The sequence below is a fragment of the Bufo gargarizans genome, chromosome 1 (genome assembly GCF_014858855.1).
Source record: "Bufo gargarizans isolate SCDJY-AF-19 chromosome 1, ASM1485885v1, whole genome shotgun sequence".
NCBI classification, from domain to species: Eukaryota; Metazoa; Chordata; class Amphibia; order Anura; family Bufonidae; genus Bufo; species Bufo gargarizans.
The window spans coordinates 351,306,809-351,450,987 of NC_058080.1; the positions used below are offsets into that span (position 1 = coordinate 351,306,809).

General features: G+C 44.7%; 2 protein-coding genes across 2 annotated transcripts; one reads left to right on the forward strand and one right to left on the reverse strand.

Moving 5' to 3' along the window:
• Positions 1-40,921: 40,921 nt before the first annotated feature.
• LOC122919498 (complexin-4-like) lies at positions 40,922-106,417 on the forward strand. Its single transcript, XM_044268562.1, has 3 exons — positions 40,922-41,094; positions 41,311-41,398; positions 106,202-106,417. The coding sequence occupies exons 1-3, from the start codon at positions 40,922-40,924 to the stop codon at positions 106,415-106,417; spliced, it is 477 nt and encodes a 158-aa protein (XP_044124497.1).
• LOC122919488 lies at positions 51,766-57,428 on the reverse strand. Its single transcript, XM_044268551.1, has 2 exons — positions 56,405-57,428; positions 51,766-52,773 (listed from the first exon to the last, which is right to left on the reverse strand). Exons 1-2 carry the CDS (start codon positions 57,036-57,038, stop codon positions 52,178-52,180), a joined length of 1,230 nt encoding a protein of 409 aa, XP_044124486.1. The 5' UTR covers positions 57,039-57,428; the 3' UTR covers positions 51,766-52,177.
• Positions 106,418-144,179: the final 37,762 nt, after the last annotated feature.

Here is a 144,179-nt window from a genome sequence, read left to right on the forward strand (position 1 = left end):
TGGTAAATGGTTTACTGACCATGGTATTACTGCTCAATTGGCCTGCCAACTCTCCTGACCTGAACCCCATAGAGAATCTGTGGGATATTGGGAAGAGAAAGTTGAGAGACGCAAGACCCAACACTCTGGATGAGCTTAAGGCCGCTATCGAAGCATCCTGGGCCTCCATAACACCTCAGCAGTGCCACAGGCTGATTGCCTCCATGCCACGCCGCATTGAAGCAGTCATTTCTGCAAAAGGATTCCTGACCAAGTATTGAGTGCATAACTGAACATAATTATTTGAAGGTTGACTTTTTTTGTATTAAAAACACTTTTCTTTTATTGGTCGGATGAAATATGCTAATTTTTTTAGATAGGAATTTTGGGTTTCCATGAGCTGTATGCCAAAATCATCAATATTAGAACAATAAAAGGCTTGAACTACTTCAGTTCTGTGTAATGAATCTAAAATATATGAAAGTCTAATGTTTATCAGTACATTACAGAAAATAATGAACTTTATCACAATATGCTAATTTTTTTTAGAAGGACCTGTACAGGTGTACGCTGAATTCCTTGTGCTTCTTAGGGTACAGCCATACAGAGTTTTTTGGCAGAGGTTTTGAGGCAGATCTGCCTGCGGAATTTCCTGCCAAAGTCAAAAGTGGATCCACCAGGAAAAAGAAGTATAAGTCCATCCTTTATATTTTGGATTCCTTTCGAATCCACTTCTGGGTTTGGCTAAAAATCCTGCCAGTAGACCTGCCCAAAAACCTCTGTGTAGCTGTACCCTAAGGAGCACAGGGAATTCAGTTTTCACCTGTACATGTGGATTATGTGTTTATTTCACTATAAACTACACATATATTCTGTTCATTCCCCATCTAGAAAGCACAAGGAATCCAGTATACACCTGTATATATGGAGAATTCTACTATAAACTACACATATATTCTGTTCATTCCCCATCTAGAAAGCATGGGGAATCCAGTATACAACTGTATATATGGAGAATGTGTTCATTCCACTATAAACTACACATATATTCTGTTCATTCCCCATCTAGAAAGCATGGGGAATCCAGTATACACCTGTATATATGGAGAATGTGTTCATTCCACTATAAACTACACATATATTTTGTTCATTCCCCATCTAGAAAGCATGGGGAATCCAGTATACTCCTGTATATTTGGAGAATGTGTTCATTCCACTATAAACTACACATATATTCTGTTCATTCGCCATCTAGAAAGCACAGGGAATCCAGTATACATCTGTATATTTGGAATATGTGCTCATACCAGTATAAACTGCACATATATCCTGTTCATTTCCTGTCAAAGAAACACAGGGAATTCACCATACACCTGTGTTTCTTGAATATATGTTTATTCCATCTCTAACAAGTACAGGAAACTGATTATACCTTTTTCTATGACTTTATAAATTAAAGGGATTCTGTCACCAGTTTTTGACCCCCACATTCAAAAATATGGTTATGTGCATGGAGCTCTTGTGATTCCTAATGTGGTCTTATAAGCTAAATCTGTAGGCTCATTTAGTGTAAAAAACGTTTTATCTAACCTGTCATTCATCTCACTAAGGTGTCTTCCAGATGCCGCCCGCACCCGCCGCCGTTCGTGCCCAGCTCCTCCTTTGCTGTCATCAGCGCCGCCTCAGAATCCTTTGCTACTCCTCCGGCTCTCCCTCACTCCCCCCTCCTTCTTCTCTAACATCCCGCACGTGCGCGGGAGGTTGATCGAAGTGCCGGCGCATGCGCACTTCGCTCAATGAAGCCGAACGGAGAAGTCCGCACGGGCGCATGAGGCACAGGCCTGTGCGCACGCGCGGGATGTTAGAGAAGAAGGAGGGGGGAGTGAGGGAGAGCCGGAGGTGGAATCTAATTCGTTGCTATAGGCAACTAAGCTAGTTTTCCTTTACACCAGTTTTGATCAAATCTACCCTAGTGTTCTTCTAATTCTGCTTTATAACAAATACATTAGGAACATTGCTCAAGGTATGGAGTATCTCGAAGAAAAACGACTGGTACATCGGGATTTAGCTGCAAGGAACATTTTAGTGTCAGAGAACGATGAGGCAAAAATCAGTGACTTTGGTCTGTCCAAGTCTAAGCTCTTACCCGAGGATGTCACTAGGTTTCCTATCAAGTGGACTGCTCCAGAAGCATTACAACATAATGTGAGTAGAAATGTTACCTTCTAAGTTACAACTTTTAGGCCTCTTTCACACGGGCGTCGCATGTGAGGGACGAATAGGATGCGGGTGCGTTGTGGGAAAATGCAAATTTTTTCCGCGCGAGTGCAAAGCGTTTTAATGCGTTTTGCACACATGTTAGAAAAATCGGCATGTTTGGTACCCAGACCCGAACCCGGACTTCTTCACTGAAGTTCGGGTTTGGGATCGGTGTTATGTAGATTTTATTATTTTCCCTTATAACATGGCTATAAGGGAAAATAATAGCATTCTTAATACAGAATGCTAAGTAAATTAGGGATGGAGGGGTTAAAAAAATATATATATATTAAACTCACCTCATCCACTTGTTCGCGCAGCCCGGCTTGTCTTCTTTCTTCTTCTTTGAGGACCTTGGAGAAAAGAACCTTTGGTGACGTCACTGAGCTCATCACATGGTCTATCACCATGGTGATGGACCATGTGATGAGCGCAGTGATGTCACCAAAGGTCCTTTTCTCCCAGGTCCTCAAAGAAGAAAAAAGAAGACAAGCCAGGCTGCGCGAACAAGTGGATGAGGTGAGTTAAATTTTGTAATTTTTTTTTTTAACCCCTCCATCCCTAATTTACTTAGCATTCTGTATTAAGAATGCTATTATTTTCCCTTATAACCATGTTATAAGGGAAAATAGTAAAAATCAGGTCCCCATCCCGAGCGTCACCTAGCAACCATGCGTGAAAATCGCACTGCATCCACACTTGCTTGCAGATGCTTGCGATTTTCACGCAACCCCCCATTCACTTCTATGGGGCCTGCGTTGCATGAAAAACGCACAATATAGAGCTTGCTGCGATTTTCACGCAATGCACAAGTGATGCTTGAAATTCACCGCTCATGTGCACAGCCCCATTTAAGTGAATAGATCCAGATTCAGTGTGGGTGCAATGCGTTCACCTCACGCATTGCACCCGCGCGGAATTCTCGCCCATGTGAAAGGGGCCTTACAGTATACAGATTTCTCAATTTCTGGCATTTTAGTTATTTTATATCAATATCATGTCTCATGTTGCCATGCTGATTTGAATTCCTCTGAACAAAATGTTATTGTTTAGAAATTCCACACCGTGTAGGTCTACATACTCTACAAACTAAAAAGTTTTGCACAGCTCACCCTAAGTTTGCGCAATCCAGAAACTCCCATAATGTGAAGGAAAAGGCAGCACGGATGAATCCCCCACATCTGGGGTCATGAGAGACTTCAGTGACAAATTTTTAATGGATCCAGCACCTTGAAATTTAGGATAAAGCGTTACTTTTATTTACAGAAATCCATGGTGTCCTTGGGGGGTGGCGCAAATCACGCTTCATCAAGGCAGATTGACCAATGGCGTGGAGGGTAAACATGATATGTCACCACCCTTCTCCTGCAGCTGTCCGCATGTCTGAATGATTAGAAAAAATTTCAGGTGGGGAAAACCTTCTAGTATGCAAGTGCAAATATCTAAAAACAAGTGCTGGTCATATTAGGTGTACATCAACTGGCATAAGTAATAAAATTAATAATAATAGTCAGGTTAGTGTACTTTCACACTTGCGGCAGAGGATTCCGGCCTGCCGGATCCGTCAAAACATATGCAAAGATGGCATTTGTCAGACGGATCAGCAATGCGTTGAAATGCCGGATGCATCCCTCCGGTGTCATCCAGAAAAACGGATCCGGCATTAATTTTTTTTTCACATTTTTGTGGTCTGAGCATGTGCACACCGCAATGCCGGATCCGTTTTGCCGGTATTTCCGGAATTTTGGACGAAGATAAAACCGCAGCATGCAAAGGCAAAGGCAAAAAGACTGAACTGAAGACATCCTGATGCATCCTGAACGGATTGCTCTCCATTCAGAATGCATTAGGATAAAACTGATCAGTTCTTTTCCGGTATTGAGCCCCTAGGATGGAACTCATTGCCGGAAAAGAATAACGCTAGTGTGAAAGTACCCTTAGGCAGTGTATCACAGTGTAAAAACTGATCCGCTGTTTAAAGGGGGCATGTTTTTAGTATTGCATTGCACTCATTTTGAGCTTTATTAAAAAGATATAGTCCATTTTCCTGTATAGAGCTGAGATTCTCTAGTAGCACCCTTTGGATTTGTCTTTTTCATCAGACCAGGAGTTGACAAACTCCTTATCTGTGCTCTCTGACCTCCTAAACTATTATAAAAACACAATTTGTTTTATATCAATTCATTTTGTTTACATATAATTATAAATATAAGTTTTAAGTATAACTATTATACATCTTATGCCTGTATAGAACTATAATACATTTTACCCAATACACAACCATTGTGTGTCCTCACCGCATGTATTTAAGCCCATATGCACACGAACATGGTTTGGTTCCGCATCAGAGACGCATTTTTTGTGGCTCGGGTGTGAACCCATTCACTTCAATGGGGTCGTAAAAGATGCAGACAGCACTCAGTGTGCTCTGCGCATCCGTTGCCCTGTTCCGAAGCCCCGCAAAAAAAATATAACATGTCCTATTCTTGTCCGTTTGCGGACAAGGATAGGCATTGTTACAATGGATCCGCAAATAAAACGGATGCTATACACCATCTGTTTTATTTGCGGATCTGCAAGCCCACAAAACACAAACGTTCGTGTGCATGTAGGCTAACTCAGGAGAGCTTTACTGGGCTTTTTCACATACATGCCCTTAAATCAGCTAAGGCTACTTTCACACTAGCGTTCAATCGGATCCGTTCTGAACGGATCCGCTCATATTAATGCAGACGGTGGCTCCGTTCAGAACGGATCCGTCTGCATTAGAACTTAGAAAAATTTTCTAAGTGTGAAAGTAGCCTGAGCGGATCCGTTCAGACTTTACATTGAAAGTCAATGGGGGACGGATCCGCTTGAAGATTGAGCCATATGGTGTCATCTTCAAGCGGATCTGTCCCCATTGACTTACATTGTAAGTCGGAACGGATCCGCTCGCCTCCGCACGGCCAGGCGGACACCCGAACGCTGCTTGCAGCGTTCGGGTGTCCGCTCACTGAGCGGAGCGGAGGCTGAGCGCTGGCAGACGGATGCATTCTCAGTGGATCTGCCTCCACCGAGAATGCATTAGGGCCAGACGGCTGCGTTCAGGGCCGCTTGTGAGCCCCTTCAAACGGAGCTCACGAGCGGACACCTGAACGCAGGTGTGAAAGGAGCCTTAAATCCACCCATATGCTATGGCTCTCATCTAAGTACGCATTCACTCACAGATCCACATACAGTCCTGATCAAAAGTTTAAGACCACTTGAAAAATGGCAAAAAATCATATTTAGCATGGCTGGATCTTAACAAGGTTCCAAGTAGAGCTTCAACATGCAACAAGAAGAAATAGGAGTGAGACAAAACATTTTTTGAGCATTCAATCTAATGAAAACAGCGAATAAACTGAAACAGGCTGTTTTTCAGCTGATCAAAAGTTTAGGACCACACCTCCAAAAAAAAACTAACCCCCCCCCCAAAATAGAAATCCAACTTCCAAACATGAATTTAGTAATGAGTAGCTCCGCCGTTATTGTTTATAACTTCAAAAATTTGTTTCGGCATGCTTGATGCAAGCGTTTCCATGAGATGTGTGGGAACATTTCTCCAAATGGTGAAGACGGCCGCACGAAGGCCATCTATTGTCTGGAACTGTTGTCCATTTTTGTAAACTTCCCTTGCCATCCATCCCCAAAGGTTCTCAATTGGATTTAGATCAGGGGAACACGCAGGATGGGCCAAAAGAGTGATGTTATTCTCCTGGAAGAAGTCCCTTGTCCTGCGGGCATTGTGTACTGTAGCGTTGTCCTGTTGAAAAACCCAGTCGCTATCACACAGACGAGGGCCCTCAGTCATGAGGAATGCTCTCTGCAACATCTGGACATAGCCAGCGGCCGTTTGACGCCTCTGCACTTCCTGAAGCTCCATTGTTCCACTGAAGGAAAAAGCACCCCAGACCATTATGGCGCCCCCTCCACTGTGGCACATAGAAAACATCTCAGGTGGGATCTGCTTGTCATGCTAGTAACGTTGAAACCCATCAGGACCATCAAGGTTAAATTTTTTCTCATCAGAGAATAAAACTTTCTTCCACCTCTTGCAAAGTCCAAACGAGCAGTTCTGTGGCGTTCAAGGAGACAAGGTCTTTGAAGAAGTTTTTTTGTTTTTGAAGCCCTTCAGTCTCAGATGCCGTCTGATGGTTATGGGGCTGCAGTCAGCACCAGTAAGGGCCTTAATTTGGGTCGAGGATTGTCCACTGTCTTGACAGACAGCCAATTGGATCCTCCGGCTCAGTGCTGATGACATTTTTTTGGGGTCTTCCACTTGACTTTTTTGTTCCATAACCCTCAGGATCATTTAAGAAATTCCAATTGGCTGCCTTACTGCGTCCCACCTCAGCAGCGATGGCGCGCTGTGAGAGACCCTGCTTATGCAGTTCAACAACCCGACCACGTTCAAAAAGGGAGAGTTTTTCTGCCTTTGCTATCACAACGTGTGACTACCTGACAGAAAATGACAATAAATCCACATCTTTGCACAGATTTGACTTTTTAAAGGCATGTGGTCCTAAACTTTGGATCAGCTGAAAAACAGCCTGTTTCAGTTTAATCGTTATTTTCAATTAATTGAATGCTCAAAAAATGTTTTGCCTCTCATTTATTTCTTCTTGTTGCATGTTGAAGCTCTACTTGGAATCTTGTTAAGATCCAACAATGTAAAATATGATTTTTTTTTGCCATTTTTCAAGTGGTCTTAAACTTTTGATCAGGTATCACGATCGGCGTGACTATCACATACGTGACACAGAGGGAGGGAAAGAGGAAGGCCCTGCCCAAGTGAGAGGGAAGGTGGTGACCCCTTACTTACCTTGCAGCTGGCACCTGGCTGCCCTGACGTCCCTAGACGGGTTCCTCACCCGTACGCCGATCACGTGCCTAAAACCCTGGCTTTCCCTAAGATGAGCCCTAGATAGTGAACAGGGCGGTGGGAACACTAGTCCGCACCACTAGCTCTAAAGGAAAACACCAAGGGGAGGACAGACAATACAGACTCAACATATAATCCCAGGTGGGCGACAACAGGAGACAACAAAAAGCCCAACAGGGATCCGGAGGGTAGCACTCTGGAACAACAACCAGGATTCACAGCTCCAGTGGGTCAGTATAGAAGTCTATAACTGGCAACTAGAGAAGTGTGAGAGGAGAATATAAGGAGGTTGGGAGTGGCAGACAAGAAACAGCTGAGGAGGAGAAGCTACGGATCCCTGAGTGAGACAAAAAGGATTGCAAGGCAAACACAGAAAACAATCACTAAGAAACAACGTGATCTTAAGACATAGAGCACGCAGCCACCCGCTGCGACTTCCTGACCCCGGGTATAACGGAGTCAGACGTGGCTCTTGACACCCTCGTGACAGTACCCCCCCTTTCACGAGGGGCCTCCGGACACTCAGGACGAGAGGCATGGAAAGCCTGAATTAACCTGTTGGCGTTTACCTCTGACGCTGGAACCCACATTCTTTCCTCGGGACCGTAACCCCTCCAATGCACCAGATACTGAAGAGAGCGGCGGACCCGACGAGAATCAACAATTCTGGATATTTGAAACTCCAGATTACCATCCACAATAACAGGAGGAGGTGGCAGCGGTGATGGTTCTAGAGGTGGAACATACTTCTTGAGTAACGACTTATGGAAGACGTTATGGATCTTAAAAGTCTGAGGTAGCTCCAGGCGAAAAGCCACAGGGTTAATGACGGCTACTATTTTATAAGGACCAATGAACCTAGGGCCCAGTTTCCAAGAGGGAACCTTCAACTTAATATTCCTAGTAGACAACCACACACAGTCATTCACTCCTAGGTCCGGACCTGGCGACCGTTTCTTATCGGCCATGCATTTATATTTACCACTCATATTTTTCAAGTTAGCTTGCACCTTCTGCCATACCGATGAAAGAGATGAAGAAAACCGTTCCTCTTCGGGAACCCCAGAAGACCCCCCCCCCCCTCTTTGAAAGTACAAAAAAACCCGTATGCACCAAGAAATGGTGACTTGCTAGTGGATTCCTGACAGCGATTATTTATGGCAAACTCGGCTAACGGTAAATATGATGACCACACCTCTTGGTTTTCAGACACAAAACACCTTAAATATGTTTCTAGGTTTTGGTTGGTACGCTCAGTCTGTCCATTCGACTGAGGATGGAAAGCTGAGGAAAAGGACAAGTGTACCCCCAAACGGGAACAAAAAGCTTTCCAAAACTTAGAAATAAACTGGGTTCCCCGATCCGAAACCACATCGGAAGGGACCCCGTGAAGCTTCACGATTTCACTGATAAACACCTGAGCAAGAGTCTTAGCATTAGGAAGTGCGGGTAGCGCAATAAAGTGTACCATTTTGCTAAACCTGTCTACTACTACCAAGATAACTGTTTTACCCGCAGACAACGGTAAGTCAGTGATGAAATCCATTGACAGATGTGTCCATGGCCTATTGGGGATGAAAAGTGGCAATAAAGACCCTGCTGGACGTGTATGAGAGACTTTCGCGCGTGCACAAGTAGAACAAGTAGACACGAAATCCATTACATCTTGACGCAACCTTGGCCACCAAAAACGACGAGACAATAGCTCCAAAGTTGCTTTACTACCCGGGTGCCCAGCAAGTGCCAAATTATGATGTTCCTTTAATAATTCAAGACGCAGGTTTAACGGTACAAACAATTTCTCTGAGGGGCAAGAGGCCGGGGCGTCCCCCTGGGCCTCTAACACCTTTCCCTCTAGAACAGAGTGTACAGCAGAGACAACCACTCCTCTTTGTAAAATAGGTACCGGATCACTAACATTACCCCCTCCAGGGAAACTACGAGATAATGCGTCTGCCTTGGTATTTTTTGCCCCAGGACGATAGGTGATTACAAAGTTAAATCTGGTAAAGAATAGCGACCACCTAGCTTGTCTAGGGGTGAGACGCTTAGCCGATTCTAGGTACAGAAGGTTTTTGTGATCCGTAATCACAGTGACGGGGTGGATTGCTCCCTCTAAGAAGTGACGCCACTCTTCAAATGCCAGTTTAATCGCCAACAGTTCCCTATTTCCAATATCATAGTTCTTTTCTGCAGTAGATAACTTTTTGGAAAAGAAAGCGCAAGGACGCCATTTGCCAGGAGACGGACCCTGAGACAATACAGCCCCCACTCCCACCTCTGACGCATCTACTTCAACAATAAAAGGCTGGGAGACATCAGGTTGAATTAGAACAGGTGCCGAGGTAAATCTCTCTTTTAGAGAGGAAAATGCAATTTTAGCGGCGTCAGACCATTTAGAAAAATCAGTCCCCTTCCTAGTCATGTCAGTAAGGGGTTTAACGATCACTGAATAATTTTTAATGAACTTTCTATAGAAATTTGCGAAACCCAAAAACCGTTGTAGAGCTTTAAGGTTCTCAGGAAGATCCCAATCTAAAATTGCCTGGACCTTCCTAGGATCCATACGGAAACCTGAAGCAGATAATAGATATCCCAGGAACTGTATTTCCTGAACGGCGAAGACACATTTTTCAATTTTTGCATATAATTTATTCGTCCGTAGGACCTGCAGTACTTGCCTGACATGTACTTCATGTGTTTTCAGATCAGCCGAATAAATTAAGATATCATCTAGGTATATGACTACAAACCTGCCGATGAGATGACTAAAAATATCATTAACGAAATGTTGGAAGACAGCAGGGGCATTGGTCAGACCGAAAGGCATGACTAAATTTTCATAATGCCCCTCAGGGGTGTTAAAAGCTGTCTTCCACTCATCCCCTTCCTTGATTAAAAAGGTCAGGAATGAGAGGAAGAGGGTATGGGTCTCGGATGGTTATCCGGTTTAGCTCACGGAAATCTAGGCAAGGACGCAAGCCCCCATCTTTCTTTTTAACAAAGAAAAACCCTGCAGCCACGAGTGAAGAAGAGGGTCTGATGTGTCCCTTAGCCAGACTCTCGGAGATATAATCTTTCATGGCTTGTCTCCTGGGACCCGAAAGATTATACAACCTGGACTTGGGTAATTTTGCACCGGGAATCAGGTTAACCGGGCAATCATAAGGACGATGAGGTGGTAGCTTCTGACAACCCTTTTCAGAAAAAACGTCCTCAAAGTCCGAAATAAATGTAGGTAGGGAAGCTATGGAGGCGATTAAGCAATTGTTATTTAAGCAATTCTCTCTGCAATGCTCACTCCACTCCAATATCTCCCTGGCCTGCCAATCCACCACTGGATTGTGCGCTACCAACCAGGAAAGACCCAATACCACAGGAGAGGGAAGGCCCTCCAGAACGTAACATGAAAGACACTCATTATGGTGGTCCCCTACCCGAAGGTGTAAGTTATGGACAATGTGAGTGAGGTTTCTCTGAGACAGAGGAGCAGAATCAATAGCGAATATGCGAGACAAACCCATAGTGCGGGCAAAATGGGCATCTATCAAATTTACCCCTGCTCCACTGTCTAGAAAAAAAGAAATAGACTCCGTCTTAACACCAAAAACAATAACCGCTGGCAACACAAATTGAGATGTTCGTATGGAGGAAACGTATACCCCCCGGCTGACATCCTCCGCACAGCCTGGGGTTAGTAGTTTTCCGACGGTCTTTTGTTTTTGAGAAAGGAGGGACAGACATTAATGAAATGACCCCTCCCCCCACAGAAAAAACAAGCCCCCCACCTACGGCGAACCTCAGGAGGACGGACCTGACGAGAAGTTCCTCCTAGCTGCATAGGCTCATCTAAGTCAGTACAGACTAACTGCTGCTTGGGTGAGGTTACCAATTGCTCAGGAATTTTCAATCTCTCCCTAAGACGTCTATCTATTCTGATAGAGAGGGACATAACAGCATCAATGGAAAGGGGGGTCTCATACAGCGCCAGCGCATCCTTAACCCTTTCAGATAACCCAGAGCAGAACTGACTCCTGAGAGCCGGGTCGTTCCACTGAGTATCCGTAGCCCACCTACGGAACTCTGAGCAATATTCCTCTGCTGGCCGATCTCCCTGTAGGAGTCTCCGTAACTTCGACTCAGCCAGGGCGACTCGGTCAGGGTCATCATATATGAGACCCAAAGCCCAAAAAAATCCCTCCACTGACCGGAGAGCCTGGGAACCAGGGGGTAACGAGAACGCCCAGGATTGCGGGTCCCCCTGAAGCAGGGAAATAACAATCCCCACCCGCTGTTCTTCATTACCTGAGTAGTAAGGGCGCAGCTTAAAATATAATTTGCAGGCCTCACGGAACGTCACAAATTTGTCCCTTCCCCCAGAAAATCTGTCAGGAAGAACAACCTTGGGTTCTGTAACAACCTGGTTACCCATAGCAACCGCTGGGCTTGCGGTCTGCTGCATTTGCTGCTGTTGTTGGAGGACAGACGCCTTCAATCCTGCCACCTCCAAAGACAGGCCTTGAAGCTGTTTTGCCAAAGCAGCAATAGGATCCATATTACATAGTAACATAGTACATAAGGATTCTAAGTAGAGAGAAAAAAAAATAAAAAATTCCCCCCCCCCCAAAAAAATAAGGGCCAGTTATAATATCACGATCGGCGTGACTATCACATACGTGACACAGAGGGAGGGAAAGAGGAAGGCCCTGCCCAAGTGAGAGGGAAGGTGGTGACCCCTGACTCACCTTGCGGCTGGCACCTGGCTGCCCTGACGTCCCTAGACGGGTTCCTCACCCGTACGCCGATCACGTGCCTAAAACCCTGGCTTTCCCTAAGATGAGCCCTAGATAGTGAACAGGGCGGTGGGAACACTAGTCCGCACCACTAGCTCTAAAGGAAAACACCAAGGGGAGGACAGACAATACAGACTCAACATATAATCCCAGGTGGGCGACAACAGGAGACAACAAAAAGCCCAACAGGGATCCGGAGGGTAGCACTCTGGAACAACAACCAGGATTCACAGCTCCAGTGGGTCAGTATAGAAGTCCAGGCAGGAAGCTCTATAACTGGCAACTAGAGAAGTGTGAGAGGAGAATATAAGGAGGTTGGGAGTGGCAGACAAGAAACAGCTGAGGAGGAGAAGCTACGGATCCCTGAGTGAGACAAAAAGGATTGCAAGGCAAACACAGAAAACAATCACTAAGAAACAACGTGATCTTTAGACATAGAGCGCGCAGCCACCCGCTGCGACTTCCTGACCCCGGGTATAACGGAGTCAGACGTGGCTCTTGACACCCTCGTGACATCAGGACTGTATAATTCCAAATAGTTGTACTGCATGTATATGCTATGGCTCCCATCTTAGTATGTGTTCACACACACATTCGTATGTAATCTCAAACAGTCAAACTGCATACAATTTATTTCTTATTTTTACATTTATAAAAATACAATTGGTTTTATATTTATTCATTTTGTTTACCGTACATACTATTATCAGTATAAGCTTTAATATAATTATTACACATTTTATGTTTACATTTTTCCTCTTGCACACAAATGTATTTTTTTTCCGTGTCCATTCCGTTTTGTTTGCGGACTGTATACAGAACCATTCATTTCAATGGATGCACAAATAAATGGAAGGTACTCTGTGTGCATTCCATTTCCGTATTTCCGTTCCGCAAAAAAATAGAACATGTCCTATTCTTGTCCGCATTACGGACAAGAATAGTACTGTTCCATTAGGGGCCAGCTGTTCCGCAAAATACGGAATGCACGCGGATGTCATCCGTATTTTCTGCGGACTGCAAAATACATATGGTCGTGTGCAAGAGGCCTTAATCATTGTGCATGTGTTCACTTTAGGGGAGCTTCACTGGGCTTTATCATATATACGCCCCCTAAACCAGCCATGATCCACTGATACGCTTTGGCTCTCGTCTTAGTACGTGTTCACACACAGATCTGCATGTAATCACAAACAGCGTTACTGCTTGCAACCTTAAACAGCGGATCACTTTTTCCACTGTCATATTCTGCCTAACCTGATTATTAGTCCTGCATGTCCGACTTTTTAGTCCGGCGGCCTCTGACCGCAAACTGATGTACTGCGCTGGAGTGCCGCCCCGTCCCCGATCCGTCCTGCCGCAAGTGTGAAAGTACCCTTACTTTAATTTACAATGATTTTGGGTATGTTGTTATATTGTGTGGCTTCAGTCTAAACAGTTGTGTGAACCTCTAGGCTCCCCATCAATTTGCTTTTGTACACTTTAAATTCTCTGTTGTTGAATATAGTAGGCAATAATCATCCGCTTTGGATAACTACATTCTTAAAAATTACTTTTTTTTTTTTCTCTGCTTAAACCTTTAGAAATTCTCATCTCGGTCAGATGTTTGGAGTTTTGGGATACTGTTGTGGGAAATATTTTCTTATGGAAGATCTCCATATCCAAAAATGGTAAGAGTCTTTCTATCTATCTATCTATCTATCTATCTCTAATCTATCTAAGCAACATCTTCACATCTTTTTTTGCAGACTGTGAGAGAAGTAGCTGAGAAGGTGCAGAATGGTTATCGCATGGATGCTCCTGAAAATTGCCAACCTGTTGTGTACACACTAATGAAAAGCTGCTGGGAAGATGATCCAGGCAAACGTCCCTCATTCAAGAAATTAAAAGAGAAGTTGGAAAAAATAAAAACAGCATAAAAAAAATATATTATTAAAGTGGTTTTCTAGGATTGTAATACTGATGACCATATCCTTAGGCCCCTTGCAGACGAGCATGTCCAGATTAGGTCTGGATGTGTTGCAAATGCGTTCAGTGAAAAATGCAAAATTTCGCACGATTTGCCTGCAATCGCATTCACTTGTTCAGTTTTTGTCACGCGGGTGAAATGTGTTTTGATGTGTTTTTCACGCGTGTGATGAAAAACTGAATGTATACAAACAACATCTCTTAGCAACCATCAGTGAAAAACACATCGCAGCGCCATTCACTTCTATCGGGCCAGTGTTGCGTGAAAATCGCAGAACATACAACATGCTGCTATTTTCACGCAACGCACAAGTGATGCACGAAAACCAACGCACATGTACACAGCCCCATTGAAATGAATGGGTCTGGATTCCGTGCGGGCACGATGAGTTCGCATCATGCATTGCACCCGCGCGGAATACTCGCTCGTGTGAAAGGGGCCTTAGGATATGTTGTCAGTATCTGATCAGTGGGGTCCGACACCCGGGACCCCATCCGATCAGCTGTTTGGGGAGGCACTGGCACTCCTGTAAGAGCCACAGCCATATTGCAGCTTACTAAGGACAGTGCTGTAGATTGTAAAGCAGCTGTGCTTGGTATCGTGATCAGCCCCATTGAAGTGAAAGGGGCTGAACACAATACCAAGCACAGCCGCTAAACAATGTACAGCGCTGTGCTTGGTAAGCATGGAGGAGGCTGTGGCGCTCACAGGCGTGCCGGTGCCTTCTCAAACAGCTGATCAGATACTGATGACCTATCCTCAGGATAGGTCATCAGTATAAAAATCCAGGAAAACCCCTTTAATAATGTTGCTAAGCTAGCTTTTGGCACTATACAAATACTGTTGTTAAAGAGGTTGTCCGCTTTTTTATATTGATGACCAATCCTCAGTATAGGTCATCAAAATTAGATCAGCAGGGGGCTGACTGCCAGAACTGCTGTCGATCAGCTGTTTGAAGAGAACGCAGCACTCATACCAGCGCTTCACTCTCTCTTCAGTATACCTGCTCGCCGTCGACATTGCAGCAGTGAGCAAGTATAATTACAACCCCGCCATCCCCATTCACTTCAATGGGACGGCTCCTTTCTATTAATTTTCATTTAATAGAGAATCGTGTAACAAGCAAATTTCTAAATCACTTCATTTACAAAATATGCCTGCAAACATCTGAAAAAAAGCTGTAAAGTCGTGGCCACTAGGGGTCTTATTTCCACCTAAGTTGCAGTCCACTGCCTGTTGTCAGGCAAGATCCGTCCCTAGTAACAGAGACAGCAGAGAGGAAGTAGGGGCTTGTCAGAGCTAGCTGAGATTGTGAGCCTGATAAAAGAACTGCTTCTACACAGCTTCTGAAGATTATAAGAGCCTCCTGTGTGTCTGTAAGTGTAATATATCTATCCTTATAGATATAATTGATAGAGATGTGGATATCATTCTTGATTAAGTAAGATGGCCCCCATATCCGCCAGATATCTAGCTGAAAACAAACATAGAGGGAAGCAAGGGAAAGGACGTCACAGCAGTACAGTGCTGGCAGGTTCCACAGAAGGAAGATGCCCCCTGCTTCTGAGTGAGATGCATCTAGCTGTGCAGGTGAAGAGGGTAATAATTAGACTGAAAAAGACATTAGCACAAAAAGACTTATTCCTTCACAGTTATCATTGTACAAAGAAGCACAGCCATTATGCAAACGTTTTTTTTTTGTTTTTTTTTACTCAGGCACACTAAGGACAAAATGAAGTCAGATGTTTCAAAAAGACTCTACACACGCAGATATAATCCAACTGTAATAACACAGTTGGTCAGTAGATGTCAGCAGAACCCCACATTTCTAGTGCATACATTTATATCTGTATATTACAGTGAAGTATATACATAATATCTTGTCTCCAGTGTGGTCTCTGCAAGTTCTATCACATTCTGTTCAAGGTATATGAGTTTGCCAGAGTGTCAGCATGCTGTCATGGTCTGTCCGTGACATCATCACTATACATTCCCGCCATGGTCACTTAGAGGGTGTCTCAGTCTCACCCACAGTAGTGCACATACACTTATCATTTCTTTTCTGGCATCTTACATCGACTTAAAGGCACAGTACGTGTTAAATGATATATCATCATAACATGGCATATCATCATTGGTGCGATATCCAAGACACGCTGGGAGATATAATATCATGCATAAACATAACATAATAGTGATGTTGCATAATTGTGCAATAGTGATGCTGGCATGTTTAGTCAACAGGCATATTACAGTTCATCAGTTCAATTTGTACAGTTTTATTTGTAAGACGGAGAAGACTGTTTTGCAACCCTTTTACTAGCATACCCTTATTATCTATATATATATATATATATATAAAGAAGGACGTATGTATGTATGTATGTTCCGCGATCACTCAAAAACGCATCCATCGATTTCAACAAAACTTGATTTACACATCCCTTGCTACCTGGAAAAAAAAATCTTGTGGGGGTCACTCCTCTCTAGCACGTACCGTTCCTGGGATATGCCCAAAAAAAATCACCTGCATGAGCCAATAGAAGCATGCAAGTCTTTCTCTTCCTATCCCTGCCATACACACGGTCACATGTCCCTTATCAGCCAATAGAAGCTCGCAGGCCCTTAGTCTCCACATACACACAGTTTTACTCCAGGTTTCCATAACAACCTAGCCATTTTTCTTTACTGCTGTAGATCAGCTTTAGGCTAGGGCTACACAATGACAATAAGTTGCATGACACATAGGCACAACTACACTGCTACATGTGTCAAACAACATTGATGTTGCTCCAATGTCACATGACAATTTTTGGATGGATTTTTTGCAACTGTTGCGTCGCAGTCGCAGCATGTCACTTGTCACAGTGCAACACCATAGCTTATCATAATAAAAATTGAGACAAAATGTTGCGCAACACATGTCGTCGTGTAGCCCTAGCATTATGGGGCAGGGCACTGTGGAGGTCACTTTTAAAGGGCTGGACACTGTGGAGGTCACTGTTGAGGGGGCAGGTTACTGTGAGGTCACTGTTAAGGCGACGGGGTACTGTGGAGGTCACTGTTAAGGAGGCTGGCGTGGGATGCTGTGAAACTCACTGTTAAAGGGGCGGGCTGCTGTGAAGGTCAAAGTTAAGGGGATGGGCTGCTGTGGAGATCCCATTTTAAATTGGCGGCGCACTGTGGAGAATCAGTGTTAAGAGGTGGGGGACTGTGGAGTTCACTGTTAAAGGGGCGGGGTGCTGTAGAGGTCACTGTTTGGGGGATACTGTTGATATCTTTTAACGACACACATAAAAATGAAATGGATTAAATATACCTGTGCGAAGCCGGGTCCTTCTGCTAGTGCATATAATAAGAACGCCCTTCAAATCATTTAGGCTCCTGATGTCCAATAAAAGGTTCTAGTAGGCATACTTTTAGGCAGAAAAATATTGATAATTCTGTTACAACCATCCCTACCAGACTTTCGATTAGTGGAACTTTTGATTATGTAACAAAATCCTTACTATTCATTAACCTGTTATACTGTAGGTGATTAGATCAGTTGGCACATGCAGATCTCTTCTATTATATTTAAGGCCTATGTAAGTGAACACATTAGTTGTCCTCCTATTGTCTATATTTAAAAGACACCAATTCAGTTAACAATTGCACAGATGTAACTTAAGGCTGCTGGGCTCCAATGCAAAATCTGTAACAGGCTCAGTGCTGTAGTTGGGGGCAGTGAGATGGCTTAGGGCATTGCAATGTGGCATGTCTGTGTTTCAAGGGACCGATATGAAAACTTGCTGGAGTGCTAGAGGGATCTGCTATTTGAACCAAGAGTAGTTGGGATTCTGTAAAAGGTGGTGGCATAGCTGCCTTAAGGACCCGCTGACATGCTGGGTAACTCCTAGTGACATGACTTGGGGTGTCCCAGGCTATGGTAAAGTACAGTTCAGCATACTATCCACTGGTTCTAGTCTTTTTTTCCAATGTTTTATCATTTATAATGTATTTTGATTTTCCAGACTTGTTGTTAAAATACGGAATTCAGTTCTCAGTGCAAGGTGCAAACACCCTGTTGTTTTGGCTTTAATCTATCACCTCGTTTTGGTTCCGCTTCAGGTTCTCATTTTTTGTCAGTGGTTTTGGTTCTATTAGTTTTTTTGTGAAATTAAAGGGCATTGACAAATACATAATAAAGAGTGTTCAATTCCCCACACCATACAAAATGTCATGGAAACTCTCTTTGCCATATCTTTAGAACCACAACCAAAATTTTCTTACAGGAACCTGTAATTTTCTATGGAAACATCCTACATTCATACTACAGGTAAATGAGGATCCATCCAAAGGAAATATGAGTCCATTTGCTGTGGCCGGATGTGGGGTGGTCCCAACACCATGCTGGGTCAAGGTCAAGGTGTCACCCACGGGTTGCTGTTCTCCAGAGGGGATGGTAAGGCATGGTACACCCCAATGAGAAATAAATCCAGAGAGTCAGGGTTTGCAGTAAACCAGTGTGCTTCTTTACTGGAGGAATTCAAGTGCAAAACAATACAGGCAATGCACTGAGCTGGCTTCTTCAGTCTGTCATCTGGTAGAAGAAAGTTCTGTGCTGAGGAAAGGCCTAACTTAGCTGTCCCTCTCTCTCTCAGAAGGCTGGTGGCCCAGGGTCTGTGGTTCATTCGTCCAGATGGCTCCCTGGTCAAAAGGCAAGACACCCATGGTGGAAGAGTATACCTAGGGTTGTAGCTAAAGGCTTATGGGCCCTGGTGCAAGAGTTTAGCTTGGGCTCCCTTTCCCTCAGTGCTTTGTGGCCAGGGTCAGGGAAGCACATAGCCTTTGTGCTGCCTGAGGCAAAAATAAAAATGGCAAATCCCCCACCCCCCATGCCAAATTTCTGATTTAACACCCTCCCTCCACCCAGAGGTGTAACGTGACAAGCATGCACTTTCTATAATAATGGTGTCTTCTTATGCAGCACAAGGGTCTTTGGGACCCCTTAGGCTCCTGGGCCTGGTAGCTACTGCTACCTCTGCACCATGTATAGCTCTGTCTTTGCATATATCTATCTTAGCCTCTTCTTCTGGTCACTCATGCAGTCTCTTCTACTAAACACTAGTCCCTATGTGCATACAACTAGGAGATATATACAGTTTCTAACTAGAACCTTCTAATGGGAGAGGTGGAGTGGAAAAGTACAGCCAAACAGAATCATTGTTGCAATATCAGTCTGTTATAGACTTTCATAGAGTTTCAATGTAAGTCTATGTGGATGAACAAGTCTCAAAGCCTGGTTTCTAAAGTCTTGTCTTGTGTCTGCCTGTTCCTGCATGTGTATCTGCGTTCCAGTAGTTATCACTATGTCTGCTTGAAATATATATTATCTCTGTTTGTTGGTTTCCAGAAGTCGTGATCCAAGTCTGAACAAGTTCCTAGTCCATGTCTTTCTATGTTTGGGTCCTATGTGCATGGAATAGCCTTCCTGCAGAAGTGGTAGCTGCAAATACAGTGGAGGAGTTTAAGCATGCATGGGATAGGCATAAGGCCATCCTTCATATAGGATAGGGCCAGGGGCTATTCATAGTATTCAGTATATTGAGCAGACTAGATGGGCCAAATGGTTATTTGCCGACACATTCTATGTTTCTATGTGGATTCCACCCTTGGGTGTTTTCCAGTTGAAGGCACATAGGTTCCACAAAGTTTGTAGCAAAGAGTATGTGTAAACAACAACATACATAATAGTACAGGTTAACCCTTCCAAGTGCACTAAAATAATGAGTTGATGACTTGTGTATTGGCAATAGGAGTAATTGTCCACAACCATATATATAGCCCATAGCACATAGTCCAAAGTATTCTTGCTCTAGAGCACTACACATCCACTAGTATTTAATTTTATTCCTAAAATCATCCTCCATTTTCTAAACCCATCTACATGTAGATGATAACAGGAGTAATCAGGAAATCATGAATTATGTGGTCAGAAATTTAGAGGCTCACATTTCATGATATGATATTGGTCAACCCACAGCTATTTGGTTACAATTTTTAGACTAGTGTCCTATACGATAGAGGTGTTTTTGGCAACCGCTTTGGAAACGCTCTTTGTTATAACATGAGGTCTCTCTCTCACACACATTATTACTAATGTAAGCAAGAGAACATTCCACTTGTTTTCTAGAGAAATTATATGCCAATTAACATCTGCTGACATAGGCTTAGGGAAGCTTATTTTCATATATTTCCCAGAATTCCCAGGGATATCATCTGGCCTACAATAAAGTGCACGCGTACTCTGCAGTGTAGGGATTCTCCATTATGGGGGATCCACAGAAAGGAGACCTAAACCAATGTAATATATTAAGAGGTCCAAAACATCTGTATACGGATGTAGTAGAGTTAACACACACGCTTTATGAGAGGTGTTATCTAAACTAAATGCATAAAGCAAACACCTTCAATTGCTTTTCAATGGCTTTTGTTTCAAGATAACCCGATAAGTTAAGAAATTTGAGTTAAGACTTTATGTGTTAACCCTGCTACACCACAAATGGATATAGAAAATAAGGGATGGAATCCACAGAAAAGAGACCTGAGCCCTTGTAATATATCACAAAACCCAGAAAATGTGTATGCACTGAAATCCAGAAATTAATTTCAAAAGCATGGTAGGAAATTTACAGAAATTAGACCGGAGCCCTTGTAATATACAACCAGGTGCAGGTTAAAAGTAGAGTTGTCCGGTTTATGAACAAATCATTGTTTTGAATCGATTTCTTTTGAGCTAATCAGTTTTAAACAGCTCAGTCTGTGACGTAGCACTAGCTACGCATACTGCTAGCAGAAAGACTCTGGCAGCGCAGGTCTTGTGTAACATGATCCTAGAGTGGAAGCCAGGCTTGCCAGCCCCTCTCCGGCCACCCCACCCCGGCCTGCAACCAATCAGATCTGAAGCAAGCAGCACTGAGTACACACACACACACACACACAGTACACTAAGAATCTAAGGATACTTTCACACTCATGTTTGAAGCGGATCCATCATGGAGCTGCACAAACGCATCCTTTCAGATAATACAACCGTCTGCATCCGTTCAGAACTGATCCGTTTGTATTATCTTTAACATAGCCAAAACAGATCCGTCTTGAACAACATTGAAAGTCAATGGGGAATGGATCCGTTTTTTATTGTGCCATATTGTGTCAGTGAAAAAGGATCTGTCCCCATTGACTTTTATTGTGTGTCAAGACGGATCCGTTTAGCTGAGTTTTGTCAGACAGACACCAAAACGCTGCATTTTCCCCAAATAAAGTAAAACAAAATTAGTAAAAAATATGGAAAGAAAGTTTACATATTAGGTATCTCTGAGTCCGTATCGACCAGCTCTATAAACCTATCACATGACCTAACCCCTCAGATGAACACCGTAAAAAACAAAAACCTGCTAAATAAACAATTTTTTTGTCACCTTACATCACTAAAAGTACAACAGCAAGCGATCAAAAAGTGTATGCCCACCAAAATAGTACCAATCTAACCATCACCTCATCCCACAAAAGATGAGTCCCTACCTAAGACAATCGCCAAAAAATAAAAAATAAACTATGGCTCAGAATATGGAGGCACTAAAACATCATTTTTTTGTTTTTAAAAAGCTGTTATTGTGTAAAACTTAAGTAAATAAAAAAAGTATACATATTAGGTATCGCCGCATCTGTAACAACCTGCTCTATAAAAATATCACATCAACCAAACCCTCAGTTGAATACCGTAAAAAAAAATGTGTAAGAAAAAAGCGATTTTTTGTCACCTTACATCACAAAAAGTGTAATAGCAAACGATCCAAAAGTCATATGCACCCCAAAATAGTGGCAATCAAAACGTCATCTCATCCCGAAAAAAATGGGCCCCTACACATTTGGTATTGTTGCGTCTGTGACAACCTGCTCTATAAAAATACCACATTATCTAACCTGTCAGATGAATGTTGTAAATAACAAAAAATAAATACTGTGCCAAAACAGCTATTTATTGTTACCTTGGCTCACAAAAAGTGTATTATAGAGCAACCAAAAATCATATGCACCCTAAAATAGTACCAACAAAACTGCCACCCTAACCCGTAGTTTCTAAAATGGGGTCACTTTATTGGAGTTTCTACTCTAAGGGTGCATCAGGGGGGCTTCAAATGGGACATGGTGTCAAAAAAACAGTCCAGCAAAATCTGCCTTCCAAAAACAGTATGGCATTCCTTTCCTTCTGCGCCCTGCCGTGTGCCCGTACAGCAATTTACAACCACATATGGGGTGTTTATGTAAACTACAGAATCAGGGCCATAAATATTGAGTTGTGTTCAGCTGTTAACCCTTGCTTTGTAACTGGGAAAAAATTATCTCTATTTTCCATTAATTCTTTGTAACTGGAATTTTTTTTTATTAAAATGGAAAATCTGCCCAAAAAGTGAAATTTTGAAATTTTAGCTCTATTTTCCATTAATTCTTGTTGAACACCTAAAGGGTTAACAAAGTTTGTAAAATCAGTTTTGTATATCTTGAGGGGTGTAGTTTATAAAACGAGGTAACTTTTTGGGAGTTTCTACTCTAGGGGTGCATCAGGGGGGCTTCAAGTGGGACATGGTGTCAAAAAAACAGTCCAGCAAAATCTGCCTTCCAAAAACCGTATGGCATTCCTTTCCTTCTGCGCCCTGCCGTGTGCCCGTACAGCAGTTAACACAACATATGGGGTGTTTCTGTAAACTACAGAATCAGGGCCATAAATATTGAGTTGTGTTCAGCTGTTAACCCTTGCTTTGTAACTGGGGAAAAAAATTATCTCTATTTTCCATTAATTCTTGTGGAACATCTAAAAGGTTAACAGAGTTTGTAAAATCAGTTTTGAATAACTTAAGGGGGTGTAGCTTGTAAAATGGGGTAATTTTTGGGTGGTTTCTATTATGTAAGCCTCACAAAGTGACTTCAGACCAGAACTGATCCTGAAAAAGTGGGTTTTAGAAATTTTTTGAAAACTTTCAAGATTTGCTTCTAAACTTCGAAGCCTTGTAACGTCCTCAAAATATAAAATGACATTCACAAAATGATCCAAACATGAAGTAGACATATGGGAAATGTAAAGTAAAGTAGTAACTATTTTTGGAGATATTACTATGTATTATAGAAGTAGAGAAATTGAAACTTGGAAATTTGATAATTTTTCCAAATTTTTGTTAAATTTGGTATTTTTTTATAAATAAAAATGATTTATTTTTTTTTACTCAATTTTACCAGTGTCATGAAGTACAATATGTGACGAAAAAAATATCTCAGAATGGCCTGGATAAGTAAAAGCGTTTTAGAGTTATCACCACTTAAAGTGACACTAGTCAGATTTGCAAAAAATGGCCTTGTCCTTATAAGGTGAAAAAAGGTGAAAATGAGCCCGGTGCTTAAGGGGTTAAATACTGCTGTTATATTCTGGTTTAAAAAAAAACACCCATTTTGTGCAAGATACTACATTTGCGGCCTTTGCTGCATTTTCGACAGTCCAATACAAGCGTTAAATACTGCTGTTATATTGTGGTTTAAAAGAAACACAAATTCTGTGCTAGATACTACATTTGCGGCCTTTGCTGCATTTCTGACAGTCCAATACTGTTGTTACATTGTTGGTTGACAAATTCAGATTTTTTGTGACCGTGAAGTAATTGTATAAAATTTGCCTGTCACACTATTATGTGACCTCAATAAATTTTTCCACTTTATGACACCGGCACTGCCTTAGGCCTCTTTCACACGGGCGTTACGTTTTGGCTCAGGATGCGTCCAGGGTGCATTGCGGCAAACCCACGCGAGGTACGCAATTTCAGTCAGTTTTAACTGCGATTGCTTTCCGTTGTTCAGTTTTTATCGCACAGGTGCAATGCGTTTTGCACGCGCGTGATAAAAAACTGAATGTGGTACACAGACCTGAACTTCTTCACTGAAGTTCAGGTTTGGGTTCAAGGTTGTGTAGATGTAATTATTTTCCCTTATATCAGGTTATAAGAGAAAATAATAGCATTCTTAATACAGAGTGCTTAGTAAAATAGGGCTGGATGGGTTGAAAAAATAATAATAATAATTTAACTCAACTCATCCACTTGTTCGCACAGCCCGGCTTCTCTTCTGTCTTCTTTTTTGCTGATCTGTGAGGAAAAGGACCTGTGGTGACGTCACTGCACTGATCATATGGTCCATCACATGATCCCGCTGTGCCACTTACCGGTTTGGCTTTGGGCTAAATTTGGGAGCGGAATCTAAGTGTTCCCCTGGTCTTCACCCTTTATCCCGCTCCAGGATGCGGAAGCTGGTCTTAGCTGCAGGGGAGACACCATATCACTACCGCAACAATGGTCCCGGCTAAGTGGCAGCTGGCCGAGCAGGCCAGAACGCCCCGGTGCAAGCACTGGGGATACAGGCAGGTGGTGCGAGCTGTCGCTGGATGGAAGAAGCGCAGCAGCAGAGTTAGATGAAGCAGAGCTGAGTTAGTGATTAAGCAGCGCTGGAGCTGTTAGAACAGCAGAGCTGAATAGCTCAGGTGCAGTAGGTGTAACAAGCTGAACAGCAGACAGAGGCGTGGTCGACAATCCGAATCATACACTTTAGAGCAGCGAGGTACAGGAGGATCAGGCAGAGACGAGGTCAGGATACAGGCTAAGGTCGGAAGCAGGATAACAACACAGAAACAACGAGCTGGAACCTTTGCTGTAGAAAACTATAATATTGCTCAGGCGTCACAGGAAGGGGGGAAGCACCCTGATAAAGGTGGTGCCTGGCCGGGATTGGAGAGAAGGCGGAATCAGGGACATGCACGAACCCTTAAAGAAACAGGATGCGTGCGGCTGCTACAAGGTGCAACTGAAGAGCCTATGTAGGTGGAACGCCTGAAGCTCTCTGACTAAGAGCGCCAGCGTCGGCGAGCAGAAAACTTGTGCCTCTACTGTGGCGGAAAGGGTCACATTGTTCGTACCTGTCCCCAGAAGGCGGAAAACTTCTGCGCCTAGGCTCTATGGGAGAAGTGACCCTAGGTAAAAGAGACAATTCTCCCAAACTTCTTGTTCCTGTAGTCTTGTCCTCTGGGAAAACCAGTATATCTGTACCTGGATTCCGTCGCAGACGGAAATTTTGATAATCAAGCCCTGGTGACCCAGTGCCAGTTATCCACTACTCATCTGGTGAAGCCTCTGGTGGCAACTATTGTAAATGGACAACCCCTGCCCCGACCTGTTCAGTTCATCACTGCTCCTGTTAAACTCCAAGTTGGGGTGCTACATTCTGAAGAAATATCTTTCTATTCCCTGCTGGATTTCACGGACCCAGTGCTTCTGGGATTGCCCTGGCTACAGCAGCATTCTTTCGTCTTAGACTAGCGTACGGGGGATATTCTCTGCTGGGGTCCGCAGTGCCATACTTCCTGTCTGTCTGTGGTTCGCCCAACGTCTCCTCGTCTGGTCCCTATGAAATTGTCAGACTCCACAATATGTGGCATATGAGGAAATTTTTCTGTAAGAAGAGAGACTTTACCACCTCATCAGTCTTATGACTGCCCGATCGAACTTCTACCTGGGACTTCTACCTGCGGAAGGGTTTATCCATTATCTCTGCCCGAGACTAAGGCTATGGCTGGGTATGTTAAGGAGGGGATTTATCAGAAACTCTACCTCTTCGGCGGGAGCAGGTTTCTTCTTTGTGGCCAAGAAAGACGGGTCACTCCATCCGTGCATAGATTATCGTGGGCTGAACAAGATCATGGTCAAGAACAAGTACCCTCTGCCTCTGATTTCTGAACTGTTCAACCGTATCCAAGGTGCCCAGATATTTTGTAAGTTGTATCTGCGCGGTGTGTATAACCTGATCTGAATCCATGAAGGCGACGAGTGGAAGACGGCGTTCAATACCTGTGATGGCCACTATGAGTACCTGGTCATGCGGTTCAGCCTATGCAATGCTCCTGCAGTTTTTCAAGGATTTGCGAACGATATCTTCCAGGACCTGTTGTACAAATGTGTAGTGGTGTATCTCGATGATATTCTCATCTATTCCCCCGACTTGACGACTCACCGGAAGCAAGTAGATCAGATTGAAGAACCTCAACATATCATAGAACGTCTTGTCTGGTTTCGGTGGTGCCAGTCCACGTGAGAGATATTCCTCCGGGGAAGATCTTCGTTCCGCAGGCCAAGAGGAGGAAAATTCTTTCTTGGGGACATTGCTCCAAGTATGCTGGTCACCCTGGGGTGTGTAAGACCCTTAATTTGCTGTCCCATCACTATTGGTGGCCGATCCTACCCAAAGATGTCCAGGAGTTTGTGTCTGCCTGTACCTCCTGTGCCCGCAACAAGGCTTCCCCAACCAAACCCACGGGCTTGCTACTACCGTTACCCATTCCTGAAGTCCCCTGCCAGCACATCGCTATAGACTTTATCAAAGATCTCCCGTCCTCTGCTGGCTGTTCCGTAATCTGGGTAGTGGTAGACAGATTTTCCAAGATGGCACATTTTATTCCGCTTCCTGGATTGCTCTGCTAATCGGTTGGCCTGTCTGTTTATAGAACAAATCTTCTGCCTTCATGGTCTACCTCTGCACATTGTGTCTGATCGTGGGGTACAATTCACTTCCAAATTCTGGTGAACGCTCTGTGAGCTACTTGAGGTCAAGTTGGATTTCTCTTCTGGTTACCATCTTCAGTCTAATGGGCAAGTTGAACGAATTAATCAGATCTTGGAGAACTATCTACGTCACTTTGTCTCTGCTCAGCATGATGACTGGGTTCGACTCCTGCCTTGGGCAGAATTCTCTTACAACAGCCATTCCGGAGAATCTACGGGCTCTTCTCCCTTCTATATAGTGTATGGACTTCATCCCCGTGCTCCTTTACCCCTGTCTGCATCTTCTGAGGTACCAGCTGCTAATTCTTTGTTCAGAGACTTCCTCAGCATCTGGAGACAGACTAGGGACTCTATCTCTCAGGCAGTTACCCGTATGAAGAAGAATGCAGATACCAGACGTAGACCACCTCCTCAATTCTCTCCTGGCGACAAAGTCTGTCTTTCCTCCCGGAACATCCGCATGAAGGTACCCTGTTCCAAATTTGCTCCCCAGTTTCTTGGCCATTTGAGATCCTAGAGCGCATCAACCTTGTTTTCTACAAACTCCGGTTGCCTCCTACCCTCTGGATTCCAAACTTCTTCCATGTATCTCTCCTGAAACCATTGGTCCTCAAATCCTTTTCCAGACCCCCCTCCACCACTACTTCCGTTCATATTGGCAAAGAATCTGAATTTGAAGTACAGAACACCCTCGATTTCAAGGTAGTTGGTGGCAAGAGGTACTTCCTTGTAGACTGGTAGAATTATGGTCCTGAGGAACGTTCCTGGGAGCCAGAGGAAAATGTACATGCTCCGAATCTTCTCAAAAGATTTTTTCACCACATCAGGACCAAGAAGAAGGGGAGTGAGAGGGGGGATACTGTAACAATGGCAGTTGGCAGCGCATCGCATCCTGCTATGTACCTCAGTCGAACTGCACACAAGGCTCCTCCTCTCCGCTGCAGGCTCTGGACCTGCTTTCCTGCACTGTCGCAGGCGGCGACAGCTTCAGTTGCACCTTGTAGGAGTCGTACGCCTCCTGTTTCTTTAAGGGTTCGTGCACGCCCCTGATCCGCCTTCTCTCCAATCCCGGACAGGCGCCACCTTTATAAGGGTGCTTCCCCCCTTCCTGTGTTGCCTGAGCAATATTGTAGTTTTCTACAGCAAGGAGGTTCTACAGGTTCCAGCTCGTTGTTCCTGTGTTGTTATCCTGCTTCCGACCTTAGCCTGTATCCTGACCTCGTCTCAGCCTGATCCTCCTGTACCTCGCTGCTCTAAAGTGTATGATTCGGATTGTCGACCACTCCTCTGTCTGCTGTTCAGCTTGTTACACCTACTGCACCTGAGCTATTCAGCTCTGCTGTTCTAACAGCTCCAGCTCTGCTTAATCACTAGCTCTGCTTCATATGACTCTGCTGCTGCGCTTCTTGCATCCAGCGATAGCTTTCGCCACCTGCCTGTATCCCCAGTGCTTGCACCGGCTGTCACTTAGCCGAACCATTGTTGCGGTAGCGATATGGTGTCTCCCCTGCAGCTAAGACCAGCTTCCGCATCCTGGAGGGGGATAAAGGGTGAAGACCAGGGGAACACTTAGATTCCGCTCCTAAGTTTGGCCTAAAGCCAAACTGGTAAGTGGTACAGCGGGTCCACACCCATTGGAGCATTACAAGTGACAGTGGCACCTGCCACATAACAAACAGAGGATGTGCCAGCAACCTGAGTCACAAAGCATCGCCACAATGTCCCATGGAAGCGTTCAGCTGTCTATCTCCCAAACACTGGAGCGAAAGTAGTACCCACCCACGTTCCCTGGCCCTGAATGTCAGCATTTCAAAATTCCTGGCCTTTAAAATGCTGTCATTCCGTCTGGTGGAGACGGAGAGTTTTAAAAGCTTTATGTCCCACAGTACATTGTTCCCAGCCGCCACTACTTTTACAGGCGAGCCATCCCTTCCCTGCACAACAAAGTGGGGGACAAAATCAGGTGTGCACTGCGCAACGCCATCTGTGGCAAGGATACGTGGACCAGTAAGCACGGTCAGGGACGTTATATCTCCCTAACAGCACAATAGGTAAATGCAGTGGCGGCTGGGCCTGAGACAGATAGCAGTTTAGCGCATGACCTTCCACCACCGAGGATTGCAGGGCGTTTCTCTTTGCCTCCTGTTGCTTCTTCCTACTACTCCGCTTCCTCATCCTTCCTCATCCTCTACCGCCTCCTCATCCAGTCAGCGTAACACCTTCACCACCAACTTCAGCACAGCCAGGGGTAAATGACAGCAGGCAGTTTTAAAACGTATCTGTTTGGAGGACAAACCCCACACACCGCAGGAGCTGTGGACTGGCATGGAACAACAGACCGATGAGTGGTTGGTGCCAGTGAGCCTCAAGCCCAGCCTGTTGGTGTGCGATAATGGGTGAAATCTCGTAGCAGCTCTGGGACTAGCAGGTTTGATGCACATCCCTTGCCTGGCGCATGTGCTGAATTTGGTGGTGCAGACATTTCAGAAAAATTACTCCAATATGTCAGAGCTGCTGCAGAAAGTGCGGACTGCCTGTGCGGGCTTTCGGCGTTCTCACCCTGCTGCTGCTCGCCTGTCAGCGCTGCAGTGTAACTTCGGCCATCACGCTCACCGCCTCATATGCGACGTGCCCACAAGGTGGAACTCCACCTTGCACATGCTGGCCAGACTGTGCGAGCAGCAGCAGTTTCTAGTGGAGTTTAAGCTGCAGCATGCACGGGTGAGTTGCTCTGCGGAACAGCACCACTTCACCACCAATGAGTGGGCCTCCATGCAAGATCTGTGTGCCTTGTTGCGCTGTTTTGAGTACTCCACAACCATGGCCAGTGCCGATAACGTCGTTCTCAGCGTTACTATCCCACTTATATGCCTCCTTGAAAAAACGCTTCGGGCGATGATGGAAGAGGATGTGGCACAAGAGGAAGAGGGATCATTTACAAGGGTTTCAGGCCAGTCATTCACAAGTGGCTCCGAGGGTGGGTTCCTGCACCAACATATGCGCTAGGTACACAATTGTCCAGCCAGGGCACAGTTCTGGAGGATGATAAGGTGGAGGATAAGGAGGAGGAGGAACCGTGTTCACAGCAGGGTGGCATCCAAACCAGCTCATGGCCATCAATGGTGCATGGCTGGTGGGATACAGAGGACACAGACGATACACCTCCCACAGAGGGTAGCTTGTTGTTGCCTCTGGGCAGCCTGGCACACATGAGCGATTTCATGCTGCAGTTGACCGCCGAGTTGCCCACATTCTAACTTGTGCTGATTACTGGGTGGCCACGCTGCTGGATCCCCATTACAAGGACAACGTACCAGCCTTAATTCCATCACTGGAGTGTGTTCATAAGATTCGCAAGTACAAGCGCACGCAGGTAGACGCGCTGCTAATGGCATTCCCACCTGACAGCAGGGTTCACAGTGGAAGCACAAGGCGAAGGCAGAGGAGGAGGAAGAGGTCGTCAAGGCAGCTGGGGCACCGCCAGCACCTCAGAAGGCAGGGTTAGCATGGCCGAAATGTGGAAAAGCTTTGTCAGCACGCCACAACAACCAGCACCACCAGCTGATATGGAACGTCTTAGCAGAAGGCAGCATTTTAGCAACATGGTGGAGCAGTATGTGTGCACACGCCTACACGTACTGAATGATGGGTCTGCCCCCTTCAACTTCTGGGTCTCCAAATTGGGCACATGGCCTGAGCTTGCTCTTTACGCTTTGGAGGTGCTGACCTGCCCTGCAGCCAGTGTGTTGTCTGAACGTGTGTTTAGCATGGCAGGGGGCGTTATCACAGACAAGCGCAGCCGCCTGTCCACAGTCAATGTGGACAAGCTTACGTTCATTAAAATTAACCAGGCAGGGATCCAACAGGACTTGTCCGTACCTTGTGCAAGATAGACATGTATACCGGCCTCACCCAGCCATTGTTATACTCCAGCGCACTTTCTCATTGTTTTATTTTTTATATTTCCCAATGTTTTGGGGTGTACCCTAATTTAAACAACAAAAAAATAAATAAATAAAAATACCAGGGTTGGCTACCTCCTCCACCGCCGCTTCCACCTACACCACCACGTCCAACGCCTCCTCAATCTCCTATTCCATATGGACCTCCACCTCCTAAATCAAGATTGTTATTTTTTTATTTTTACGTATTTTATGTCATTTCACTAATTCGTCTGATACATTGTTGGGTGACATACCCAAATTTTGGCTGTGATATACCCCTGCTCTACATAAGAGAGAGAGATAGAGAGAGAGATACTGCTGCACCAAAGAGTGTTTCTTAATCCAATATATCTATCTTTAAATGGGTACCCTTTTTCATTAAGGAGAGCTCCTGCTGCACCAAGGAGAGCCTCAAGTCTGCGAAATGCATGGCAAGCTTAACGATGCTCCTATGGAATTCAGGGAAATATATGCAAATTAGCTTCCCTAAGCCTATGGCAGCAGATGTTAATTTGCATATCATCTGTCTAGAAACCAAGAGGAATGGATTGCGGCAACAGCCACAGTGTGTTCTAGTGTTGGACACTTTCTCTTTATGTTGGGGTTTCTCTTCCCTGGTGCTGGAAGGGTTAACTCCCTTCCCAGTGTGTGTGAGTCACTGGGTGTGTCTGACCGTTGGGTGTGGCCTCTTAGGCCTATAAAGCCTCTCACTTTGGCATGGCTCAGTAGGTTGCTTCAGTCATGCTTTGCTGTAGCAGCCTCCCTTGATTTCCATCTTCTTGTAAGGGCCACCCTTCCGGTCATAAGTTCTATTACCGTGATGTTTTGATGTCTTATGTCTTTGGTTTTTGTGCAGCTATGGATGTCCTGGTCCCTGTGTGTCTTTATGTGTGTGCTGTTTACCTTTGACTGTGTGGACAGCGTTTTCAGAGCACGGGTTCCAGTCAGCAAGGCTGTGGCAGGTTTGTGTGGAACTGTTTGGGTTCACCTGTCATGTCCATAGTCCTGTTTATGTTTCCCTTCTTTCATGCTGCTTGGCCAGTGAGACTCCTGCTCCTCCGTGCCTAGGAGGAGTAGGTTGTCTTACCCTGCTCCTTAGTTCAGGGCCGACCTGAGGGCTTGTAGGGACAATAAGGTTCCAGCGTATGAGCCCTCCTACCACCAAGGTCGGCTCATACAGACAGGAGACAGGGTCAGTGTTAGGGACGCATTAGGAGAAGACCTGCTCCCTAATTCTGTTGCCCTGGCCGAGTAGCGACCGGACATCACCTGGCATCACACGGCTGAGGATTTTCCCCATCCTCAGCCGTGACACCTACAGACCATGGCCATCTGTCTTTCAACTCAACCCCTTGAAAATCAGGCAAGCAGTCTGAGCCCCAAGTCATGCTGCAGTCTCTTGTGCTTTGGGATGACTCTGCTGGCAGGGTTTCCGTGGGCCATCCACATAGACCTGCACCAGAAGTGGAAGAGATTGAGTGCACTGATGCCCAACCACTTATGTTTCAGAAAGAGGACATGGGAAGACCACCGCAGCACGTCTCTGATGATGGCGAAACATAGGTGCCAACTGCTGCGGCTTTCTGCAGTCTGCAGACCAACAAGGAGGGCAGGGGTAAAGATTGGGTGGAAGATGATGTGGAGGATGATGAGGTACTATACCCCACATGGAATCAAGGTCATGCGAGTGACGTGTGCAGTTTGGATGAAGAGGCGGTGGTCGCACAGAGTCACAAGCACAGCAAAAAAGGGAGCAGGGTGCAAAAGTGTCTGTTACATTCTTGGGTGACATTTTACCATTTTTGCCGTGAATAAACCCTTGCTCTGCATAGGTGACAGGGACCTAAATTTAAAAAAGTCGTGTGTTACACTCTCAGGTGACATTTTACCATTTTTGTCGTATACAAACCCCTGCTCTGCATAGGTGACAGGGACCAAATTTTTGTCAAATCGTCTGTTCCATTGGTGGGTGAAGATATCCAATTGGATCGTGGACGTCACGGGGACGTGCGATCAGGCAGAAGTTATCTAGAGTCAACAAAGCGGCAGCAGGGACTCTCCTGTCTAAAGTTTCCAAATCCAAAATACCGCAGTCACATTCCCTGTAATTTTTTATTAATCATTCCAATAACAGGGCATCTTAAGAGTCCTGTATTGTTATTTATTGTCACTACCTACCCGAGTCGGGAGTGGGTAATTGCCGCGTGCCCCATTCTTTACTTGTATGCTTCCGCTTTAACAACTTGTCCCACATTTCCGCCCGATCAAATTTCATCCATTGACCTCCCTTGGATGTGGTATCCCTTTCTCAGGCTCCCTCTCCGGCATGGAACCCTGATTCCCCGTTACCCGTGATCACTATGGTAGGCACATAAAAGAACATCGAAAGTTGATAGGGAAGATATCCAATTGGATCAAGGACATCAAGGGGACGTGCAACATAGTGGAGCAGTATGTGTGCACACGCCTACACATACTGACTGATGGGTCTGCGCCCTTCAACTTCTGGGTCTCCAAATTGAGCTTGCCCTTACGCCTTGGAGGTGCTGGCCTGCCCTGCAGCCAGTGTATTGTTTGAACGTTTGTTTAGCACGGCAGGAGGGGGTTATCAAAGAGAAGAGCAGCCACCTGTCCACAGCCAATGTGGACAAGCTCACGTTCATTAAAATGAACCAGGCAGGGATCCCACAGAACTTGTCCGTACCTTGTGCAGAATAGACATGTATACTGGCCTCACCCAGCCATTGTTGTACTCCAGCGCACTTTCTCTTAGTTTTATTTTTTATATTTCCCAATGTTTTGGGGTCAACCCAAATTTTAACAAAAAAAATGAAAAAATAAAATAAAAAAACAAAACAAAAAAACAGTGTTGGCTACTTCCTCCTCCTCCACCGCCGCTTCCACCTACACACCTACACCGCCACATCCACCTCCTCCTCAACCCCCTACTCTATATGGACCTCCTCCTCTTAAGTCAAGATTATTAATATTTTATTTTACGTATTTTGTTATTTGAAGTCGTTTCCCTATCCACATTTGTTTGCAGAGCACTTGCCATGCTCTTAAACACATTTTGCTGTCTTTTACAGCGCTCTAGCCCTTTCCATGACTTTTTTAGAGCCATTTTAGTGCTCTAAAGTTCGGGTCCCCATTGACTTTAATGGGGTTTGGGTTTGGGGTTAAGTTCGGGTCCCGAACTCGAACTTTTTTAGCGAAGTTCGGTTGAACCCGAACATCCAGGTGTCCGCTCAACTCTATTCAAGACTGATCCGTTTTGGCTATGTTAAAGATAATACAAATGGATCCGTTCTGAATTGATGCAGACGGTTGTATTATCTGAACGGAAGCGTTTCTGCAGATCCATGACGGATCCGCACCAAACGCGAGTGTGAAAGTAGCCATGTATTCATGTGATTTATAACTGACGAGATATACAGAATGAAGATCTATTAGAATCTATGTATGGTAACTACTATAAATGGGTATGTTTGGTTGCACTCTCGGTGTCACGGTTCAGTCACAATTACTGTTGGGGACTGTGATTTACATATGACTGTTGGTAATACCATAGGAAAGGGAAAGGGGTAAACCCAACCTTTCCTCTGGCCCCTAATACCAGCCCACAGTAACAAATAACACTAACAACTCGTTCTTCTTTTAACTCTTTTATTGTTGGGTGTTAATCGGCCACAGCTATTTATTAAAGCAGCAAAACCATGGAACACCATAACCAAACAGTGCGGGCTGCCAGCCGCTGGCCTCCCAGCGGGCAGTTACGCCAATTTGTCTCTAACACCTCTCCGCTTTATTAACCTGCCGCCCGCTGTGACTTCAAAACTCGACCAGGGCAGGCCCCAAACCGAATAAAAGAGCCCAATCACCTCCAACATGCTAACCCATCAAACTGAAGAAACTCCATCAAATACAGAAACCTTCCGCTAAAGAGGAAGTGACTACGCGGGATCGGGATCTATATCTATATCCCCGGTCGATTGTCCGCCTCTTTCCCTCGTCCAAATTCCCATTAAGCCCTTGGTCTCCCTACAACCCTTACCATGCCACAATGGGGGGAGGGGCCTAGAACGAACCCCATAACAATAGGATGGGGGAGGGGGGAACACCAATCCCTGTTCACCCTCCATAAACAGTCGGGTGCCCACCAGACTGTTGGTAGGAAAGGGAAAGGGGTAAATCCAACCTTATTTTTGGCCCCTAATACCAGCCCACAGTAACAAATGACACTGACAACTCGTTCTTCTTTTAACTCTTTTATTGTTGGATGCTAATCGGCCACAGCTATTCATTAAAGCGGCAACACCATAACCAAACAGTGCGGTCTGCCAGCTGCTGGCCTCCTAGGGTGCAGTTACACCAATTTGTCTCCAACACCTCTCCGCTGTATTAACCTGCCGCCATGGAGGAGTCCCGTCCTCTCAAATGGTGCTCCGACCACCACCCAACAAGAACATGGCCTGCTCCACCCCATCCTGAAGGCCCGAAAGAAATATATCCAATCCGATATCGGAAAGGTGAACACCATCAGCCCTCATTAAAGAACGTTTATCACCCTCCAGGTGCCGGTGGCAAACAACCACACACGCCCGTGATCTAATGAAGCGGGATATACGCGCATTCACTAATCTCGGAGCAGACCAACATCGTGTCCCTAAAAAATGACTGCTCCAAATCAGACCAGATAAGGGTCAAAAGCTCCGACAAAGGCATGGAACCAAAGTCGTTTCCCCTGCTTGTATGACCAAAATCACCGAACCTCTCGCTTGCAATCCAATATCCACCACCTGCAAGAAGAGCTGAGACCACTTGAGGCCACAAATCCCCCTCCACGAGACATCCACTTTGCGGAAACCGAGGGATCTCCCGCTGAGTCTGCATTTCGCCCTCTGTGCCGCCCAGAAAATATATGAATGGCCAACCATCCACACCGCCGGCCGCCTTGGACCTGTACAAAAAAAACAATAGACCAGAACACAGACAAGCCCCTTTAAACAACTGGATATAATGAAGTTCCTAAAACAAAACAATTATCAGATTATTAAAATTTTTAATTTTCTTATTTTTATAATTTTTTTATAACACAAGGTCCGGTCTAATATACCTCACTAAACAAGTGGATTTCTACCTGCCAATCCTCATAACCTCAGCCTCAGGCAAACCTACCCGAGCCGCCTCCGAAGCGGCCCCAATTCGGAATGAGTGTGTACCAAACTCCGTGGGATCCACCCCGCCATCGCTAAGCAAGACCGGTGAACTGGAATTTGGTCAGCGGAGAGCGATCCGCATGCGAAAATAAATTGTAACCCGCCTAGCACAGCGCCCTATAAGCCAGGCATGCTACCCTGGGAACCGGGTGAAGGGGAAGCCACGTCCCCTTGCCGAACTGATCCGTTTTGGAACGACTGACACGAATCCTCAATGAATTATTACCCAGGACAACATCCTGGCAAGACAAACCGCCCAGCTTACAGCAAGAGGGAGCTACCAAGTCGCCGAATCGGAGGGCAGCAAAAAGGCTATGCTAAAGCTCCCGGAAAACAATTTAAACCTTGAAGGGCGACGCACAGACATTAGTAAGACTGACAATAGGCCTACCTAGGAAGCTCAAAGAGACGGGATGTCGACTTTAATGGGAAACGTACTCCTTCCTCCAACCCTGCAATGCCTGTCGAACAATAAATTGCTTTGTGATGTCCACCCAGCCACGCAACCGGAAATGAAAGGCAATCCCCGACAACCGCCGCTGTGCAACCACCTCAGAAACGCGCATGGACCGCAAACGCAACAACCACTCAATCGTAACCTCCAAGCGCATATCATCACGGGAACATACATCTCTGTCTCATACATCTCTGTCGCCCACCACCTCCCAGGCCTTACCATGCGCCTGCCAGGTAGTAGGGGAAACAGATCTATTCAACTCCATCAGATGCTGTCCACCAGTCTCCACAGGTGCTGTGGGCATTCCCTGCTATCCCGATCCACCTCCGGGAGAAAAGTCTGAAAATCCTGCCAAAAACGGGAAAGAGCATCAGCAACTTTGTTATCCACCCCTGGAACATGACGAGCCCTAAAATAGATATTGCGCTCAAGGCACCGCAACACCAAGTGCTTCAGCAAAGACAACACCGGGGGGAAGAGGAGGACAATCTGTTTACACTGTAAACCACTCCCAAATTGTCCATCCAAAAACAAACGAGCCTATTGGACAACCTGTCCCCCCATAATTCAATCGCCGCGATAATGAGGAATAACTCCAGTAACGTGATGTTCTTGCAGAAACCGGATTACCGCCACAAATCCGGCCATGAGGCAGCACACCATTTATTCCCTAAAACAGTCCCAAACCTGCAGGACCCAGAAGCATCACAAGACAGAACCAACGCTGAATTAGAGACCTCCCCGGACATGTAACACGTGTGGACATTATAAGACTGTAGAAACGCCCTCCAAACACCCATATCCTTCTTCGGGAACTTAGTAAACTGGATGCAATGCCGGGGAGATTTAACCCCCTGGGTGGCTAGCGACAGGCGCTGCGAAAAAACCCGGCCCATGGGCATAACCCTACATGCAAAACACAAGAGACCCAATAGGGACTGTAGCTGAAGAAGGGTAACAATCTTGACCGCTAAAAAAATGTTAATAAGGCCAAGAAGTCTCTGAAGCTGTTCCAGCAGCAACCGAAAAACCATGTCTACAGAGTCAATTTCAATACCCAGAAACGATAAGTGCATGAACGGGCCCTCAGTTTTTTCCACCGAAATGGGAACCCTGAACTGGGCCATCCTCTCCAGCAAAACATTTAACAGAGTTAAGCAGCCCTCCCCCGAACCAGAGGAGACAAAAAGAAAATCGTCCAAATAATGTAAGACAGACATGGAGCTCGATTCATACCGGACAACCTACTCTAGGAAAGAACTAAACAACTCAAAATAATGACACGAAATGGAACAACCCATAGGGAGACAAGTGTCATTGTAAAACCAGCCAACCACACAACACCTAACAAATGAAAGCAATCAGGGTGAACAGGGAGAAGATGAAAAGCCGATTCGATGTCTGACTTAGCTAGGAGGGCACCCCTACCTGCCTCTCTAACCAGCGCAACTGCCCAGTCAAAAGAGACATATGACACAGATGCATCCTCAGGTCAGATAGCGTCATTACTGATGAACCCTTCTGGTGCGAAAGGTGATGAATCGGCCTGAATTTTCCCGGTCCTTTCTTAGGGACCGCGCCTAGCGGGGAAACCCGAAGATTAGGGAATGGGATGTCAGTAAACGGAGCCTTAATCCTACCTAGTGCAACCTCCTTGTCAATCTTCCCCTTAAGGATCTCCGGGAGCTTCAGCGCCGATTTAAGGTTATCCGAAAAAAACGGTAAACAATTGACAACAAAAGGAATGAAAAACCCAAAGGAGAAACCAAAACTCAACTGTGCTGCTGCCTGCCTATTGGGGTATCTATCTAGCCAGGTGCCCATCGTGGCTACACTCACCGGGGTCCTTGTGACCCCCTTGCTCAGGCTGCCTGGAAAGTTTAACGAGAGGGCGCGTGCACCTATTAGACGAGTGGAAACAGCCACAGGCTGAGCATTCGTGCTTAAATCTACACAAACAGGCGAACTTGCAGTGCCTCTCGTTAAACAACCAGCACGCCCCAAGGTGGCGGGTGGCCACCTGTCCTTGGGCAGAAGATCCCCTAGAACCAGTGGCCGCTCCTGGAAAGGGAGTGGTCTCTGAGACACCATTAATCTCAACCAAACATCCGTGGCTTTAACCCCCCAACCCACCTCCAGTTGCAATGCTAATCGGCGCCGGAACTCCTTGTCATACCACCACCAGGTGGTCCCACCACGAGACTTGTAAGCGCTGTAAACGGTGTCCTGATACACAAACATTCCGAACAACGCTCAGGATAGCGCTGACTCACAACGCAAACCAAAACCAAGAATGCCTGCAACCAATTATTCATGGTCTTGGCCACTCTGGGTCTACGCTCATAAAGCTTCTAAAAAAAACGCCTCTCCCTGTCTACCGTATGTTGGTCCACCGATACAAGGGACCAGGTATCTACATACTGATTACCCCAAATTTTTTCCCAATCGGTCTCGTCTAATTGGGCTCCCAGGAAGCTATCCCCACAAAAGCAAGCATCCTTATGGACCTCTTCCAACACAGGTGCTGGCTTGGGAGGGGCAGAAGGCCCAGGGGCTTGGGCAGTCTGCTGAAACCATTCTAAAAGCGCCCTCATCATCACTACCATGTCCGCACCACCACTACCCGCTCCCCACGCTTCCATAAATTGGTACTCACCAGACAGAGGCAGGACTGACGCCACGGGAGGACCAGGCACAGGAACCTTGGGTTGAAGAGACGGCGCGGGAACCAGGCTATGTGCCCTGGACGATTGACTAGGCATCCGCCCCTTGCGTGCGGTTCGCGACATCCGACCAGACTCCTCAGATGTGCCCGACGACCCATCCGAGGATGAAGTGAGCGCTACCTAGAGGATCTGGAGTGCCAGCTCCTCGCCGAGTCTTTAGACCTGCGACGGGACTGACGCCTACGGTAACCACGGCAACCACGCCTCACTCTCTCCTGAAAGAAGGATGGGGATCTAGACCGTTCCCTACACCTGCGTGACCGCTCAGGAGTGGGAGGAGGAACAGGGGTGGAATGGGCATTCAATATAGGGATCCAATGGCGTCCCACTTGCACTCAGAGGCAGTATTGTGCCATGCAGGTTATCCACAGGGGCCACAGCTGCCATGCCAGCCTGCGGGTCCTGCATGGCTGAGGGAGCTAGGGACTGGGTTGGGGGAGGTGTAGGGGGAGCCCCTGTGATGAGGAGCTGCTTATATTATTCCCCATATCTCCGGGTAAGAGTGTGCGCCACGCCGCAACGGCACCAGTGTAAGTGGGAATCGCTGGGTGAAGAGAAGAGGGAGCCACTGAGCCAGGAACATGCCGGCCAGAAGGGAACGAGCCCACACTGAACGCAGCGCTCAATGTAAGAGGTGTTGGGGGGGACTATGTCCAAGCCTGGCAGGGGGGGAAAACGCCGGGTGGACCGCGTGCCCCCCACCGAAGCCCCGGAGCCAGTCTCCAACAGCGGCCGCTCCCCAGCAGTGCACACAGTACCAGGTGGGGAGGAAGGCAGGGGAGAGCCGAGGCTGGCCAGAAGGAGCGCAGCCATCCCTCGCCTCCCTCCGCAAATCTCGCCAGGAAAACCTCCCGAAGTGGGGCATCGCCTGCGGCCATAACTCTTGTGCAGACAGAACGCAGGCAGACTCACAACCACGGCGCTTCCGCTAAAGAGGTGGAACCAGGATCTATATCCCCAGTCAATTGCCCGCCTCTTCCCCTCGTCCACATTCCCATTAACCCCTTGCTCTCCCTACCACCCTTACCATGCCACAATGGGGGGGAGGGGCCAGAACAAACCCTATAACAATAGGATGGGGGAGGGGGGACCACCAGTCCCCGTTCACCCTTCATAAATAGTCGGTTGCCCACCAGATTTGTGACATTGAGGCTGCAGTACAGCACCATTTAGATATTGAAATTAGGACACTGTACTAGTGTCTATTTCCACACATAGATGATTTACTATTAATTGTGTAGGCAATACCTTATACCTGACTAGGGATGCATTATTGCATTATAGATAGCGTTATTAGTACAAGTGGGGTCCTACAGGATATACTCCGACATTGATTTATTAAAGCGATTTACACTGCTGGTGACGTCTCAGTAATTTTTTCTTCTGTATCTAGTTTTTACATTATGTCTATTTCTGCCAAACTGTCCAATCATGTATATGTGTAATTGATATAATAAAGATTTTTATATATTCATATATATTAGTACTCTATAGTGTTCTCTTTTCTTCTGTTCGGGTTAAGTGACAGTATCGTACCTATGGGTTATTATTAATATATAGAGAGGTTTTTGTAGGTTATTTAAAAATGGCAGGATCCTTAAAGGGTTAAATTAGTATTAATGTTTTTGTTTTGCATGTTGGAAAAATGTACAATATACACAAAGTGATGTTGCTCTATTTTGAAGATTTTACTGCCAAATCAGGCAAGATATTGAGAATAAAACAGAGATAATCATTTCTTATCCTCTGCAAAGGGAAATGCAGGTGTCTCCACCTCTTTAATACTTAATTCTTTAAGCTGGTTAAGACTGTCTACACAGGGACACATTCACCTTGCACAGTATCAGATATAGGGGAAGTAAGAGCCTTAGTGCATACTTTGTAGGAATGTCCTGAAGAAAAGTTAATGCTACATTGTATGACCGCATTGTTCAAGGAAAATATACTGAATATTATTTTGATGCTTGCTCCCAGTGGAGGCAACTAGAGAGAAGTGTTGGACTTTTACAGGATAGTTGACAATAAACTAATATGGCTTCTTTAATGTTTAAAACAATGATGGGGTCTTCCATGAAAAATCTGGGGAATAATCTTGGGGGAGAATCAGAAACAAAAGAAAATGCAGATGGTAAAGAAACTGCACAGTCCAAGGGAATGACACGAGAAGAGTTTGAGGAATACCAAAGACAGCTGGTGGAAGAAAAGTAAGTGCTCTTACATTACTCAAATATAAAGACTTGGCGAGTAAGTGCGGATGTGTATATGTGTGTGCTGTAACAAGACCACTAATCCAGTGGAATCAACTTCCCTCCATCTCGCTTCAAAGGCTGATTCTGACACATTATTACTGTATTTAGATAGATACATAGATTATATATATTGGTTATAGTGGTTGACGGCACAGGTCTGTGTGTATACAGGATAGAACGGGATCATACCTTTGCACAGAAGAAAGCAGAGAGAGCAGCTGTCAGAATGCACATGAGAGACAAGTACAAACTCCCACAGGTAAGAGGATAGAATTTTTTAAATAAAAATCCCTTTTCTTATATGTATATTAGATACATTTTATTCCTTTGTCAAGGTTTGGTGAAATTTTTTTTATGTAAAGGAGTTGCAGAGTATTACTAAGTTGCGGCACCATAGAGGGTCTCATCCCCAAATAGTTTGACTCCTTGTACAATGCATTTGGAAAGTCTTCAGAACCTAAGACATTTTCAACATATGACGTTGCAGCCTTTTGCTAAAAAAACAAACAAAAAAATGAAGTTTCCCCTCATCAATCTGCACTCAATATCCCATGAAGAGAAAGTGAAAACAGAATTTTAGAAACTGTAGAAGTTTGTTAAAAAGGGAAAACTAAAATTTAGCATGAGTGTTCAGGCCCTTTACTATGACACTTCACATTTAGCTCTGGACGTTTTGACAGGGACAGACTGGCTATATATACCCTACAGGGAAATTTCCCCAGGGGGCTGCCTGAACCCCTCTCATGGCTGCTGGCCGGGTAGATAACGATCTGATGTTCTCAGCATTAATTAATGCTAGGAGCATCGGGTACTTATGAAGAAGAAAAGTGTCCAGCAATGGAAATCCTTTAAAACGGATTTTTCATTGATTAAAACTATATATACACTCACCTAAAGAATTATTAGGAACACCATACTAATACGGTGTTGGACCCCCTTTTGCCTTCAGAACTGCCTTAATTCTACGTGGCATTGATTCAACAAGGTGCTGATAGCATTCTTTAGAAATGTTGGCCCATATTGATAGGATAGCATCTTGCAGTTGATGGAGATTTGAGGGATGCACATCCAGGGCACGAAGCTCCCGTTCCACCACATCCCAAAGATGCTCTATTGGGTTGAGATCTGGTGACTGTGGGGGCCATTTTAGTACAGTAAACTCATTGTCATGTTCAAGAAACCAATTTGAAATGATTCGAGCTTTGTGACATGGTGCATTGTCCTGCTGGAAGTAGCCCTCAGAGGATGGGTACATGGTGGTCATGAAGGGATGGACATGGTCAGAAACAATGCTCAGGTAACCCGTGGCATTTAAACGATGGCCAATTGGCACTAAGGGGCCTAAAGTGTGCCCAGAAAACATCCCCCACACCATTACACCACTACCACCAGCCTGCACAGTGGTAACAAGGCATGATGGATACATGTTCTCATTCTGTTTACGCCAAATTCGGACTCTACCATTTGAATGTCTCAACAGAAATCGAGACTCATCAGACCAGGCAACATTTTTCCAGTCTTCAACAGTCCAATTTTGGTGAGCTCGTGCAAATTGTAGCCTCTTTTTCCTATTTGTAGTGGAGATGAGTGGTACCCGGTGGGGTCTTCTGCTGTTGTAGCCCATCCGCCTCAAGGTTGTGCGTGTTGTGGCTTCACAAATGCTTTGCTGCATACCTCGGTTGTAATGAGTGGTTATTTCAGTCAACGTTGCTCTTCTATCAGCTTGAATCAGTCGGCCCATTCTCCTCTGACCTCTAGCATCAACAAGGCATTTTCGCCCACAGGACTGCCGCATACTGGATGTTTTTCCCTTTTCACACCATTCTTTGTAAACCCTAGAAATGGTTGTGCGTGAAAATCCCAGTAACTGAGCAGATTGTGAAATACTCCACCAACAACCATGCCACGCTCAAAATTGCTTAAATCACCTTTCTTTCCCATTCTGACATTCAGTTTGGAGATAAGGAGATTGTCTTGACCAGGACCACAACCCTACATGCATTGAAGCAACTGCCATGTGATTGGTTGACTAGATAATCGCATTAATGAGAAATACAACAGGTGTTCCTAATAATTCTTTAGGTGAGTGTATATCTCCATGAATGACACTGAAGAGCGGTTAACACGTTTCGAACAGATGATTCTTAATCATGACCTATGATCGCGCATTCGTTTGTGTTTGTTTTATCAATTATTTATGCACCTGGCCAGCAGTCGCAAGTGCCGTCCTGAATTCAACTGTATCAACATCTTCAGTATGGTGATAGAGCAGTATTTTATGCTGCTCTGTGGTATTTGGTTTTGTCTGGGGCGGTATTTTGTGCTGCACTATGGTATTGCTGGCCCCACCTACTTCTGTTGTCCCTGTCTACTTGTGGCTTGTGTTGGCCATGCCTACTTGTGTTGCCCCACCTTCTGTCAGTGTGGATTCGGTTACAATTTGGGGTAACTTTTATTTATTTTTTCAGGATCACTTTAACCACCTCAGCTCCCCTAGCTTAAACCCCCTTAATGACCAGACCACTTTTTACAATTCTGCACTATACTACTTTCACGGTTTATTGCTCGGTCATACAACTTACCACCCAAATGAATTTTACCTCCTTTTCTTCTCACTAATAGAGATTTCATTTGGTGGTATTTCATTGCTGCTGACATTTTTACTTTTTTTATATTAATCAAAAATGACCAAAATTTTTGCAAAAAAAAAGAAATTTTTCACTTTCTGTTGTAAATTTTTTCAAATAAAACTACATTTCTATATAAATTTTTCTCTAAATTTATTGTTCTACATGTCTTTGATTTAAAAAAATGCAATAAGTGTATATTTATTGGTTTGGGTAAAAGTTATAGCGTGTACAAACTATGGTGCAAAAAAATGTATTTACGCACTTTGACTTTCTGAGCACCTGTCATGTTTCCTGAGGTTCTACAATGCCCAGACAGTAGAAACACCCCACAAATGACCCCATTTAGGAAAGTAGACACCCTAAGGTATTCGCTGATGGGCATAGTGAGTTCATGGAAGTTTTTATTTTTTGTCAAAAGTTAGCGGAAATTGATATTTTTTTTTTCTTGCAAAGTCTCATATTCCACTAACTTGTGACAAAAAATTAAATTTTACATGAACTCACCATACCCCTCACGGAATGCCTTGTGGTGTCTTCTTTCCAAAATTGGGTCACTTGTGGGGTATTTATACTGCCCTTGCATTTTAGGGGCCCTAAAGCGTGAGAAGTAGTTTGGAATCCAAATGCATAAAAATGCCCTGTGAAATCCTAAAAGTACTCATTGGAATTTGGGCCCTTTTGCGCACTTAGGCTGCAAAAAAGTGTCACTTATGTGGTATCGCCGTACTCAGGAGAAGTAGGGTAATGTGTTTTGGGGTGTATTTTTACATATACCCATACTGTGTGTGAGAAATATCTCTGTAAATGACAACTTTTAATTTTTTTTATACAAAGTTGTCAATTTACTGAGATATTTCTCTCACCCAGCATGGGTATATGTAAAAATACACCCCAAAACACATTGCCCTACTTCTCCTGAGTACGGCGATACCACATGTGTGACACTTTTTTGCAGCCAAGATGCGCAAAGGGGCCCAAATTCCGTTGAGTACCTTTAGGATTTCACAGGGCATGTTTACGCATTTGGATTCCGTGAGCGGTATGGTGAGTTCATGTAAGATTTTATTTTTTGTCACAAGTTAGTGGAATATGAGACTTTGTAAGAAAAAACTAAAAAACAAACCAAAAAATCCATTTCCGTTAACTTGTGCCAAAAAAAAAAATCTTCTATGAACTCGCCATGCCCCTCAAAAGTGATCTTTATAGCGCCTTTTAAAGGCATTTTCTATATCAGGGATGGCCAACCTGAGGCTCTCCAGCTGTTGCAAAACTACAACTCCCAGCATGCCCAGACTACCAACAGCTATCAGCCTACAGCAGGGCATGGTGGGAGTTGTAGTTTTACAACAGCTGGAGAGCCGCAGGTTGGCCATGCCTGTTCTATGAAGTTCTGGCAATGTGTGGATCCGCAAAATGCGGAAAGCACATTGCCAGTGTCCGTGTTTTGCGAATCCGCGGATCCGCAAAACACATACGGACGTCTGAAAGGAGCCTTACAGGGGGGTGATCAATGACAGGGGGTTGATCAGGGAATCTATATGGGGTGATCAGGGGTTAATAAGTGACAGGGGGGGTGTAGTGTGGTTATTGGTGCTACTTACAGAGCTGCCTGTGTCCTCTGGTGGTCGATCCAAGCAAAAGGGACCACCAGAGGACCAGGTAGCAGGTATATTAGACGCTGTTAACAAAACAGCGTCTAATATACCTTTTTGGGGTTAAAAAAATCGCATCTACAGCCTGCCAGCGAATGATCGCTGCTGACAGGCTTGACAAAGGCTATCACTAAGCCGAAACGTTGCATCTGGAAAAACTCACCTTTTTGGACGTGCTGTCTCCATTTTTTTATTTTTGGGACATCTACAGGCTGTAGATCAACTTCTTAGCTGTGCTCTCGCGAGATGACGCGTAGATGCGTGACAGAGGAATAACCCGGCCACCCGCAGGACACATCCCTGCGTTAGGCGGTCGGGAGGTGGTTAAATATCCATGCTCTTTGAGATGATGAGGTTAAATTGGATGGATGTACATCTTTTCAGCCTTACAATCTATGTTATTGTGTTACTATGTTTCTACACCTTGATTGGAGTCCACCTGTAGAATCATAATCAATGGACATGTGTGCTGTTTATGGAAAATATGGACAGCTGACAATTGAGATTCAGTGACAACAGTACTGAACATGGTTCTGGTGATGTATTTATCTAATGAGCATGATTCTGGTGCTGTATTTATGTCCTCTGCTTGGCTTTGGAGCTGTATTTATGCGATGACCTTACATGATACTGGTGCTGTATATACACTCACCTAAAGAATTATTAGGAACACCTGTTCTATTTCTCATTAATGCGATTATCTAGTCAACCAATCAAATGGCAGTTGCTTCAATGCATTTAGGGTTGTGGTCCTGGTCAAGACAATCTCCTTATCTCCAAACTGAATGTCAGAATGGGAAAGAAAGGTGATTTAAGAAATTTTGAGCGTGGCATGGTTGTTGGTGCCAGACGGGCCGATCTGAGTATTTCACAATCTGCTCAGTTACTGGGATTTTCACGCACAACCATTTCTAGGGTTTACAAAGAATGGTGTGAAAAGGGAAAAACATCCAGTATGCGGCAGTCCTGTGGGCGAAAATGCCTTGTTGATGCTAGAGGTCAGAGGAGAATGGGCCGACTGATTCAAGCTGATAGAAGAGCAACGTTGACTGAAATAACCACTCGTTACAACCGAGGTATGCAGCAAAGCATTTGTGAAGCCACAACACGCACAACCTTGAGGCGGATGGGCTACAACAGCAGAAGACCCCACCGGGTACCACTCATCTCCACTACAAATAGGAAAAAGAGGCTACAATTTGCACGAGTTCACCAAAATTGGACTGTTGAAGACTGGAAAAATGTTGCCTGGTCTGATGAGTCTCGATTTCTGTTGAGACATTCAAATGGTCGAGTCCGAATTTGGCGTAAACAGAATGAGAACATGTATCCATCATGCCTTGTTACCATTGTGCAGGCTGGTGGTGGTGGTGTAATGGTGTGGGGGATGTTTTCTGGGCACACTTTAGGCCCCTTAGTGCCAATTGGCCATTGTTTAAATGCCACGGGCTACCTGAGCATTGTTTCTGACCATGTCCATCCCTTCATGACCACCAAGTACCCATCCTCTGAGGGCTACTTCCAGCAGCATAATGCACCATGTCACAAAGCTCGAATCATTTCAAATTGGTTTCTTGAACATGACAATGAGTTCACTGTACTAAAATGGCCCCCACAGTCACCAGATCTCAACCTAATAGAGCATCTTTGGGATGTGGTGGAACGGGAGCTTCGTGCCCTGGATGTGCATCCCTCAAAATCTCCATCAACTGCAAGATACTATCCTATCAATATGGGCCAATATTTCTAAAAAATGCTAACAGCACCTTGTTGAATCAATGCCACGTAGAATTAAGGCAGTTCTGAAGGCAAAAGGGGGTCCAAGTTTTAGTATGGTGTTCCTAATAATTCTTTAGGTGAGTGTAGTTTATTAATGTACTCTCTCCTATTAAAAATTGTCCATAATACAATTCATCTCACGGCCACATCAAATTACCGTTATCTTCTGATAATACATTTCTTTACAGCACAGACACAGGCCGGAAGAGGCCTGCATCACATTGCTGCCAGCCTCATGTAAGTAAGTATGTGAGTTTATTCTTTTATATGGCACAATGCAGGAGAGGAGCAGGAAACTATGGGATCAGTTCTGGCTTAGTACCCCTCATGTGTTTTCTGCTTCACTCCGGAGGTAAACTGAGCTAGACAGCTGGACATATGTGTAGGGGGCTTAACGCAATTACAGGAATAGGGAATAGTAAATAAAGTCAGAGTGAGACTGAAATATATAGCTATGGGTAAATGCATGGTGTTAACAAGCAGCATGTTTAAAAACACCCTGTGTTATTGCATTTGTTATGCTTTTTTAACATAAAATTTTCCCATATTGGGGGCAGATACCTGCCAGTGTTTATACACACAGTAATATCGGAAAAAGTATGGCTTAGGCTACTTTCACACCTGCGTTAGGGACGGATCCGCACCTATAATGCAAACGCTTGTATCCGTTCAGAACGGATCCGTTTGCATTATTCTTAAAAAAAAAAAAGTCTAAGTCAAAACAGATCAGGCCTGACTTAGATTGAAAGTCAATGGGTGACGGATCCGTTTTCAACTGCACCATATTGTGTCAGTGAAAACGGATCCGTCCCCATTGACTGACATTGTAAGTAAGGACGGATACATTTGGCTCTGCATCGCCAGGCAAGCAGCGTTTTGGTATCCGCATCCAGAGGGGAATGGAGGTGGAATGGAGCCAAACTGATGCATTCTGAGTGGATCCTTATCCATTCAGAATGCATTGGGGCTGGACTGATCCGTTTTAAACCGTTTGTGAGATCCCTGAAACGGAAAGTGGCCTTAAAAGTAGCCTTATTCTGAACAAACGCCCAGAAATTCTCCCTTTTTTGGGAGCAGCAGGGCAGTGAGTAACCTCACGGACAACACAGGAAATGTGCAGCTGTTTAGGGATAGTAGCCGCGCTAGGGCGATAGCACCTGCGGCAGCAGTAATTACAGTACAGTATGGAACATCGTGAAGAGGTATACAGCAGTAGTTGCATCATTTGGCCGGCGATAAATATAAACTGTCAGCAATGGCAGATCTATTCATTGTCATCAGGCAAAGATGTATGGAAATCCTCACGAACCGTGTGCCCGATTCATTTTGCCAAAGGCAATGTTTTTCACACTTGCTCAAGACAATTTTGCCTGGCTGCTTGTGAAGACGACACCTGCCGCACTGAATACATTCTCTGACATGATACTGGAGACTGTACAAGACAGTACAGCAATTATCACTGAATAAGAATATATACCCCTATTAAAATATTACTTTTAATAGATACTTAAAATAAAAAAAAGATATAAATATCACTATAGTTTCCATGTATATTTCGGCATCTATATTTTTTGATATGGGTTATTGAGATAAATTTAAGTCAAGCTGGGACTAGAACACTTAATATATCCAGCCATTCTTTACTCACGGTTATGCCCAATTGAGCTTTTCACCACCAGCCAGGACATGATAATCATAGAGGTGTTTTCTCCATAGGGTTTAATTCTTTCCAGCCTTTGTGCCCTTTAGAACTGTGGACTCTATTATTCATCTGAGGTGGCCACTCATTCTCTGGAACAGCATTGGCTGCGTAGCCTACTGAACTTAAGGTCCCTTAAAGAACCAGTGTATCCTAGGCACTGGAGAAGCGTATCGGGATGCATTTTGGATCCGAGTGAGAGCTTGGCACGACAAATTGGGTTATTGTGAGGGGCACTGAGGACTTAGCCACTGAAAAGTGCGGTCGTGAAGGGATACTTGGGGACAGTATACCTGGCTTCACAAATGCACCCCAATCTCTAAGATTATAAAGGGAACAAAAGACCCCTGGCTGGAAAAAATTAAACCCTATGGAGAAAACTCCTCAATGATTATCATGTCCTGGCTGGTGATGAAAAGCTTAATTGGGTATAACCGTGAGTAAAGAAGGGCTGGATATATTAAATGTGCTAGCCCCACCGTGACTTAAATTTATCTCAATAACCCATATCAAGAAATATAGGTGCCGAAAAATACATGGAAACTATAGTGATATTTATGTGGTTGTTTTGTTTTTGAAGTATCGATTAAAAGTTATATTTTAATAGGGGTATATATTCTTATTCAGTGATAATATCTGAGACCTCTTGGTATTGAATACAGTGACAGTGTTTAAGACAGTACAGCGGGGGCGTAGCCAGATGCAGAGCTAAGCAGAAGCAGCATAGCTGTACTCCAGCAACCACAGCCGAGTACAGCATTATAAAGCGCCCCAGAGGCACCCAAATTGCGCTGGAGCAGACCCCTCTCCGCCCACTTACCCCCAGGAAGACAATGGAGATGATGAGGACGAAGAAAAACTCCGGTCTCCCAACACAACGGGACCCAAGATGGCCCCCGGCACATGCAAGAGGCAGCACAGACACCAATGAACTCCAGCAACAAGCACACCATGAGGCAGCAGGTCCATGGGGACATATTTTCCCTGCACGTAAAACTAGTCATGTGAGGGGGGGATTCTGCCCAAAGCTCTCCAGCAGGGGCAAAGTATGACTTTAACATGAGCCCTAATACAAGCTCTGAACATGATAGGATCACCCTGTCTGCTATGCAAGATTTAATGGCAGACCTGAAAAGTTCTATACACTCAGATATTCAGTCAGCCTTAAACACTATGCGGGCAGACATCATGGCCATTGGGGATCGCATTGCACACCTTGAGGAAAAGATGGAGGAATTTAAGGAAGCACACAACTCCCTAGTGGATTCCTATAATGAGACACAGGATGAGGTTGCTTCCACTGAAGCTGAAATTAGCAGACCTTAAGGAAAGGTCTAGATGGAATATGAGACTCAGAAATATCCCTGAAGACATTAAAGAGGACTCTCTCCAGGTTTATCTCATAGATCTCAATCCTGGGGTTTTCCAGTGAAACGTATTGTCAGTAGAAATGGCACTAACGTTATTTTACTTTCTCCATCTCAAGCTGCAAACCTTCTGGAGAGGTGGTCCTTACTCCATCCACAAGAGGGAGCCAGATCTCCAGGGAAATTGAAGACACCCATACTGACCCAAGAATGGACTGTGGTGAAATCCACTAAGTGATAACCTCCATAGGTGCCAACTATGTAAGGTACCTCACCTTCCTACACCATTCTACATTGGGTCTGCTTTCCTCCACTCTTGACCCATCTATATATCTCAAAACACACAAATGTTATAGTCCTTGACTTTCTCATCTACTTCAGAAACTCCACCATATACAACCCGTTGGTTGCCTGTTGGGACATCTAATAAGTCATGTCTTGGTGGCTGTTGGACGTCCACTGTTAGATAAAATTCTGATTTTCCACCACATTTTTTTTTTCTCAGCTGATGTAGTTGTTTTTACATCGTGAACTGGATCTCCCCCTTTCTCTCCAACCCTACACAATTGTGACTGGGTTTGGCGATCTAATAGAGACTGTATGGTTTATTAAAAGTTTTACTTTCCTTTTTTTTTTTAGGGTGACATATCATTACCCGCTTCTGATTTACTGACTTAATGGGATGGAAGAATCACCTTCCGGCTTCCCACTTAGACCTCCCAACTTCCCCTAAATAACACGCCAGCCGTTATATTGGTAAAATATGGCCGTAGCGGCCACCTTTATTAACTTATATAAACATACCTTTTATTAACATAAATACACATTTTCAACCATAATAAATAACAGATCATCATTTAACTTGTAAAACCGCTGTTAACCTATCCGAGAGATCCTGAGAGGCAACCCCAAACACGTTGTATTCCCTCATCCAAAACCTTATAACTTTCCTTGCCCTTGGCCGCATTTCACCGACCCAAGGACACCAGTTCCACAAACTTCCAAGTATACGACTCCCTGGGCCTTCTTAGCCCACAGGAGCCGCACCCACCATAATTACCTCCAAGAGACGCGTATTACACTATATCACGCATCTCTTAGCCATGAATTGCCCCCCAGGATCCCAACATCGAACACTGCCTCTCTAAACCCTTAAACCACCTCAGACCCCCGTTAAGCCACACGGAACAACTAGAACAAAAAAGGGGCGGGAGGGCGGGAATTTTTCTTGCTCCTTCTCCCCTTCCTGCGCTCCGTTTCCCACTTCCTCAATATCCTGCCCGCGAACTGTCCCTTAACTCCACCCTCTTCTCTAACTTCCGTCCAACCCTTCTCCCAATTAACCCCTGCTCTGCCTACAGTCTTCCCCCCAAGTCAATACCGCATTCCGCTATGCTGCGCACGCTCCATTGCTTTTCTGACTTAATGGGATGGAAGAATCACCTTCCGGCTTCCCACTTAGACCTCCCAACTTCCCCTAAATAACACGCCAGCCGTTATATTGGTAAAATATGGCCGTAGCGGCCACCTTTATTAACTTATATAAACATACCTTTTATTAACATAAATACACATTTTCAACCATAATAAATAACAGATCATCATTTAACTTGTAAAACCGCTGTTAACCTATCCGAGAGATCCTGAGAGGCAACCCCAAACACGTTGTATTCCCTCATCCAAAACCTTATAACTTTCCTTGCCCTTGGCCGCATTTCACCGACCCAAGGACACCAGTTCCACAAACTTCCAAGTATACGACTCCCTGGGCCTTCTTAGCCCACAGGAGCCGCACCCACCATAATTACCTCCAAGAGACGCGTATTACACTATATCACGCATCTCTTAGCCATGAATTGCCCCCCAGGATCCCAACATCGAACACTGCCACCGACGACCACCGGTGACACCTCACCTGCGGGCGTCCCGCCACACCTTGAGAGCCAATTCCAATCCCTCCTGAATGCCCAGGGCCCACATATCAATCCCGAGCTCATTCAGATGCACCCCGTCCGCCCTCAAAAACTGAGCCGAAGCAGCCTCCAGTTCCTGATGACGCACCACCAAACCACCCTGACGACGGACAAAACGCCCCACCTCTTTATTGAGCTTCGCCCGCGCTTTGTTAATGCGATCGACGGACCTCGCAAACCGCCAACTCCTCCTAGCCACCACGTCCGACCACACCACGATCAAATCCGGAAATTCCGCCAGCAAACGAAGAACATCCAACTTTATGTCCCGAATAACGTCCCGGGACCTACGCACACCTAAGTCGTTCCCACCCACATGTAGCACCACCACGTCAGGTACCCGGTCCAACGCGACATTGGCGTGAAATTCAGGCAGCACCCGCCCCCACAGGAGGCCCCGCAAACCGATCCACCGGACCCTGAGCTCAGCCGGAGAAAACCCCAGCTGCCTACCATTCCGCCGCACATCAGCCCTCAGGACCCCCCAGTAGACGTACGAATGGCCAAATATCCACGCCAAGCAGGTCGCCGCACCTACAAAACAAAAGAAAATACATTTGCGTAAACTACCCCCACGATGCATCAACAAACACAAGACCCCAACCGACAACAGCCCTTCTCCCCACCCTCAAAGCAGATGGGGCCGCACATACGCTTTAAAACACGACGACTCCCACCTACCTATCTTCTTTATCACCTTCTCCTCCAAACCCCATCGTGCCGCCTCCGTCGCCGCGCCAATGCGAAAGGAATGCGACGCATACTCCCCAGAAGGCAACCCCGCCGCCCTCAAACATTTCCGAAACACCGCCACAAATTGGAAAACCGACAAACTGGAACCGTCCTGATGCACCAGCAACGGGATAGGCCCAGCCGGCCGCACCGCCAAAAACTCCTCCACACACCGCACCGGGCACAACACCGAGCCTGCCAAAGACCGCAACCACAACACCGCGCCCCTACCCTCCTGGTCAGTTTTGGACCTCCGCAACCGACACCTCAACACCCCGCCCTGTATGTCAACATCCTCCCGCAACAAACCCCCGGTACTCCTGCGAGTAGCCGAAACCAACTCGGATATCCTAAATGCCCCGAAAAAGGCCAAAGAAAAAGCCGCCCGAAACAAAAGAACCTCACCATCCGACACACAGATAGCCCCCAGCTGCCCCCACAATTGCAACAATACCTCAAAAGAAACCGGACGCCGTGCATCCCGATGCACCCTCCCCCGCCGATAACCCTTCAAGGCCTGCCGCACCAAAAACCCCTTCGTCCCATCCACCAACCCCCGCAACCGCAACCAAAAAGATACTGCCGCAACCCGCTTAGAGGCCACCGAAACGAAACCCCTTCGCCAAACATCACCCCCAACCAATATATCAACAGGGTCTGATGGTCCGCAACCGCACCACCACCCCCCGTCCGTTCCACCAACTCCTCCCACAGAGACCAAACCGCAGAATAAGCCGACCACGTCGCTCTACTCACGGACCGCCGAATCAACTCCGCCGAGACCCCAAGGCCACGCTCCAGAGCCACTGGGGGCATGACAGCCCGTCCACCTCCGCCTCCGGCGCCAACTCCCGAAACCGCTGCCACTGGAAACGAGAAAGTGCGTCAGCAATCGAGTTCTCCACCCCCGGAAGATGCACAGAAACAAAACAAGCATTCAACCGCAAACCATTCAACACCAGCAACCGAAGCAAACGCAACGCCGGAGGAGAAGACGCCGATTGACTATTGATCGCCTGCACCACACCCAAATTATCGCAGTAGAAACGCACCCGTTTATTCCGCAATCTGTCCCCCCACAGGACCGTAGCCAGCACGATCGGGAAAAGCTCCAACAAGACCAGATTCCCCAGAAAACCTGCCTCCCTCCACTCAGCCGGCCAAGACCCAGCACTCCACTGCCCCCGGCAATAAACGCCATACCCACACGAACCCGAAGCATCCGAAAACAACTCCAGGTCCACGTTGGAAACGGGAGCATCCATCCACAGCGCACGCCCATTAAACTCAGCCAAAAACACCTGCCAAACCTTCAAATCCTCCCTGACCTCCCCTGACAACCGCAAATAATGAAACGGGGCGGAAATCCCCGCAGTAGCCTGCGCCAGCCGACGACAGAACACGCGCCCCATGGGCAATATCCTACAGGCAAAGTTCAACTTGCCCAAAACCGACTGCACCCTCCTCAACTGCACCCTCCTGGCCCGAACCAGAAATACCAACTCCGCAACCAAATCCCGCACCTTATCGCCCGGCAGGCGACACTCCATCGCCCCGCTATCGATCTCAATCCCCAAAAAACGCAGCACCGTGGCGGGACCCTCAGTCTTGTCCCGAGCCAACGGAACCCCGAAACACGCCGCCACCCGCTCCATCGTATGCAACAACACCGAACAAACCCGCGAGCCCGCAGGGCCAATAAACAGAAAATCATCCAGGTAGTGTAACACCGAGTTCCAACCCGACTCCTGCTTCACCACCCACTCCAAAAAAGTACTAAACCGCTCAAACAACGAACAAGAAATTGCGCAACCCATTGGCAAACAACAATCAACATAAACCCCCCCCCCCCCAATGAAAACCCAACAGGTGAAAACTATCAGGGTGGATGGGCAGTAAACGAAAAGCCGCCTCTATGTCCGTCTTGGCCAAGAGCGCCCCCTGCCCAAAACGCCGAACCCACCGCACCGCTGCATCAAACGATGTGTAAGACACAGAACACAAGTCATTCTCAATCCCATCATTCACCCCCCCACCCGGCGGAAAAGACAAGTGGTGAATCAACCTGAATTTGTTGGGCTCCTTTTTGGGGACCAACCCCAAAGGCGAAACCCACAAATCCGACAACGGCGGCTGGCTGAACGGGCCCACCACCCGGCCCGCCGCGACCTCCCTAGCAATCTTCTCCGACACCACCTCCGGATAACGCAATGCCGATGCCAAATTCTCCGGAACCGTACTACCACCCACACCCTGACACGGAATCCGGAAACCCCCCTGGAAACCAGCCAACAAAATCTCAGCACTCTCCCTATCGGGATACCTCTTTAAATAGGGCGCCATCTCGCCCACCTTCACCGGTGTCGCCCCTTTTTGCCGCAACCTCGGGTCCCTTCCCCTTACCCCTTTTAAAACATCTGGACAAACTATGCGCTCCGCCACACCCGGAGCACTCATGTTTAAACCGACAATCGGCCATGAACCGGCAATGGCCCTCGTTAAACTGCCAGCAACACCCCTTTCGCCCAGACCCCTGTGCGTCTCCGGCCGAGGTACCCCCGGCCCCACCCCGAAAGGGCGGCGCACTCTCCTTCGGCGCCGTCATCAACCTCATCCAAAGACTGATGTCCTTGTGATCCCACCGAATGCAAGGCCTAACCGCTTTCCTCTGCCGAAACTGCTCATCATATCGCAGCCACGCAACACCCCCATACACTCTATGAGCCTCCCCAATCGCGTCCATGTAGCAAAACAACGCAGAGCAATGCTCTGGCGCCTTTTCACCAATCACACTGGCAAAAATGGCAAACGCCTGCAGCCAATTCTGAAAACTCCGTGGAATAAGCCTATACCTCCTCTTCTCCTCCTCCTCCCGCTTACTATCGTCCGGCTTACCCCTATCCAAATTGAACTTTTCCAACGGAAGCAGCGAAAAAATCTCAACGTACTCATCACGCCAAATCTTATCCTTCACCTCCTGCTTCAAATGGGCCCCCAGTGGCCCCTCAAAACATACGTATACCTCACCTTTCGCCGCATCCGCCAGCCGAACCCCATCCCCTGCCACACTCCCCTGCGGAGGAGGAGCAACCACAGCCGCCTCCACCGGAACCACCGGGCCCGCGTCAGCCCCAACCCCCGCACTCCCTGAAGCCCCAGAGCCAGTAATCACCCCAGGACCCCCTCCCCCAACCGAAGCTCCCTGAACCCCCGGGCAAACAGCAGCAACCCCCCCCCACACCCGCCGAAGCCGGAGCAGGCGCCCAAACCGCCACGGGAGACGGCGGCGCCCCTTGCCCCAACCGCGACAACAAGGCCAACATCCCGGACAATAACTCCTGCGCCACGCCCGCCGACCCGAAACCCGCCCCCGATTCCGGCGCACCCCCCCTCTCCCCCCCACCCCCAATCCCCAGCCCCGTCGTCACCTCACCTGGCCGTTCCCGGGCAGGAAAACCGGCCGCCACGCCATCTTCACCAGCAACCGCAGCCTGGACCACAGGAATACCCGGCCCGGAATCTCGCACCGCCATCTCCAGAGGATCCACAGCAGCCGCCGGCGAAGACTCCTCTTCCAGCTCTCCCTCCTCCAGACTTGCTTCCGACATGGACCCACCGCTACGGCTCCTAGCGAGGGTGTGCAGGCCATCCACAGGCCCCATTCCATCCAGCCGAACCGATAACCCTGAGGACGGTCCCGCCCCAGGCACCGCAACTCCACACCGCGTGCCCCCAGCACCAGCACCGCTGTCCCTCTGCCTTGACCGGCCTGCTCGCAGTCCTTGGGGAACAGTCCTCATAAGCTCCTCAGCCATCTCTGTGCTGCAATGCCGCCGGCCCACCACAAGGGGCCGCGGCGCACCCCGCTCCAGACTACGTCGCACAGAAGGCAAGGCCGCACCACCCTCCACACGTGGCCGTGCCGCTCGCACTCCAGGTCCTGCACCCGCCTCCGCCGCCGAAACCGCAGCCAGCTCCTGCCCGGCCGTCACTCCAGCACCGACAAGGACCCCCCCCGCTGCCGCAGGTGAGTCCGCCAAACGTCGCCGGCCGCGCGCCCCCACCATCCGCCGCTGCACCCCCGCTCCAGCACCAACACCACTCCTGGGGACCGGACCAGGGGACGCCCGCTCCTCTCTCACAGCAGTCCGCCCTCCCCGCCTGGAAACCGAAGCGGCCGCCCTGTCGGCCGGACGCCGCCGCTGGGAGCCGGAGGGACTCCGAATCCGCCTCCTCACCCGTGGTGTCGCCTCAGGGCTGAGCCGCTCGTCCTCACCTCCCGCGGCCCCCCAGAGGTAGGAGCCACAGCCAGGGCCCCTCGCAGACGATCCTGCAGCCACGCCGTCCCGTGCTGCTGCGCCGCGTCCCGCACCGCCGCCATCAAAGCCTCAAACTCAGCCATCCTAATTTTACTTGCTCCTTCTCCCCTTCCTGCGCTCCGTTTCCCACTTCCTCAATATCCTGCCCGCGAACTGTCCCTTAACTCCACCCCCTTCTCTAACTTCCGTCCAACCCTTCTCCCAATTAACCCCTGCTCTGCCTACAGTCTTCCCCCCAAGTCAATACCGCATTCCGCTATGCTGCGCACGCTCCATTGCTTTTCTGATGTATCTTTGCTCTCTATTGTTTTATGTACATTTTATATGGCATTACAGGGGTTTATGGGCGTGTTCTTAGGTACCTGATATGGCATTAAAGATCTCATCCTTAAATGTCAAAGGGTTGAACAGCCCTTTCAAAAGAGCATGCTTCTGGAAAGAAGTATCTATCTTACATTGTGACATTATAGGTGCCCAGGAAACTCCTTTATTGCCTAAAGATAATTTCAGGTTTCAAAATAGCCACCTTCCTCATATTTTTCACTCCCACCCTTAAAAGAAAAAAGCAGGCTAGCCATTAAAGATACGGTCTCTTTTAAATTTATATCTACTACTACAGACTGTGGGGGGTTAGCTCCTCTCCGGTTAATCCACCAGACATGGATATATTGTCTAAACTCTTTATTTTACACACTCCAGCCAATACAGGTCATCAGGAAGTCGCAGCTTCACCTAAACACATGTGACATCCACATAAAATAATAAACACTTTCCCGGATAGGCTCTAACTAACACAGAGTTTCCTGACTCACCTAGGTCACAGTTCACACCCTGTGAACTTGTGCGGCTTTGTCAGCCAATGTCCCACAGCCTCCTGGCTGTACAGAGCACAGTACGCCCACTGTCTCTAGTTCACTGTTTCTTGTAGGGTATTGGGGCTCAGTAGTCTGCCTGACTATGGCCCTGCGACCCTTCCAGGCGTCGCTTTGTCCCCCACCTCCATGCTATCTCCCAACCTTGTGGACCACACAGACAGAGCCTCCAGACAAGGTGTGTGCGGCATGACGTAGCCGTGCTGCGGGCCTCCGCCCCCCTGCTGCTCTGAGCTTCTACCGTCTGCTCTCCCTCGGTGCCTGAATTGTTTGACCGACTGCCTGCGGTGAAGCCGTGAGGGCGCCGCGCGGTACCTGAGTCGGATCGGCTGGTGGGCTCCTTCCCCTAATGGAGGCGTCCTGTGGCGCATCTGCTGTGCCTGGAGTTAGGCGGGGTGCAGCGAGCGGTGAGAGTGTCTTGCTGGGGATCCCGTCTGACACTTGAATAAGTGTGGGGCTGTGGGAGCCTCGGGCCGGTGTCGCATTGACCCCGTGCACTGCGGGCTGTGAGAGGGTACCGCAGCGCTGAGGGGACGTGTCATCGGCCGAAGGAGCTGAAGGAGCAGCGCCCCGAGTTCGGCTGCAAATTGTGAGGTGTGCTGTTGGCTGCAAGAGGAGAAGAATAGCAGGCCATAGAGACGCTGGTGAAAGGGAAGTGCAGCAATTGTCTGGGATCTGAAACAACACGGTGGATCCTGCTACATAGACTCTCTGAGCCAAGGATGGGCAAGTTTGGCGGTCGCCATATGCTTAGCTGAATAAGTGTATCATTAATTGCTAAACTATTAAGCTATAGGCCAAAGGCTACTAACTGTGGGGTACATCGGTTAGGCTACTAACAATATTAATAGACTAACCAAATATTGCTGATGAATACTGCTGACGATTGACTGGTTTTCATTTAAGAATTTAAAATACGTTTTAGAGGCCTGTGTGAAGGTGAAGGTGCCCCTGTATAGAGGTGTCCCGGAGTTGGGGAGGACTTTTTGTATAGGCCGAATCTGACCCTTTGGCTCTAATCTTAAGAGACACAAAAAAAAAAAAAGGTCTGAACATGGCTCCCAAAACATCAAAAATAATAAATAGGAAATCTCTTGGCACTACGTCTCCTAAAGGTATAGAAGGGAAGAGCCCTAAATCTAATATACAAACCGGATTCCAAAAAAGTTGGGACACTATACAAATCGTGAATAAAAACTGAATGCAATGATGTGGAGGTGCCAACTTCTAATATTTTATTCAGAATAGAACATAAATCACGGAACAAAAGTTTAAACTGAGAAAATGTACCATTTTAAGGGAAAAATATGTTGAATCAGAATTTCATGGTGTCAACAAATTCCCCAAAAGTTGGGACAAGGCCATTTTCACCACTGTGTGGCATCTCCCCTTCTTCTTACAACACTCAACAGACGTCTGGGGACCGAGGAGACCAGTTTCTCAAGTTTAGAAATAGGAATGCTCTCCCATTCTTGTCTAATACAGGCCTCTAACTGTTCAATCGTCTTGGGCCTTCTTTGTTGCACCTTCCTCTTTATGATGCGCCAAATGTTCTCTATAGGTGAAAGATCTAGACTGCAGACTGGCCATTTCAGTACCCGGATCCTTCTCCTATGCAGCCATGATGTTGTGATTGATGCAGGATGTGGTCTGGCATTATTTTGTAGAAAAATGCAGGGTCTTCCCTGAAAGAGATGACGTCTGGATGGGAGCATATGTTGTTCTAGAACCTGAATATATTTTTCTGCATTGATGGTGCCTTTCCAGACATTCAAGCTGCCCATGCCACACGCACTCATGCAACCCCATACCATCAGAGATGCAGGCTTCTGAACTGAGCGTTGATAACAACTTGGGTTGTCCTTGTCCTCTTTGGTCCGGATGACATGGCGTCCCAGATTTCCAAAAAGAACTTTGAATCGTGACTTGTCTGACCACAGAACAGTCTTCCATTTTGCCACACTCCATTTTAAATGATCCCTGGCCCAGTGAAAAGACCTGAGCTTGTGGATCTTGCTTAGAAATGGCTTCTTCTTTGCACTGTAGAGTTTCAGCTGGCAACGGCGGATGACACGGTGGATTGTGTTCACTGACAATGGTTTCTGGAAGTATTCCTGAGCCCATTCTGTGATTTCCTTTACAGTAGCATTCCTGCTTGTGGTGCAGTGTCGTTTAAGGGCCCGGAGATCACGGGCATCCAGTATGGTTTTACGGCCTTGACCCTTACGCACAGAGATTGTTCCAAATTCTCTGAGTCTTCGGATGATGTTATGCACAGTTGATGATGATAGATGCAAAGTCTTTGCAACTTTTCGCTGGGTAACACCTTTCTGATATTGCTCCACTATCTTTCTGCGCAACATTGTGGGAATTGGTGATCCTCTACCCATCTTGGCTTCTGAGAGACACTGCCACTCTGAGAAGCTCTTTTTATACCCAATCATGTTGCCAATTGACCTAATTAGTGTTAATTGGTCTTCCAGCTCTTCGCTATGCTTAAATTTACTTTTTCCAGCCTCTTATTGCTACTTGTCCCAACTTTTTGGGGATTTGTTGACACCGTGAAAATTTGAATCAACGTATTTTTCCTTTAAAATGATACATTTACTCGGATTAAATGTTTGATCTGTCATCTACGTTCTATTACAAATAAAATATTGACATTTGCCATCTCCACATCATTGCATTCAGTTTTTATTCACAATTTGTTTAGTGTCCCAACTTTTTGGGAATCCGGTTTGTAGAAAGGTACTTGAAATCCTCCCCCACTAAAACAAAATGTACAATGAAAGCGGTTGCCTGTTTAGAGGAAAGGGAAGAGAGCAGAAATGGGGCAACGCCCCCCGATAATCCTGGAAAAGAGGCTATAGATAATCAGATATATGCCCGCATGGAAACAATTGAGCAAAAATTGGGGGACATTCTTGAAGCTTTAAAAATAACCAACCAAGCTTTAGGAACATTAACAACTACTGTGGGCTCAATGCAATCTGATATTTCCTTCATCCGGGATGACATGGATAAAATTCGCTCCAGAGTCAAAGAAACTGAAATCTCTCTAAAGGCCACAAAAAAATAAGTCTCTATATTAGGAAAAAAAAGTGAGATGATAGATGAAGAACATTGGGCCCTTAAGGAAAAATTAACTGATCTGGAGGACCGGGCACATAGAGGGAATATCCGATTGATAGGTTTCCCTAAAGGATCAGAGGGGGATGACCCAGGGGGATTTATTCAGAAATGGTTGATGGACGCTATAGGTCGAGAATCCTTTTCATCACAATTTATGATTGAACGTGCACACAGGGTCTTTAATAAAAAATCCCTGGTTGGTGGCCCCCCACGTAGTATTCTTGCTAAAATTCTATGTTCCTGTGATCGGGATAAAGTATTGAGCCGGAAAAGAGAGTCAACGCTAATATTAAATATTCGATGATCTTCCCGGCTAAATAAAGAGTAGTATATAAGGATACTGTTATGTTCTTCCCCAGTACTGAGGAGGCCTCTACCTGGCTGGATGCCAGGGGGCTATGAGATTCGCAACTGGATGGCCCTCCTTATCTTTTTTTTCTTTGTTTCTCCCCTTTCTTTTGTTATATCTAATTATGAATTTTATGTTTTTTTTATTATTATTATTTTCCAGGCAGAGGCGATCCTTGGTATTGGTTATGTTGGTGAAATATAGCATATAGAGTGCCGGGGAGGGAGGGGGGGAGTGGAGGGCAGTGAAGGGGAGGCGGCTTAGGTGATGTGTAAGAGGAGCATGGAAATTTATTGTCCTTTGCGCTATGGGGAGTTGGGGGTGGGGGGGGAGAGTTTCACTGCTTTGGGACCCAACATAGAATAGAGAATAGGAGGGATAGACCTGACCATCCACCGTTATTATGTAAATGCCACGTATATTAACATGGAATGTCTGCGGGCTGGCGGACAAGATTAAGCGGCGGGTGTTCTTTGACATTGCCTCTAGACATTTACCTGCTATTGTGAGGTTGCTTGAGACGCATTGTACTGCCGAAAAATTGTATTATATGCAAAAATCTTGGTCACGGTACGAGTATCACTCCCACTACTCGGCCTATTCACGAGGAGTAAGTGTCTATATACATAGGAATGTTGATTACGACTCATATGATCAATGGATTGATAAGGAGGGGCGATTTGTTTTTCTATATGGCCGATGGATGGGACTGATATGCGTGCTTGCATTTGTATATATTCCTCCTCCCTTCTCGTCGGAAGTGCTGAGGAAACTAGCGGAGTATGTCTGTAAGAGGGATCCATGTCCTATATTAGTGTTGGGGGATTTTAACTCCTTTATGGATAATGGGGATAGGGTATCTCTGCTAAGTGGAGGGGGGACCATAAATGATCAGTCTACGACCCTTAGCAGGATCTGCCGGGGAATGGGCCTTATAGATGTGTGGCAGTTTATGTATTGGAAAAAAATAGCTTTCTCCTGTTTTAGCAGATCCTGCAGGGTCATGTCAAGGATAGATTTGACTCTGTTGAGCCCGGACTTTTTGGAACGGATAGTAAGTATGAAGTATGAACCACACGGAATATCTGATCATACCCCAATGTTGGTGTCGACGGCCGATTCACTGTCCGTAGAGGGGAGAAAATCCTTCAGATTAAATCCACATTGGATCCATGTGGTCGGCGACCAAGAAAGGATCGGGAAGGATATTTTAGAATTCTGGGCATTAAATTATGGATCCACACATATCTATTATGTGTGGGAGTCTTTGAAGGCTATGATCAGAGGGGTATATAGTATGATGATTAAGAGGAAAAGGGCAGAATATGCCAGTACTGAAAAGAAATTGGTAGAAAGGGTAAGGGCTTTGGAGATAGAATTAGCTAGAAAGAAGGAGGAAAATATCCGACTTACATTAATGGAGGCCAAGAGGAAATATCAGTCCTTTCTTTGTGAAAAAGCGCAGCATAGGTCCTTTTTTGCGGGACAGCAAGACTTTTTTGAAAAAGGCAAGACAGGCAAAATGTTGGCTTCCGTAATTGCTAATCAACGGACCCAAAACCACATAGGGCAAATTAAGTTGTCCACTGGTGCCCTAATGATTGTTTTAAAATTAAAGCCGCCTTTTTGGAACACTTTACTAGGGTATATCAGTCAGACCATGGGGTGGATGATGGAGCCCGGGCCCTGTTCTTTGATGGTGTTGAACTTCCTCGCCTCTCTGAGCAGGATTGCTTTAAACTAAATTCACCAATTACCATTGAGGAGGTGGAGGCGGCCGTCGACAGCGTTAAAGGTAATACGGCCCCAGGCAGGGATGGCCTGCCTTTTGAATTTTATAGCGTTTATCGCAAAACGGTGTTGCCTTTCCTTCTTCAGATGTTCAATGAGTCTTGGAGGAGTGGTTCACTCCCCCCTTCTATGAGGGAGGCCTCCATCTCCTTGATTCTGAAGAAGGATAAGGATAAGACTGAGGTAAGGATAAGACCTCTTCAGGACACAGGGCGTACCGGTACGCCCTTAAGTCCTGGTACTTAAGGACACAGGGCGTACCGGTACATCCTGTGTATTTCCGATCACCGTTCGCCATTGAGCAGGCACCTTGGCTAAATGCGAGGGGGGGTTCCATTACCCCCCCATGTCTGCGATCACCGCAAACCGCAGGTCAATTCAGACCTGCGGTTTGCAGTTTTACCTTATGCGGCGGCCTGTGAGATGACGTGCCTGTGAGATCCAGCCCCCTGGATCTCACAGGCAGGAAGCTGTATGAGTAATATACACAGTATTACTCATACAGCCAATGCATTCCAATACAGAAGTATTGGAAAGCATTGTAAAAGGGATTAGACCCCCAAAAGTTGAAGTCCCAAAGTGGGACAAAAAATAAAGTTAAAAAAAAGTTTAAAAAAATGAAGTTTTCCCCCCCAAAAAATTAAAAGTTTCAAGTATAAATAAAATTTTCCCCAAATAAAGTTGAAGGGAGTCCCCAAATAAAGTTAAAGGGAGTTTTCACTTCCATATTACCATATACAGTGCTTACATGGCTCTGTAGCACACCTATACAGGATTGTAACGGTACCTTTGTTCTTTTTTTTAGACTTGCACCAGCAGGAAAAACGAAGTTTAATTCATATGCAAATGAGCACTCGCAAGTGCCCAGAGGCGGCGTTCAGTGTGTAAGTGCCCAGGCTGCTCTGCCTTCTTTTCCCTTTAATCCTCCCAGCCTCTTCCTTTGCCCGCCCTCCAAGTCCGAACCTATCAATGAGGCAAGAGACTTGGAGGGTGGGCAAAGGCAGAGACTGGGGAGGAGTAAAGTGAAAAGAAGGCAGAGCAGCCTGGGCACTTACACACTGAACGCCGCCCCGGGGCACTTGCGAGTGCTCATTTGCATATGAATTAAACATAGTTTTTCCTGGTGGTGAAAGTCTAAAGAAAAGAACAAAGGTACCGTTACAATCCTGAATAGGTGTGCTACAGAGCCATGTAAGCGCTGTATATGACCATATCAAGGTGATAGACTCCCTTTGAAAATAAAATTGGTAAAAAATAGGGGGGGGGGAGTTGACATTAGGTTTCGCCGCATCCGCGTCGACCAGCTCTATGAACATATCACATGACCTAACCCCTCAGATGAACACCATAAAAAATTAAAACTGTGCTAAATAAACCATTTTTTTGTCACCTTACATCTCAAAAAGTAAAACAGTAAGCGATCAAAAAGGTGTATGCCCACCAAAATAGTACCACTCTAACCGTCACCTCATCCCGCAAAAAATAAGACCCTACCTAAGACAATCGCCCAAAAAAAAAAAAAACTAAACCTCAGAATATGGAGACACAAAAAAAAAGCTGTTATTCTGTAAAACTTTTCTCCATAAAAATATCACATGCCCTAACCCCTCAGGTGAAAACCATAAAAAAAATAAAAAGTGTACAATAAAAAGCCATTTTTTGTCATCTTACATCACAAAAAGTGTAATAGCAAGTGATCAAAAAGTCATATTCACCACAAAATAGTGCTAATCAAACTGTCATCTCATCCCGCAAAAAATTTGACCCTAGCTAAGATAATCGCCTAAAAACTGAAAAAACTATGGTTCTCAAACTATCGAGACACTAAAACATGATATTTTTTTTTGTTTCTGAGAAATTTCAATATTTGCTTCTAAACTTCTAAGCCTTGTAACGTCCCCCAAAAATAAAATGTCATTCCCCAAATTATCCTAACATGAAGTAGACATATGGGGAATGTAAAGTAATAACTATTTTTGTAGGTATTACTATGTATTATAGAAGTAGAGAAATTGAAACTTGGAAATTTGCAAATTTTTGGCAAATTTTGTATTTTTTTTATAAATAAAAAAGATTTTTTTTTACTCCATTTTACCAGTGTTATGAAGTACAATATGTGACGAAAATCCATATTGGCCTGGATAAGTCAAAGTGTTTTAAAGTTATCACCACTTAAAGAAATTCACAGTAATTTTAATGCATATTTTTGGGTAGGTATATAACTGGAAATCACTGAAAAATTACACCTACTTTAAAAATGTACTTTTATTAGATACTATTTAAGATAAATCCCAAATGACAATACCATATATATATATTAAGGTGACTGCAGTTAGATATCTAGCATGGAGCATTCAAGGGTATGCAGTATTTCGGATAAATGTAGTATTCGGCGGTTCACGGTGGATCCCAGATCCGGTTTACAGTCAACGATTCGATATTGAATCCTAGATCCGGATATCAGGGTTGTTGGTCATCAGGTATGGATACAATTTCTCCACTGCCAGTGTGCCAATGATTCAAGAAAAATAGGGAAAGAAACAGATAAGAAAAATAGGGAGGTCTGACCCTACAATACTAGGGGTCCCTGCCTAGAAGTGGAGAGAACCTCCGCCTAACCGCAGGGGTATCACCCCCTAATGAGGCGACCCCACTTATCGATGGCTAAGCCCTGGACAGTAAACCCTATAAAAATTGCTCCCATAAAGAAGTAAGGTCCCAACGCGTTTCTCTCTGTCACCAATTTGGTGGCAGAGTCATCAGGGGATATTAGATACAGAAATGGCACAATCGCCAAGAAAAAGCCAGATATAGCTGCTGGTCTTGATAGATGTAATAATAGCAGTCCAGGCAGATACCTTTTCCCACTACCACTAAATACCCCATTTGATAATGTCTAATTACTCACTGCTGTGTGATCGCCATGTGTGTTCCGGTGTGCGTTCCACAGAGGGCCGACTTCCGCTTAAAGATTAGCTTGTGGAACGCAGGTGACGTATTTCCGTGCGTCCCAAACTGCATACCAGTAATCATATCACGGTGGAGCGCAAGGCGGAACGCCGAATACTACATGTCGGTAACCGTGAGTGGTAATCTTTTCATTTATTGTGATACATTTATCCGAAATACTGCATACCCTTGAATGCTCCATGCTAGATATCTAACTGCAGTCACCTTAATATATATCACATGATCGGAGGTGTGATCACATATTGACACATGCGCACTGAGGAGGAATAGACGCGGAGCAGTGGCGTGCCTCCATAGAAGCTAAGACGCCATCTCCTTCTGTTCCACTGCATGAATCCACAGCAAGGTATTATAGTATTTAGGATTCATACTGCACTTTGCACTTTACTTATGCACTTTTTCACTTAGTATGATGATGAATAATCACGATCGATATGGAAATTATGAGGAAACACTGTGATTTGTTTGTATTCATCTGTACACATGGAGTTAATGAATGAATTGTAACATGTCCTAAAATGGGAGTGTACTGGTTTTGTATTGGTTGATGAATTAATTGGCTACAATGTGATGATGTATTTATACTTGCACTTATGCACTTTATGTTCACCTGACTTGAGAAAGGTTCTGTGAGAGAACCGAAACCCTGTCAAAGTTCGACATGTGTGAATAAACTACAAATTTTTTTATACTTCAAGGAGTGCTGCGGATTTTCTTTATTGTTTGCCGTCCTGAATCGAGGGACCACCGCGGGCACCTTACAGCTACAGCTGCATGTGAAGGGAGTGCTGCCTGACCTTTTCTATTGATATATATATATATATATATATATATTGTTGAGTTGTTTGTTCCTAATTTCTCTGCATCACCCTGGTCTGAGAAAGGCCTCTACTTCTTGAAAGATCTGGATGTTCCTACTCTACATCAATTCCACGTTTTAGCTGCCAAACATAACCTGCCATCCTCAGAGTACTTACAGTACATGCAACTTAGAGAATATGCTTAGCTCTGGGTTGATTCCCATTGCTCAATCCGCTAATTTTCCTTTATTAAGGCTATGGATCTCCAATCCTAACTCCAATTCCCACAGCATATCCTTTTGCTACAGAAATTTGCCAAAGGAGGAAGGGGACAAACTGGGGAAAATTAGACCACTGGCACGATAATTTAAATCAAAGCTTTACTGATGATCAATCGCAATCTGCTCTTACCTCTGTCCAAGTATATACCACTTGGAAACTCATTGAAAAGTATTCTATAGATGATACCTCACACCGTGCCACCTGTCACATACAAACCGGATTCCAAAAAAGTTGGAACACTATACAAATCGTGAATAAAAACTGAATGCAATGATGTGGAGGTGCCAACTTCTAATATTTTATTCAGAATAGAACATAAATCACGGAACAAAAGTTTAAACTGAGAAAATGTACCATTTTAAGGGAAAAATATGTTGAATCAGAATTTCAAGGTGTCAACAAATCCCCAAAAAGTTGGGACAAGGCCATTTTCACCACTGTGTGGCATCTCCCCTTCTTCTTACAACACTCAACAGACGTCTGGGGACCGAGGAGACCAGGTTCTCAAGTTTAGAAATAGGAATGCTCTCCCATTCTTGTCTAATACAGGCCTCTAACTGTTCAATCGTCTTGGGCCTTCTTTGTTGCACCTTCCTCTTTATGATGCGCCAAATGTTCTCTATAGGTGAAACATCTGGACTTCAGACTGGCCATTTCAGTACCCGGATCCTTCTCCTACGCAGCTATGATGTTGTGATTGATGCAGAATGTGGTCTGGCATTATCTTGTTGAAAAATGCAGGGTCTTCCCTGAAAGAGATGACATCTGGATGGGAGCATATGTTGTTCTAGAACCTGAACATATTTTTCTGCATTGATGGTGCCTTTCCAGACATGCAAGCTGCCCATGCCACATGCACTCATGCAACCCCATACCATCAGAGACGCAGGCTTCTGAACTGAGCGTTGATAACAACTTGGGTTGTCCTTGTCCTCTTTGGTCCGGATGACATGGCGCCCCAGATTTCCAAAAAGAACTTCGAATCGTGACTCGTCTGACCACAGAACAGTCTTCCATTTTGCCACACTCCATTTTAAATGATCCCTGGCCCAGTGAAAAGGCCTGAGCTTGTGGATCTTGCTTAGAAATGGCTTCTTCTTTGCACTGTAGAGTTTCAGCTGGCAACGGCGGATGGCACGGTGGATTGTGTTCACTGACAATGGTTTCTGGAAGTATTCCTGAGCCCATTCTGTGATTTCCTTTACAGTAGTATTCCTGTTTGTGGTGCAGTGTCGTTTAAGGGCCCGGAGATCACAGGCATCCAGTATGGTTTTACGGCCTTGACCCTTACGCACAGAGATTGTTCCAGATTCTCTGAATCTTCGTATGATGTTATGCACAGTTGATGATGATAGATGCAAAGTCTTTGCAATTTTTCGCTGGGTAACCCCTTTCTGATATTGCTCCACTATCTTTCTGCGCAACATTGTGGGAATTGGTGATCCTCTACCCATCTTGGCTTCTGAGAGACACTGCCACTCTGAGAAGCTCTTTTTATACCCAATCATGTTGCCAATTGACCTAATTAGTGTTAATTGGTCTTCCAGCTCTTCGTTATGCTCAAATTTACTTTTTCCAGCCTCTTATTGCTACTTGTCCCAACTTTTTGGAGATTTGCTGACACCGTAAAAATTTGAATCAACGTATTTTTCCTTTAAAATGATACATTTACTTGGATTAAACGTTTGATCTGTCATCTACGTTCTATTACAAATAAAATATTGACATTTGCCATCTACATCATTGCATTCAGTTTTTATTCACAATTTGTATAGTGTCCCAACTTTTTGGGAATCCGGTTTGTATTTTCCCCAACACATGAGATGTGTGTTGGAGATGTGACAATGGAATCGGTTTGTATATGCATGTGTGGTGGGAATGTGGATTAATAAAGAAAGTTTGGAATCAGCTTTTTTCTATAGTATTTGATATATGCTAATTTCAAATAGTCCCAGATGTGGCTTAATGCAGCGAGAGCCTCCCCCAGTGACCTTTAAGAGGAAAAAGTACTTGTTTTCGTGATGCCAGGGCCCCTTGTTAGTGATGTAGTAGATGGTACTGAGGTGTATGGATGCCAGAGTGGTGTAGGGTAGCCTAATTGTCCCTTAATGATAGTGCGTGTGTCCCGGCACGCTTACCTGGATACGCTGGACCCTAGGCGTTGGCTCTGAAGCAATGAAAATGTGACAATAACGTACACGACACACAGGGGGGAGGATAGTGACTGCCTTGCAAGTCCTAATGGCAGGGGACAACTAGACAGCAGTCCCTAACGTAGGATACGTGCTGGGAAGACAGACAAGACAAATAACGGAACGTGAACGGACCGGGTCAATACCTAGAGAACTACGCAGTACTGAGGAATGAGCAGAGAATAGTCAGGAAAGGCCGAGGTCAAATACCAAGAGAGAAATTAAGTACAACAGGAGTCCGCAAAGAATCGTCAGGTGGAAGCCGGGGTCAGGATACTAGGAGAGATGCGCAGTACAGGAGGAACAGGCAGAGAATCGTCAGGGAACACAGGATCAGGTAAGTATGCAGGAACAAAACAATCACCAGATACCTAAAATTAACAGGCAACCTGTGGCCAGTAGGCTTCCTGTATTTATAGTGGGGAGTGAGGGTCATGTGACGTGGCCAGCGTCACATGACCGACAGACGGACAAATCGAGCACCGAGTGATTAGCTCGGTGCTCAAGGCAGACCTAGGAGCAGGGAGCCTCCCAGCTAGCAAAGCCGCCCTGTGAACGAGGCCAAACACAGATCCTCGCTCCCGAAGCTTAGCAGCAGGTCTGCGGCTGATGGCAAACCGAGTGTGCCTTTGGTGCCCCGTGTCAGAAAAGGGGGTTGTTGATGAAGGGGGTGATGGAATAAATTGAGTCCAGACCTTGATGAAGTTGATAACAGCTTTACTTTGCACAAACATTCTCCAAAACGTTTCAGCCTTGATTGACCGTATGCAAGGTCTTTCGCTGGAGGTAGCAGATCTCCGTAAAACTGTGTCTCAGTTTCAGGTGACCGGTTCTGCTGGCGTTCATGGAGTTTGATCCTAAGATCTCGCTTCTGGATACGTTCTCCGGGGGTAGTGAGAATTTAGTTTGCTTTAGAGAGGCTTGCAAACGAAATTTTTGCCTACTTCCCCATTCCTCTGGTGATGAGGAGCAGAGGGTGAGGATCATCATCTCGCTGCTCAGGGATAACGCTCAGTCTTGGGCCTTTTCGCTGCCGGTGGGGGCACAGCCCCTCCGATCGGTGGATTAATTTTTTGTAGCCCTAGGGCAGATATATGATGACCCGGATCGTATTGCTCTGGCTGAATCTAAACTGCATCTTTTATGCCAGGGTAAACAGTCCGCAGAGATATATTTTTCTGAATTTCGGAGATGGTTGGAATGATGCTGCACTCCGAAGTCAATTTTGCCATGGTCTTTCGGAAAGATTGCAAGATGCATTTGCTTTTCATGAGAGACCAGCGTCGTTAGAGTCTGCCATGTCTCTAGCTGTTCGTATTGACAGGCATCTTAGAGAGAGAAGACTACTCTTTCCTGTCATATTCAGCCCAAGGAAAGTGGGGCTGTCTCATTCAGTGCTCAGGGGTCTCAGTCTCTCTCAATCCTCTCTGAGAAGGAGGCCATGCAGCTGGGTTTGCTTTCCTCTGATAGTAGAGGATTCAGCTCTCAGAGGAGGGTTTGTTTCTGTTGTGGGGGGTATAAATCATTTGGATAATGTTTGCCCCTCTAGGAGATTCATGGAGTTTTCTGAGGGTAATAAAAAAAAAAATAAAAAAAAATGAAACCCTCTAAAAACCGTTCCATTTGCTACTATTGGCAAGGTTGATGCGGAAATTGTTGTAGTTCCCGTTTTCTCCTACCTGCCAGGGTGGCACTAGACAGAAAGAACATTGTTTGTGAGATTTTTGTAGATCTGGAGCAGCTGTCAATCTCATTGATAATCAATTTGCAACAATGCATGGTTTCCAGGTGTGCACTTTGGAAAAGGATATACCTGTTTTTGCTCTCGATTCCGCTCCACTTTCTCGTTAGAGGGCATAGTTCACAATATCCGTGACTGTGGGTGACGCTCATGTTGAGGATATGTCATGTTTCGTCTTAAGCGGATTACCTACTCCTCTAGTGTTGGGGCTACCCTGGCTCACTAAACATAACCCAACCATTGATTGGCAAGCAAGGCAAATTAATGGTTGGAGTGAGTTTTGCAGAGAGAATTGCCTCACGGCGTCTCTTTCAGAGGTTTCTACCAAGACTGTGCCATCTTTTCTCTCAGAATTTTCTGATGTGTTTTCCGAGAGTGGTGTCTAGGAGTTTCCCCCTGACCGGGAGAACGACTGCCCTATTAATCTCATCCCAGGCGCCAAGCTGTCAAAATCACGATTATACAATCTCTCCCAACCCAAGAGTCGCTATGTGTACTATCTCTGAGAGCCTGAGAAAGGGACACATTCGACCCTTGAAGTCACCTGTTGCCGCTGGTTTTTTTTTTGTTAAGAAAAAAGATGCTTCTTTAAGACCTTTTTCCCACCTTCTTTCCCATTTCAGGGAGCTGAACCGTATCACGATTCATGACCCATATACGCTTCCTCTGATCCCGGACCTGTTTAACCAGACTGTTGGGGCTAAAGTTTTTTCTAAGTTGGATTTAAGAGGGGCATACAACCTAGTCAGGGTCAGGGAAGGGGACGAATAGAAGACGGCCCCCGAGGGTCATTTCGAGAATTTGGTTATGCCCTTTGGTTTGATGAATTCTCCAGCCGTCTTCCAACATTTTGTGAATAGCATTTATTATCATTTAATGGGGAAATTTGTACTGGTGTATCTAGATGACATTAACATTTCAAGACTAATCAGGGCCACCTATGTCAAAAAATTGACTGTAACTCTCACAATTATGAAAATCAAAAAGCTTTATTAATGATATACAATACATACATACATAATGGTAAAAGGCAGCACAAAGGTGGGACACAGATAAGGAACAGGACCCAAGAAGTGGCTGGGAGGTCAGCACACCAGAAATCAGGGAAAAAGTATGAAAAGTGGAAAAACATCAAGATCACCAACATCCCTGGAAGAAGCCAGGTCTCTGGCGAAACGACGTTGGGTCAGGAGGTGGCCAAGAGATCGACACACCATTCAGGGTATGCTTACTTTGTTCTTTCACCAAGCCTTATTGTCCTCATATCTGTCTCCCTTGCAGTTTGTTTGGGGCCTTTTCGCTTTGAGGCGTCTTGGTGTTTTTCCACTTTTCATACTTTTTCCCTGATTTCCGGTGTGCTGACCTCCCGGCCCCTCCTTGAGTCCTGTTCCTTATCTGTGTCCCACCTTTGTGCTGCCTTTTACCATTATGTATGTTTTGTATATCATTAATTAAGCTTTTTGATTTTCATAATTGTGAAAGTCACGGTCGATTTTTTGGAGACATTTGTGGCTCTTTGCGGGCCGTGTTTTTTTGTTAGATTATTTCTGTCCGGTAATTATTGCTTGAAAACTATGTCAGGTCTTGATGATTCTGCGGGAGAATAAATTGTACACTAAACTTGAAAAATGTGTGTTTGCGGTTCAGGAGATTCAATTTCTTGGTTTTCTTTTCTCCGCTTCTGGTTTTCGGATGGACCCTGAGAAGGTCCGCTCTGTGCTTGATTGGGAGCTTCCTGACAATCAGAAGGCACTGATGCGGTTTTGCCAATTATTACAAAATTATTCCTCTGTTGTTAAGCCATTTACTGAAATGACTAAAAAGGGGGTGGATTTTTCCTCGTGGTCGGTAGATGCCTTTTCTAGTATTAAAGAGAGTTTTGCTTCCGCACCAATTTTGGTACAACCTGATGTCTCTCTACCTTTTATTGTTGAGGTGGATGCTTCTGAGGTGGGTGTGGGTGCGGTCTTATCTCAGGGTCCCTCTCCTGCCAAATGGCGACCGTGTGCCTTTTTCTCAAGGAAACTCTCCTTTGCAGAGAGAAATTACGATTTGGGAGATAGGGAGTTGTTGGCCATCAAGTTAGCTTTTGAGGAATGGCGCCATTGGTTTGAGGGAGCGAGACACCCTATTACCGTGTTTACCGACCATAAGAATCTGGACTACTTGGAATCGGCCAAGCGTCTGAACCCGAGACAGGCCAGATGGTCTTTGTTCTTTTCTAGGTTTAATTTTTTTGTTACGTTCCGCCCTGGGGTTAAAAATGTGAAGGCGGATGCCCTGTCACGTTGTTTTCCGGGAGGGGGGAACATTGAAGACCCGGGTCCCATTTTGGCTGAAGGGGTGGTCGTCTCTGCTCTTTATCCTGATTTGGAGGCAAAGGTTCAGGCGGAGTAGAGCCACAGTGGATCTCATTGCTCGGAGATTCTGGTGGCCGGCTCTTCGTAAGACGGTTGAGGGCTTTGTGGCAGCCTGCGAGACCTGCGCTCGTGCCAAGGTCCCTCATTCACGGCCATCGGGTTCTCTCCTCCCGTTATCCATTCCGTCCCGTTCTTGGATGCATCTGTCCATGGACTTCATTACGGACCTGCCTTGTTCCTCGGAGAAGACTGTGATTCTGGTGGTAGTGGACCATTTTAGCAAAATGGTGCATTTCATTCCCTTTCCTGGGTTACCCAATGCTAAGACGCTGGTGCAAGCGTCGAATGGTCAGACCGAATGCGTCAATCAGAATCTGGAGACATATCTGCGCTGTTTTGTGGTGAAGAATCAGGAGGATTGGTATTCTTTTTTGTCCTTTGCTGAGTTTGCTTTAAATAACCGTCGCCAGCAGTCCTCTGATAAGTCACCATTTTTTAGTGCATATGGGTTTTATCCGCAGTTTGGGACATTCTCTGGAGAGAGGTCTTCTGGTTTACCTGATGAGGAGAGATTTTCCTCGTTTTTGTCATTTATTTGGTAAAAGATTCAGGGTAATCTGAAGAGGATGAGTGAGAGATATAAGCGTGTGGCGGATAAGAGACGTGTGCCTGGTCCGGACCTGAATATGGGTGATCTGGTGTGGTTGTCTACAAAGAATATCAAACTGAAAGTTACCTCCTGGAAGTTGGGTCCTAAGTTTATTGGGCCTTACAAGAGCTTGTCCGTCATCAATCCCGTTGCCTTCCGTCTTGATCTTCCTCAAACTTTGAAGATCCATAATGTTTTTCATAGGTCCCTATTAAAACATTATGTCCAACCCACTGTACCCTCCTCTTTGCCTCCTCCTCCGATTTTTGTTGATGGCAATCTTGAATTTCAGGTCTCTAGGATTGTGGATTCTCGCATTATCCGCTGCTCTCTTCAGTACCTCGTTCACACAGGGAGGGTTATGGTCCTGAGGAGAGGATGTGGGTCCCAGTGGCGGACATTAAGGCCACTCGTCTCATCAGTGCTTTCCATAGGTCTCATCCTGAGAAGGTGGGCTCTGAGTATCCAGAGTCTACCCATAGAGGGAGGGGTACTGTCACCGCCAGTTCTGTGAGAAGGTCTGGCAGACGTTTTCTCTACCTCTTGTATGACGTTCTTTGTTTTGGTTTCACTTTGTCATCTCCTTTCCTTCTGCCAGGTGTCGCTTATTTAGACTAATCGTCTTCCTTTATATTCCCTCCCATACTGCCCCACTTTGCTGTTTATACTACTTCCTGGATGAAATGTTTACTGCTGGAGGCTGCTGCTGCAGTTTTCTTAGATAAAATCACAAGTAATTGCAGGTACCACGCTTATACCAGCAGTAATAGACACAATGCTGACTTCAACACACACTCCAGCAGGCAGCTGTTATCAATTCACTCCTATGGACGTCTCCTGCAGCGTCTTGATACCAACCGAAAACTTCAATGTGCGGCATCAATTTCTTCACAAGAGAAAGAGAGACATAGCGCAATACCCAAGTGATAAATGTAAGTATCCAATTTATTGTACTTACAAAGTCCATGTGATAAAAGACATTTCATAAAATCACACCCGACCCGGGTTTCGCCTTAGGCTTCGTCAGGGGTTGAGGAACTGAATTCCCCCAGACTCTATGTTAAATATCCTTCCTAAATTACTCTAGGGCCACACCCAACTTCCGTTTTGTCCGGAGGGCGGATGACATGTATTAAATACAAACAACACTAAAAACACCCATAATACAAAAACAATCATACACAATATTAAATAAAAAGCAACAAATTGCAAACATTATTCACATGCACTTCGCATGGGCAATACGAAAAAGGTAAAATATGACAGAGTTTGTGCAAACTATACAGCCTGCGATTATAACATGCAAGCTGCCTTAATATCCCATTCTATGTTAAGGCTGTGTGGTAGGAGGGTGCCCATCTCGTATATCCACTCTGCTTCTCTTTTGTTTATTTGTTTAACAGGGTATCCCCCTCTCCTGTGTCTCCGCACCAGTTAAACGGCACAGAATTTTAAACCGCTCTGATTTTTCTGGTGCACTTTTTTGAAATGTACCGAAACACTGTGGGTCTCCAGACCCTTCTTAATGTTTTGGACATGTTCAGCAATGCGGGTTTTTAATTTTCTTAGAGTACGATCTATATATTGTGTTTTGCAGGGGCACTCTAACAAGTAGATTACCCCCGCTGTTTCACATGACAGATTCCCTTTTATTTTGCACTCCTTATGTTTTGATGTTGACATCACCATACTTGTATTGATGTTTCTCTTGTCTTCCTTGGCCCTGTTTTTACATCCTATACAAAAGCCGCACCATTGTAAAAGCTGTACACATTGTACAGGTGGCAATGAGAAAATAGGGAACATAAACTGGGGTGCATTTTTCCCTTTAACCCCTTGTGAAAGTGAAAAATTGGGGTCTGCTAGTAATTTTTCATTTTTACAAATGTGGTCTTTGAAATGTTTATCTCAAGTAATTCTGCCTTGTGTGAGACACCTGTTTGCTAAAAAGTACCCTTTCCACCACTCGTACAGGGGTGCTCTTTCTGAAATGGGGTCACTTCTTAGGGTTTTTCATTTCTGGGGACCTCAGGAAATGTTTTAAATGCGACATGGCAGCTAAAGTCCATGTCTGCCAATTCAGGCCTGCAAAAAACATATTTTGCACATTGCCTCTAGAGGCCTGCTGTGCGCCAAATCAGCAGGCTACGAGCACATATTGGTTGTTCGCAAAATTGGTATAAAATGGGGAACAACTGCCATGTACTGCCATGCCATACTGTGGAACATATACTGAACATGTACTTAAACTCCGATCCAGTATTTGACCTCGGCTGTAAACCAGCCCAGCCACACATGCTGGGAGAAAAATACCTGCCTTGCCAGACACAACCCCTCACTGTGTCACAGTATACATATATTTTGTATCTAATTTATATATTTTTTTATTTTGGATTTAAAATGTATTATAATTTAAACAGTAGACAGAATATTTACAAGCAGTATTCCATACAGAAGAGGAACTAATAGAGCGGAGGTCTGTTACCACTTCTGATTACTAGCACTATATTACATATATTATATGGATTAAGGAGCAAATAACCATAAACTGTGACCAATAACTATGAACTGTCGCTATTCATCACTATTTAATAATTGACTATTGATTAACTTCTCCATATGAACTTTGTTTGGATCGATTAGTACATTAATGCTGTTGGGGACATCAAAATTTACTGTTATTGTCCACCATATGGACTTTAAGTATTAAGTCAACAGCCTCCCCACACACTAAATATTATGGATGGGACACGGGGGCGGCAGAATATGAGCTAACCGTTTGTTTAACGCAGAATAAATCACTTCATGTTTACGAGGGACTCTACTAGGAGGATGTGATGTCAGAATTTACGTGCAGCTGGGCTGAATTTGTAATATATTTCTTTATTCTACATAACTGTGTTAAGGCGGTTAGTCTACCTGCAGTTCGACGTAAAACACAGTTACTGCATCACAGTATAAAAGTGAGCTGCGCCAATCGACATACTCAGCTCTAATACACATGACAGACTGCGGACTGTTACAGCTGACAAACTCAGCTTTATCAAATGTGACAAAAATCATTTCTACTGCATTAGACCGACTATGGTTGGTTATCATAAGATGAAGGTCACTTATTTCAGTTTGATCCTTCCCTTTCCACATCTACAGTATGCTTAGAATAAATGGAGAAGGGTACAGTGATTTATATTAATCACTCCATATAAATCACTGCACCCTTTCCTATCACTGCTTCAGCTGCTTTAGAGCTGGAGGAGTGATGGAAGAAAGGGGATAAAGGGTTAATGGGCAGTATGACAGCAGGTCAGGGGGGACACTCCAGAATACCCAGAGTCAATAAAAAAAAAAAATATTATAAAAAAAAAAGGAGCAACAAAAAGCGACTCCCATTTTCTTTTCTGACTGATCCTTTTATACCAGGGGGCTTGTGTTTCATTGGTTCCACAAGTCACATGCCCTCCCATGCCCAATCACATTCAAAGATAGGTTTTATTCACAGAATACTGTATAGTCAGCCAATCAGAGAAAAGTTCCCATGGTCATGAGAGCCAATCGGCAAAAATTTCTCAGGCAATTAAGGTTAATTGCCTTGTTAACAAATATGAAACTTTGTTTTGACAACCTGTCATCACCAATTAAGCTTAATTGCCTGGGAACTTTTCTCTTGTTTGGCTGCCTATGTTGCATTCTGTGAATGAAACCAATTTTTTTATGTAAATGGGCAGGGGAGGGAAGGGCAATTGACTTGTGGAACCAATAAAAAAAACACCTCCTGGTATAAAAGGATCAACCAGAAAATAAAATGGCCATCTTTTTTTGGTTAGGAAGCAGGGATGCTGATCTTTATTTTTTATTTATATTTTTTTATTGTCCCTGGGTGTTCCCTGTCATACTGCCCATTAACCCTTTCATCCCCCTTCTTCCATCACTGCACTAGCTCCTCACGGGCTGAAGCGGTGATAGAGATGGAGGCAGTGATTTATATGGAGTGTTGAGCAGCTCCTGCTCCAGGCTCCCTCCCTGAAAGGGTAAATATTAAACCTTTCATCCCCTTTCTTCCTTAGTATTACAGCAGTATTTAACCCTTTGGTGTAGTAGGGCCCTATAGAAGGTTTTGAATACTGTAGTTTCACCCTTTTTTTAACCTTTTGCAATATGGGTACATCTAAAGTATTGCATGTGTAAAGGGGGAATATTAATCACCAATATTATGCGAATATCGATAATTAATATTCCTAAATAGGAGGAGCCGTCTATTGATGACTCCGCCTATTTATGCCTTTATATAATAATAACACAATACCTTCGCTATGCTTTACACTGATCACTACACTAGCTGCATGCGCCTTACTGTACTAACTATCGCCAATAACTACACGTTACACAGATAGGTACAAGTAACACAGTATTTATTACTACAATACACTATGCACACAATACACTAACAATACAGCACTAAATATACAGTACTCAACTACACTACACGTTCCCAAATTTCACCCACAAACTAACTATACAATACACACATACAAGTAATATTAACAATAACCCACCCGTCTGCACTGTCTCTACGGGGTACACCGAGGGTTGACGGTGGTCTTACAGGGGTGTAAGCCGACCACAAACACAAAGTATTAACAGAACTGTACAGCAATGAAGGGGATAAATATCCTGCAAGTGTACAGTGAGGGGGGGGGGGTGTGGCAGGGTTTAAGGAGGGGTTACAATCGGGGGTTAATCAGGGTAGGAAAAGGGTAAACCAGGGGGGGATAATCGTAATCTAATTATACGCTATATCTATATATATTTATAGATCAATAGTTATAAATATATATACATATAGACGTACACACCACAATACAAATCTAGCTACAACTAGACAATTCCCAATTCCACCCCACACTCTAGCTGTACATACATTCCTTAGCAGCCCACCCCAAAACACACACTCAGCTGCTACTGGAGTAAGCAGGCAGCAGTGAAGGGATAGGCAGGGAAGGGGTGAATATGGTTGGCACTGCAAGGGCAGAGGTACAATGCCATCCCAGCGTATACTCAGCCATCTCCAGGGGCAAATAGGCCTCTCTTCCTTCAGGCAGCAGTCCTCATGTGTCTCTGGTTCTAGTCTGGTTGCAAGAGCCCCTCTTCCTGGTTTCAGGCTCCTATATCAGCCTCAAAACCCGCCCACCTCCCCCATCATAGTGTGACTGTGACGTATGCATGCCAGTTGGCCCCCTGAGGCTAGCAGCACCACACGCCCAGCCATGTCACAAACACAAGGTGGGGCCGCATAGTAAATAGGCTGATAAACTCAACAAAGTGCCTCAAATCAATTGATCCCTTAGCCTTTGAAGTCACCAGCCACCTGGAGACATATCCACCCCCCTACAGGAACTGGCTGAACGCCGGGGAAATTTAAGTATATATATATGTATATATATACTTGGGGTGCATATATATACATATATATACTCATTATAAACCTGGGGGCATACATGGGCAGTTATAGGCCCATATATATATATATATATATATATATATATATGTATATATATATATATATATATATGTATATATATATATATATATATATACACCTTGGGGAGAGCCATGGCAGATACACATATATGTCCTCCTGATAATATATATACACATATAATGTATATAACATATATATATATATATATATATATATGTTATAAGGGGCCACAGCCATATATATATTATAAGGGGCACGGTCTAAAGGAGGCACACATAGGGGACAATAACGATATTTTATATACAAACCGGATTCCAAAAAAGTTGGGACACTATACAAATCGTGAATAAAAACTGAATGCAATGATGTGGAGGTGCCAACTTTTAATATTTTATTCAGAATAGAACATAAATCACGGAACAAACGTTTAAACTGAGAAAATTTACCATTTTAAGGGAAAAATATGTTGAATCAGAATTTCATGGTGTCAACAAATCCCCAAAAAGTTGGGACAAGGCCATTTTCACCACTGTGTGGCATCTCCCCTTCTTCTTACAACACTCAACAGACGTCTGGAGACCGAGGAGACCAGTTTCTCAAGTTTAGAAATAGAAATGCTCTCCCATTCTTGTCTAATACAGGCCTCTAACTGTTCAATTGTCTTGGGCCTTCTTTGTTGCACCTTCCTCTTTGTGATGCGCCAAATGTTCTCTATAGGTGAAAGATCTGGACTGCAGACTGGCCATTTCAGTACCTGGATCCTTCTCCTACACAGCCATGATGTTGTGATTGATGCAGAATGTGGTCTGGCATTTTCTTGTTGAAAAATGCAGGGTCTTCCCTGAAAGAGATGACGTCTGGATGGGAGCATATGTTGTTCTAGAACCTGAATATATTTTTCTGCATTGATGGTGCCTTTCCAGACATGCAAGCTGCCCATGCCACACGCACTCATGCAACCCCATACCATCAGAGATGCAGGCTTCTGAACTGAGCGTTGATAACAACTTGGGTTGTCCTTGTCCTCTTTGGTCCGGATGACATGACGTCCCAGATTTCCAAAAAGAACTTTGAATCGTGACTCGTCTGACCACAGAACAGTCTTCCATTTTGCCACACTCCATTTTAAATGATCTCTGGCCCAGTGAAAACGCCTGAGCTTGTGGATCTTGCTTAGAAATGGCTTCTACTTTGCACTGTAGAGTTTCAGATGGCAACGGCGGATGGCACGGTGGATTGTGTTCACTGACAATGGTTTCTGGAAGTATTCCTGAGCCCATTCTGTGATTTCCTTTACAGTAGCATTCCTGTTTGTGGTGGAGTGTTGTTTAAGGGCCCGGAGATCACGGGCATCCAGTATGGTTTTACGGCCTTGACCCTTACGCACAGAGATTGTTCCAGATTCTCTGAATCTTCGGAAGATGTTATGCACAGTTGATGATGATAGATGCAAAGTCTTTGCAATTTTTCGCTGGGTAACACCTTTCTGATATTGCTCCACTATCTTTCTGCGCAACATTGTAGGAATTGGTGATCCTCTACCCATCTTGGCTTCTGAGAGACACTGCCACTCTGAGAAGCTCTTTTTATACCCAATCATGTTGCCAATTGACCTAATTAGTGTTAATTGGTCTTCCGGCTCTTCGTTATGCTCAAATTTACTTTTTCCAGCCTCTTATTGCTACTTGTCCCAACTTTTTTGGGATTTGTTGACACCGTGAAAATTTGAATCAACGTATTTTTCCTTTAAAATTATACATTTATTCGGATTAAACGTTTGATCTGTCATCTACGTTCTATTAAAAATAAAATATTGACATTTTCCATTTCCACATCATTGCATTCAGTTTTTATTCACAATTTGTTTAGTGTCCCAACTTTTTTGGAATCCGGTTTTTATTATATTTTATTAGTATCTAAGTTTTTTAAGTTTTTTAGAGGATGTATTTATATCTATAAGTTTATTAAATGATTGTTTGAATTTTGCTTTGCTTTCTGGGTGGTTCCATTTGGTGAGTGTCTCGTCATAACTATTCAGATATATTATAGTGTGGTGTATACAGATATACAATAGAGCGGTGGATACAGATATGTAATGGAGCTATGTATACAAATATGTAATGATGCGGTGTATACAGATATGTAATGGAGCGGTGTATAGAGATGTAAAATGGAGAGGTGTACACAAATATATAGTCTAATATTCCTGATGTAATGAATCAAAATTGCGATCAATCCATAAATAAATGAATTTACAGTTAGTCCATAATCCTCACTTGGAATTTTAAAAGAATAGTCACTTCACAGTATTCCGTACAAAGGCTGAATAGTTGTTATCAGCAAGTCAAGCGCTGACTAATTGATTTCTGGAAGCCAAGCGTACATGCCTCGCTAGATTCAAGACACTCCACAATACACTGTGAGAAGCAGGTTTAGAGTTATCAGCGATCTCAGTGTTACCAGCGATCTGGATGATAGCGTCCTGCTTTGTTCATATTGTCAGCATCGCATTTGTTAATTCATTTTGTGTTGGTCCCAACCCAACAAAGGGTTAAACTGACATGCTGTTGAGGAAGGGTTGAGACGTATGCATATATATCCATGCATGCCTGCAAACACGTGCGGGCATGTATGGTATATATGCATACATTAACCACTGCATCATGGGATGATGATGTGTGCAGATGTGCCCAACATCTGCGCACGTCTGCCCATGGGGATCCCCAGGGGCTCATGGTGGCCCCTGTGGGATATATGTGCTGGACCCCCTTATAATGTAGGGGCTTGTGCCCCCTTATAATGTAGGGGCTTGTGCCCCCTTATAATATTCCTTATAATGTAGGGGCTCGTGCCCCCTTATATAATCATATGCCCCCTTTAGATATGTCTATGTCCTAATATTAATGTATACATGTGTATGGATGTGCCCCAAGCATCCATACGCATGTATATTATATATATTCCCCCCTCCTAAACCTGAAACCAGGTGCATCGGTGTGAATGGGCCCCAAGCATTCACACCGATGCAATCTGGCTAATTGCATCAGAATGACCGGACAAGGGTCCGGTCATCCTGATGGATACAAAGAGCTCAGATTCAACAGAATCTGAGCCCTTTGTTGTAATTATCTCCAGCGCCGCTGGAGATAATTACGCATGATAGAAGAAGGGGAGAAGCCTCCCCTCCTCCTATTATGCGCATTCCGACAGTGCGATTACTATCTCACCGTCCGGAATGCTAGGTGCTGCAGGCGGGAGATCAAAGGCGTCTTCTGCCTGCAGCGCGTCCCTGATGTTCTGGCCGGCGCAGTGACGCCGTATCACTGCGCCGGCCCACGTGGATGATGGGGGAGTGCGGGCCGCCGGGGATAAATATCCGGCGGCCCCGGCACTCAGTAGTTAGGATCGGGGCCCCCACCTTGAGGAGAGCGCAATCGGCGCTCAGTACAGCGCGGCCCCCCTCCTCCGGCTGAAGAGGACGGACCGGACCCCCCCTCTCTGAAAGGAGAGCGCGATCGGCGCCCAGGAGAACGGAGCGGTCTCCCCCTATTGGAGAGAATCACGCTGGACAACGAGCATAAACATTAAGTATCACCCCCTTTATCCCCTGTCTCCCTACCGCTATCCCACCAACGATTTCTCCCCTTATTAACCCTATATCCCCTGATCCCCTACTGCTATATCTCTCCCCTGGTTAACCCTATCACCCCTGGTCCTGCCCATGATTTAACCCCTACATTTGTGTCCCTGATGTGCACCCTGGACCCGGATTAACCCTTGCCCTGATGTGCACCCTGGGCCCTGATTAACCCTTGCTTTATTGGTATCCCTATTACTGTGCCTTGTTTGTACCCCTGATCCTATGTCACTGGTTTACCCTTGTCCCTGATTCCCTGATCCTGTGCCCCTGATTTTATTTGTGGTTTACTTACACCCCTGTAAGACCACCGCTAACCCTCGTCGTACCTCGTAGGGAAAGTGAGTAGCCAGGCGGGTGGGTTGTTAAGATACTTGTATGTGTGAACTGTATAGTTAGTTTATGGGTGGAATTTGGGAACGTGTAGTGTAGTTTAGGCTGTGTATTTACTGTATATCGTGTGCGTCAGGTGTTAATAAATACTGTTATATTTGTACCCTTTGTGTAGCGTGTACTTGTTAGCGGTAGTGAGTTAGTTAGGCGCATGCAGCTAGCGTAGTGATTAGTGTAAAGTATAGCGAAAGTATTGTGTTATTGTTATATAAAGGTATAAATAGGCGGAGTCATCACTAGACAGCTCTTCCTATTTAGGAATATTAAGTATCGATATTTACATAAATATTGGTGATTAATATTCCCCCTTTACATTATAAGGGGGTCTAGCACATATATCCCACAGGGGCCACTATGAGCCCCTAGGGATCCCCATGGGCAGACGTGCGCGAAGATCCGGACGTGGAGGAAGTTTCCAGAAGTGGCCTTTGGACAGCTGAAACAGGAGAGGGAACCACGACCTCCTCGGCCAAAAAGGAGCTATTATTATGGCTTGAGGTTTCTCCTCTACTATTTTCCTCAGGACTCTTGGGATAAGGGGAACTGGAGGGAAGATGTAGACCGACAGGTGTTTCCAATTCATAGAGAATGCGTCTACTACAGTGGGATTGTCGTGACTGCTTAGAGAACAGAATCTGTCCAGCTTCTTGTTTTTTGCTGACGCTGTCAGATCCCAGGTTGGCGTCCCCCATCTGGCTATGATCTGTTGAAAGATGATTGAGTTGAGCTCCCAGTCGGCTTGATTGATCGTCTTCCTGCTCAGATGGTCCGCTCGAGTATTGCAGCAAGCTCTGATATGCGTTGCTTTTAATTCCAGCAGATGTAATTCTGCCCACTTGAATATCTTCTTGCATAGTCTTAGAAGACGAGAGCTTCTTGTTCCACCTTGTTTGTTCAAATAAAATACGGTCGATAGGTTGTCTGACCGGATCAACACTGGTTTCCCTGATACATAGGTTTTGAACCGGTAAAGGGCTAACAGGACTGCTTTCATCTCTTTGTAGTTTGAGGATTGTTTCTTTTCCTTGGAAGACCAGAGACCCTGCACCCATTTGTCCTGGAGGTGAGCCCCCCATCCTCGACCGGAAGCATCTGTGGTGATGATCACTGGGGTAAACCGGACATTTTTTCCCATAGTCAGATGACTCGTGCGTAGCCACCATCTGAGGCTCTGGATAGTAGAGGGTCTCATCCTCATTCTTGCGTCCAATTTGAATTTGTTCCGACACCAGGCACGTAGCATATCTTGTTGCAGATCTCGGCTGTGAATATTCGCCCAGGGAACAGCATCTGAGACTGACGTGAGATGACCGAGCGTCTTCATCACTCTGCGGATCGACGGGGAATGAAGCAACATCAATATTTTTATTTATTTCTTCAGGGTCCCTACTTTCCCAGGGGGGAGATAGAGCTTCACAGCCCTTGTGTCTATTGTGAAGCCCAAGAAGGTCTTGGAGGTAGCTTGGACGATATCCGACTTCTCCCAGTTCACTAGGAATCCCACTGATTGTAGGAGTTCTATAGTCTTTTTTAAATGTAAACGTAGTAGGGCTTCCGATTAGCCAGTCGTCCAGGTAGGGGAATATCTGGATCCCTTGGAGGCGCAGTGTTATGGCAACTACAACAGCTATCTTCGTAAAGACTCTTGGGGCTGAACATAGTCCAAATGGCAGGGCTTTGAACTGGTAGTGGAGTGTCACCCCATTCCTCTTGATGGCCACTCTTAAGAATTTTCTCGACTCTTGACTTATTGGGACATGGAGGTATGCGTCCTTTAGGTCTAGAGACGCCATAAACACCTTCCCCCTGAGAACAGCCGTGATGGATCTTATTGTCTCCATTTTGAAGTGAATTTTCTTCATATAACGGTTCAGGTAGCGGAGGTCTATAATCAACCGACTTTTGCCATCTCTTTTTGGAATACAGAAGATCCTGGAATTTTTCTGAGACTTTGGAACTTTTTCCAGAACTCCTTTGCCTAGGAACTCGTTTAGTAGTAGAAAGATGTGTGAATTCTCTCCCTTGCTGAGTACAAATCTGTTTCTTGGCATATGATCGAGTTCTAGTCGATAACCTCTTCTTATAATCTCTAGGACCCAGATGTCTGAAGTGATGTGACACCAGTTCTCGTAGAAGAGAGACAACCGACCTCCTACTTTCTGTCTTCTGGCGTCAGAACTCAGATTTTGGGGGTCTGTTGTCCTCTTCCTTTCTCTTGGACTTCTCTGAGGAGGTCCAGGCTCTTCGATCAGATCTTCCTTGTCCAGACCGTCCTCTGAAGCTTGATCTTCTTGAATCTTGCCCCCTATAGGGACGAAAAAACCTGGTCTTGTCCCTGCGTCTGGGTTGCGGAAAGTTTAAGGCTTTATCTTCCTTATTAGCCTCCAGCAGTTTATCTAACTGTGATCCAAACAGCTTCCCAGGTTCAAAGGGGAGGGCACACAGGTTGTTTTTTGAAGAGGAGTCGCCAGACCAAATCTTCAGCCAGAGAGATCTACGGATCGATTTGGCTAATGCCATGTTCTTGGCACATAATCGTATCGTATCAACCGGGAAATCACAGAGAAATTCTGCTGCTGATTTGAGTGTAGGTAATTGCTTGAGAAGTTCTTCTCTTGATACCACATCTTCAATGTCCCTGCCCAGATGGCTGAGCCACACTCTAAGTGCTCGAGCAACAGGAACAGTCACCATTGCTGCTTTATTAAGAGAAGCAAGATATGTATGTTGTCTTTTGAGGAGACCATCGGCCTTTTTTTTCCATAGGATCCTTCAACAAGGATGAATCGTCGGAAGGAAAAAATGATCTTTTGGCTAATCTAGCTACAGCCGGGTCCACTTTAGCTGGGGTACTCCAGGAGGATGATTCCACTGGATCCGTTTTGTATACACTTCTGAATCTGGATCCTAGATTTATTCTTCCTACCGGATGTTCCCACTCTTTAGACATTACGGCATCCAGGACTGGGTGTCCAGGGAACACTGACGCCTTCTTTTTAGGAAAATAAAAAAGATCCTCTTCATTATGTCTGCTGCATTTTTCTTCATTGGTTTCCATAATATTCTTGACCTCTTTAATCAGCTGATTTGTGTCTGCCTTATCAAATAAAAAATTATCCTCAATAACGGGAGAATCCGAAAATGAGGAGATCTCTCCTTTGGAGCGTGACGATTTCTCGGACGAGGATGGGGAACGCGGTCTCCTTTTGGTACCTTTCTTCTTTGCCTTGGATTTTTTAAGGAAGGATTTAAAGAGAGAAACCATCTTGCATGTTTTGTCGTCAGAAGACTCATCAGGGTGAGAACATCGCTCACAGATGTTGGTGGTGTGGTTATCCTGTAGGGGCTGAGGACAAGAAATACAGAGGGGAGAGCTGGATATCCGTTTTTTACTGGGCGGAGAGGGTTCCTGGGTATCCCGATGGCACCTTATGCAGAGGTCCTAAGGGAAGTCATCTGGAAGTGGCTGCTCACATGACTGGCACATCCTGTGCCTACTCTTGCGGGAACATTTTTCCCCTCTGCCGGATGTACTAGACATCTAAATTGAAAAAACTGATTATTAAAGAATTTAAATATTCTGTAGAGTAAAGCACTTAGGTTCCCATATTTAAAAAAGGTTTGCCTGACAATAGGACAGGCCTATACCTTTAAAAACGCTAGAGCTCGGCTGCCAGGCACACAGGCACCGGAGCTCTGCAAAACCGCACTTTTAAATTCAAATTTGGCGCCAGATCGGGAGGGAGGCCACTTCAGATGACATCAGACGCTCTGCGCCTGCGCCTGCGTTCCACATGCGTTCCACCAACTCGGAAGTGCGGACATTGGAGCTCCTACAGCAGGTACTTGCGGCTCCTCCTGTTAACCTCAGACCCCGATCAAACAGGGCGCTAGCGGGTCAGGTATGGAGCTAGGAACACTTGGCTATCCCCATACTGAGACTTCTGAACCTTGTCACAACAAGGTATAACGGCCGGACGATAGGTGGGCTTCATCCTCAGATGAGGACAAAAAAAAACCACAAGGAGGCATTGTGGGAGAGGGCATCTTATAGGAGAATTAATTAATTGATTAATTGTTAACTAATATGTTCTAGGTGGGCGGTCCTGGAAAAGATGACGATGAAGTTAACCCCATTCTGTGCTGCCGGAGGACGAAACGGGAAATTTTGTATACAGATATATAATAGAGCGGTGGATACAGATATACTGTATAATGAAGCAGTGGATACAGATATACAGTATAATAGAGCAGTGTATACAGATATATACAGTAATAGAGCAGTGTATACAGATATATAATGAAGTGGTGTACAGTCGTGGCCAAAGGTTTTGAGAATTACATAAATATTGGAAATTGTAAAAGTTGCTGCTTAAGTTTTTATAATATCAATTTGCATATACTCCAGAATGTTATGAAGAGTGATCAGATGAATTGCATAGTCCTTCTTTGCCATGGAAATTAACTTAATCCCCAAAAAAACTTTCCACTGCATTTCATTGCTGTCATTAAAGGACCTGCTGAGATCATTTCAGTAATTGTCTTGTTAACTCAGGTGAGAATGTTGACGAGCACAAGGCTGGAGATCATTATGTCAGGCTGATTGGGTTAAAATGGCAGACTTGACCTGTTAAAAGGAGGCTGATGCTTGAAATCATTGTTCTTCCATTGTTAACCATGGTGACCTGCAAAGAAACGCGTGCAGCCATCATTGCGTTGCATAAAAATGGCTTCACAGGCAAGGATATTGTGGCTACTAAGATTGCACCTCAATCAACAATTTATAGGATCATCAAGAACTTCAGGGAAAGAGGTTCAATTCTTGTTAAGAAGGCTTCAGGGCGTCCAAGAAAGTCCAGCAGGCGCCAGGATCATCTCCTAAAGAGGATTCAGCTGCGGGATCGGAGTGCCACCAGTGCAGAGCTTGCTCAGGAATGGCAGCAGGCAGGTGTGAGCGCATCTGCACGCACAGTGAGGCGAAGACTTTTGGAAGATGGCCTGGTGTCAAGAAGGGCAGCAAATAAGCCACTGCTCTCCAACAAAAAACATCAGGGACAGATTGATCTTCTGCAGAAAATATGGTGAATGGACTGCTGAGGACTGGGGCAAAGTCATATTCTCCGATGAAGCCTCTTTCCGATTGTTTGGGGCATCGGGAAAAAGGCTTGTCCGGAGAAGAAAAGGTGAGAGCTACCATCAGTCCTGTGTCATGCCAACAGTAAAGCATCATGAGACCATTCATGTGTAGGGTTGCTTCTCATCCAAGGGAGTGGGCTCACTCACAATTTTGCCCAAAAACACAGCCATGAATAAAGAATGGTACCAAATCACCCTCCAACAGCAACTTCTTCCAACAATCCAACAACAGTTTGGTGAAGAACAATGCATTTTCCAGCACGATGGAGCACCGTGCCATAAGGCAAAAGTGATAACTAAGTGGCTCGGGGACAAAAACATTGACATTTTGGGTCCATGGCCTGGAAACTCCCCAGATCTTAATCCCATTGAGAACTTGTGGTCAATCTTCAAGAGGCGGGTGGAAAAACAAAAACCCACTAATTCTGACAAACTCCAAGAAGAGAATATGAAAGAAAGGGTTGCTATCAGTCAGGAATTGGCCCAGAAGTTGATTGAGAGCATGCCCAGTCGAATTGCAGAGGTCCTGAAAAAGAAGGGCCATCACTGCAAATACTGACTCTTTGCATAAATATGATGTAATTGTCGATAAAAGCCTTTGAAACGTATGAAGTGTGTGTAATTATATTTCACTACATCACAGAAACAACTGAAACAAAGATCTAAAAGCAATTTAGCAGCAAACTTTGTGAAAACTAATATTTGTGTCATTCTCAAAACTTTTGGCCACGACTGTACATAAAAATGTAATAGAGCAGTGTATACAGATATATAATGGAGCAGTGTATACAGATATGTAATAGATCGGTGTTTATAGATATATAATGGAGCAGTGGATACAGAGGGTATTTAGCTATGTTCCAATAGTGGCTGAATGTATCAATATAGTATCCATATAAACATATGTATATTCAGATTGTTATCGCTGCTATGCAACTTAATTACCGCCTCGTTGTTTTCACCGGGAGTAGCAAGGAGGCGGTAATTAAGCTGCATAGCAGCGATAACAATCTAAATATACATATGTTTATATGGATACTAAGCTCAGTATAAATACTGCACTATAGGCGAACAAAGGAACAACATAGAAACAAATAATCAAAGGGACATAGACTAAAGAAAACTACATAACAATTATAAAGACAGTATCAATCATTTTATTTTTGTTTTTACTTCTTATTTTTTATTATTTTGCACTAGGCAAAGTAATATTGATTTACATATGTTAGGATCAATGAATTCTACTTGACCAGTCCTCTTTATATTTTTAATTAAAACATAGGTTCATTGCCATTGTGCCCGTAGCTCTCGGACCCAGTTTTGCTTGGCAGGCGTAGGGTCTCCGGTGTTCTGTGTGTGTTTTTATGCTGAAGCGGCGGGGAGCTCAGTGACATGTCCAGCATGAATCCCGATTATGATTATTTATTTTAATTGCTTCTGATGGGAGATGTGGGGAAATCTTGCCTTCTCATGAAATTTGCATTTTACACATACAGTACAAGGAAAGTTACTGTACATCAGTACAATTGGTGTAGATCTTAAAATCAGGACTATAGAATTAGACGGGGAAACAATAATACTTCAAAAATAATGTATGTACTGTATTGTACAGTATAAACATGCACAGTATGGGATACGGCAGGACAGGAGAGGTTCCAAACTATCACATCCAGTTACTACACAGGAGTGCACTTTTACTACTCTTGAAATCTCCTGTGTACATATTACAGTATCTGATAAACTACAGGTACAGTATACAACTACCTATTCGTCCTGTGACTAGCATCTGCTCTATTCACTTACTGTACAGTAAATGCACTAAAGTACAACAAAAGTCAAATTCCATAGACCAGTGTCGTGCTGTTAATGATTCCCTTGTTGATGAGCATTCTGTATGTATAACATCCCAGAGTTATGTTACCAAACTCTTTTACCCCGCTACAGCATGTTAAGTGTATGTATATTGTCATCCTGTGTAATCTAACCTTGCATCCTTCATTATATGCTTTTTCTAGGCCTGTTTTATATATTTGCTGTAGTTTTCCATGTACACCAGCAGGTAGCAGCAATGTTTAGCAGGACCTTAGACAGTTTAGTGTTTCTAAACTGGAATAGTACATTCCAGTTTAGCTCCCCCTCTATGAGCAGAAGTGGGCTGGCCCATATCCTGTCTCATGGGGAGGAGAGGAAGTTCTAGTTAGCGTACCAGCTACCCCTGCTAGGGGAAGGCTGTGTTGGTTGGAGCTCCCAGTTCTAGGGATCCCAACCCAGGATCGTGCCTCGGCTGAGGCCAAAGATCTCCATCCCCAGCCTGAGCCATCAGCCTCAGCTGGTTGACAAGCAAGCAGCCACCTCCAGTCCTCCAGGAAGAGTCATTCCCTGTGAGCATAGCTGTGGAGTACTTATCCACAGACCAGGAGAAGCCAAATTCCTCCTCAGCTAGTCAGGCCCACACCAAGCAGAAGATAGACAGAGCAGAAGATATAGATTCCTGACATACAATCCGGATTCCAAAAAAGTTGGGACACTATACAAATTGTGAATAAAAACTGAATGCAATGATGTGGAGGTGCCAACTTCTAATATTTTATTCAGAATAGAACATAAATCACAGAACAAAAGTTTAAACTGAGAAAATGTACAATTTTAAGGGAAAAATATGTTGAATCAGAATTTCATGGTGTCAACAAATCCCCAAAAAGTTGGGACAAGGCCATTTTCACCACTGTGTGGCATCTCCCCTTCTTCTTCAACAGACGTCTGGGGACCGAGGAGACCAGTTTCTCAAGTTTAGAAATAGGAATGCTCTCCCATTCTTGTCTAATACAGGCCTCTAACTGTTCAATCATCTTGGGCCTTCTTTGTTGCACCTTCCTCTGTATGATGCGCCAAATGTTCTCTATAGGTGAAAGATCTGGACTGCAGACTGGCCATTTCAGTACCCGGATCCTTCTCCTACGCAGCCATGATGTTGTGATTGATGCAGAATGTGGTCTGGCATTATCTTGTTGAAAAATGCAGGGTCTTCCCTGAAAGAGATGACGTCTGGATGGGAGCATATGTTGTTCTAGAACCTGAATATATTTTTCTGCATTGATGGTGCCTTTCCAGACATGCAAGCTGCCCATGCCACACGCACTCATGCAACCCCATACCATCAGAGATGCAGGCTTCTGAACTGAGCGTTGATAACAACTTGGGTTGTCCTTGTCCTCTTTGGTCCAGATGACATGGCGTCCCAGATTTCCAAAAAGAACTTCGAATCGTGACTCGTCTGACCACAGAACAGTCTTCCATTTTGCCACACTCCATTTTAAATGATCCCTGGCCCAGTGAAAATGCCTGAGCTTGTGGATCTTGCTTAGAAATGGCTTCTTCTTTGCATTGTAGAGTTTCAGCTGGCAACGGCGGATGGCACGGTGGATTGTGTTCACTGACAATGGTTTCTGGAAGTATTCCTGAGCCCATTCTATGATTTCCTTTACAGTAGCATTCCTATTTGTGGTGCAGTGTCGTTTAACGGCCCAGAGATCACGGGCATCCAGTATGGTTTTACGGCCTTCACCCTTACGCACAGAGATTGTTCCAGATTTTCTGAATCTTCGGATGATGTTATGCACAGTTGATGATGATAGATGCAAAGTCTTTGCAATTTTTCGCTGGGTAACACCTTTCTGATATTGCTCCACTATCTTTCTGCGCAACATTGTGGGAATTGGTGATCCTCTACCCATCTTGGCTTCTGAGAGACACTGCCACTCTGAGAAGCTCTTTTTATACCCAATCATGTTGCCAATTGACCTAATTAGTGTTAATTGGTCTTCCAGCTCTTCGTTATGCTCAAATTTACTTTTTCCAGCCTCTTATTGCTACTTGTCCCAACTTTTTTGGGATTTGCTGACACCGTGAAAATTTGAATCAGCGTATTTTTCCTTTAAAATTATACATTTACTCGGATTAAACGTTTGATCTGTCGTCTACGTTCTATTGCAAATAAAATATTGACATTTGCCATCTCCACATCATTGCATTCAGTTTTTATTCACAATTTGTTTAGTGTCCCAACTTTTTTGGAATCCGGTTTGTATTCTCCAGGCATATTATAGAAGCAGAAGAGATATTGATTCCTGCCACATATTGCCAATACCTGCTGGGACCTAAAGACTAATGCTGTATCTCGTATGGATTTATGCTGCCTTCAGTAAAGAGAGGTTGAACTTTATTACAAGTCTGGATCTCATTCATTCCTCAATTACTCCTACTAGCAACACTCAATTTATTGCAAGTGAGCCAGGACCAAGGTAGGAGACACCGTTGACACTAGCACTTCTGCTACACAGAGACATTACCCCCTCTGGCGGCATTCCTCACCTGGTACGTGGGTTGCAACACCTTAAAGGGCCCTGAGACTATAGCCTGCGCACCCTGCAATTGGCGTCACAAACAAAAACTATTAACTATACCTACACCTGACCCAGTCAGTGCATATTATTGCGCCAGTGTGCATTAGTCCAAATCCGGCTTACTGCATATGTTCCACAATTGTTGGAAGCGAGATTGGAGGCTTGGACGATCAAGAAATAGAAGTAACTTTGCTACAACATAAAAAAAATCTGTAAGAGAAAGTAAAAATCATTGACTCGCGAGTTTTTGCTATTTTTAATTTCATTTATTTTAATTTTTTTAAATATTAAAAAAAACACAATGACTACAGATATCAAATACATAAATACTACAGTATTTTCTGGTTTCGGCTGGCAGCCATATTGGAGTTACAGACAGCTCGGGCTTGCGGTGGCTCTGTTGTTTTTTATTTCATACTGTATTTGTTTAATTTTTATCAGAAATAATACAAAGAACCACAATTACCACAGATATTAAATACATAAATACTACAGTATTTTCTGGTTTCGGATGGCAGCCATGGTGGAGTTACAGAGAGCTCGGGCTTGCGGTGGCTCAGTTGTTTTTAATTTCATACTGTATTTAATTTATTTTTTTATCTAAAATACTGTAATACACATAGGCGTGCGCAGCCTATTGCATTAGGGTGTGCACCCTAAAGCACAAAAACACACGCCCCGCGCACGTGTGTATTTGTGTATTTATGTATGTATGTATATATGTGTGTGTGTGTGTGTATACAGTCATGTGAAAAAATTAGGACACCCTTTGAAAGCATGTGGTTTTTTGTAACATTTTTAATAAAAGGTTATTTCATCTCCGTTTCAACAATACAGAGAGATTAAAGTAATCCGACTAAACAAAGAAAACTGAAGAAAAGTCTTTTCAAGATCTTCTGTAAATGTCATTCTACAAAAATGCCTATTCTAACTGAGGAAAAAGATAGCACACCCTTGCCCCTAATAGCGAGTGTTACCTCCTTTGGCTGAAATAACTGCAGTGAGACGGTTCTTGTAGCCATCTACCAGTCTTCGACATCGGTCTGAGGAAATTTTACCCCACACCTCAATGCAGAACTTTTTCAGCTGTGAGATGTTTGAGGGGTTTCTTGCACGTACAGCCCTTTTCAAGTCACCCCACAGCATCTCAATGGGATTCAAATCTGGACTTTGACTTGGCCATTCCAGGACTCTCCATTTCTTCTTTTTCAGCCAATCTTTGGTTGATTTACTAGTATGTTTTGGGTCATTGTCATGTTGCATGGTCCAGTTCCGCTTCAGCTTTAATTTTCTAACTGATGGTCTCACATGTTCTTCAAGCACCTTCTGATACACAGTAGAATTCATCGTGGATTCTATGATGGTGAGCTGACCAGGTCCTGCTGCAGCAAAGCAGCCCCAAACCATGACACTTCCACCTCCACGCTTCACAGTTGGTATGAGGTTCTTTTCTTGGAAAGCTGTGTTTGGTTTACGCCAAACATGTCCTCTGCTGTTGTGTCCAAATAATTCAATTTTGGACTCATCTGTCCAAAGAACATTATTCCAGAAGTCCTGGTCTTTGTCAACTTTATCTCTGGCAAATGTCAGTCTGGCCTCGATGTTTCTCTTGGAAAGCAAAGGTTTCCTCCTTGCACACCTCCCATGCAAGTTAAACTTGTACAGTCTCTTTCTGATTGTAGAGGCATGTACTTCTACATCAACAGTAGCCAGAGCCTGCTGTAGTTCTCGAGATGACACTTTAGGGTTTTTGGAGACCTCTTTTAGCATCTTGCGGTCTGCTCTTGGGGTGAACTTGCTGGGGCGACCAGTCCTGGGCATGTTGGCAGTTGTTTTGAAAGCCCTCCACTTGTAGACTATCTTCCGGACAGTGGAATAGCTGATTTCAAAATCTTTTGAGATCTTTTTAAATCCCTTCCCAGACTCATAGGCTGCTACAATCTTTTTTCTGAAGTCCTCTGACAGCTCTTTTGCTCTCACCATGGTGCTCACTCTCACTTCAACAGTCAGGAGCACACCAAACTAAATGTCTGAGGTTTAAATAGGGCAAGCCTCATTCAACATGCAGAGTAACGATCTACTAATTATGTGCACCTGGTGTGATATACCTGTGTGAGATCTGAGCCAATTTAAGAGGGAATACATGTGAGGGTGTCCTATCTTTTTCCTCAGTTAGAAAGTTAGAATAGGCATTTTTGTAGAATGACATTTACAGAAGATCTTGAAAATACTTTTCTTCAGTTTTCTTTGTTTAGTTGGATTACTTTAATCCCTCTGTATTGTTGAAACGGAGATGAAATAACCTTTTATTAAAAATGTTACAAAAAACCACATGCTTTCAAAGGGTGTCCTAATTTTTTCACATGACTGTATATATATATATATATATATATATATACACACACACACACTGTATATATATAATTATATACACACACACATATACACACAGGCTGGGCCTCACCCTAGCATTGCCGTGACTCCGCCTCTGCGCCTAGGAACAATATATAGGGGGGGGAGGGCACATAATATACCACAGTCAAAAATGGGGGCGGGGGGCACTAATAATTTCCACCATATAATCATACTACTGAAAAAAACAAAATAAGTATATATAAATAAGATTACAAAATAGGAGAGTATTGCGGTATGCAGGGGTACCTTTTTATTGTACTATCCTAATACTTAAAAGACAAGCTTTCAAGAGTTTTCCTTTCTTCCTCGGTATTGCTTCATACCTGAGAAAGAGAGAAACACTCTCCAAAACTTTTCTTTAGAGTTTAAAGCAGTTTCAGCACTATAATAAAATAATTTACTTACAAAAGAAGCCATTCAGTCGTCTGCTGTGCCATCCTCTGCTTGCTTCCGCGGATCTTCCCCTCCTTTCAGTCTCTCCATAGTGCGCAGGTGCCCTGTTATGGGGGATATGTGGATGACACAGTGTTATGGGGGATCTGTGTATGACACATTTATGGGGGATCTGTGGATGACACATTGTTTTGGGGGATCTGTGGATGACACTTTTATGGGGGATCTGTGAATGACACATTTTTATGGGAGATCTGTGAATGACACATTTTTATGGGGGACCTATGGATGACACACTGTTATGGGGGACCTGTGGATGACACACTGTTATGGGGGACCTGTGGATGACACACTGTTATGGGGGACCTGTGGATGACACACTGTTATGGGGGACCTGTGGATGACACACTGTTATGGGGGACCTGTGGATGACACACTGTTATGGGGGATCTGTGGATGACATATGACTGAGGAGGGCTATCAGGGGACTTTATACAGGGGTAATATAACTGAGGGGTATCAGGGTAAATTATACAGGGGGTAATATAACTAAGGGGTATCAGGGTACACTATACAGGGGTAATATAACTGAGGAGGGCTATCAAGGACATTATACAGGGGTAATATAAGTTATATTTCCTCTGTATAATGTCCCCTGATAGCCCTCCTAAGTTATATTACCCCTGTATAATAATGTCCCCTGATACCCCTTAGTTATATTACCCCTGTATAATAATGTACACTGATACCCCTTAGTTATATTACCCCGCCCTGTATAATTTAACCTGATACCCCTCAGTTATATTATATAACTGAGGGGTATCAGGGTACATTATACAGGGGGTAATATAACTAAGGGGTATCTATCAGGGTACATTATACAGGGGTAATACAAGTGAGCAGGGCTATCAGGGACATAATACAGGGTGAGGGGTAAGATAAGTTATATTACCCCTGTATAATGTCTGATAGTAGCCTAGCCCTCCTCGGTTATATTTCCCCTCATGTACCCTGATACCCCTAGTTATATTATCCCCTGTATGATTTACCCTGATACCCCTCAGATATATTATATAACTGAGGGGTATCAGGATAATACAGGCGACAACAGAGGATTCGTAGCACTGTGGGACGGGGGGTACATACTACTTTTTTTATATGCCCAGCCCTCACCTCACCAGCTAGCAGACGGCCAGGCGCGCAGGCAGGGTACTACTATTCAGATGCAGCGTGAAGTGACGTCAACGTCAACTCAGCCTGCGCCGCACAGCACGCACTCCCTCTCTGCCTCTGCCGGGTCCGGGACTCCGCCCCCTATTTGAATACTAGCCACCGCCCGCCGGCCGCCCACAGCCAGATATTGTAAATGAATTGACAGCGCGGCGGGCGCGGCAGCCAGCAAAACAGACAGGGAAATAGGCTGGGGGGCAGTGCGCATGGAGGTGACGAACCTATTAGAGTGTGCCCAGGCACACCCGGCACACCCCGTGCGCACGCCTATGGTAATACAGTAGAAAGAACCACAATGACCACAGATATTAAATACAGTAAAAAAATACCACAGTATTCCCTGGTTTCGGCAGGCCGCCTTTTAGGGCTTATGAATAGTTTGGGCTTGCGGTGACTGTTGACTTTGGGGGGTTTATTCTGGGCCCCTGGGGGGATTCTAGAACTCTTTAGTACTGTAGTTTTCTATTTAAAATTTCTACAGTACCTTAGTATTTAAATAAAAAGTCTTACTTGGGATTCATGCTGGACATGTCACTGAGCTCCCCGCCGCTTCACGCACACAGAACACCGGAGACCCGACGCCTGCCAAGCCAAACCGGGTCCAAGAACTACTGGCACAATGACCACAGATATTAAATACATAAATACATTGCCATTGTGCCCGTAGGTCTTGGACCCGGTTTGGCTTGGCAGGCATAGGGTCTCCGGTGTTCTGTGTGTGTTTTTATGCTGTAGCTGCGTGGAGCTCAGTGACATGTCCAGCATGAATCCCGATTATGACTATTTATTTAAATTGCTTCTGATGGTAGACTCTGATGTGGGGAATCTTGCCTTCTCCTTAACTTTGCAGATGACACATACAGTACACGGAAAGCAAATGTGACCTGACTACAAAGAAAGTACTGTAGTTGACTACACAACGGCTGTTTGTGGAGTGCTGCTAACGTGTTAATGAATTGTGTGGCTTGCACATTGCATTCATTAAGTACTGTACTTTTGGTTAACACTGCCATCTACTGGTCTTGTTGTGTATTGCTACAATTGTAACAAAGTCACGATTGGTTAGCAACACTATGCGAAAACCGCGATCGCTAGTGCTGCTACATCTGTAGAACTGCAGGTGACATCTACAACATTATCTGTACTCAGATGTATCACTGTGTTATTTGTGGTCAGTGTGGTGTTATATAGGACTGCAGGTAACATCTACTACGTTATCTCTACTCAGAGAGTTATCACTGTGTTATTTGTGGTCAGTGTGGTGTTATATAGGACTGCAGGTAAACATCTACTACGTTATCTCTACTCAGAGAGTTATCACTGTGTTATTTGTGGTCAGTGTGGTGTTATATAGGACTGCAGGTAAACATCTACTACGTTATCTCTACTCAGAGAGTTATCACTGTGTTATTTGTGGTCAGTGTGGTGTTATATAGGACTGCAGGTAAACATCTACTACGTTATCTCTACTCAGAGAGTTATCACTGTGTTATTTGTGGTCAGTGTGGTGTTATATAGGACTGCAGGTAACATCTACTACGTTATCTCTACTCAGAGAGTTATCACTGTGTTATTTGTGGTCAGTGTGGTGTTATATAGGACTGCAGGTAACATCTACTACGTTATCTCTACTCAGAGAGTTATCACTGTGTTATTTGTGGTCAGTGTGGTGTTATATAGGACTGCAGGTAACATCTACTACGTTATCTCTACTCAGAGAGTTATCACTGTGTTATTTGTGGTCAGTGTGGTGTTATATAGGACTGCAGGTAAACATCTACTACGTTATCTCTACTCAGAGAGTTATCACTGTGTTATTTGTGGTCAGTGTGGTGTTATATAGGACTGCAGGTAAACATCTACTACGTTATCTCTACTCAGAGAGTTATCACTGTGTTATTTGTGGTCAGTGTGGTGTTATATAGGACTGCAGGTAAACATCTACTACGTTATCTCTACTCAGAGAGTTATCACTGTGTTATTTGTGGTCAGTGTGGTGTTATATAGGACTGCAGGTAAACATCTACTACGTTATCTCTACTCAGAGAGTTATCACTGTGTTATTTGCGGAATTACATATTACTACAGGTGACATCTTCTACTATAGCTGTACTCAGAGAGTTATCACTGTGTTATCTGTGGTGTTAAATAGGCTGTAGGTAACATCTTCTACAATATCTGTATAAAAAGAGATATCAACGTATTATCTGTGGTGTTACATAGCACTGCAGGTACCCTCCTTCCCTTTTCGTACTCCGGCAGCACATCACGGGTTAATCCCATTCCCTTCAGGTTGTAGGACCGCCCACCTAGATAAATCAGAATAATTAATCAATTAATTAGCTCCCTAATATAGGGCGGCAACCAGAATACATCCTTGTGTTTTTTTATTGTCCTTCAGTAAGCCCACCTAGCGGCTGGTTACCTGGATCAGGTAGCCTGTTTTTGACTTTTTTTTTTTTTTTTTTCTTTCTCTTTTTTGGCCATGTATATTCCCTGGCCCCTTGCGTTTGCGCCTGTGTTTTTTCAGGACGCACTTTCTGCATTAGAGGCCGGCGACCTGGGTTGGTGATAGTGGAGCGCAGAGAAGCGGTCGGTGAAACGCAGGCGCTGGGCGTCTGACGTTCTCCCACGTGCCTCCTCCTTCATCAGACCTTCCGGTTCGTGGAACGCAAGAAGCGCTGGGTGAAACGCAGGCGCTGGGCGTCCTGACGTCACCCCGGGTGCCTCCTCCTGCGGCAGCAGTATTCCGGTTCCGGACTTCCGGTTTCGTGGAGCGCAGAAGCGCTTGGTGGAACTCAGGCGCTGGGCGTCTGACGTCACCCTGCATGCCGCCGCCTACCTGTAGCAGCTGTGAGTATTTAAACTGGCTGTCTGTAGTGCTCCCTGCCGCATGTGCCTGGCAGCAGAGCTCTGGTATTGTAAAGGTAATTTCTGCCTGTCCTGTGTCAGGCAAATCCTTATATAGCTCCTCTCTTATTTACTGGTTCCTGTATTATGTGTTACAGATGTCCAGCTCCTCAAGCAGACCTGGGAAGAGGGCCAGAAAGAGCAGGCACAGGTTGTGCCATTTATGTGATCAGCCTCTGCCTGATGAATGTCTAGAGGATTGCTGTGAGCAGTGCAGTGGGAACCCTCCTAGGGTGTCTCAGTCTAGATCTGCTAAGAAACGCAAAGCTAAGCAAGCCTTGTGCATCTCTTGTATTCAGCCGTTGCCTCCTGATTGCTCCTCCAATATATGTAAGAATTGTGCTCATTCAGATGAGGCCTCTGATGCAGAGACCAGGAAGATGATGTCTCTATTTAAGAAATTTCTTGCTAAAAATAGGAAGAAGGGTAACAAGACACAGCAGTTATCTTCTGGGTCGTCCTCTGAGCAGTCCTCACGCTCTGAAGGTGAAGTCTCTTCAGACTCTGAGTCCGAGTCCAAGATTGTGGAGGACAACTTTCTGTTTAACAAAAGTAATGTTAACCAGCTCATTAAGGAAGTAAAAAGGAGCATGGAGTCTAAGAAAGAAAAGACATCCGAAAGGGAGGAAGAAAATCTTTTTTATTTCCCTAAAAAGAAAGCCTCTGTGTTTCCTAGTCACCCTGTCTTGAGTTCCATTATGTGTAAAGAATGGGAACAGCCGGTGGGAAAGATAAATCTGGGATCCAGATTTAGAGCAGCGTACAAAACGGATCCTGCTGAATCCACCAGCTGGGAAGTCCCAGCAAGAGTAGACCCGGCGGTTACCCGTTTAGCTAAGAAATCTCTGTTTCCTAGTGACGACTCCTCCTTGCTCAAAGAGCCTATGGAGAAGAAAGCAGATGGGCTCCTAAAGAGACTGCACACCTACCTGGCCTCCCTAAGCAAGGCTGCTATGGCGACTGTCCCTGTAGCTCGGGCTCTCAGGGTGTGGCTAAGCCAACTTGGCAGGGATATAGAGGATGGAGTGGCAAGAGAGGAGTTGCTGCAACAACTTCCATCGTTGAAAATGGCGGCGGAGTTCCTTTGTGACTTCCCTCTTGATACATTAAGGTTGACGGCAAAGAATATGGCCCTATCAAACTCAGTTAGAAGAGCCTTCTGGTTGAAGCTATGGTCCGGGGATCCTTCGTCTAAGAGTAATCTCTGCTCCTTGCCGTTTGAGCCTGGAAGACTTTTTGGCTCCCACCTGGATAAGCTTCTGGAAGCTAATATGGAGGAGAAGACATTGAATTTCCCTCAAACCAGACGTGGAGACAAACGGAAGTTTTTTCGTCCCTATAGAGGACAGGATTATAGGAAGCCAAGTTTTAGAGGGCGCTCAACCAGAGGAAGATCTGACCGCAGATTCAGACCAGCTCCGGAAAAGCCAGGAAAAAAGCCTGACGAATCCAAACAACCAAACATGCAGTTCTGACGCCACAGGTCAGAAAGTGGGAGGCCGTCTGTCAAGCTACTATCCAGAGTGGCTGCGGATCACCTCAGACAGTTGGGGTCTCCAGATCATCAGAGAAGGGTACGAACTGGAGTTCGACCACTTCCCAAGAGACAGATTTTTGACAAACAGAGGAGGAGATCCTCTACTAGGTCGTTTACTAGAAGAATTTCTAGGAAAAGGCGCACTGGAACCCGTTCCTTACCACCAGAGGGGAGAGGGGGTATACTCCAGAGTATTCCACGTACCCAAAGCAGACGGAAGAAGCCGTCTCATCATAGATCTGCGTTACTTAAATCAGTACCTGAAGAAAGTTCATTTCAAAATGGAGACTATAAGGTCAATAACAGCAGTACTCACAAAAGATCTGTACATGGTATCCTTAGACTTAAAGGACGCGTATCTACACATCCCCATAAGAGGGTCATCCAGAAGATTTCTAAGACTGGCTATTCAGAGGAAGGAAGGCATTTCTCACTTCCAGTTCAAGGCTCTTCCTTTTGGCCTCTCCTCGTCGCCAAGAATCTTTACCAAGATTGCGATCATAGTGACGGTGGCTCTTCGTCTCCAGAATATACAAGTCTTCCCCTACTTGGACGACTGGCTTCTGGCAGCCCAATCCAAACACCTTCTGCAGATCCATCTCCAGCAAGCGGTGAGGCTGCTTCAATCCCTGGGGTTTCTAGTAAATTGGAAGAAGTCAGAAATCATCCCTACTACCTCCTTCCTAGGGTTCACGATAGACACGCGCAGCATGACACTTTTCCTGCCAACTGTAAAGATTGGGACTTTAAAGAAGGAGATACGAACCCTGTTATCCTTACATCGTCCTTCGGTTCGCAGAGTCATGAAGACACTGGGACATATGACAGCGACGGCCGATGCCGTCCCTTGGGCCATGATTCATACCAGGGACTTACAGCAGGATATGCTACAAACGTGGCATCACAGCCACCACAGTCTGAAAGCAAGAGTGAGGCTGAAGCCTTCAACAATTCAGAGCCTAAACTGGTGGCTTCAGACCAAGAATCTTTCCTCTGGGAAGAGTTTCGAGTTCATGTCTCCGGTCATAATCACTACAGACGCATCCGGCCAAGGCTGGGGAGCACACCTCCAAGACAAATGGGTTCAAGGCCTCTGGTCCCCGCAAATGAAGAAACAATCTTCAAATTTCAAGGAGCTGAAGGCGGTCCACTTGGCTCTTCACCAGTTTGCAGCAGAGATAATAGGGAAGCCTGTGCTTGTGCGTTCAGACAATCTCCCGGCGGTTTTTTACCTAAACAAGCAAGGAGGAACGAGGAATGCAGTTCTCCTGAGCTTGTGCAAACAGATCTTCACCTGGGCAGAATCCCACCTTTTAGAATTAAGAGCCATGCATATCAAAGGTTGCTGCAATACTCAAGCGGATTGGCTGAGTCGGAGGATGATCAGACCAGCAGAATGGGAGCTGAATCAAGATGTGTTCCAGCAGATAGTGGCCAAATGGGGTCTGCCAGCATGGGACTTGATGGCGTCCAGAAGGAACAGGAAGCTGCCAAGGTTTTGCTCTCTGAACAAGTGGGAAGACCCAACTCGGGTGGATGCCTTTTCCTTCAGCTGGAAACACCTATTCGTGTACATCTTTCCTCCGGTCCCCCTCATTGTGAGAGTTCTTCGGAAGATCCTGGCAGAGAGGCCTCAGGCGATACTAATCACACCGTTCTGGCCGAAAAGGTCGTGGTTTCCCCTTCTTCTCCAGCTTTCCAAGGGGGAATTCTGGAAGCTCCCTCTGGTTCCGGATCTTTTAATTCAAGAGGGTCTGTATCATCAGCATCTGGACAGACTACACCTCACAGCCTGGAGGCTGAAAGATCTGCGCTAGAAGAAAGAGGACTCTCAGATTCAGTAATTAATACGCTTCTTTGTTCTCGTAAACAATCGACAAATATGAAGTATGCCAAGATCTGGAATAAGTTCTCAGAGTGGCTCTGTGAGTCGGGTGGTTCAGTCATTAACATCTCTTCTGTACTGCAGTTCCTTCAAGACGGTTTTCAGAAGGGTCTTAAACCCAATACACTAAGGGCACATATGACGGCGATAAATGCCATGACCGAGAATAGATTCATTCATCACCCCCTCATCGTCAGGTTCTTTAAGGCAGTAAAAAAGCTAAGGCCTATTTTTCGAGAACCCTTACCGGTCTGGGACCTGTCTTTGGTACTTAGAAGATTAACGACTTCTCCATTCGAACCTCTTCAGCAAGCGGATTTCAGATGGCTTACCTACAAGGTGTCCTTTCTAATTGCAATTACGTCAGCAAAACGGTTGGGAGAGCTACGAGCCCTTTCCTCTAAACATCCGTACCTGAGGATTCTTCAAGACGGAGTACTGCTTCGTACCATGCCATTCTTCCAACCAAAAGTCTCATCTTCTTCTAACATTAACAGAGAGTCCTTCCTTCCAGCGTTCTTTCCTGATCCTTCCGATGAACAACAGAGTGCATTACATACACTAGATGTTAAGAGGGCAATTGAAATTTACCTTCTCAGAACCAAGGAGTTCAGAAAGGCAGAGAACCTCCTCCTGTTATATGCCGGTTCAAGAAGAGGGCAGTGTCCATCCAAGGATACCATTGCAAGATGGATTAAGTCTACAATTATGGAAACATACGCTCTTGAGGGAATTTCTCCTCCGTTCCCAGTCAAGGCACACTCTACAAGATCCACTGCAGTATCCTGGGCAGAAAAGGCGCAAGTTTCCCTAGAAGACATCTGCAGCGCAGCATCCTGGTCTTCAACACTGACCTTCGCGAACCACTACCGCCTGGACATCTATACCAAGAGCTCGGCCTTCGGCACTGGGGTATTGAGTGCAGTACTAGATGCAGAAGCCCCCCCTTTGGGATCTATGCAAATCCCGTGATGTGCTGCCGGAGTACGAAAAGGGAAAGGAGAAATACGTACCTGGTATTTTACTTTCCTTGAGTACGGAGGCAGCACATCGATACCCTCCCTAATAAATTTTTTCTCTTTGGAATTGTTTTGTGTCTGGATCTATTTTTTCAACACAAGGATGTATTCTGGTTGCCGCCCTATATTAGGGAGCTAATTAATTGATTAATTATTCTGATTTATCTAGGTGGGCGGTCCTACAACCTGAAGGGAATGGGATTAACCCGTGATGTGCTGCCTCCGTACTCAAGGAAAGTAAAATACCAGGTACGTATTTCTCCTATGTCTCCCAACCTTCCCGTATCTGACAAGATAGTCCCAGAGTACAGTGGCTGTTGCGTGCTCTCAAATGTCTCTGCATCTTTAGAGACAGTTGAGTGAAATGATGAAGCAGGGAGCATTACTGTAAAGGGCCACTTAAGGGGGTATACTAATGTGTGTGGGGACAAAGGGGACTGGGTGGGATTAAACGTGGTTTGGTGTAAAAAAGTGTATCTGCTGTGGTGCGCTATACAGCCACTTATAATGTCCCTGCTTGGCCTTTTTAAAAGTTGTAAAGTATGACCAAAGCCATCTACTACGCTATCTGCACTCAGAGTGATCACTGTGTTATCTGTGGTGTTACATAGGACTGCAGGTAACATCTACTACATTTTCTGTACTCAGAGAGTTATCACTGTGTTATCTGTGGTGTTACATAGGACTGCGGGTAACATCTACTACATTTTCTGTACTCAGAGAGTTATCACTGTGTTATCTGTGGTGTTACATAGGACTGCAGGTGACATCTACTACATTATCTCTACTCAGAGAGTTATCATTGTGTTATCTGTGGTGTTACATAGGACTGCAGGTAACATCTACTACATTATCTGTACTCAGAGAGTTATCACTATCTTATCTGCCCTATTACATTTGACTGCAGGTGATACTTTTATGGCATGACCCCAGGAGTCCAAAAATGCAGATCCCATTCTCCCATAGAAGTAAATCAAGAGAGCCACTCATGTGGAGCCCCCTCTCCATACAGCCCTATTCTCGACTGACTGTGTCTATTGGACTTTTATGGCATATAAAAAGATGGGAATACCCCTTTAAATGACGTTCATGTCGCACAGTGTTGCAGGTGTACCCGTGGTTGCTACATGGGATTGCACCCTTATTAGCAGATTGCCCAGCTACCTAAATGCTCCACTCAGTGACTGCAAAGCTTAGACTGAACACTGGATGGGACCCTTAACAATCAAACATTAAATGTATATCCCTGTACAATCTTAATCTTAAATATCAGAATGGCATAATACTATCAAGAGCACTATAAATAACTAAAATATCTTGTGCATTGTGTCTGCAGAGTGAAAAGGATGATGCACAGTTACAGATGATAGGAGGAGAAGTAGAGCTTCCTGAAGATCTGGCTAAAATGGTAGAGGAAGATGAAGAGGAAGAAGAACAGGGTTCTCTTCTGTCCATGCTGCCAGAATTTGATATTAATGCAATGAAAACACGGGCCCAGGGAACAATTACTGAGGTCAAGAGAGTGGCTGAAGAAAAGTGTTGTGTTATGTGACTCATGGTCTTATCTCTAACATGGACCTTTATAAGACCTCCAGAAGATAATTATTGACCTTATTTCTAGGAATGATGTTTCTAAAATGTTAGTATATTTTAAACACCTGTAAATGTTAATTCTATAAATGTATATAAACATTTTGCAATAGTGTTTCTCCCTTTATTATCTCTGCAGCAGACTGATATGCTGATAAAATCTGTAAAATTCAAGATGCCATTTTACAGAGCTACCACATGAGGGCCCATCTGCTGTACAGAAGATGCATTGAGTGCAATAATTTCCCCTTCTTATACCAAGTTTTGCCAGGGGCATAACTTCTCCCTTCTCTATCATTAATGATGTCATACTTATGTAAAGAACTTACTAATGTAGCTTGTAAGGCTAAAAATGACATAAGTCCACCTGATTCAGCCTGTTATCCTGCAAAGCTGATCCAGATGAAGGCAAAAAAAATATTGCATTAAATAATTTACCTTATTTTAGGGGGAAAAAATTCCTTCCCGACTCCAATCAGGCAATCAGAATAACTCCCTGGATCAACAACCCCTCTCTAGTAGCTATAGCCTGTAATATTATTACGCTCCAGAAATACATCCAGGCCCCTTTTGAACTCTTTTAGTGAACTCACCATCACCACCTCCTCAGGCAGAGAGTTCCATAGTCTCACTGCTCTTACCGTAAAGAATCCTCTTCTATGTTTGTGTACAAACCTTCTTTCCTCCAGACGCAGAGGATGTCCCCTCGTCACAGTCACCGTCCTGGGGATAAATAGATGATGGGAGAGATCTCTGTACTGACCCCTGATGTATTTATACATGGTTGCAAGATCTACCCTCAGTTGCCTTTTTTTTCTAAACTAAATAACCCTAATCTTGATAATCTTTCTGGGTGCTGTAGTCCACCTATTCCAGTTATTACTTTAGTTGCCCACCTTTGGACCTTCTTCAGCGGTGCATAGGTGCCCAAAACACTCTAAGTGCAATCTGACTAATGATTCTAAAAGTGGCAGAAGTATTTTCTCGTCATCTGCATTTAGGCCACTGTTGATGCAGCCCATAATCTTATTGGCCATGGCAGCAGCTGCCTGACACTGATTTCTACAGTTAAGTTTACTGTCAACAAAAATTCTTAAGACCCTTTCCATGTCAGTGTTACCCATTGTTTTCCCATCTAGTATGTATTAGTGTCTCATATTTTCTTTTCCCATGTGCATTACCTTACCATACTTAGTGTTAAATCTCATTTGCAATATTTGTGCCTAAGCCTCCAATCTATCCAGATCAATCTGTATCAGTATACTATTCTCTTTTGTATAGCTCCTTATGGGCCAGGCAGCGCTCCTCTGGAATTGTGGCAAGAGGTTATGCAAATGAGCTCTTAATACGCTCTGCCTCTAATGCTACCAGTTTTATGTTATTTTAAAAGTTTACTATTCTCAGCATAAATGGATATTTTACTCTGCAATCCTCTACAGGATCATTCATAAATATATTGAAGAGAATAGGGCCCAATACTGACCTCTGAGGTTACCCCACTGGTGACGGTGAGTGAATTTGAATGTGCACCATTAAAAAGTCAGTTACTACCCAATTAAACAAATTTTTTCCACAGTCCAAGTATTCTCATTTTATGTACTAACCTTTTATGTGGTACAGTATTAATTGCTTTGAAGAAGTCAAGATATATGACATCCATTGATTCACCCAGGTCCAGTCTAGAACGTGGCCCATAACAGGTAGGAACTAGTGTTAGGGACCACTCATGGAGGCGACCTTGACGCGGTGAGTTGCTTATTACGATTACGCTTTGGCCAAAATGTACACCAATGCCTCATTCAACATCCAGCATAGAGGCAGGGCAGAGTGCTGGTTGCAGAGTGCAATTGCATTTGTGTTTTTGCATTTGTATCTGTATTTCGCCATAGCAATGTGCACCTGCATACAGGGTTGTGCTGATTGAACCCCCCACATTTTTTTTCTTTAGAGTGTATATTGGAGGCGTGGCGATCTCCATGCAGTCATGCACACCTGACCTGTTGTTCTGCCCTGGAGGCTGGTTTTAAAGTCAGTAAAAAACTGAGTCTGCTTTCATAGCACCTACCAGTAGCCATTTGGCTCCAGGAGAAGTATATAGTGGGCTCAGCATGCATGTTGGTACTCGCATCCCTGGATCCGATGAAAGCTGTAATGGCACCGGACGGGGGTTAAAAGCAGAGTGTGCTTGGTGTGCATGCTGTGCCTGCGCTCCCTGGACTTTGTGTGGCTGTCATGGCCCATAACAGGTAGGAACTAGTGTTAGGGACCACTCATGGAGGCGACCTTGACGTGGTGAGTGGCTTATTACACTTTGGCCAAAATGTACACCAATGCCTCTTTCAACATCCAGCATAGAGGCAGGGCAGAGTGCTGGTTGCAGAGTGCGATTGCATTTGTGTTTTTGCGTTTGTATCTGTATTTCGCCATAGCAATGTGCACCTGCATACAGGGTTGTGCTGATTGAACCCCTCCAATCTAGAACTTACCTCCTCATAGAAACTGATTAGATTTTGATTAGTTTGACAAGACTGATCCCTCAAAAACCCATGCTGATACAATGTAATACATGTATCTTTCACTCTATAAGACGCACCTGGGATTTAGAGGAAGAAAAAAAATAAAAAAAATGTCAGCAGACCTCAGATCATATCCACAGTCTTCATCAGACCCTAAATCCTCATGAGACCTCAGATTAGGCCCCCAATCCTCATTAGACCTTAGAACAGACCCACATCAGAGCTCAGATTTAACCCCCATTATATCTCTTATCAGACCCACATCAGACCTCCAATTTAGACTATGACCTGATGCTGTTCAACATCAGGTCACATTGCAACACAAGCCCAGTTTCATAGGTACAAACCCACTGACAGCCATCTTTTCGACCAATTCCACCTTCTGTCCAACTTTAAAATAAATCCATCAAAGTCTGAGGCATTGAACATCACTTGCCCACCCTCCACAATCTCATAAGGTCACATCCTTCCCATGGTCCTCCTCATCCATCAAGTATCTAGGTCTACAGATATCCTCAATACCTGAAAAATGGTACTCTCTAAACTATGCACCCTTATCGCACACAATAGAATCCACTCTCAACTCTTGGAATATCCCGTTAATCTCATGGATGGGACACTCCAACTTGCTTAAAATGATAATTACCCCCAAAATATCATACCTGATGCAGACACTGCCCATCTATCTTCCTCTCTCCTTCTTCCTTAAACTTTGCAGATTATTTCCGAAATGCCTCTGGGACTCATCCCATCACAGAATAGCGTATAGCACCCTGATCAAGTGAAAGAGGGAGGGATTGGATTACCAGATATGCAGGCAATATATGAATCCATACAGATCAGGAGAATTCTCGATTGGTACAAAAGACCTAGCCCAAAACTATATGTCCCCATCGAAGAAGAAGCAAACAACTTTTTGCCCTAACCCAAGCACTAATAATTATTGCAATTCAGACGTGCCCTATCCCAAAATATAACATATTAACAAAAGCCCCTCTTCACCAGTGGAAAAAGCTATCTAAGAATCAAACTTTTTTGACGCCTCAGATTATGTACTGCCATACATTTCAGCGTAGGAGAAAGAACTATCTCTCGATCTCACAGAGGCAGATATCAAACAGATATACAGATTCTGCACAGGACCATCTAATTGCGTTCTGTTACAAGAATCCACATACAAACGAATAAGTAGGTGGTACAGGACCCCGGTGGCGCTGAATCGCATAAACCCCACAATCCCAGCCAATTGCTGGAGATGCGCTAAAAATGTTGGGACATACATCCATCTATGGTGGGAATGCCATGCACTCAAATACAAACCGGATTCCCAAAAAGTTGGGACACTATACAAATCGTGAATAAAAACTGAATGCAATGATGTGGAGGTGCCAACTTCTAATATTATATTCAGAATAGAACATAAATCACAGAACAAAAGTTTAAACTGAGAAAATGTACCATTTTAAGGGAAAAATATGTTGAATCAGAATTTCATGGTGTCAACAAATCCCCAAAAAGTTGGGACAAGGCCATTTTCACCACTGTGTGGCATCTCCCCTTCCCTTTCGTCCGAACCAGCAGCACAAGTGGGGTATTTGCCCCTGTGAAGCTGGTCAGGACAGGCGGAATTTTTAATGAACACAAAAAAAATTCTGCCTAAGTATCCTAATTAGTAATTAATTAATTAAGCCCCTACTCCATATAACCCGGCCCCTAACTGGACGGGGTTGCTTTTTTTTTTGTCCTGTGGACTCCAGGACAGGCTAGACTCCTTACTGGAGTCTCCCATAGTTATCTGTAACGTTATAATATTGTTTATTATAATGTCTAATTCTGCCTTTGTTTGTTTTTCAGGTATCCTGAGAATGTTCTGCCCTCTCATGCCTCTGCTGGATTACATTCGGAGCCATCTATCTATATTTATATCGATGCTTTTACCTTGTGTGCCGCATAAGCTACTGCTTCAGCGCTCCTTCGGCGTCCCGCGAGTACCGGAAGTGCGTCATTGTCGTCACTTCCGGTCCGCGGTTCCGTCCTCCAGCGCTGTGTTCAGCGCTTTCCCTGTATTAAAATCCTCTCAAATTCGTGCCCTCAGGTTTGCTGGGGCACCCAACGCGGGGATGTAGGGGATTTAGTGTATTTCTATTTAAATTATAGATTTAACTTCGGAATCCACCCCCTGGGTGGGGGAGTGACTATAAACTCCTCCCCCTTGTGCTATTTAAGGCACCTGTGTGTGCAGGTCAATGTTGCTCTCAGTTTACTGAGCTCAACTGACTTCTACTGTTTGGCTACTCCTGCGCTCAGGAAGTTTTTCCTTGAAGTCACCTTGCTTTCCTTCTAAGATGGCATCGCCACCTCATGGTAAGGTACTGCTCTCCTTTTTTTGTACTTTTCAGGGTCCAAATTCTTATCCTATTGTCTGTTTCTTAGGCAAATCTACTCAGAAGCAGAAACACCTCGCCTGCTCCAGCTGCAGCACCCCATTGCCAGATTCATACGAATTCCATCGATGCCCAGGCTGCCGACCCAGACCAACGGACCCAGAACCAACGGTGGTGGAGATGTTCTCAAGGATGAAACAGTTCATGGATACGTCCATTGTCGAGATTAAGGGAGCAGTCTCTAACAAGAGGCCCAGACAGGCTTCTCCTGGTCCTGTACCCATGTCTGAAGACGTCGTCTCCATTGAGGATAATTCTTCCTCTGAGGAAGAGAGTTCGGCTTTTCTTTTTCCGGCCGAAAAGACTCAAAGACTGTTGCGCTCCATCAGGTCGAGAGACCATGCTGTTGAGCAAGGGGAAGCTCCACAGTCCACCTCTAGGGGGCCAAGGGCCTTTAAAGTGGACGAGTCTCTAGAGAAGTTAATGGCGACCGAGTGGAAACACCCGGAGAAGGGGCCAGTATTAACAAAAAGATTTAAACTAATGTTCCCTCTACAGGATGCGGATTCCTTAGTCTGGGTTCCACCTCCAAAGGTGGATGTGGCCATATCAAAGCTCTCCAAAAGGACTCTAGTCCCCTCTGACGATGGCAGCAACCTAAAGGACCCCCTAGACAGACGAGCAGAGTGCACGCTTAGACGCAACTACTCGGCTGCCTCCGCCTCTGCCTCGGTTGCTATAGCATGCTCTGAGGTATCAGAGTTCATCCGTGCACGCACTCTCAGAATCCAATCAGATTCGGATTCTGGGGTTGGCCGGGACGACATCCTGGATCAATTTAAAACTCTCTTACTGGGCATTGATTTCCTAACAGATTCCTCCCAACAGCAATTAAAATTAGCGGCAAAGTCTATGGCGTTCTCCTCAGCCAGCAGGCGCCCACTCTGGTTAAAACCATGGGCGGCGGACAACACGTCCAAATTTAACCTTTGCTCCCTTCCTTATGAACCGGGGAGATTGTTCGGTTCTGAATTAGATTCTCTCATGGAGAACCTGGCAGACAAAAAAGGTAAATCCCTCCCCCAGCAGTCCTTTCGGGGTCGAGGAAGTGGTAGAGGAGGAGGAAGATTTCAGGGGGGAGATAGAACCCAGAGACGTTCTGAAGGTAGTAAGAGAGGTAGGGGTCGCGGTCGTGGGAACCGCAGGGCTGACCTATGACTCTCTACAGCCCGTCAATTCCCCTTCCCCACCCCCCCGGGGTCCCAGAGGAAGGACCAGTTTTCAGTTCCCCAGTCGGTGGACGTTTGAGGCTATTCAAAAGTTTTTGGATGCAAAATTCCAGACCCTTGGGTGCTACAAGTGATGGCATCAGGGTACATAATAGATTTAATTTCCCTTCCTCGGGACAAGTTCATCCTAACAAGGACATTAGCACCCGACAAACAATTAATCCTGGAAGACTCGGTTCTCCAGTATATACAGAAATGAGCATTAGAGGAGGTTCCTCCTCGCGAGTGGCGGCAGGGGGTTTATTCTCCCATCTTTCTGGTACCAAAACCATCAGGAGACTGGCGGATGATCATCGATTTACGTTACTTAAATCGTTTTATCAGGAAGAAGCGTTTCCGGATGGAAACCATTCGCTCTGTAATAAACATCCTGAACCCAGGAGATGTGATGGTAACTATAGACCTGAAGGATGCTTACCTTCATGTTCCCATCTGCCCAACACACAGGAAATATCTCAGAGTTGCTGTGGCCTTGCAAGGGGTAGTGAAGCACTACCAGTTTGCTGTATTGCCCTTCGGCATATCCTCAGCTCCGCACACCTTTACAAAGGTAGTGGCTCCTGTGGTCGCCCATTTAAGACTTCTTGGGCTAGAGGTTGTACCGTACTTGGACGATTGGCTTTTAAAAGCCGCAAACGCAGACGTCCTGCAGAGTCAGCTTCATCAAGCTCTCCAGATTCTCCACGGTCTGGGTTGGTTGATAAATTGGGACAAGTCGCACTTAATCCCCTCAACCACGAGAACGTTCTTGGGGTTTGTGATCGATTCACAACTGATGACCCTGTACCTGTCCCCACAGAGGAGGGACAGAGTAATAAAAGCCGCACAGTCTCTTATACCGCCCAAACGAGTCTCCATAAGGGTTCTTATGAGGATGTTAGGCCACATGTCAGCATCTGCAGAGGCAGTTCCTTGGGCCTTATGGCACTTACGCCCTCTTCAGGAGGAGGTCTTAGCAGCTTGGAGTCGCAAGCCCAGAGATCTAGACAGAATGCACTCCCTGTCGGTAGAAGTCCGTTCTTCGCTCAGGTGGTGGAAGAACCTAAAAGATGGCAGGTCTCTGATCCAACCTCGTTGGGTCACGTTGACCACGGACGCTTCACTACTGGGCTGGGGGGCCCATCTGGAGGACAACCCAGTAGGAGGTACTTGGAATCCCCAGGAGAAAATCCTCTCATTCAATTGGAGAGAGCTGAGAGCGGTCAAACTAGCCCTCCTTCATTTTGCTCCTCTCATCCGCAGTCAAGCAGTGAGAGTCCGGACAGACAACACGACTGTGGTCGCTTACCTGAACAGATAGGGAGGGACGAAATCCCAAACCCTCCTGAGGGAGGTGGGTTCTATTCTCTCTTGGGCAGAGGTCAACCTGTCCCACCTAATGGCAGTCCATATCAAAGGGGATCTCAATGTGGTCGCAGATCGCCTGAGTCGGGGTCTACCAGTTCCAGGGAAGTGGTCCCTGAACAAGAGTATCTTCTCCACGATTGTCCAGCGGTGGGGCACCCCGGAAATCGACCTGATGGCTACCCGATTGAACGCCAAGGTGAGCAAGTTCTGTTCCCTTTACAGGGAGGACAACCAGGTAGCGATAGACGCTCTGTCCATAACTTGGAGGTTCAGGCTGGCATACATCTTCCCTCCAATTTCCATGATACCGAGGGTATTGATGAAGATCAAGCAAGACCAGACCTCGGTGATCGCCATCATGCCATTCTGGCCAAAGAGGTCTTGGTTCACCCAGCTCATGCAGATGAGTCAGGGCAATTATTGGAGACTTCCCCTAATACAGGACCTTGTGTATCAGGACACAGGTCCCTGTCTAGATCTGAGGAGGCTCAATCTGACAGCCTGGAGATTGACAGGTCCCTTCTAGAAGCTAGAGGGTTATCTGTGGAGGTCCTGAGAACAATTTCTCACTCGAGAGCGGAATCTACAAGCAAGAAGTATTCTAGAATCTACATAATATTCCTGCAATGGTGTAATGACAGAGAGGTAGTTGCCTCAGACCCTCCTCTCTCCGCTATTCTACAATTCCTCCAGGATGGTCTAGACAAGGGTCTAAGCCCATCTACACTCAGAGCTCACATCTCTGCCTTATCGGCATGCCTTAGCAGACCGATTTCTCAGGACCCCCTAATCAAAAGGTTCCTGAAGGGAGCCGAGAGGCTTAAACCCAGAATCCTGAGACCAGTCCCACAGTGGGACTTAACAGTGGTTCTAAAAGGGTTATGTGTTTCCCCCTTTGAGCCTTTGAATGAGGTAGACTTGAGGTTCCTATCCCTAAAGATCACCTTCTTACTAGCTATCACATCAGCTAAGAGAGTTGGGGAACTTCAGGCTCTGGGGGCTTCTGAGCCCTATTTAAAATTCCTTCAGGACAAGGTCCTGTTAAGGTTTTTGCCAACCTTTTTACCAAAGGTTCCTACCTTTTCTAATATCAATCAGACGATATGTCTGCCCACTTTTTCACCGGCTGCGACTTCTCCCGAGGAGGAAAAGCTCTGTACATTGGACATCTCAAGAGGTCTTAGGATATATTTGGACAGAACAAGCGAATTCAGAAGGTCGGAAAACCTCCTTCTGACCTATTCAGGGAAGAACAGGGGTCTGAAGGCCTCCAAACCCACTCTGAGCAGGTGGATTAAAGAAGCAATCCGTCTGGCCTTTCTGTCCCAAGATTTGACACCTCCTTCTTTTGTCTCTGCCCATTCTACCAGGGCTGTATCCACCTCTTATGCAGAGAAGAAACTGATCCCCCTGGATCAGATTTGTGCAGCCGCTTCTTGGAGTTCTCTGAACACCTTCATCTCGCATTATCGTCTAGAGGCTAGAAAGGCGGAGGGAATGGCCTTTGGACAATCCGTTTTAAGTGCCGCCCTCTCCTGAGAGGCGAGTAGGGAGCCCTCCCAATTTGGGGGGCGAGGTTTCTTGCTACTTCCCCACTTGTGCTGCTGGTTAGGACGAAAGGGAAGCGTCAATTTTGACGTAAATTTGTTTTCCCTTAGTCCTAACAGCAGCACACAAATTTCCCTCCCCTTGTGTGATTATTATCATTTACTTGTTATAAAGCAACCCCGTCCAGTTAGGGGCTGGGTTATATGGAGTAGGGGCTTAATTAATTAATTACTAATTAGGATACTTAGGCAGAATTTTTTTTGTGTTCATTAAAAATTCCGCCTGTCCTGACCAGCTTCACAGGGGCAAATACCCCACTTGTGCTGCTGGTTAGGACTAAGGGAAAACAAATTTACATCAAAATTGACGCTTCTTCTTACAAGACTCAACAGACGTCTGGGGACCGAGGAGACCAGTTTCTCAAGTTTAGAAATAGGAATGCTCTCCTATTCTTGTCTAATACAGGCCTCTAACTGTTCAATCGTCTTGGGCCTTCTTAGTTGCACCTTCCTCTTTATGATGCGCCAAATGTTCTCTATAGGTGAAAGATCTGGACTGCAGACTGGCCATTTCAGTACCCGGTTCCTTCTCCTACGCAGCCATGATGTTGTGATTGATGCAGAATGTGGTCTGGCATTATCTTGTTGTAAAATGCAGGGTCTTCGCTGAAAGAGATGACGTCTGGATGGGAGCATATGTTGTTCTAGAACCTGAATATATTTTTCTGCATTGATGGTGCCTTTCCAGACATGCAAGCTGCCCATGCCACACGCACTCATGCAACCCCATACCATCAGAGATGCAGGCTTCTGAACTGAGCGTTGATAACAACTTGGGTTGTCCTTGTCCTCTTTGGTCCGGATCACATGGCGTCCCAGATTTCCAAAAAGAACTTTGAATCGTGACTCGTCTGACCACAGAACAGTCTTCCATTTTGCCACACTCTATTTTTAAATAATCCCTGGCCTAGTGAAAACGCCTGAGCTTGTGGATCTTGCTTACAAATGGCTTCTTCTTTGCACTGTAGAGTTTCAGCTGGCAACGGGCGGATGGCACGGTGGATTGTGTTCACTGACAATGGTTTCTGGAAGTATTCCTTTACAGTAGCATTCCTGTTTGTGGTGCAGTGTCGTTTAAGGGCCTTGGTTTTACGGCCTTGACCCTTACGCACAGAGATTGTTCCATGCGGATGATGTTATGCACAGTTGATGATGCCAATTTTTCGCTGGGTAACACCTTTCTGATATTGCTCCACTATCTTTCTGCGCAACATTTTGGGAATTGGTGATCCTCTACCCATCTTGGCTTCTGAGAGACACTGCCACTCTGAGAAGTGCTTTTTATACCCAATCATGTTGCCAATTGACCTAATTAGTGTTAATTGGTCTTCCAGCTCTTCGTTATGCTCAAATTTACTTTTTCCAGCCTCTTATTGCTACTTGTCCCAACTTTTTTGGGATTTGTTGACACCGTGAAAATTTGAATCAACGTATTTTTCCTTTAAAATGATACATTTACTCGCATTAAACGTTTGATCTGTCATCTACGTTCTATTACAAATAAAATATTGACATTTGCCATCTCCACATCATTGCATTCAATTTTTATTCACAATTTGTTTAGTGTCCCAACTTTTTTGGAATCCGGTTTGTACTTCTGGACTGGTGTTGAGGAAGTTATTTCCAAAATATGTCCGAACGCCCTTGCTCTTACCCCCGAGGTAGTGTTTCTCAACCTCATACCTCCCTCAACGCAAAACTTTAATAAAACACTGTGGTCCCAACAGGTACTATTAGCTAAAGCCATGATACCATTATGCTGGAAACAACCAACCACACCCACAATATCTCACTGGATCAACAAGATTGGCCAAATCGCAAGGTTAGAGGAATTATGCAAATGGACAACACAACAAATACAGGCTTAGCTGGGCTCCCTGGAGGTCCTTCACACAGTCCAGAGTCCAGATATTCTTCAATATATAATATATAGAACATATGGGCTACAGAATGTAGAATGAGTCTACACATGCAAAACTTCTAAAAATGCAGAATTGAGACTATATGTACTTAGTCCTTGCACATTCCACTCCACTAATTTACTCCACTAATTTTCCCTTAACTATGCAAAAGATGAATGTTAAGATTCGTTTTAATGGTTTTATTCACATTGTTAGGCCTCATGCACACGACAGTTTTTTTTCACGGTCCGCAAAAACAGGGTCCGTGGGTCCGTGATCCGTGACCGTTTTTTCGTCCGTGGGTCTTCCTTGATTTTTGGAGGATCCACGGACATGAAAAAAAAGTCGTTTTGGCGTCCGCCTGGCCGTGCGGAGCCAAACGGATCCGTCCTGAATTACAATGCAAGTCAATGGGGACGGATCCGTTTGAAGTTGACACAATATAGTGCAATTGCAAACGGATCCGTCCCCATTGACTTTCAATGTAAAGTCAGGAGTCCCTTTACTTTAACACTTGTGTTCATAATGCAGACGGTGGCTCCGTTCAGAGCGGATCCGTCTGCATTATATTGTTAAAACATTTCTAAGTGTGAAAGTAGCCTCAGACGGATCCGTCCAGACTTTACATTGAAAGTCAATGGGGGACGGATCCATTTGAAAATTGAGCCACAGTGTGTCATCTTCAAACGGATCCGTCCCCATTGACTTACATTATAAGTCTGGACGGATCCGCTTGCCTCCGCACGGCCAGGCGGACACCCGAACATAACTTGAAGCGTCCCCATCACCATGGGAACGCCTCTACGTTAGAATATACTGTCGGATATGAGCTACATCGTGAAACTCATTTCCGACAGTATATTCTAACACAGAGGCGTTCCCATGGTGATGGGGACGCTTCAGGTTAGAATACACTGCAAACTTGGTACAAGACTGCCCCCTGCTGCCTGGCACCACCCGATCTCTTACAGGGGGATATGATAGCACAATTAACCCCTTCAGGTGCGGCACCTAAAGGGGTTAATTGTACTATCATATTCTCCTGTAAGAGATCAGGGCTGTCAGGCAGCAGGGGGCAGACCCCCCCTCCCCAGTTTGAATATCGTTGGTGGCACAGTGTGCGCCCACCATCGCCCCCCCCCCTTCCTCCCTCTATAGTTAAAAATCGTTGGTGGCACAGTGTGTGCCCACCATCGCCCCCCCCTTCCTCCCTCTATAGTTAAAAATCGTTGGTGGCACAGTGTGCGCCCACCAGCTTCCTGGTTGCCATGGTTACCGATCGGAGCCCCAGCGATTAAACTGGGACTCCGATCGGAACTCCGCTGCCACCAATGATGAGGGGGGGGGGGAATGGGAGGCCGCACACTGCCACCAATGGTTGTTACTACTATAGAGAGAGGGGGGGCCGATGGTGGGCGCACACTGTGCCACCAACGATTTTTAACTATAGAGGGAGGAAGGGGGGGCGATGGTGGGCACCAACGATATTCAAACTGGGGAGGGGGGGGTCTGCCCCCTGCTGCCTGGCAGCCCTGATCTCTTACAGGAGAATATGATAGTACAATTAACCCCTTTAGGTGCCGCACCTGAAGAGGTTAATTGTGCTATCATATCCCCCTGTAAGAGATCGGGTGGTGCCAGGCAGCAGGGGGCAGTCTTGTACCAAGTTTGCAGTGTATTCTAACTAGAAGCGTCCCCATCACCATGGGAACGCTTCTGTGTTAGAATATACTGTCGGAAATGAGTTTTCAAATGAGTTTTCACGAAGTGAAAACTTAGATCAGAAAAAGCTTTTATGCAGACGGATCTTCGGATCCGTCTGTATGAAAGCAACCTACGGCCACGGATCACGGACACGGATGCCAATCTTGTGTGCATCCGTGTTCTTTCACGGACCCATTGACTTGAATGGGTCCGTGAACCGTTGTCCGTCAAAAAAATAGGACAGGTCATATTTTTTTGACGGACAGGATACACGGATCACGGCCTCGGCTGCAAAACGGTGCATTTTCCGATTTTTCCACGGACCCATTGAAAGTCAATAGGTCCGCGAAAAAAAAATGGAAAACGGCACAACGGCCACGGATGCACACAACGGTCGTGTGCATGAGGCCTTAGCTGAACCATACCAGCCTCACACAAGATATATGAACCCTTGGGCAAGTCGACAAGACCATCATTGATGCATAATTAGGTCCATAAACTGAAGCCCATACCATAGCAGTGAGACTGCAATGGGTATTCAGTGAACCACATTTGCGAATATTGTTAATAGCAAACTTTGTTATTTGTTATTTGATAGGTCAACACCCAATTAAATGTTATGTAAATTTCTTTACTATGCCAAAAAATTAATAAAAAAAGAGAGTTGACACAAACCCGCTGACAGATGTCCTTTAAAACACCTCTGCACTTCTTCCTAGGTCAGACAAGCCACATTTAATGTGGATTTTACTTTGACACTCTGTATTTTATCTGACATTTAATTTTCCTCAGTGAATACCGTGGAGAAATAAATATTTAATACATTAATTTCTCCTCATCACTCTACAACTCCTCCCTCATCACTCTTTAAAGAATCAAACCTTTAGGGTTCGTTTCACTCTCTTTGGCAGTGAGCTTCATTATCTCCAGCTTGGTTGCCTTTATCTGTCTTTTACATATTCCATATGTTTCTTTATAGTTTAGTGCTTCTTCTTAGTTCTAACTTCCTGTTTATTAATGTAAATGCTTTCTTATTGTTATTTATTGTCCCCTTTAGATTTCTATTTATCGACATTGTTTTTTCCTGCTTCTGACCTTTGACCCCCACTGATCTGATATTGATGACCTATACTGAGGATTGGTTATCAATATAAATAAAGCAGGCAACAACTTTAAATGTACCATTTTTGACAAGAACTTGTTTCCTTAATGAGATCTACAGGTTTCAGTTTCACAGTCTATATCTGGGTAGTTGAAGTCCCCATAAAAACAACCTCATTATGATTTACCACTAGGGTGGCCACTCAGACCACCCTCAAAAGACAAATTTAAAAACCCTGTCCCTTGGCTTTGTCAGGTTAGGCCATGCTCCCCGCCCCCCCCCCCCCCCCCCCCCCCCACTCGCTGGCGGCGGGGATTAAAAAAATTAAGGTAAAATCAACTTTGTGTCAGCTGCACGGGTGGGAGAGTGACTTTCCCCCTGTAGCTCACGTTCAGACAGCACAGTGCTGAAGAGGCAGACCATGCAGCTGCTATGGGGCCCCTGGGGAAGGGGGCCCGCAGTGAAGGATAGACCCCGCCCACTAATTACAGTTATATAGAAGTAGAGAAGGACCTTTGGTGATGTCACCAACCATGTGATACACACAAAAACTAATTGGATTGATAGACGTTCCTTCCTATAATACTTAGATAATCACAGCCTGATGAACGTTTAAAATTAAAAAAACAAAGCTTTATTTAAAGTCTGTTTAAAAAGAGGGTGGGGAAACCCATATGTCACAATCTGTGACCATCAGGCAACTAATCTTAGAAATGTATACAGAGAGGGGAGCAAATATCTCTGCACATTGGAAAGATTAGGGTAAGACCCGACTTGCTAGCTGGAATAGCTATGCATCTGCAGGTCGGGGTAAAGGGACACTAAAGTCAGTGTGAATGGATGCACTATGTGTGTATCATCGGTGATCCTGTAGGATGTATATACACAGATAAGGTTGTGCCACCTGGTATAAGTAACCAGGAATGTTCAATACATTAGATCGCACTGCCTCTGTCAAATAACAGTCTCAAAGGACTTGCAACCACTAAATGTAGTGCAGATGACAGATCAGTCTTTAATGTGTATTGCTGATGGTATATACCTAGGTCACAGCCTTATATCCGCAGCCAGTGTTGGCTAAATACAACCACTCAGAGCCAATTGATTTAGCTCCATTCACACACATCAAAGCCAGTATATTTTGGCTCATCCATTCATCACATGCATACTCCAAGGCTGACTAAAGGGTTAATTGCATCTAGTGCAGTCCTGCCTAAAGAGCTGTATCCTGATACAATGTATTAGCTCTACGCGTTTCTACGTGACCTGTTGTTGTCACGCATCTTCAGGAGCTTATTGTTTGCTAATGTCAAAACAGTAGAGCCGCACTGTGATGTGCTATGGCTATTGGCGCTGTAATGGCCGCACGCGGCCGATAGAACGCCGAGTTCATATGGATGAGGCCCCGCCCACCAGGAGGAGTGTCCCGGTACCGTCTCCAATCAGAAGTAGGGGCGGGCTCTCTAGCTCCGCCCTCTGACCGGCCGATGCCGAAATTGATTCCAACACTTCCTGACATGAATTGCGTTTTACGCAGTAACAGGGGGAGTGAAATTCGCGGCCCATATAATGTCATTTAAGACCGGAGCAAATCCACACAGGGGGTGCCCTCATGATTCATAAACAGAAAAAAGACAGGTACCGCTCACACCCATGTCGTATGACATCAAAGGGGAGGGGTGAATTACAACACTGATGGACTCAAATAGGCATCACTGTTGCACGCAGCTCAGGTTGGATATATATATAATATACATCCAGAATGTATAGATGCACATCGATATATACATAAACAGACCCTCTTGTACCAAAATGGAAAAAACAAGATGCAACTTACATCATATTATTATAATATTTTTATTAAAAAATTTTTTATATTATTATTAAATTTCAAAGGGCAGCATATACATGTATGCAGATCAACTCCAAAGTTTAAATTTAAAGGGCAGCATATAAATATATGCAACTCCAATATCAGACGTACTCCAATATCAGACGTACAGCTCTAATGTAGACCATCCCATGTATATTGGGGCTACTGTATTAGATGAAACTGGCGAAAGATATGGACTCATTGAGCCCTAATGGTTGAACTGTCTGCAACTTGTATGTCCACATCGCTTCTTTTCGTAATAGGGGTATATCAATATCCCCTCCACGGATTGACATCTTCACTAATTCAATCCCTTGTACTTTTAACACATCAGGGTCACCGTCATGCATTTCGCATATATGACGTGCCACTGATGTGTCCCGTTTGTTACGGATGTCTGACATATGTTCGCCGAATCTGCGTCTCAATTCACGTCTTGTTTTACCGACGTATTGTGACCCACATTGGCAACTGATTAGATATACAACACCCGCAGAAGTACACCTGATAAACGCCCGTATCTTGTACCTTTTATTTGTTGTGTGGCTGGTAAAGAATTCTCCTCTCAGGATATTCCATGTGACCAGTGCAACAAGCCAAGGAATAGCAGAGCAGCGAAGTCTGAAGGACCTTTGGTGATGTCATCGTGTCACCAGTGCAGAAAACTGGTCAAAGACCTGTGGGATGTCGCTGTGAGGGGGTGGAGCTTCTGTGTTGTGCCTGTAGAGAAGTTAATGGTGTCCTGGGATAACCCATATAACATCCTATAAAAGCTGGGAGTTGTACTTCTGTCCTATTATATCCCTCTCCATGCAATTTAAACTTATGCCCTAGTACAGTCCGGTACTGCTGGTAGTTGTAGTTCTCTCCTCTTATACCCGCTCTCTGTAATGTATACTGATGCCCCAAATTAAGTCTGGCCATACTGGGGGTTATAGTTATTTCCTTTTAAAGCTCTCACCTAGTAAAACTGCATGATGCCCTATAATAATCTGGACATGCTGGGAGTTGTAGTTCTCTCTTCTAAGGCTGGGTTCACATCACTGTTTAGTTTTCCGTTTTGCGTGAAGGACTTTTTCTTCTATCTAAAATAACGAATCTCAGACAGAAATGGCTCAAATATGCATAACAGATGCTTGAAATACAGGATCAGGTGTTTTTTTTCTGTTCTTCTGATGAATCAGAAGTACAGAAAACTAAACGGTGATGTAAACCTGGTCTTATCTTCTCTGTGTGATATCCACTTGTATCCAATAATAACAGGCTGAACATGCTGGAAGTTGTAGTTCTCTCCATTTTTACCTCTCCCTGTGTTGCCACCTAATTTCCAATAATAACAATCTGGTGATGATGAGAATTGTAGTTTCCTTGTCACTATTATATGTTCTGCAGCTTCTGAGATGTGTACTGGTGTGCTGGTGACGTTCGCTGTTCTGCCTGACATAGGAGCAAGGCAGCAAAAATCACCCTAGTAGAAGAATGTATAGATAGCAGGACTGCAGGTTGGTGCAATAATTCCTTACCAGGATACTTGGATGAAGAAGAATGGATCTTCTTTTTTACTGAGTATTCTTTTTTGCCAATTTTTTAAAACAACGCGTTTCGGGGGTCTAGAGCCCCCTGCCCCCTTCATCAGATTAAAATGGCTTTATACATAGCAAAACATGTATCACAGGTATTTAACCCCCCCCCCCCCCCCCCCCAAAAAAAAATGCCAAAGGAGCATCCCTGGACAGCCCAGTGAGATGGTGCTATCTCAGGTTGTCCTCTTTTTTTGCATATGATTAAAATGTATTTGCAATAAAAGTAGATAATCCTAGGCTTATATATGTTGTTTGGAATGCATAGCAATAGAAATACGTGGCAAATAGTGTGCTTCTCATTCAAATATCTTTATTTTTAAAGGAAATCAAGTAGAGTATGGGCCTGGCGCCATGTAGTCATGTGATCGCAGCTGCGGTCACGTGACACGGTTGCTAGGGAGCGATTGACGCTAATGTGGCCGGATAGAGGAGGTCTTCCAGTTATGTGGTTGCTACTTGATATGACCACGTGACCTGGTCGCCAAGGAACGCTAGAAGCTATGGTGTCCCTGGATGGTGTGTTGCGCTCTGAGGTGGCGGGCATATAGGGCATGATTTCCTTTAAAAATAAAGATATTTGAATGAAAAGCAGACTATTTGCCACATATTTCATTGTTATGTATTTCAAACAACATATATAAGCCTAGGATTATCTACTTTTATTGCAAATACATTTTAATAATATGCTAATGAGGGGACACCCTGAGACAGCACCACTCCCACTGGGCTGTCCATGGATGCTCCTTTGGCATTTTTTTTAGGGTTTAAATACCTGTTTTGTTATGTATAAAGCCATTTTAATCTGAAGGGGGCTCTAGACGACGGCTGCATACCTGTGTGCCGGACACGTTTTACCTACAAACGCAAGATAGAGTTGTGTCTATTCATAGCACAACTCCATAAGGTAAGCCTTCACTTTTTACTTTCTACAATTGTTCCACAAACTGTGAACCTACTACCCTATGGTGCACTCTCTCTTTTTTGCTTCCTTTGCAAAATTCGCCTGATTACTGAAATTACATAGTAGAAGGATGACACACTATATAAAAAGTAGCTTGCAAAGAGATTGTCCCAGCATACCAGCACAATACCAGAATCGCCAGATCCAGCATATGCCAAACACTGCTGGCACCTGCCGGATCCAATTCACAATAATGGGGTCATTTAGGATCCCACATGCAGCTGTATTTTGCCCTTTCTTTTTGCCAGAATCTGCAACGGAGGCTTCTGCTGGAACCTCTGCTGCAGATGTGCATGTACAGTGACCTAAGGAGTATGATGGGTCACTCACAAGTGGGCCCAATTCAGATTCTTGCCATGGGGCCCAGTGATTTCTCTGTACGCCCCTGAAAGACACTATAACACTGTACATTAACTGCCCAGTCATAGCTATCATCTAGCCATGTCTCAGTGTTTGGGGAATACAATATCTCCTTATGGAGAGCACCCTAAATGGCATGAGGAGTCGTATAGGGCAGGCAATGCTTCTCTGGTATACTGGGAAGAAGGTATTTAAAACTTGCTTTGTTCATGAAAAAAATCATGTTGCGACAGATAAAAAAGCCATTAAAATTATAGCCATTAAACTGATGTGTTGCGAAAAATGGCTACATAGTGTCTGTTCCTGAAAAACAAAATTACTTTTAGACATTATCCTGAACCAGTTAATGTGAGTATAACAAAAACACTATAATTCTTCGGTTGTGATTCCATGTGCATGAGTCCTTAGGCTCCCTTCACTTATGTCCAGCATTCTCTTCTAGATTCCCTCAAACATAGTACAAACATGGCAGAGGAAAAACTGATTGGAAAAACAGATCCAATAGTTTCCATCAAAACATCTTGGTGTGAGATTGCATAATTTAAGACATGCAGCATTTTTACTCTCTTCTTACAGATGCCAGATCAGTTCAGGAAGTGCACAATATTATCATCCATTGTGTCCAGTTCAGACACAAAACAACTGGTCAGACGCAACAGACATGTGTGCTTCCAGGCTTGTTTTCACTGAACCATATAGGGAAAGCTATTATTTTGAGGGTACTTAATGCAGCGAGCCCCTGAGGAGCTGTTGCAGAGGATGGGAGTGGTAGTGGCCCTGAGGAGATGTTTAGTCACGGTGTACTCCCTCAGGCCATTGCTCCATTGGGATTGGTGCAGTGGAAAGGTGGTTTAAAGAATCAAGCCAAAAGTAAAAGATTAAAGGTCTCTCTTAAAATAGTGCAAAATACAAACCGGATTCCAAAAAAGTTGGGACACTAAACAAATTGTGAATAAAAACTGAATGCAATGATGTGGAGATGGCAAATGTCAATATTTTATTTGTAATAGAACGTAGATGACAGATCAAACGTTTAATCCGAGTAAATGTATCATTTTAAAGGAAAAATACGTTGATTCAAATTTTCACGGTGTCAACAAATCCCCAAAAAGTTGGGACAAGTAGCAATAAGAGGCTGGAAAAAGTAAATTTGAGCATAATGAAGAGCTGGAAGACCAATTAACACTAATTAGGTCAATTGGCAACATGATTGGGTATAAAAAGAGCTTCTCAGAGTGGCAGTGTCTCTCAGAAGCCAAGATGGGTAGAGGATCACCAATTCCCACAATGTTGCGCAGAAAGATAGTGGAGCAATATCAGAATGGTGTTACCCAGCGAAAAATTGCAAAGACTTTGCATCTATCATCATCAACTGTGCGTAACATCATCCGAAGATTCAGAGAATCTGGAACAATCTCTGTGCGTAAGGGTGAAGGCCGTAAAACCATACTGGATGCCAGTGATCTCCGGGCCCTTAAACGACACTGCACCACAAACAGGAATGCTACTGTAAAGGAAATCACAGAATGGGCTCAGGAATACTTCCAGAAACCATTGACAGTGAACACAATCCACCGTGCCATCCGCCGTTGCCAGCTGAAACTCTACAGTGCAAAGAAGAAGCCATTTCTAAGCAAGATCCACAAGCTCAGGTGTTTTCACTGGGCCAGGGATCATTTAAAATGGAGTGTGGCAAAATGGAAGACTGTTCTGTGGTCAGACGAGTCACGATTCAAAGTTCTTTTTGGAAATCTGGGACACCATGTCATCCGGACCAAAGAGGACAAGGACAACCCAAGTTGTTATCAACGCTCAGTTCAGAAGCCTGCATCTCTGATGGTATGGGGTTGCATGAGTGCGTGTGGCATGGGCAGCTTGCATGTCTGGAAAGGCACCATCAATGCAGAAAAATATATTCAGGTTGTAGAACAACATATGCTCCCATCCAGACGTCATCTCTTTCAGGGAAGACCCTGCATTTTTCAACAAGATAATGCCAGACCACATTCTGCATCAATCACAACATCATGGCTGCGTAGGAGAAGGATCCGGGTATTGAAATGGCCAGTCTGCAGTCCAGATCTTTCACCTATAGAGAACATTTGGCGCATCATAAAGAGGAAGGTGCAACAAAGAAGGCCCAAGACGATTGAACAGTTAGAGGCCTGTATTAGACAAGAATGGGAGAACATTCCTATTTCTAAACTTGAGAAACTGGTCTCCTCGGTCCCCAGACGTCTGTTGAGTGTTTTAAGAAGAAGGGGAGATGCCACACAGTGGTGAAAATGGCCTTGTCCCAACTTTTTGGGGATTTGTTGACACCATGAAATTCTGATTCAACATATTTTTCCCTTAAAATGGTACATTTTCTCAGTTTAAACTTTTGTTCCGTGATTTATGTTCTATTCTGAATAAAATATTAGAAGTTGGCACCTCCACATCATTGCATTCAGTTTTTATTCACGATTTGTATAGTGTCCCAACTGTTTGGGAATCCGGTTTGTATAACTTGTGGTGCATCCAGAAGTAATAGGTATAAAGTGTGATTTCTGTCACCAAATGATGAGGTATGGTGGCTACTGTAAAGGAAATCACAGAATGGGCTCAGGAATACTTCCAGAAACCATTGACAGTGAACACAATCCACCGTGCCATCCGCCGTTGCCAGCTGAAACTCTACAGTGCAAAGAAGAAGCCATTTCTAAGCAAGATCCACAAGCTCAGGCATTTTCACTGGGCCAGGGATCATTTAAAATGGAGTGTGGCAAAATGGAAGACTGTTCTGTGGTCAGACGAGTCACGATTCAAAGTTCTTTTTGGAAATCTGGGACGCCATGTCATCCGGACCAAAGAGGACAAGGACAACCCAAGTTGTTATCAACGCTCAGTTCAGAAGCCTGCATCTCTGATGGTGTGGGGTTGCATGAGTGCGTGTGGCATGGGCAGCTTGCATGTCTGGAAAGGCACCATCAATGCAGAAAAATATATTCAGGTTCTAGAACAACATATGCTCCCATCCAGACGTCATCTCTTTCAGGGAAGACCCTGCATTTTTCAACAAGATAATGCCAGACCACATTCTGCATCAATCACAACATCATGGCTGCGTAGGAGAAGGATCCGGGTACTGAAATGGCCAGTCTGCAGTCCAGATCTTTCACCTATAGAGAAGATTTGGCGCATCATAAAGAGGAAGGTGCAACAAAGAAGGCCCAAGACGATTGAACAGTTAGAGGCCTGTATTAGACAAGAATGGGAGAGCATTCCTATTTCTAAACTTGAGAAACTGGTCTCCTCGGTCCCCAGACGTCTGTTGAGTGTTTTAAGAAGAAGGGGAGATGCCACACAGTGGTGAAAATGGCCTTGTCCCAACTTTTTGGGGATTTGTTGACACCATGAAATTCTGATTCAACATATTTTTCCCTTAAAATGGTACATTTTCTCAGTTTAAACTTTTGTTCCGTGATTTATGTTCTATTCTGAATAAAATATTAGAAGTTGGCACCTCCACATCATTGCATTCAGTTTTTATTCACGATTTGTATAGTGTCCCAACTGTTTAGGAATCCGGTTTGTATAACTTGTGGTGCATCCAGAAGTAATAGGTATAAAGTGTGATTTCTGTCACCAAATGATGAGGTATGGTGCTTAGATATGTGGCAATTAAATGGCACTTGCAGGTACTTATGGAAATAAAGCCTGTATCACACAGTGGACACCTGAGTTAGAATGGCCTGGATGTTGTTTAGGCGATGAGTGTCCAAACTGTGTTTCCCTCACCTGCAGCAGGGTCTGTTAAGCTGTGGTTTGCTGGTCACTCTGCTGACTAACATACTGTAACTTCTATGATGGAAGTAACCTTGGGTCTAGGAATCTCTCTGGAGTAATAATCTCACAGAAGAACTGGATCAGGTCCTTTGAGGAAGGAGCTCAAGGATGTGCTTCCTTCCTTCACTATCTGGACTTGAACTACCCCCTCCTGGCAGGAAGCAGGTTCAGCCCACTCCTACCTAGAGGGGAAGAACTGGGTAGTTAACCCTTTCCCTGCTATCCATACCTTCTCTGCCATTGTACAGGACAGAAGATAATATTAATAACATTAACACATTAACGATTGAAAATACCCCTGTCTGGCGAGATCAGAGAAAGATATACAAAACACAAGTCTGTGGATGTTTAGTCTCTGATTTTGGTAGCTCATGTGACAGTTGATAAAATAATGTTCTTTTTAGAGGGGTTTGGATAGGAAACCAAAGGTAGTTAAAGCGTTTGGCAACTTGTTGCAGGGTTTTGCTAATCTGGCACGTCATTTGTCAGGATTTTCCAGAAATTGGAGCTGACCTTGTTATTTATCTAGATACCATATTTAATGTCGACAGGCTGTACAGAGTTGTCAGCTGGTGACACCACGATGAGGAATTTTGCTGTTCCTTGGTTTCTCACTGGAGGTTGGTTAGGCCTAATAGGTAAAACAACATGTTAATATTAGCACAGAAACAAAGTTGTCCCTTTCCCAATGACAGGTGCTACATCTGGGGGTGCAGCTCAATGTCCCAATTGAGCCTGCTACCTCCATAACAAAGGGTCTACTTGCAAATTCCATCACAAGTGTAGGGCTTTCACTCAGCCCTTCAATGCTTCTGCAGGGCAAAGCAGCCTAACTCCTGTGGGCCCTGACATTGTGCATTAAAGAGATTGAACCGTGGTTAAGAATATATCAGGAAACGGGAAGCACGCGGTCGCTTTCTCAAGGGAACTTGCTTGGGAAAGCGACCGCGAAACACGTGTTGGGATCCAGGACTACTTGGTCTGTATTTATTTGTATTGCATGTTTTTTCCCTATGTCATGTTTTAGTTGAGGCACTATGCACTTTATATATGCTGACTGAGGACTGTGATTGATTATTGAATTGCACAGCCAGGGATTTTTTATTGCAAAATTATATTTATTATAATGGAACAGACCGTTGGAGATCATCCTGTGTGATGTAATGCTGCTTATGTATACGGATTTCTATGTTTTATACAAGTGTATGTCCAATAAAAGACTTTGTATTTCTATAATAACATGCTGTTCTGAGTTTAGTTTTCGGGTTTATATTTGATTAGTTCAGGACAGCAACTATACCGGGCGTTTATTCTCTTGCGATTTTGGATGTGGCAGTATTTTGTGATGGACTATAGTATTTGGCTCTGTTGGGGTAGTATAATGTGCCACAATATGGTATTGCTAGCCCTGTCTTCCATCAATTTGGACTCAACTACAAAAAAGGGCCACCTTTAGTATATTTTCCAGGGCCACTTAAAGTTCCCAGTCCGCCCTGCCAATGATGTTGGTCATGCCTCAGATGTAATATATCTGAATTTTGCAAAATAATTTTATACAGTACCACACAAGAGCCTTTAAATGAAGCTACAAATGGAGGGACTAGAAGACAGTATACAGGGTATGCACATGGGTAAAGAAAAACTGGGCAGAAAACAAATGGAGTAATTTATGAAACTGGTGTAAAGTAAAACGGGCTTAGTTGCCCATAGCGACCAACCAGATTCCACCTTTCATTATTGACAGCTCCTGACAGTTCTACTTTACACCAGTATGATAAATTACCCCAAAAGAGTTGTATTTGGTTCATGCTCAAAATGAGCTAAAGTCATCATTGGGATACCACAAGGATCTGTTAGGCCCCTTTCACATGAACGATACGGATTGGCTCTGGATGTGTTCAGGGTGCGTTCAGTGAAACTCGCACCATTTTGCAAGCAAGTTCAGTCTGTCTTGTCTGCAATTGCGTTCAGTTGTTCAGTTTTTTCTGCGCGGGTGCAATGCGTTTTGATGCGTTTTCATGCGCGTAAGAGAAGCCCCCCCCCATAAACCTTTCCCTGACCCTCCGGGCCAGAAGGCTCCTGCAAGGGACTGAGACAAAATAGGCAAACCCCAGCCGAAGCCGGGGGTACGCCCAGGCAACCCTCAGCCGAAGCCGAGGGTACACCAAATCTGTGCTCCAGCTTCCACCTAGGCTGCCACCCAAGGTGTTGGCATGGAGATTTGACTGCTAGGTTTGGGCTCGCCCAAGGGGTTTTTCAGGGGGATGCAGAACCGGGATGGCCACATATACCCCCCTAGACCTAGGGGGATACCTGTAAGGGCACCTCAACCTGAGAAAACCTTGTGACACACAGAGAACAAAAAAGTTTAAATAGTGATAGTGAATGTGTGCTGAAGCTCAGCATGGACATATGGCCAGAATTATAAAAATTCCTCTTCCTTACGCCAGGCCTGACGGCCGGGCAAAGAATAGAGGTTTGTGCGCTCAAAATGTGAGAAAGTGCAGTGTGTGAAGATGTGCCATCACTCAGTGGGCTCCCGCCCCCAGTGAGTTCAGACACCCCAGGGTCATCACTCCTGGGGCACTTCTGCACCTCGGCTTTCAAACATCTCAGCCCTGACTTCGATCCTTGGTCACCTAGTATACCATATTTATAATGAATGCAGCCCCGTGAAGTGGAATCTTTTTTCTATATGCGGCCCATATATTCGGCTGAGTTTGACCCCTGCTATAAAGGATATGGTAGAAAGGTTTCACAGGCAAGTAACCATATTATTAAATGGGGTGGAAGGCTTGGTAAAAAGCCATCTTAGAGGTGATAACATTTACATGCATAAATACATGTGTGGCCACTGCAAAGAACTGGTACATGACTTAATTTCAAGGACTTTACAAAAGACCAGGGGAGATTCATTATAACTGGAAGAAAGACAACTTAAAGGGGTTGGCTAGTTATGTTGGCTTGAAAGGCCTGTAACATATTGTTCTTCCATTTTTTGTTAATTTTTCAGCTTATTATTATGTTGGCTTGAAAAAGCCTGTAACATACTGTTCTTTTGTAACACCCTGTTTTTTTGTGACATCCTGTTCTTCTGTGACATCCTGCTCTTCTGTGACATACTGTTCTTCTGTGACATATTGTTCTTCTGTGACATATTGTTCTTCTGTGACATCCTGTTCTTCTGTGACATATTGTTCTTCTGTGACATCCTGTTCTTCTGTGACATACTGTTCTTCTGTAACAACCTGTTCTTCTGTAGCATCCTGTTCTTCTGTGACATATTGTTCTTCTGTGACATACTGTTCTTCTGTGACATATTGTTCTTCTGTGACATCCTGTACTTCTGTGACATACTGTTCTTCTGTAACAACCTGTTCTTCTGTAGCATCCTGTTCTTCTGTGACATATTGTTCTTCTATGACATCCTGTTCTTCTGTGACATATTGTTCTTCTGTGACATCCTGTTCTTCTGTGACATATTGTTCTTCTGTGACATCCTGTTCTTCTGTGACATACTGTTCTTCTGTAACAACCTGTTCTTCTGTAGCATCCTGTTCTTCTGTGACATACTGTTCTTCTGTGACATACTGTTCTTCTGTGACATACTGTTCTTCTGTAACATCCTGTTCTTCTGTGACATCCTGTTCTTCTGTAACATCCTGTTCTTCTGTGACATACTGTTCTTCTGTGACTGACTGTTCTTCTGTAACAACCTGTTCTTCTGTAGCATCCTGTTCTTCGATTGTTTCAGCTTATTCCGTTTTATTATTCTTCTCTGCCCCCCCCTTTTCTATACGCTACTCCTCCTACAGTTTTGGGGTTACAAACGCCAAACATTCCGCACTTCTTCGACCTATAGTGAGGTAATAAGTGATCCCACCCTCCAGGCCCCTGCAGCGGACAACCGAAGACCGCTTTTTTGCCATTGACTTTGACAGGAAAAAATTTCAAATCGTTCCCACTCGCACAGTTTTGAAGCTACACTCCCCAAACTCGGACCACATATTGTTGGTGTCAACCCGAATAAAATGGTACATTTCGAGGGGACACCCCAAAGTGGGCAGAGCAAGCAACGGCCAATGAAAATGTAGCTATTTTCTATACACTACTCCTTCCGCAGTTTTAGAAGTAGAATTACAAAACTTTGCACACTTGTTCAGCACCTACCCAAATAGATTGCTTGTGCTTTGTTAACCGATCCCACCCGCCAGGCCCCTGGGGTGGCCTCCCGAAGACCCCACTTTTTCCACTCGTACAGCTTTGAAGTTAAACTCACCAAACTTGGGTCACTTAGTCATAGGGTCAACCTGAAAATTTCTGTCACATTTTGGGGGCTCTAAAAAGTGGGCTGAACCAAAAACAACCAATCATATTTTCCCTATTGACGTCAATGAGAAAATTTAAATTGCTGTCATTCTCACAGTATTTAAGCCAGAATAGCCAAACTTGGCACCGTGGGTCACTGGGGTTAAAATTTATTTAAAAAAAGTGGGTGGAGTCAGCCATTTGTTTAAATGGGAAAATGTAAAACTGCTGCTGCTCTTAGACTGTTAATGGCAGGGTCCTCAAACTTGGCACAGTTGGTCACTGGACTGGGATTAAAATTATGGAAAGTGGGTCGGGCCAAAAACAACCAATCAGATTTCTTTGATTGATTTAAATGGGAAAAATGCTGCCAATCTCACATTATTGATGTCATGGACTTCAAATATCACAAATGTGGTCATTAGGTGTTTCCACTTCAAGGTTAGAACAATTGGGCGGAGCCACCAACAACCAATCAAATAAATCTCAAACCTTAAAGTGTAAGTCACTGGGTGACTGTGGTTCACAATTAGGGAAAAAAATGGCAAGTGTCCAAAACTTAGCACAATTACTCACTGGATGACTGCGGTCAAAATTTAGGAAAAGTGGGTTGAGCCTAAAACAGCCAATCAGATTTCACCTATTGACTACAATGTAAAACTTTCAAAGACTGGCATTCTCACAGTTTTAAAGCCAGAGGCCCCAAACTTGGCCTAGACCATGACTGGGTGACTGGGCTTAGAATTTGGAAAACTGGGCGGAGCTTCAAAACAGCCAATCAAATATTACCTATTGCTATTCAATGGAAATATTAAAATTGCTGCCATTCTTACACTGGTAATGGCAGGGTCTTCAAACTTGATACATTCGGTCATTGGGTGACTGGAATTCAGATTTTTTTTAAAAAAAGTGGGCGGAGCCAAGAACAGACAATCAGATTTTGATTGATTTAAATGGGAAAAACTAAAAATGCTGCCATTCTTACATTATTGATGTCAAGGACCTCAAATATCATAAATTTGGTCATTGGGGGTTTCCATTCAAGGTTAGAAAAAGTGGATGGAGCCACCAAAAACCAATCAAATTTCTCTAATTGATTTTCAATGGAGTACTACTCCTCCCACAGTTTTAGGAGTACAATTTTGAAACTTTCCACACTTCTTCAGCCTATAGCCATGTAGGCTGCTTGCGCTTTGTTAAGCAATCCCACCCTCCGTGCCCCTGGGGCTTTAGCGTTTTGAAGCCAACATTTTGTGACACCATCTAGTTTATATTAGTACTTGCACATGAGCTGGCCACAACACATGCAAGCAGCTCCATTCATTTACACTGGGTATTCCCTGACATTCCCCAGTGTAATTGTGCAACAGGCACCTCCCCCCAGGGACCTTTAAGATGCATCCCAGAGATAGGAATGCCGAGTGGTATAGGGCGGACTAAAATGTCCCTTGAAATGTGTCACAGTGCTCCTACCTGGATATGGCTGGACCCCAGGCGTTGGCTCCAAAGCGAACAAATAGGGGAATAATTGAGGGATAAAACAATAACTTGAGTCCAGACCTTAAGATGCAGTTGAAAATCAGCTTTACTTTGGTAAACTTTCATCAAACACAATCTTACAACTTTGTCTTGGTCCCAGCAGGCTTTAGCATTAAAACTCTGGCAGGCAAACTCGTCGCTGCTACATCTGTTGCTCTCTGGCTCTGCTGTACTGACAGGCTGACTATATAACTCTGCTTTTGCTGTGTGCTGCAACTTCTCTCTTTAGTCTGTCTCTTGATTAGGCCAGGGAACTTTCCTCCTGGCTCCTGAGGCTCTAAGCTTTGACCTCCATGGCCAGCAGAGTTTAAGGTGCTCTGGCTGGCGTGGGCACGTCCAGCAGAGATGTGCCCAGCACACCCTTCCTTAGCAGGGGGTAAGCTGGAACTAACTTCTAACTGGGACCCACCCTTTCTGCAGGAAGTGGGACTCGCCCACTCCTCCACAGAGGGGGGTTAGAATCAAATGGAAAGCTCCATTCTATGTAACTGTAGATCTGCCGTGTTTGCTGCCACCTGCTGGCGAACCAGGCACATTACATGTTAACATAAGTTACATTAGAAATAGGAATGCACATTATAGTGGACCTGAAATAAATACACAAGATGACATTATATTAGCTCATTAAAAACAGTAGCAGGGTTAAGAAGTTGTAATGCCACTCTGGGGCGTTACATTTGAATGAAGGCCTCTGATGGACAGAACTCTCCATCAGTGGCCATGTTCCCAGCACAGCGCCAGCATTATTAATATTACAATTTTGGATATCAGCACCGATACTTTAATAATACTTATTACTAGCTGCATACGTCCCCAGCACGTGTAGCTAAGGCTCCTTTCACACCTGCGTTCAGATGTCCGCTCGTGAGCTCCGTTTGAAGGGGCTCACGAGCGGCCCTGAACGCAGCCGTCTGGCCCGAATGCATTCTCAGTGGAGGCGGATCCACTGAGAATGCATCCATCTGCCAGCGCTCAGCCTCCGCTCCGCTCAGTGAGCGGACACCTGAACGCTGCAAGCAGCGTTCGGGTGTCCGCCTGGCCGTGCGGAGGCGAGCGGATCCGTTCCGACTTACAATGTAAGTCAATGGGGACGGATCCGCTTGAAGATGACACCATATGGCTCAATCTTCAAGCGGATCCGTCCCCCATTGACTTTCAATGTAAGGCTACTTTCACACTTAGAAAATTTTTCTAAGTTATAATGCAGACGGATCCGTTCTGAACGGAGCCACCGTCTGCATTAATATGAGCGGATCCGTTCAGAACGGATCCGATCGAACGCAGGTGTGAAAGTAGCCTAATAATGTAAACTGTCCAAACCTTTTAACCCTTTCCTGATGCAGCAATTTTCCATTTTTGCTTTTTCGTTTTTCGCTCCTTGCCTTCCTGGAGATATAACTTTTTTTATTTTTCCGTTTACATAGCCGTATGAGGGCTTGTTTTTTAATTCCAAATGGGCTGGAAATTGTAAAAAAAAAAAAGAACAAAAAAACACGATTCTACCACAGTTTTAAGGGTTTTGTTTTTAAAGCATTATTATGCATTATTATGCAGTAAAACTGACTTGTGCTCTTCATTCTCCAGGTCAGTACGATTATGACGATGCCACATAGTTTTTCTTTTGTTTTCTTTTTTTTTGCCGTCGCCATATTCTGAGCTTATTTTTTGTAGAACAATCTGTAGCTTTTGATAATACAATTTTGGTGTCTGTATGACATTTTGATCATTGAGTAATGTGATGAAAAAACAGCAAATAGTTTTTTTTTTTTCGTTGCGCCATTCACCATATGGAATAAAATAATAGTATGTACATTTTCACACGGCAATTCCCATGATGTAATTTTATTTTATTTTTTTATATTTCTCAAAACTTTTTGTTGGGTCCCAACTTTCAATTATCAGATTGCAATTTGTATAGAATAATGGAATTTTCTCCATTATTCTATACAGAAATCACAATATTACAGTTCAGTTCTGCCACTAGTACAGGCTTAAGCCTCTTGCACACAAACGTATTTTCATTCCGTTTCCGTTCAGTTTTTTTGCAGAGCGTATACAGAACCATTAATTTCAATGGGTCCACAAAAAAACGGAAGGTACTCGGTGTGCATTCAGTTTCCGTATTTCCGTATATTCAGTAAAAAATTGAACATGTCCTATTATTGTCCACATTACGGACAAGGATAGTACTGTTCTATTAGGGGCCAGCTGTTCCGATGTCATCCGTATTTTTTGCGGATCCGTTTTTTGTGGACTGCAAAATACATACAGTCATGTGCAAGAGGTTTTAGGCTGATTACTATGTATGAATGTCTTCTCCAATCTCCGCCTTAGCCGGAAGCGCTTGCTGAGTTGCAAAATTTTTGCTCTAACATTTGTTCACCTGAGTGCAGTCAGAAACTGTATCAGTGGGAAATAGCGATATGCATACACACACGTGGACAAAATTGTTGGTACCCTTCTGTTAAAGAAAGAAAATCCCACAGTGGTCAAATATAAAAATAAAAAAAAACTGCCAGAATTGTTGCTTTTTACTTAGTCGCCACAAAAAAAACCAGAATAAAAAAATATCAAAAAGTGTTATATACATCATAATGATACCAATTAAATCTACAAGTCTGCTCTCAAAAATCAAGCCCTCAAACAGCTGTCTACAAAGAAAAATAAAAAGTTAAATCGGTCTTGGGAAGCGGTGATGCGAGAACATTTTCTTTTTAAAACAAGTATTTTTATTGCGTAAAAAAAAAGATATGTATTTGGTATTGCTGTAATCGTACTGACTCTGAGAATGAATTATCATGTTATTTATGCCAGTAAATTTATAATGTAAAAACTCAGTGGCAGTATTGATGTTTTTTTTACTATCCCCCTCCAGTAAAAAGTAAATAAAAGTGAACCAGTAAGTTATGTGTACCCCAAAATGCCAGCATTAAAAACTACAAATTGTTCTGCAAAAAACAAGCCCTTTTACGGCTACTTAGATTGAAAAATAAAAAAAGTTAGAGTTCTTGATCAGTAAGGCCCAAAACAGGCTGGTCACTAAGGGGTTAAAGGGTGAAAAGCAGTCACTGTGCTGTTTGGTATCATGGTGTGTACCACACTGTACATGGACCAAAGAAAGCTAAGGAGAGAGTTCTCTTGGGAGATTAGAAAGAAAATTATAGACCAATGTTAGGGAAATATCCCTTCACCTATGATTGTTGGAATCCAAATTAAAATGGTAAAATGGATACGAGCGCTCAGGGAAACTTACACAGTCATTGGATTTATCTGGATCAGATTTATCTTTAATTCAAAGACAAGCTCACAATAATATAGGCTTGAAACAGAAAAAACCTTCACATGACAAACATGACATTTGCGGTTACAAGATCTAAATCATAAGACCATATGTAGAATTCCATTCCTCTCTCCCCCCAAAGTAGCCACCTTTTGCTTTGAATACTGCTTTGCACACTCTTGGCATTCTCTTGATGAGCTTCAAGAGGTAGTCACCTGAAATGGTTTTCACTTCACAGGTGTGCCCTGTCAGGTTTAATAAGTGGGTTTTCTTGCCTAATAAATGGGCTTGGGACCATCAGTTGCGTTGTCGAGAAGTCAGGTGGATACACAGCTGATAGTCCTACTGAATAGACTATTAGAATTTGTATTATGGCAAGAAAAAAGCAGCTAAGTAAAGAAAAACGAGTGGCCATCATTACTTTAAGAAATTAAACTCAGTCAGTCCGAAATATTGGGAAAACTTTTAAAGTGTCCCCAAGTGCAGTCACAAAAACCATCAAGCGCTACAAAGAAACTGGCTCACATGCGGACCGCCCCAGGAAGGGAAGATCAAGAGTCAGAGGATAAGTTCATCCGAGTCACCAGCCTCAGAAATCGCAGGTTAACAGCAGCTCAGATTAGAGACCAGGTCAATGCCACACAGAGTTCTAGCAGCAGACACATCTCTAGAGCAACTGTTAAGAGGAGACCGTGTGAATCAGGCCTTCATGGTAGAATATCTGCTAGGAAACCACTGTTAAGGACAGGCAACAAGCAGAAGAGACTTGTTTGGGCTAAAGAACACAAGGAATGGACATTAGACCAGTGGAAATCTGTGCTTTGGTCTGATGAGTCAAAATTTGAGATCTTTGGCTCCAACCACCGTGTCTTTGTGCGACGCAGAAAAGGTGAACGGATGGACTCTACATGCCTGGTTCACACTGTGAAGCATGGAGGAGGAGGTGTGATGGTGTGGGGGTGCTTTGCTGGTGACACTGTTGGGGATTTATTCAAAATTGAAGGCATACTGAACCAGTATGGCTACCACAGCATCTTGCAGCGGCATGCTATTCCATCCGGTTTGCGTTTAGTTGGACCATCATTTATTTTTCAACAGGACAATGACCCCAAACACACCTCCAGGCTGTGTAAGGGCTATTTGACCATGAAGGAGAGTGATGGGTGCTGCACCAGATGACCTGGCCTCCATAGTCACCGGACTTGAACCCAATCGATCTGGACCACAGAGTGAAGGCAAAAGGTCCAACAAGTGCTAAGCATCTCTGGGAACTCCTTCAAGACTGTTGGAAGACCATTTCAGGTGACTACCTCTTGAAGCTCATCAAGAGAATGCCAAGAGTGTGCAAAGCAGTAATCAAAGCAAAAGGTGGCTACTTTGAAGAACCTAGTATATGACATATTTTCAGTTGTTTCACATTTTTTTGTTATGTATATAATTCCACATGTGTTAATTCATAGTTTTGATGCCTTCAGTGTGAATATACAATTTTCATAGTCATGAAAATAAAGAAAACTCTTTGAATGAGAAGGTGTGTCCAAACTTTTGGTCTGTACTGTACATTGTTTGTGCACATAAACAGTAGCCTAAGCAATACATGGGGATAACTATGGAGACTTGGGCAATTGTTCAAAGAATTCCCATAAACCACCCTCCCAAAGTTTTGAACCAGTTGGCACGGTTGAGGAAGGAAAAGGTGTCTCCCCACCATGAGTCTTTGTCTGCACTATTTTCTTGTAACCGTTTTTCTCTCATGGCTTTCACCTTTTCTATTCCAGCTTTTACCTGTAGGTTACCTTGGGGATCTATATAATGGCAACAAGCAGGTCCTACAACCTGACACATACCTCCTTCCTTTGCTGTCAGGTAGTCTAAACCAAGGTGTGTTGATTGGTGACAATGATTATATGGTTCTGGACAATGTTAGAGTCTTAACACCTCCCATATCTGATCATCCAAATAATCAGTTGCCACCACTAACTTGTCCCACATCTGCATTATCATGGGGGACAAGAACAAGGTACTGAAAATCTTATTGGAGATGCTCATCTCTACTACGTGAGGTTTACCATGACTCAGGGGGGCTCAGTTCATCCTGTAACGGGTAAGGGTGCTTCCCTCTCTCTAGTTTTAGACTTAACCTGCTTCATGCCTGATAAAAAGATAGAGTTGGCCAGTTCAGTCAATTCAGAAAAATTGACGGGCACGGCGAAATACGGCATACTGGCTGATCTCACAGGACTGTGAGTACAGATCCAACAGTCCCTCAATTTTTCAATGTCATTCAGTCCTTCAGACAGCACCTGATGTTGCCGCATCAAAGCATTGTCCCATTCATCATTCAGTGGATGAAACACTGCTGACACGCTCAGGGTCAGGGCCACTGTCAGCAGGAGGATCTTCATCCTGTGGTTCCAAGACTATCCAGTTGGGTTTTCCGTCAAACTTTACAGCAGTGTGGGTGGTCAACAGTATTTGAAAGGGACCATCAAATCTTGGATCTAGTCCTTTTCTCCCATGCCTCTTTATCACCACCCAGTCTACTGAGTCAGCATCTGGAATTGAAGCAAACACTTATTTATGAGTATGTTCAAGCCGTTTTGTGAGGGCCTGGACATACCCAGAGAGATTGTCATTCTTCGACTGTGACTGCTGGGGGAAGTACAACCCAAGTCTGGGAGCGCACCCAAACAAAATCTCAAAAGGAGACAGTCCTGTTTTATAGGGCGAGTGGGCAATCATTCTGGCCAATGTCTTTGGGTTTCCTGCATGGCTTTCTGGATCTTTAACTTCAATGTGCCGTTGAGGCGTTCAACTCGGGATGGTAGGCCGTGTGTAACGCTTGAGTGACCCCTAGTGCCTACATGATCTCCCTCATTACTTCTTCTGTGAAATGGGACCCCTAATGACTTCAGGAACACTGTACCTGCATATCAGTTCACTGACCAAATTCTTGGCTGTATTCTTTGCATTTGCCTTTGCTACTGGGAAGGCTTCCGGCCATCCTGTAAAGAGATCAACACACACAAAAATCAACTCACACACACCTACCTTAGGTAGCTGTATATAGTCTATCTACAATATCTGAAATGGGCAAAATGGCCTCAGGGTGGCCTCGATGATGGCAACTTCCACTGGTAACAACAGAGAGCTCATAAGTTCTAGTACAGAGTCTTTGTTTTTTATAGGCTGGCCAGCAGATGTTAGGAAGTCCCTGGCCCACCAAATAGGTCCATAGTCATGTGCAATACCAAAAACATACCTTGAGTCTGTGTAGATGTTCAACTTCTTCCCCTTGGTCATTTTATACCCCTCAGTGAGTGCCTTCAACTCCGCCACTTCTGCTGACATATGGGGTGGGAGTGGTTCAGCTTGTACCTACCTTGTGCTGTGTGACCACTGCATATCCAGTATGGAACCGGCCATCCTCTCCCATGAACCTGCTTCCATCTACAAAAAAAAGTCAAGATTAGAAAGTGGTTTTTCATGAACGTGTTCAAAACCAGACATTTCCTGCTGCATTAATTGGACGCAATCATGAGGGTCATGTTCAACAAGATCAGTTAAAAGTCTGATGCACCTCCCTCCCCCATTTCTGAATCTGTAATCAGTAACAGAGTAGCAGGATTCAGAGTAGTACAACGTTTAAATGAGATGTTTGCAGGCATGAGGAGTGCACACTGTAGTCTCAGTTGTCTGGCCATGGAGATATGTTTTGGTTGCACTTGAGTGAGAATGCCTTGAATGTCATGAGGAGTTTGACTAGTTACAGGGTAGTCCAGAACAATTTGAGAAGCTTTTTTAATCATGGCTTGCACTGCCGCTACTGCCCTAACACAAGAGGGGGCGCCTGTGGCAACAGGATCGAGGCAAGCACAAAAGTAGGCAATGGGGCATTGCCGATCTCTGTGTTTCTGACCAACTGAAAGGAGTGAGACAGGTATAATGCAAATAAGTCTAATGATACTAAAATAGTCCAAAAGTCACATAATTTATTTGAAAATCACAAAAAGGACACATGATCAGCACTGGTCACAAAAAAGACAGTAGACACAGGTTACAATACACATTAAAAACCAAGAGGACCGATGGTGAACTGCCGATACATATATATAAATATAAAGTGCATGTGCATAAGTATTACCAATTGGTCATCAATTAAAGGATATATAATATCCACAAACTATGGCTCATAAGCTACCAAAAGAATACCTACATGCATTATATATCAAAATTTGTCACAAAGTGAGCGTGATAATACACACCACATATGTCAAAGCTGAAGCAGTAGGATGATTGGAGTTATAATCAGCACATGATGAAAAAGATACTGACTACTCGGTTTAAATATACCGTGCAGCAACACCACCGGTCCACTCCCCAACGCACGTTTCGCATACAGCTTTTTCAAGGGGAGTATTATCCCCAGTAAAAATTTGGAGTGACAGAGTGGCAGCTTGACAGCTGGTCTCCGTTTCAGCACACAAAATTAAGTCATCGACATATTGCAATAAGACCACAGTTCCAAGAGGGGACCAGTTGGCTAGGACAAACTGTAGGGCTTGACTGTACATGGTTGGCGAGTTCTGGGCCCCCTGGGGTAAAACAGTCCATGTATTCTGGATCCCCTTGAAAGTGAAAGCAAAAAGATACTGACAATCTGGATGCAGAGGTACACTGAAAAATGCATTTACCAGGTCAATCACAGTGAAACAGATAGCTGTGGATGGAACTTGGTACAGCAGAGTGTGCAGATTGGGCACTATTGGGATTTGTAGGACTGTGACTTTGTTGACCTCTCGAAGATCATGGTACATTTGATGTGACTGGCTGACCCTTAACGGCCTTGTTCATCACTGGAAATAGGGGAGTGTTTGCCGGGGACACAGTCTTGAGTAGGCCAAAGTAAGGTCATACAAAGGTTTCTGTGTAAAAAGGTTTCTACTCTTCAGTTTTATTCTTTTCATGAATGTACCAGTCTGAGAGGCCTCCTTGTCTACTTACACATTTATGACGGGAGATAAAGATAAGCTCTATGCAGCTGGTGATAATTACCTATACAATTAGGTATTTATTAATGAAACAAAATATATATATGTACAGTATGTATTCATTTAATGAGCCTTAGTTAGGCTACTTTCACACTTGCGCTAGGTGCGGATCCGTCTGGTATCTGCACAGACAGATCCGCACCTAAAAAATGCAAACAATAGTATCCGTTCAGTGCGGATCCGTCTGCATAACAGCTTTTTCAGATCTGAGTGAAAACTCAGATCCGACAGTATATTCTAACACAGAGGCGTTCCCATGGTGAACTGTGTACATAACTGCCCCCTGCTGCCTGGCACCACCCGATCTCTTACAGGGGGCCGTGATCCGCACAATTAACCCCTCAGGTGCCGCACCTGAGGGGTTAATTGTGCGGATCTCAGCCCCCTGATCGGGAGCATTGGTGGCCAGTGTGCCCCTCCTCTTTCCCCAGTATTAAAAGCATTGGTGGCCAGTGAGCCCCCCCTCCCTCCCCAGTATTAAAAGCATTGGTGGCCAGTGCGGCCCCCCCCTCCCTCCCTCCCCAGTATTAAAAGCATTGGTGGCCAGTGCGGCCACCCCTCCCTCCCTCCCCAGTATTAAAAGCATTGGTGGCAGTGGCCACAGGCTAACAACCCCCCCCCCCATCATTGGTGGCAGCAGAGCGGCATTTCCAATCGGAGTCCCAGTTTAATCGCTGGGGCTCTGATCGGTTACCATGGCAGCCAAGACGCTACTGCAGTCCTGGCTGCCATGGTTACTTAGCTTATACTTACATGCGCTGTCTGCTCAGCGGCCGGCGCTCCTCCTAATGGTAAGTGACAGGTCTGTGCAGCGCATCGCACAGACCTGTCACTTACCAGTAGGAGGAGCGCCGGCCGGCCACAGACAGCGCAGGTAAGTATAAGCTAAGTAACCATGGCAGCCAGGACTGCAGTAGCGATCGGAAATGCCGCTCCGCTGCCACCAATGATGGGGGGAGGGGGGTTGTTAGCCTATGGCCACTGCCACCAATGCTTTTAATACTGGGGAGGGAGGGGGGCCGCACTGGCCACCAATGCTTTTAATAATGGGGAGGGAGGGAGGGAGGGGGGGGCCGGACTGGCCACCAATG

Excerpts from the sequence above, each read along its gene's own strand:
- LOC122919498 (XM_044268562.1), top strand. The coding sequence starts at position 40,922 with ATGGCTTCTTTAATGTTTAAAACAATGATGGGGTCTTCCATGAAAAAT. Across the intron at positions 41,095-41,310 it reads AGACAGCTGGTGGAAGAAAA|GATAGAACGGGATCATACCT; the intron begins GTAAGTGCTCTT and ends GTGTGTATACAG. Across the intron at positions 41,399-106,201 it reads ACAAGTACAAACTCCCACAG|AGTGAAAAGGATGATGCACA; the intron begins GTAAGAGGATAG and ends TTGTGTCTGCAG.
- LOC122919488 (XM_044268551.1), bottom strand. The coding sequence starts at position 57,038 with ATGGTGGGGGCGCGCGGCCGGCGACGTTTGGCGGACTCACCTGCGGCA. Across the intron at positions 52,774-56,404 it reads TCCTGCCCGGGAACGGCCAG|GTGCGGCGACCTGCTTGGCG; the intron begins GTGAGGTGACGA and ends TTTGTTTTGTAG.